Source organism: Lytechinus variegatus, chromosome 7 (assembly GCF_018143015.1).
Source record: "Lytechinus variegatus isolate NC3 chromosome 7, Lvar_3.0, whole genome shotgun sequence".
Classification (NCBI taxonomy): domain Eukaryota; kingdom Metazoa; phylum Echinodermata; class Echinoidea; order Temnopleuroida; family Toxopneustidae; genus Lytechinus; species Lytechinus variegatus.
The window spans coordinates 12,912,604-13,056,782 of NC_054746.1; the positions used below are offsets into that span (position 1 = coordinate 12,912,604).

Here is a 144,179-nt window from a genome sequence, read left to right on the forward strand (position 1 = left end):
TTATATTGATCATATTGATCATCATGCAGCCGGGCAATATGATCATGCGCATTTTGGGAGAAGCTTCGCTGGACTCCGATAAGTCACATTAGACGTCATTTTCCAATATAAAACCAGCCATTGTTTGACTCCGTTTCTGCCGGTAAAGAGGTAGAAAATCTAAAGTGTCAAGTTTTCAATTACCGTATATTGTAGAATTCTTGATGTTTCCTCAGGTGGCAGATTTTTTGTGACATATCTGTTGTTATATGAACTTTGTCTATAAAATGCATCATGTTTTTACTGTTGCCTCGAGCAGAAATAGACAGCAAACAATGTAAATCTTGAGTCTAGGGAGCATTCTTTCTAAAATATATACATTATTGACAATACATGAACAGTACATTCAGTGTACAACATAAAAATGAATCATAGGAGCAGACATGTAATGATCTGGATTAATATCATTCTGCGGATTTCCCAGAGGGATCAATGAAATGCATACCCGAAATAAGAATACAAAATACATTTATACAGGTCAAAACAATGACCTAGTGTTTTTTTTCACCATCTCAATGAACTACATATCCGAAATAAGAACATCAAAATACAACATCCAGACAGATCAAAACAATGAAAACAAGTTCTTCACCATCTGGAATAGAAAGAAGATCCATTTCAATGTGGAATAGTAGATCTACATACAAAAATAGGCCTATACTAAAGTATATGAGAAAACAAAATGAATGACAAAATAATGTATAACAAGCACCACCTGATATGCAGTGCGATCATAAAGGGATTAAGAACATGACAGGTTCTTTTCATATTTCTCACAATTTTATCTGCATAGATTGCGGTTTATAAGAGAACAAGTGGAACGCCTCTTTCAGCCTTGCCTGCATTACGCGATTCGATATGGCAGCAATGCTGACTTTGAAAATAGCTATTACATAATCATTCACAATAGAAAACACCTTAAATAACCTTTGATCATGATCATGTGACCTAAGACGAGTGCAAAACAATCATCTATACTTGAGTACCCTTTTTTTTCATTTCATTTATTTGACCATCTAAAAACAGAGTACATGAACATCATAAAATAAGTATAATACAAATCAATCATTGACAAACAAGATACAATCTAGAAATGGCCAGGACCCAAAAGAAGCAAAACTGCTTATAAGCTGGGCCCTACATAAAAATACATGTAAAATATTAAGAGTATAGTTTGTACACATACACACACACACACCATATACACTCACATACACAACCATCCCAATACATGTACATCCACGCATCAATCCATACACAGCAAACATACAGCTCGAGATCATAGAGAAAATAGGAAAGAGAGTGAAGGGTGATACAAGCAAGAAAGCTGAAAAAGGAAGCTGTAGAAGATGAAATAGATCAGTATCCTACTCAGCCATGGACAACATTTTACTAAATATAAGTTTCTTATACATACACTTAAATCGATTTATCGTAGTACTGGATCTTATATCGTAATTTAGCTTATTCCATTCGCGTACCCCAACAGAAGATAAGGAATTATAGAGTAATGTTGAATGACAGAGGAATATGTAAATTTTTGCTTTGACGAGTTGAATAATTATGAAATGCAGAATTTGGTTGGAACATATCAATAAAAACAGGCGGTTACAGGTTTTTGTGAAATTTGAACATGAACATGGATGTATTAAGCTTTATTAAGTAAGTTACAGGAATAATTTTCATTTTTAAAAACAGTGGCAAACTTGAGGATAAATGATGACTATTTGTAATTAACCGAGTTATGCGTTTCTGTAACTTATAAATTTTGTCTAGTTTTGTTTTGTATGTATTTCCCCAGATGACATTGCAATAATTTAAATGTGGAAGGATTGTTGAATTCCCTTTTTTTGAATTATAAATTTTCATTAATATGTTCCATGTTCCCTTATGCCAATGTTTCACTAACTACATGTTTATATCCATAAACTAACCAAGTTATGATGCCAATTCAACAAAAACCCGAATATGGCCAACGTTCATTGACCATATGAACTAGGTCCAACGACATTCCAAAAACCAAACATTGGTTTAGATTTCGATATTGATTCCCCCAAACATTGACCCTAAATGACCTTTAACCTTGGTCATGTGACCTGAAACTCGTGCAGGATGTTCAGTAATAATTGATTATCCCTACGTCCACGTTTCATGAAATAGGTTCATATACTTTCTAAGTTATGATGAAATTAACAAAATATTAATCCAAATTAATCACTGCAAAGTTTGTTTGTTCCAGTATTTCTATACTACTGTACAGCAACAGCAAAAAGAAAAACACATTTGTATTAAATAATTATGTGAATGCGTGTAGTCATACTGCAACATTCTTTTCCTTACTTAACCCAGATGATTTTCATTCATGCTTACATTTTGAGTATAGACTTGACTCTTGGTTGTGATTCTCAACTTAAGAAGGTATATATATTGTTTTCAGTTAAGTAGTTTGTTCCTTTTAAATGACGCTTCAGCAATTGCTTTATTTCATGTGCATAACCCCTTCCTTAGTCTGTAGGCACAGACCCTTATTGAAACCTTGATCAGCAAGTGTGTCTCCACGCAAAGACTATAGCACATTCAAAACTTGCTGTTTCGATTCAGCGAATTGGCCTTCAGTACACAAGGCATGAGTAGGCTGCATATTCAGACCATTAACTCGAGTGTAGGGTTTGCACAGCGGACTTCCCCTTGCTAGTGCTTGAACACTTTTCTTGACTTCAGAAAGCAATTGCTAGCGGGTTGAACAATGGCGACGTCACGCTGGTGCGAACACGTCTCACAGAAAAGGCGTCCTTTATATGCACCTGACGTCAGACCCATTTTCTCAACAGCTTCTGAATGATATTCAGCATCGACCTACTGTATAAATCTACCGAGTTTCGTCTGAGTTTACATTGTAACTAAGTAGAAGTATGACAATGTTCTTTTTCATTCAGCTCCAGGTCGATGTTATGCTTGCAAGTGATTCTTCTCAAATTTTATAAGCCCATTAAAGGTCAAGTTCACCTCTTAAAAGTGTTGATTTTAATCAATAGAGAAAAATCAGACAAGCATAATGCTGAAAATTTCATCAAAATCAGATGTAAATGAAAAAAGTTATGAAATTTTTAAGTTTTGCTTATTTTTCTCAAAATAGTTATATGCACAATTTAGTCACATTAATGAGGGAATCGATGACGTCCCTCACTCAAATAAAAAAAACAACTCACGATTTCTTTTGTTTTTAATCGTTTGAATTATACAATATTTCATTTTTTTACAATATGGACCAACTTGACTGAAACATATCATGATAAACAATGGTAATTCCACATGTTCAGGGAGAAATAAAACTTTGTATCACAGGACAGTGAGGAGAAAATCAGAATATATCATATTTCACATAACAAAATCCAAAAGAAAAAGTGAGTGAGTGATGTCATCACTTCCGTCATTTGCATACCGACCAGGATGTGCATAATTATAACTATTATGTGAAATTAAGCGAAACTTAGAAATGTCATAACTTTCTTTGATGAGATTTTCAGTGTTATGCTCAGTGGATTTTTCTCCTTTTATTCAAATCGACATTTTTGGGGATGGACTTGTCCTTTAAATATCCTTTAGCTTTCTCCCCTTCTAAATATTATATATTGCACATTTAAAAAAGAAACCATATAAAATGAGCAATATATCACTAGTGCATGCTCTACGGAAAGGTCGTTGGTTCGAATCCCAATCTCTACTCAAAATCTTTCATTAGAAGAAGGTCACCATTTTTCGACTTCAAATGTTGAAAAGATGAAAAATCAGACCCCCAAAATAAACCCCAAAAACACACACATATTAAAAGGACATGGAATAAAAACTAATGACATTTCAAAGATTTGCATTATTTTGATGAAATAGTTCTACAGTATACATGTCTTCATGAAAACTCAATGAATTGATGCAATTTTCCCACTTCTTTTGTATTTTCTTACATGAAATTGTGTTTATTCAAATTTTGTCCTCCAAGAATTAGAAATATTAGATTTACAACTGATTTAATGCGTTAGATATTCAAGCTGCAATTTATTTTTGTTGTAGGGGAGACATATCACACAAACATTTATGACAATAGGAAATAATGATGATGTAAAACAGGAAAAATAACAGTGGTGAGATGACATCATCAGCCCACCTGATGAATATTCACGACGACGTGATATAACTGTTTTCACAAAATATTGCATCATTTTAAAATTCAATAGATTCATTATTTGTTTTCAGATTTTGACTGAATTTCCAGCATTTTGCTCAGTGAAGGTTACTTTATTTGATTAAATGTGATATCAGCCCGGAGTAACCCTTTAACTCTTAGACATTGAGCGTTTTACTACTTTATATTCAAAGATACACACGTATGTTCCAAGCATACTTTAACTACTTTGCGGATTCTATGCAATCTGTTTTGACATGGTGGTGTCATACATTTAAATATTTCCCAACAGATACAAACATTCAGATAAAATAGACTAAATTAGGGGGATACCTGGCAATGATATGACACCGTTGGGGAAAGGTTTATGTGTCCGACGAAAATTAAGGTAAACTCGGATTTACTTTGAAACAGCCCCCGTTAGTCTCTGTCTGCCCCTTCTTCTTCCAACAAGGAAAAACTGTTCATCGTCGTCATCATTATTATCGACTTCTTTTTGGATCTGTAACCTGATTCGTGCCAGTTCTTCTTCCAGTTTTGGCTTGGTTTGCAATAGCTTCTTCTGTACAGGATTCAATGACCAAATACAAAAGAAATAAGAAGTTGGTGAAATTAGAATTCTGAAGTTGTTTGGGTTATTCTTAAAACATCGTTTGTAATTATGTTGGGGATTTTTTTATTTTTCAATGGATGATACCAAAAAGACATTTTTGTTAATGATTCAGCGGAAACAGAGTGGACATAACCGAACGCAGAACAATCAATAGTTCGAGATTACTAAATTCAGACTGCTGCTTCCATAGTGCCCATTGTTTTTCTGGAGCAAAGCATGTTTTATACTTTAGACACAAAGGTCAGTGTTCGCTCAAGCATGAATAACAATTTGCGTTTTTACCAAAAATGTAACTTTTGTAAGCACTGTAAAGTTCCATTTTATTCAGCTGCTGCTTCTGATTCTGTAATAGTGTATCATTCATAGTTAAATACCAACATAGTAAGGCCCAAACTTCAAAGCGACTTTATTTAAGGTCTACATGTGATTTGCGGCTAATAGTTTTTTGCATGCCAGACAGACAGATTTCTTTCCAAAAGATAATACGAAAAAAATCTTTAAAACAATATACCCCAAGTTTTGTTCTTTTAAGATCTTTAATCAGGGGAAGACACCAGTTTAAGAACATTTTCAACAAATAAAAAATTATATAGTTGGTATCAACAGAGACATACGGTATGCACATTAAATTCTCTTTATTTCGAAAACAAAAACTGTCCACACATTTGCAACGTAGAATCTACTTGTTAAACAACATTACTAAACATATTACTTACATCTTCAGGTGTAAGTTGCTGCCTGTTTCTCCTCTTCTTTGACATGTAGTCTATTTCTTCTAGTTTGTATACAAGGTCACTTTCTTTCTTTTGCAGTTGACTGAGCTGACCAATTAGATATCCTGGGAATGTTTCCCGATAGTCCTTTACCTGCACTGGGGTTGGGTTTCTATCCCTCTCTGAGTCTGAGACGTCATGCGCTACTGGTCCAGCGAAGTTGAATCCGAGGTAAAATGTCACCCTCTCATGACTAGGTTGATTCTGCCATCTAGAAGAAAGTTTGATATAGATCTGTTCTTTGGCCGGTGTTCGAAATACTAATCTTTCTCTATCGAGGATAGTACCTTGTAGACGTATCAATCGGTCAGTGACTTCCTTCCTCATCCAAAACCTGTGTTTTTCTCCTTCTAGTGTGGACTGCGATGCGTGGAACATGTTGACGTGAACAAATGCCTGCAAGCCTTCTCCATTCGTCAACAAGAAATGAGTGAGAGGTTTTCGCACAATTGTCTGGTGACGTGGAAGAGACCTGTCATAGGCATTCTGCATTCCACGCTTCTGTGGATCATTGTGTTGTAAATCGTTCCATTTCCCTCGTAATTGTACAACAGCCTTCTCTGTTGACACCTTAACGCTCCTGTATCCCGCTGGCAAGTTACCTCTTGGCCAGGCCAGCATCATCGTGAAGAAGGCCCCATATAGACCGTTGCTCACTTCGTTTAGTTTCTCTACTTGTCTGATAACAGTGTCATAGTCAATATTTTCATCAAGATATGACAAAGCAAATGATATACACACTAAAATCTTGAGATCGAATGCATTCTTAGATTTAATTGCAATCAGTATTTCTTGTACTTTCTTGAGGTATTTCATCTTACCATTTTGAGCTAATTTGAAAATGGCATTGAAGGAATCAGCTTTCATCGCTTTTACCTGTGCTCTTCTCCATGAACTCATAGAATCGGGATTTTCTTGAACGGATCGCGGAGGATGTTGTTCGTTGTCAACTGTGAAGAATCTGAGATAATCTTCACAAAACCTGACGAGCTCGTCATTCCTCATCTTTACTTCATCTTGTGAGTCTTGCTTTGTTCTAGTTATTCCCCTGCTATACGTCAAGAGATCACTAACATGATCAAGGGTAACCTCTGTTCTTTTCTGCACAGCCTTGAGGTGTTGTCGACGATCATTCCACAATTTACCTAATCCTGATATGTCCTCATCAGTAAGAAAGAAATCTTTCATTTTTTGCATTCCATTTGATCGACAGAAAGGTGCAATGCGTTGCTCCATTATATGCAGAAAAGTGAAAATAACTTTGAGCTCACCGCTGTAGGCAGCATAGTTTGAACCCAGGCTGGGTTCTAGATTTTGTAGATCCTGGCATGTTCTGAAGAAATTCATTCCATCATCGAGAAGAGACAGTAGATTCCGGATTTTGTCAGTGTCGTGAAGAGGCTCAGTATTCTTCTTCAATTTCTTCATCTCTGCAAGTACTATGCGGCCTTTTGTATCCCAAAAGAAGGGGCGATTCTGGCATTTCACTGCCATTTCTGCATATCGTTGCGCCTCAACGAGGTTGTTTTCGGATTTGTACAGGCGAGCTAATTGCTGTGCTATATGCCCGTCCTTGAATTTCTCCGAAGCTTCCTGGAGAATTAAGAATGCCATCTTCTTGTCCTCAGTAAGAAGATGTTCAACGAAAGGGGAGAACATGTCTCCTTGTTTGCGGCGTACCAATAACTCATGTATCTTGTATATCATATACTTACTCGTATACGCTCTTGAATCAAGAATGCGAGATTCATTCATTAGTTCCCTGAAAATATTTCCAATCGTCTGACCGCTATCCTCTAAGAGCTGTGAAACAACCTCAGTTGCTAGGATATGGTTCACGAGCTTAATCGCCTTAGTAGGACCATTCCTGGTGTAGACTTTCGTCTGGATAAGAAGTAAGCACAACGCCTTTGAAAGCAGATTTTCCCACGGTACATATTCCATCGTTGATCTTCCACGAGATGATCGTCTTTTTTTACTTGTACCCATGAATTCATCACAGCACGAGACAGGCATCCCGAAATCTTCTATGAATTTGTTGAGGACGGCGATGTATTTGAGTAGCATAGATTCATAGCCCGTCACTTCACATAAGATATTCGATACGATTCTAGTAATGTAGTCTGGATTGCACTCTTCTTTCATCACCATAAAACCGATTAACTTCTCTGGACTCTGACTGTATTCGTCTTCGTATGATTTGAATTTTTCTTCAAACCATGAATGCTCACACTTGTTTAACTTATGCCTCAAGACAACAGAGTTTACCCCATTATTCAGAGCCACCAATTCTGGATCAGAGGTTCTTTTGCAATGCAAGATAATGCAAGACAGACATCCGTAGTCGTTGGTTGCTGTTTCAAGCTGTACTATTAGGTCCATAACTTCTGCATCATCCATATCATCCAACAACACAAGGACAGGAGGGATTTCGTCCTTTGAACCATAGCCAAACTTCCGTACTTCAAGAATTTCTTCAACTGTAGCCATTATGACCCTTTTTACAGCGATGCATCGAAGTTTCCGATGAAAATCCCAAAGGACCTGCTTTGAAGTGGTACTGGCACCCGAACCTGGTTCATGAAAGATAGTTATAGTTACTACTGAGTTTGAACCATCACTAATATTTGATGGCTTCAACTTTTCTTTGACTACTTTGTTCAATGACTTGCTGGCTTCTCGTCTAAGAACCTGATTATAACCACCCTTCCGAGTACTGTCTTCACTCAGATGAAAGTTCCACCAAGAAACTTCATTTCCCTGGTAGAAAGCCAGTTCCTGATCAGAAACAAATTTCTGAAACCCAGGACTACTTTCATTCATAGCCGTGTTTTCACACTCATTTCGGGGGAGAACCTCAATGTTCAGCCACTTGGATCTGATCTTGTCTGGGAGAATGCACGATTTACCAGTGGAAAACGGTAACTCAAATGGAACAATGGCTACTTGTCCATATTGCTTCTTGATATAGTCATTGATTCTCTTCCAGTCTTTGCAAATAAAGCTACGTTTGTCAAGTTGATCCCTTGGAAGCCACTTTTTAACTTCATCTGCCCAACTCTCATATAGCTCCCGATTTTCTGCAATAAATGTGAATGTTCCGCTTCCTTGCAGTGAAGACTGAAATTTCTTGAATATGTCACTCATTATCTGTATGTTATCATGAGATAGGATGAGGAAAACAATGACAGCCCTCTCTTTTGGTATTGCAGTGGTTGCAAAGAAGTCTACAGCACGATCAACGTCAGCGCCATACTTCTCATTCCAGTCACATTCAAGACTAGGATTCTGAAGGTCTTCAAGATCCTCTCGTCCATTGGCAAATATCCATGAAGGAACATCATTGAATTCCATTTCTTCTGTCGAAGTTTCTGAGTGAAATATCTTAGGAAGGAGTAATTTTATTTCTCTCTTCTTTTTAATCATCGAACAGATGCCGTTCACGAATGATTTGGCATTGCAGTCAAATACTGCGTTCCAGTTCACCACAGACAGGAAGTCTAAATTCTCTTGAAGACTTTCCAGGTCACTTATTTTAGAACCACCTAGCATCGGTTTATTCAAAACAAGGATGGGATGGAAGGAACTATCGAGGGATCCATTCTCATTACCAGTAAGAAGAAAGCGCAACTTCGCCTCTTCTGCCGACTCTTCCTCTTTACTAAGTGGCAGGCATTGGGAGCTTTCTTGTCCCACACTTGTCATTGTTTCTGTAAGTTGAACCCCTTGATTCTGTTTACAATCCAGCTTTCTTTTAGTTGGGTGCTCTCCTGCTGATCCTTCTTTCTCTACACAAATCCCTTTGCTTTGTTCATTCTCATCTTCCCCAGTTGCGCCAGTGCTTCCTTCTGCAGGAATGCGGGTTATCACGCCATCGTCTCGCGCTTTTGCCATTAATTCTTTCGATTTTTCTTCGGGTGTGAATTGGAGATGGCCAATACCATCTTGAACTTTCTCCGGTCCTCTCAAAATCTGCTGCGTATCGACCAATGAGGCAATCCCGGTTTTGTTAGCGCTTTCTCCAGCTTTAGATCCATGGGTTGTTGTAGCATCTGTATCTTGTGTAAGTGTATCCTTTTCTTGAGACTTTTGTTTCTCACCATTGCTTCCATCTGATGTAGTTGAAGAGGCATCCTCGGTTTTCAAGCGGTCATTCCGAGCATAGATTATTCGTCGCATCATGCCCGTAGACAACTGAAAATCTTCTTTGAGATCACGACCGTCATATCTTTTTAACAACTTGCCATCTATACCCTCCTCTTCCAGTTTTTCAGCAATGCTTAGAGGTATGTCTTTATTCTGAACCAACCAGTTCTTTATGTCCGCGGGTGTCATCTCATGAAGTCTTTTGAAGGTTGTAACATCCGAACCTAAAATAAACACTTATTGAAAACAAGTGTGATTATTGAAAGCATATATATAACAATTCATATTTTATGCTTAGAAAATCAATGCCTTGATGATGCTTAGCATGTCATGTTCATGATAATATCATTACTTATCTATTCTTTATCTTTATTATACTCATCAATATCTCTCTCCCAAACTTGCCTTCCTATATATAAATGTTTCTTGCTTTCAGCTGATACTGGCATGATCAGAATTTGATATTTGTTACCCTGTTGAGAAACTATGCACACTTCAGTCTTAACACTCCATGAATGTTAAATTATCATTGTATAAATTGTGCGTTTCAAATAGTATTTCATTGTGCCATGATGTCGGAAAAACATTGTTCACACGCAATGATTAACTCAAAATTGAAAACAATAGGGTGGTATTATGATTATTCTGAACTAGAATTTTAAACCATACTTCTGTGTAATGCTGTGCTTGGTAATGTTTCTTCCATATTCGTTGCAATTATATTTCAATCATTTAAAGGTCATAACATTTGTTTTTATTTTCATATTCTTCCCATTGCACGACTCAATTTATTGTTTTGTTGCAGCAGGATAAGAATATTTTTTCATTGGTGAATGTGTTGACAACTGGCACCAATAAAAGTGTGGTCTAAGTAAACCCAGGTTTAACTAAACCATGGCTATCAGAATACTACCAAATATGTTTAATAGGTTTTTTTAATCTGCGCAAGCTTATTATAACTAGATAGAATAAGTTGGTGAGTTAAAAGCAACTTATAACTAATGATAACTGAGTGAAATGTCTATATAAATTATCACGAACCCTCAGCTGATGTGTCATCTGTACGCAAGAACGTTTTCAGCTCCAGCCTTAGTCTGAGTTTCATTCCAGCAGCTTCTTCTAGTTCTCGAGTAACTAGGAGATTTGTCAAGCCTTGGAAGAAGGTGCTGTCACGGTCGTTACAGGCTTGAGTGAAGGCATCCCTGTTGGGCCCAACCTTGACACGAACGAAGAAATGGACGGAGTCGAACCGAACCTTACTGAGAAGGGCGCCTTGTTGTTCAAAGAGGGACATTAATTTGGCGCAATAATCTCTGTTCTCTTTCCATTTTTCCACATTGTGCCAGTTCGCGTAAACACTCTGCAGGTGTTTGAGGATGCTAGGATCAGCTTCAGAAGTAGCATCAGCATCAACCTCTCCCGTTGTTGCAGAATCTGGTAAAGGCTCGATTCCTGCTTCCACTTTCACTTCTAAAAAAAAAAAAGAGAGAAACGATTTTTGATTTTGAATAATCAAGATGCTTATCTGAATTTAAAGAATATGTAAATTTGTCTTCTCTCACTGGAAGAATGACAAACTATATACATGATTTTATAAAGGCAAGTGCAGCAATATGCAAACATGGATACAGATGTAAATATTATGTAAACATAGTGCACAATCTTGTTCAGAAAAAAACTGTGAAAAAAATATTTTCATCCCTGTCCAGAATGAGAGAAAACAAATGAGAGAGAGAGAGAGAAAGATGGGAAAAGGTAGGAAAAGAAAAAGAGGAAGAGAGGAAGAGATCGAGATATCGATATGAGCTATACAGAACCTAGTACATCTGATAGATTCCATAACTAATGATAGAGCTAATCTCCATCAAACGACAAAAAACACACTCACCCTCGCATCTTGTAGATCCCCCATGTTCATCAGGAGTATTGACATGGTGATAAACATCTCCAATATGGAAAGTGTTTACATCGCCAACATTGATTGTGGCATTTTTCATAAAAATTAAAGTCTTCCCATCAACCACGACGATGGAAGATTCATCTGAAAGATAAAAAAGTTAATACAAAGGGAATGCCTCTGGCCGTCTCACCTGCATCACACGGTTCAATATAGCAGCAGTGCTGACTTTGAAAACTACTCTAACTTGCACAAGATGTTCAGTGATACATGGTTGCTCTTATGTCCAAGATTCATGAATCAGATCCATAAACTTTCAAAGTTATGATGGTAATTCAACAGTTACACCCAATTCGGCCAAAGTTCATTGACCTTTGACCTTGGTCATGTGACCTGAAATGCGCGCAGGATGTTCAGTGATACTTGATTACTCTAATGTCCAAGTTTAACGAACTAGACCAATAAATTTTCAAAGTTATGATGGTAATTCAACAGATACCCCAAATCGGCCAAAGTTCATTGACCCTAAATGACCTTTGACCTTGGTCATGTGACATAAAACTCACGCAGGATGTTCAGTGATAATTGATTAACCTTATGTCCAAGTTTCATGAACTAGGTCCATATATTTTCTAAGTTATGATGACATTTCAAAAACTTAACCTCAGGTTAAGATTTGATGTTGACGCCGCCGCCGCCGTCGGAAAAGCGGCGCCTATAGTCTCACTCTGCTACGCAGGTGAGACAAAAACCATGACAACTTGATGGGTTGATTAGACAAAATTAGTGATAAAAATAATCCAAGGTTACAGTCCAGGTTACAGATGCCTCATATTTTTAGTTCGACCCCAATAATGTAAATTTAACACAGCTTTCTCAGCAAGCTATACATCTAGTTACAGTAAATGGTGATAAAATGCATCGTAGATTTCGTCACTGTAACGGTAGAAGTGTCTGTTTTCAGATGTCGGGAGAAGATCCGACATCTGTCTAGAATATCTTGCTTGTTTTTCATTTTTTTCAGCGCTGCACCAGAATCGTTAAGCACTTTTTCCTTAAATACTTTGATGGCCATAAATTCTGTTCGAACACATCGTTCCCACTCTATTTAAGCAAGAAATTTTCAGGCATATTCGTACCCCGTGAAAGTCAGGCTCTGACCCTCTTTCGGAAATTCAAATACCTGATGGAGCTGCATCTGAAGGGGGAGCAGGAGCATGATGAGATGAATGGGGTACACTTGTCTCCTTGGATGAAGGCTGTGGATCAGACGCTCGTCCCGACTTCTTCCGATTTTTTTTCCTTCCCATCTGTGCATTAAAGAGAGAGAGAGAGAGATGTTGCTTGAAAATGGGGTGTATGAAAACCTAACCAAGTGGAGCGCCTCTGGCAGTCTCACCCGCATCGCGTGATTCAATATAGAAGCAGTGATGACCGTGAAAACTACTATAAAATAATTATTCACAAAAAACACCATTCATATCATGATCCAATACTATACGTTCACTGACAATAAATTACATTTGACCTTCGTCATGCTACCTAAGACTTGTCAGTGATACTCGCTTACCCCTATATCCACATTTTAAAAACTATATCTATAAATTTTGAAAGATATGACAGCAATCTAATAATAACCTCCAAATGGCCAAAGTTCAATGACCTTAAATGACCTTTGACTTTGGTAATGTGACCTGAAACTCGAATGAGATTTCCAGTGATACTTGATTACTCTATATCCAAGTTCCATGAACTTTCAAAGTTATGATGGTAATTCATTAACAGATATCCCCAACATGGCCAAAGTTCATTGACCTATGACCTTGGTCATGTGACCTGAAATTCGCAAAGGATGTTCAGTGATACTCGATTACTCTTATGTCCATGTTTCATGAATCAGATCCATAAACTGATAAATTATGATGGTAATTCAACAAATACCCCCAACTTGGTCAAAGTTCGTTGACCCTTTATGACCTTTGATCTTGATCATGTGACCTGAAACCAGAGAGATGTATATATCTCTATGCATGAAATTCACACAGGATGTTCAGTGATACTTGATTACTCTTATGTCCATATTTCATGAATCAGATCCATCCTATACATGATTTATCACTTTTCCCATTATTTTGTCCCCTGCTTCTCATACCTCGGTTCCTTGTATGTATATTTGCTTAATTTAGTATGTTTAATTTGCAGTTCCAACTACTCTTAGATTATTAAAATATTAACTGTGCGTTATGCAACTATTCATGGATCAGCGAAAATTTATTATGTGATTGGTCTTTTTCAAATGAATATTCATCCTGCTCCAGCCGTGGGTGTCGATCCGCAGGGACCTGGGAACGATGTTTTGGGCGAGGGTGCTGATAAGTTACATACAAACAGAAAAATAAATGGTTTTCACTCCAAATTGAAGGTCGTTTTAAATATTTATTATTTAACTTAAAAAACCCCAAAGATATAAGGTCCCGAATGTGTGTGACATGTTATCAAAACATGTAATATAAAATATGTTATTAAAGTGGAGCGCCTCCTGCAGTCTCGCCTGCATTACGCGATGCAATATAGCAGTATAGTACTGACTTATAAAACGACAATGATATAATTATTTACAAAAACACCAATCATATGAAAATAATATACTATGTTCATTGACCCTAAATGACATTTGACTTGTCAAATTAATAACATTGAATTGGCCTAGATCATATAGATTATATTAATAAATCATTCTTATTTTTATTATTTGATTAAAAAAAATGGTTCTGTCAATCAAATTAAGTTATATTTGTGTAAAATTTCCTCTAGTTTTTAGCTTCATATCATTAAGTTTGTACCTAATTTAAAGTGTAAGACAATTTGTATTTATGTCCTTTTTTTATTAAAACATAGCGCCATGAGCGTCATGCTTGACGGATGTGCGCTATGCGCACCATTATTATTATTATTTCATGAACTATACAGTGCGTATCAAAAAAAGTTTACACTTAGAAAAAATCCTGTCAAATTATACATTTGTAATATCCGGAAGATTTTTTCCACATTTTAACATTGGTACAGATCCATTTAATCAATGACGATATAACTGTCGAAAAATATTTCCGCTTGAGTAAGCACCATTTACTTTTGAAAAGGTAGTGAAAATTATTTGCGCAGAACTTTGAAATAGTTATAGGAATAAAAGTAGACCTTAATCATGAGGAACATGGGGAATTTAGCTAGTAAAATTGATTTGAAGATATCTTTTACATTTTTAAACTTGTTTCCTTGCCCAAAACACTGCGGAGAGTGCATTGCCCCCCACTCCCCCACACACTGAGGCCATCGTGACGATATTTGCTTTACACTGAGCTGTGATTTACATGAAATGGCTTAGGCTTGATTTTCATTTGTTACTCATCGTGAAGCTTGGGAAAAGTGTGGTGAAACAAATACTAAATAAAAAATGAAATTTAATCCCGCTTTAAATGATGAAAACGTAGTGAAAAAATGCTGGAGGTGTCTGATATGCGCAAACAGATTTCTATGAGCTTTACAAAAATGGACAGTACTCACTCAAGTGTAACATTCTGTCAAAACTTTTACTTTCATTGGATAGATGAGACCCAAACCCAAGATTATATGTGAAAAAATTACCCACATGTTGTATATCTTTTATTCCCATGGCTTTTTCAAAGTGTAAACTTTTTCTTTGATACGCACTGTATATAGTTATAATGGCGATTCAACAAATACCCCCTAAATGGTGAAAGTTTATTAACCTTAAATGACCTTTGATATTGGCCATGTGACTTAAACTTTCTTAGTTATGATGACATCTCAAAAACTTAACCTTCGGTTAAGATTTCACTGTTGACGCCGTCGAAAAACGGCTTCTATCATAACAGTGAGTCTCGCTCTGAAAAAGTAAAAAAAAAATGACCGGATACATTATCCCAAATTCATTTCACATATACGCGCATGTAATATTGTACCCAGCAGAGTTGTTAATAATTTTCAGTCGCTGATACCTTGACGGTGTCTGAATTATTTATTCACATGAACAGTTTTAGATACAGCAAACATTAAAGTTAAGGTGTTTTCTTTCCAAAAAAACGTATGTAGCATTAACCAACACTATTCAACAAATTATGGGTAAAAGGGCATGTACGTCTGCAAATATGTTTCTGTCATAAATCATTCGGGCATGAATAAACTAACACAAAGTCAGGGCAAGCGGGGAGCATTAGACATACTCTTGAATATAAAAGAGTGGTAAGGTATGCCACGTCAATAATTATTAGATTAAGCCTACTGTGTATTTTTTTTATATTTATCCTCAATTGAGGTACTTTATTATTCATAAAATATCAAAGGATACAGGTTTTTACATTAACAAAATTCACATCATATCACACAACAATATTTTACAAGAAATACAAAAAATACAATAAATATGTTACTTATACTAACAGTCACAATTCATCGGCCCGCTGTCACCCGTCGAGAACGAGAGAACAATAGATTCAGTGGACTGAATTCATTGTTCTCCGGCTCCAACCATGCCAACAGGCCAGCCAACAGCGGACCAAAAAAAACGTGACTGGTAGTGTATTCACTCAAAGTAAAAACGTATCTTCCGCAACTCAGTTTCATTAAATCTTTTCTGATTATACTTTAAACTTAGGTGAAATCTTATTTCTGCTTTCAATAGATAGTTTCCATGTAATACATGTTTCTTTTTATCATTACATTCTTTGACATAATTCTTATATACAGTATATTGGGCATAATTAAGGATGAAATTGACGAGTTTTGTTTTTTGGTTACCTATATCATATCCTATAATAATCAATTTTTCATTAATGTCAATATCAAGGCCCAAAATATTCCGAATAAGACACGAAACTATTTTCCAAAATAACCTCACTTTTTTGCATGGCAATAAAAATGACATATAGTTTCTTTGCAATTGCAAGTAGGATATAAATTATCATTCGAAATCCCCCATTTGCATAAATTGTCTTTACTGGGCAATATTCTGTAAAAAAGTTCAAAATTAAATTGTTTTATTTTATTGTCATTAATTTGCTGAAATTTGAATCTAAATACTTGACTCCAATCAAATTCGTTTGACAAGTCTAAACGATCTTGCCAAAGATGTAAACAAACGGGTTCTTCTTTATATTTATCCATGCACTAACAAACTATAATAGTGTTTAGCTGACATTTTCTCGACATTTATTGAGTCACCTGTTGCTAACTCAATCACATAGGGTTCTTCTTTTTGTAGCCGTTGTGGGGTTCTTGTATTACGTAATTTCTCTAACCAGAAGTGTGGAAATGCCTTTTTGAGTTTTGACATTTCGAAAGAAGTAAGCAATTGTCTGCGGTTAAAATAGTTGCTAATACATGAAAAATCTTTCCAATTCCCATCTTCTATAATCTGTCCCACTGTATAAATCCCCTCTTTGATCCAGTTTTGAAAAAATAACGTTTCTTTCTCATGTTTTATATTACTATTATACCAGATAATTTATTGGTTTACTTTATTTCAGACCACGATCTAAAAAGGTCAATGTAAAACACGTTTAATTGTTTTCTTTTGCATATTCTTATTATATCATTTTTTGGCAATTAAATCTCAAACACATAGGAATGTCAGAAATTTTACTGATCCAATAATTGAATAAAATTTTCCATGATGTTTTTTCACCTGAGATATATTTTTGAATCCATGATAAACGAAGAGAAGAACATTTGTAAATTAAATTGACCATTCTAAGGCCTCCTTCTATTTCAGAATTACAGCATACATTTCGCTTGACCTTTTCAGCTTTGGAATTCCATAAAAAAGAGTATATTAATCTATTTACCAATTTAATTATTTTCAATGGTACTGGGACTGCTGTTGCTGTATATACTTATTGTGAAGTGACTAAATGCTTTATGACAGTCACCTTCCCACACAAAGTTAGTTTTCGCATTTTCCATAAATCTAAAGTACTTTTTATTTTCTTCACTTTACCTTCCCAATTAAAGTTTTCAACTTCTCTATGACATTGTATGAAATTTTCCAACATAAACCCCGAGACATTTTATATCATTTTCTGTAAATTCTAAATCCTCAGTGTTTTGGACATTCATATTTAATCTCATGAACTTAGATTTTGACCAATTAATTTTGGCACCGGCATTTTTACCAAAATTTTCTTCTTCTCTCATTATTTCTTTAACTAAGTTGACAGAATCTGCAAAAAATTGTAGTATCATCTGCAAACTGAACTATGCGAATATCTATGAAATCTGAACAATCTGATTCAGGGTTAGGTACTTGAATACCTCTAATTCCTGAATTCTGTTTAACTTTTGCTGCTAAAACTTCTGCCAAAATAATAAACAAAAGGGCAGACAATGGAAATCCTTGTCTTACACCCCTGTTAATCGAAAACCTTTTAGATATCCAACCATAATTCATTATTTTACCACTGGCGTTATTATACAAAGTCTTAATCCATTTAATAAACGAATTTTTAAAACCAAGTTCTTCTAGTAAAGTGAATAAGAAATTATGATTAACGGTGTCAAAGGCTTTCTTAAAGTCTAATGACATAATGATACCAGGTGTTTCAGTACTTTGACAAAAATCAATTATGTCCTGTACAAGTCTAATGCATTCAGGTGCAGAACGATTTTTCATAAAACCAAACTGATCTTCAGATACAATGCAATGAATAATTTTCTTCAATCTAACAGTCAAAAGCCGAGCTGCTAATTTGTGATATGGGCCGCCAATTATCTAGAAGATTTTTGTTACCCTTTTTATACAAAAGAGTAAGAATGGCTTGACTTTGAGTTGAGGACAATTGTGTTTTGTCATATCCCTGATTCAGGCTGGCAACTACCATCTGTTTCAGGCCCCTTCAAAAAACATTTATAAAATTCAACACTTAAGCCGTCACTACCAGGTGACTTGTTCAGATTCATTGACTTTAGTGCAAGCCAACATTCATTTTCTGTAAGCTTTCCCTCACATATATTTGCTTCTTCATCATTCAAAACATATAACTTTAAGTTACCTATATATTCTTTAAAATCAGATCTTACATCATATTTTTGATACAGTTTAGTATAGAATTCATGTATATTTGACAAAATTTTCCCATCTTCCTTAATACTCTTTCCATTAATATCAATACAATCTATTTCTTTCTTTTTGCCTTTTGATTTTTTAAGCTGGAAGAAATATTTAGACGAGTTCTCTCCAAACTTTAGCCACCTTGCTCTTGAGCGAACATACGCACCTTTGCATTGATATTCATACCATTTATTGATCTCACGTTTTAAACGACTAATTTCGTCTACATCTTTGCTACGTTGATCTTTATCTAGTTTTTCACAAAGTTGATTATATCTTTTTTTCAATGTGTGTTATATGTTCCCTCTTCTTCCTTGACACATCAGAAGCATACTTAATGCTGAACTCCTTTATTTTAACTTTACACATCTCCAACTATATTCCATTTTGATCTTTTTAATAACATTTGTTATGGGCAATTCCACAGGTTGGTCCAAATCATGTAACGTGAGTAACCGACACATTCCAAAGATTTGCCAGGAGCATAATAGAATTTCCCAAGTTTTGTTTTTATACAAAGGATAGTCAGACTGTGTACTTTGTTGTGATAAGGAGATGTTTAGTTCTTATCAATAATAACGGAGTTACAGCTCCAAGTATGAGTCAAGGTGTCTCCAAATGTAACGTGAGTAACCGTGGAATAGCCCTTATGCCCTTTTTTTTTATACATTTCATCATCAAGTAAGGAATTGTTCAATTTCCAAAAACTCTTTCCCCTCTTTTTTGTTGTCACCTAAAGTTTCATCGAAACAGCATTATGATCACACTTTAATACTGTGTATACCAAAGTAAGCGTATCATAGCTATTAAAAATATGAATGCAAATCAATTGACATGTGATTTATAATAGATGATCTATTTTTCAGACTCCTTACAGATGACTTAGATCTGTTTATGAAGCAAATATATATACCAAATTCTACCTTCAAACATCCCTGGATACAGTAGAAGAAAAGAGAATGGATGTGTGAATAAAATGGGTATCCACCCAAGCCAATAGGTGATTTGAATAAAGAGAAAATCAAAGCATTTGCTAAAAATTTCATCTAAATAGATATCAATTTAAACAGTTATGACATTTTAACATTAGGTTAATTTTTCACAGAACGGTGACTTAAATTCTATACAACACAACCAAAATGATATGCTAATGGAAAGACGATGTTATCACTTACTCACTTTCCTTTCGTTTATTGTTATATGAAATTAAATTTTCCTCATTACAACGTTAAACAATGTTTGGTTTATCCTTGTGGAATTGTTATCATTGTTACATATTGAGGTAAAATGAAGATTAATTTATATTTCCCTTCTTTCCCCTTCCACAGGCTTCTTTATTTTCAAAAAGCAGTTACTTCGTATAAACATTTACAATTTTTTCCGACAAATATTAAATAAACATGGTATACACATAATTCATAAACATAGACATGTAGCCAAACTGACTTATTATGCAATCAAGTTGTCACAGCCAAAGCAAATTTGGCAAGAAAAAAGGAGTCTGATACATATAAGAAGATGAATATTTCTTATTGACAAATATGCAAATAATATAGACTTTATTTGTGACTGAATACAAAAGAAGTAATATGTGGCATCATCGACCCTCTCATTTTCGTATCATCTGTGTTGTACATTTGACTAATTTGTAAAATTATGAGGAAAACTTCTAAAACATCAGTATTTTAATATTTTCCATCCATTTATTAAAACTTTATCAGTGCTGTGCTTTTCAATTTTTTCTCTTTTTATTAAAATCCACTTTTTAATTGGCGTAGACTTTCCTTTTATGCAAGTATTATCGTGTGAGTAAAAGAATAACATCATTATCATGAATATCCTGAAAATAATTCGTTCGGTGGCGTTCCCGAAAAAAAACCCCCATAACAACAAGGGCAAAAACACGGTCGCTAGCGATTTTTTTTTTTGGGGGGGGACACTACCTGCTTCCTGCCCCTGTCAGATATACGCCAGTGTCTTATCTCTTGAAAGTGTCTAAATGTAAATGTTATTCAATTCAATCAATTCAATTCAATTTATTCAAGTCCATAAAGGAAATTTGTTTTGGGATTTACATACATACATACATTTCATGACAACGACTAAAAATACATAAGTGAAAGACATGCAAAAATATGAACGCCGGTATGAACGGCAATTATAAAGAATTAGTGCACCCTTACAGATATATACAGACATAATATCAACACAGAAAAGAAAACTCCTACGAGGCACCATCTCCTATGTAAAGGTACGAAAATGCGGATGATACAATCCCTAGATAACTTACATTATTTTGTGAGTGATATATTGCTCCCGGCCAGGTCTAACGTCTACTCCAGAGGATGTCTATCATATTGCCGGCAACAGCTCACCCAAAGTAAAGCTCGATCTGTCCACTCTCCCAATTCAAATTAAAGATGATTTCACACAAAAAGACACACCATCATCCGATTCATGGATCGAAGACAATATACTATTGTCTTATGCACGCAAAGAGACGATAATTCTGATGAAGAAAGAAATGATTTCTCCGGTAATTTCTGACTCGAAAATGGCGTCTGAAAATGGCGCGAATACGTTGTCTCTCGCACCCGGACTCTCGCACTGGTATGATACGAAGTGGTAGTGGTGAGTGGGAATTCCCCAGCAAGTGTTCGATACCGCTTTGATTAACCTTTGAACCGAAGGACGGTGACTCGTCTAGATCAGCGAGGCGTTTTCATTGTATAGTAGCAGCGAATGACGGCGACTTGCATGTTATGACGGCGACTTGCATGTTTTCAATTCATTTCAGTTCAATTCATGGTTTATTTTAAATAAAAATCAAACATTATCACAACCAAAAGGTTGGAGTTAGCATGATTAGGCCTATACAATCCTTGTGCTTTCATACTTGACTACATTTTTCTATCATGTAGCGCTTGTGTTAAATGAATGCTGCTGTAAAGATATTGACATGTCGCTTGTTCACAAATCAGAAGCAGCCAATTAAAAGTTGAAAACTCCATTTTTTATTGTTCGAAAATAGACATGAAATTAAACAGTCCAAACATTGCTTTGCTCAATTGATCGTGGACCCGGCAGCCGCTGTGTGTGCAGCGCCAGATCGACGAGGCTCTATTTAAATCGTTGAACGCCAAACGGGGTAGCAGCAACTCCCATCCTTTGGTCTGACGCGGCCGGGGTTTGAAACCCCGACCTCCCGGTTCTGAGACGGAAGCTCTACCAATTGAGGCAACGCACCAGTAAATGACACTAAGGGGGTGTTACAAAAAAAATATTTGCAATCAATCACAAATATTCTGTTGCAATTTTACAATTGATTTATCATTTTGTACTAAAGCAAATCTGATTACACACCTTGTCTCATGGAGCAGATTAGCCATCAATTGCAAATTTGCAATTAATTGGATGGCATATGCTTGATTTCGGGAACGAAAATAGACTTGTAATCAATCGAAAGTTTCTTGCAACCAAGGGCGCCGGAAGCTGGGGAGGGGGCACTTGTCCCCCCCTCAAATAATTTTTTTTTTTTTGGGGGGGGAGGGGGCAAAATGAGATTTTACCCCCCCGTGTGCCCCCTAAAAGTAGAAAAATGATAAATTATTTAAAGACAAAAGTAAACGATGAAGGCACTTTCTGCCCCAAAATTGTCAGTTCCATTATTTGACAAAAATAAAACTCACCCCTGACGAGGCAATTACATATCATAGTAAGCCTCGCGTCTTTTGACGACACGGTCGCCCAGAAGCGCTCAGACCGGACCCGATGTCACTAACGCTAGTTACTCGAGCAACATATGAAATCTATATCTTAGCTGTTAAGCCCAGAAACCATATACTACTCTCAGTCTCAGTTTCTCGTCTATCAATTTTCTTCTTCCGAAGAAGTAAAATTGATAGGCGAGAAATTAAAAGATTGAGAGTAGGTCCTGGAGTACTATTTCTTAAAAATGTGTGTACTTCTGAAAATGACTGTAAAACAGAAAAGGTATAAAGAGTTAACGAGGCTTGAGTAGTTGGATTATTGGATAAATGAGAGGATGCTAGCTTGAGTAGGCGAATGGAGTGCAGAGCAGGAATACTCATCTATCAACTACTCAAGCCTCTTCAACCTTTTCTGGTTTACTGTCCTTTTCAGGACTACGCTCATTTAAACAAAAAAATTACTCGACTATCATTGTCCAGTTCCTCCCCTATCAATTTCACTTCTTCCTCTATCCACTTTTTCGGAAACCCCACATGGTGTACCGTCAACCACATCCACTATGGAATGTTACTGTTTTCTTCTAAATAATGTTACATTATGTAAATTATGAACTGCGGTAGTTTGTTAATCAGTTCATGATTATTTACAAATGAATATTTCCTGGAATTCGATATTCATAATTCCCTAATTATGGTCACATTTCCCCCAGGAAATATGTCAAGAAAAAAGAAGATTTTGAAGGAGTCATCCAAAAGTGCTTCCCAGCCATGCACAACATGCATAGGAAACACATATTCGAGTAATTTAATGATTTTCAGAAAAGTTTTAAATTAGATTAAATTTAAGCTTGTCATATTTCTTTTTTCCTCCAGTTACAAAATATGAAACGTATTGCCCACGCATGGATAATCAGGGACTATCTCCAATGCTGATGTCAGAAATGATTTGCATAGAATGGGGATTTAAATGCTAATCGACGTCTGCCACGTCAGAACAGTATGACATTTTGAATCTGAAAAAAAAACATTCATTAGAATTTCTTTTGTTTAATACACTCAATGTTCTGACAGGAATAACTTGAAACTCATCATGATGATTGTGCTCTCTTGCGTCGTCCGTTTTATGTAAATTTACATAAATAAATGTTCTTGAAAGGATATTGCACGAAAAATTTCTGGTATTTTGAGTCAATATAAAGCGTAATACGTAATCTAATTGATCAGACATGAAAACCAGATTCCGAAGCGATCGTTTTGCCCATAGATTTCATAGGTTCTCATAAATTATGAGTATAGTCTTTAGTAGTGAATTCTATGTTTAATTCTCAAGAAATCTATTTTTGAATGCTCTTAGAAACGCAACTTTTATATTCCATTTTTACACAAAGTCCGAATCGTGGTGGTCCCTCAGTCACCCTCTCCCGCTCGATCGCTTCGGTATCTCATGCTGTCAAAAATATTGTGTCCCCTTCGGGATTTTGCCCCCCAAAACTGAAAGTGTTCCAGCGCGCCTGCTTGCAACGCCCCATAAGTCTTCATTTTATCTGTCATAATCAGGACAAGACAAGGCAAAAGAGGATATAGATTATAGAAGGGGGAGGGGGAATGAAGGATCGACTAAGAACATGAATAAGCAGGGGCGTCGATCCATTTTTCAGATTAGGGGGGGGGGCAAAATCATAAAGTGAATCAACGTTCCATAGGCGCTCGATTACACAAAACAAACAACCCCCCACACATATATAGGCCTATATATATATATATATATTTATATATATATATATATATATGAGATAGAGACACATATCTCAACAACAAATTAATGCGAGCGCGAAGCGCGAGCTGAAAATTTGGATATTTCGATCTGAAAAAATTGAGTTAAATGGACGTTTTTAATAAAGAACAAGATATATAGATTATTGCAAATCGAAGCGGGAGTTCTTTTGAGGTTTAGAACTGAAAACAGGACATTCTATTTACCAATTTAATCATGAAAAGTATGGGTTTCTGCCATCGAAATGATTTCAATCTGTAAAAGCTGACATTTTAAGCACGATTTTAAATAAAGAACAAGTTTTGTATCTCAATCTCGCTTGCTGATCTCTGCGTAACATTACAATCTTATCCTTTTTTGTACATGCGGAATTATGGGGGGGGGGGGCAAAACGATGTTTGCCCCCCAATATTTTCATTGGTGGGGCGATCGCCCCCCTGCCCCCCAGGATCGACGCCTCTGTGAATAAGTGTCAATTGCATTCAGTGTTAAAATGACCAAGATTTTAGATAACTTTGACTCGGAATGGTGTGGCATCAGCTGAAAAGTCACTCGATTCTGAATCAAAATAACTCGGAAAAGACTCAACGAGTCACTTTAACTCGAAACATATTTGACTCTCACCTGTCACCACTACCAAATCAAATATGAGCACAAAAGGGGACGTCGTGGTTAAGACTGTCTTCTTTCAATCTAAAGGAAGTGGGCTCGATTCCAAGCCATGGTGTGTTTTCCTTCAGCAAGAGCTTTACCCATATTCTGCACTCAACCCAGGGGAGGTAAATGGGTACCGGCAGGAAGTAATTCCTCAAAAAAACTGTGCGCACCGGAATCGGTAGACTAGTTTAGCCGGGGTAATCTAGGAGCGCTTTGAGCACCTAGCAAGGTGGATACGTGCGCTATAAAAATCCTATATTATCAAAAGACTTCTCAAACAAAGTGCGGACCCTGCACATATCTTTTTTTAAGAATGAGACTAATGAAATGGCATTTTATTTGGTATATACTTTAATGCATCTTATAATCTGCATAATAATCATGATACATAGTTTTCAAAATGAAATTTCGTTGATAGTTTCCTAATTTCAGTAAGTTCTACATATCTCACTCTCAAATGTTCCTTTATTCAAATACTTTATTGAATCAATTTGCTGGGTAGATATTAGTGTTCAGAGCTTCACCATTTGTCATTTTTTTGTGACCAATTCTTTTCAAAGTACAGTAGTAAGCATACCCAAGTTAACATAATTGATAATAACTATATAAAGCCTCCAATTTTCTAAATTATAATTATGATTTCAATACCCAACAATATTTTGATTAACATTAATGCCTCCTAGTTGCTTTAGTTAGCGGTTTCTTTCCATGGTCTGGTGCATATAAAGTGCTTTTCTTAAATAAGTAAATCAATGTATTTCAATTCCGAGAGTAAAACTTAATATAATTTCGATGTTGGTTTCACTTTCCGAAAATAGCTTGACATAAATGTGATTACAATCATTATGCTACTTTATTTTATGATTCGATGGTATATCCTGTTTTTTATGATTAGAGAATAGTTGAAGGTTGTTTATAGCCCAAAAGTATCCGGTTTATTTTTCAGTCGTTATCGTATAGTTGAAGCGATGTGCTTTTCCTACTCCGCCTTGGCAGGCTTGTTCTTGTGCCTGCGAGCGAGCTTTAGGAATCGTTTGAGCTTCTTCTTCTTTGTTTTCAGATCCATAACCTAAAGGAAAGATGAAAAGAAAGGTAAAAAAGATGAGACTGAGATCGTATTAAAAAGGAAGATGATAAACGATAAAAAAAGTGATAGATGTAAAATTTTTCCTGAATACTGACTTTGGTGCATGTATCAAGTGCCCTCTATTTTTCCTTGGTAATCATTTGACACCATTTTAATCAAAATCAAGGTTTTAATAACGCTTATTCTTATTCCTTAATGATTTTCGTAATCATTTTCATTTGCAATAAAAAAATGACGAAAGTTTTTTTATCGAGTCAGATATGCAGCTCCGAAACTGTAGAATCAACATCCCCTTAAAATTAGAATGGCCTAATTTATGTACTTGCTTTCAAAACATTATTGGAAACACATCTGTGTAGGGAAGCGTTTTAGTAGATCATAATTTTTTGTACGTAGTATAAGCAATTGGAGTAAATACAGCGCAGTAGAGTATAGCTATACAGTAAATGCGCTATACCAATTCATCATCATATTATTATTAATTACCGTTTGTTGGATATCAGAAGATGTGTCTGGAGTCATTCCCGGGTTGGTTGATTTTGGAAATCGTCTGTTAGAAGGCTCCTTCCGGGTCTTTTTGGAAGGCTAGATAGAAATTATAAGAAAAAAAGAACGATTAAGTTCAAGGATTCTTAAAAAAAATCTCGATGCATATTTATTTTCAAGTGAAATAGAACTACGCGGAATCATTCAACCCAAGTAGTTTTAGTTAATAGTATGAAAGGTTATATGAGGGGGAAAACAAGAAATAAAAGCGTAACATTTCAAAGAAAATCATAGATTACCTTGGAAAAATCTCCTCCATTTGCCGCGGGAACTACATCGGGGTCTTGAGATCTGGAAACAATATCTGATTCTTCTGGACAGGTTGGAGGTCCATGGCTCAGATCGAAGAGATTTTTCAGAGAAACTTCTCCTTGTCCGCTGCTGGGGAGATGGCCCTTTGACTGCTCTAGTGGCTCGGTGGTCCAGTTCTGGATCTTAGGAGGAGGAACCGGGTACGGCCACTTCAGTGGGTCGACAAGAGGTCCGAGGTTCTTGATCGGGAGCACGTCATTCGTTGCAACGGAAGGTGGTGTTGGCTTGGAGACCGTGATCTCAGTGGAAATAGATTTAATTTCCGGAACAGCCTCGTTCGTAGCATCAAGGATCTTCTGGACTCCTGTAGCAGATACATCATTGACCTTGGTTTGCAGGGGTTCGTGCACTGGTTTCACGGTGATGAGGCGTGGGCTGGTGACGGTGTTGTTGCATGCCGTAGTTGAACTCTCATTCCTGCAAGCCAGGTCAGAAGGTCTAGATTCGCTGGTAGAAGCGATCTTCAAGTAAGGGTCGTTGGCCGGTCTTACTTGAATGACCCTCAAATTTGGAGTGCCGCTGTTATTCTGGCTTTGGATCTTAGTAACTGCAGTATCAGATGTGGAATCTCCAGTGGTCGTAATCGGCAAGTTAGCATCTGGAGCTGGACGAACGTGAATGAGCTTCACTTTAGACGTGCCGCCGTTGACCTGGCTAAGGCTCGTAAAACATCCGGATTCATCAGCGTCCTTGTCCACGTTAGAGTCAGCTTCTGGACTGATGATGATCTGTTTCAGATTCTCAGCGACTCTGGTCTCGTGTACCTTTCCATCAGACACAGAATCCCAAGATGCCTTGGTCTTCAAAGGCTCTTGATAGGGTTTGCCTGTCGCTGATGGACTCTCCAGAGGACAGTTGGTCAGTTTGGTATCAGATCCGGATCCCTTGATGGTCTTAGGAGAAGATGACACAGTGGATTCGACGGATGGTGTGATCTGTGGCAAGAAGCTGTAGCCATTGTTACCACTGGGTTGATCCTGTTGCAAGAAATAAATTGAACATTGTAAATATGTATCTCTCGATCATAAAAAATCAACTTGATTTATATGCAAAATATATATCTTTTACTTTTAACAGTTTAACTAAAAAAACAGCAATAAAGTATGATGTTATTAGATGAGATAACCTTTTGATTTATTATTTATAAAACTTCAACTAAAACGGGAAACTGTACAAATTTAAGATATTCACATCCTTTTACTTCGATTCAAACACATTTAATGAAACTCAAAGAAAATTTGAATATGGTTATTTGGTATATAATGTGCATTTTGGGTTTGTTTCACGTACCTTATTCACAAAATCGCTCTTCTGCGTTTGATCTGTTACATCTATGACAGAGTTCTTAGGAGAAGTCAGGGTGTCCTGATTAAATGAAATGAAGAGAAGTACATTACATTAAAATAAGTAAAAGGAATCGTTGATCATGAGAGTGCATTTTTTTGATGCTCAATCTGTTTGAGTAAATTAAGGTCAAACAAGTTTCAGAATTATATTTAAAAATCGGAAGAGAAATTTCAAATTATTTTAATCAGTAATAACATTGTTCATTATCCAGATTCCAAATCCATCTCATATTAACTACGGTCTTACATTCTGATATACTTACCGGTTGCTTGTTCACGGAGAAGATTGAATATCCTACTTTTGGAGCGACAAGCTTTGAGATAAGAAAAATAAAGGTTTAAGTTAATTTCATGAAAATAGATCAGTAACTTTCACGTGAATTCAATCTTTGAAACTGCATTCTTTAAATAAAAGTATTCCTGATTGTAAAGATAAGTTTGTGGCAATTCCTGGTTAATGATTAATGTTTATACAATATTAAGAATATATGTATTAATCATGCATGCAATATCACTATACTTTAATGTATCTGTGACGCTGTGAAAGACCGCTATAGATGGAATCTCCCTCACATCTACCAAATAAATGTTTGGAAACGTATACTTTGAGATCAAAGAGAAAATATTATACTACTCTATACGTTTGCCAAAATCGACCAAGGTGATATACCCTTGAAATGCTAGCTCATTGTCTCGACATGTTTGAAAGATTTGAGCGACATTCATGTACGAACCCATTTATTATCATTATTATAACCATCATTATGCAGAATTCTTCAATAAGGCAGACATCACTATCGTGTTTATTGCATCGATAGTTAAAGGTAAATGATACTATAAGATCAGTACAAAAATGATACTATATGATGCTAATGATACTAAATGATACTATAAGATCAGTACAAACCTTTTCATCGGGTTGTGGTGTTCCCTTTCGTTCCGTTATGATGGAATCAGATACAGGAGAAGTTCCAGTGTCCTGTAAAAAGTACACGATGTTAACATCTTCATTAGATAGCTCTGTTATTTGTTTCAGGAAGATGCAAATTCTAAGGAACTGAAATATGCAAGTACGATTTGGGGTATTAACATAATTACTTTAAAAAAAAGTCATATCTGCTACACCAATTAGCCATTTGTATCCAGAATTTTAGCTTGAGAAAATCAAAGTTAAACCACACCCTTCAAAAATTTTTCTATCATCTTCATTGAATTATACATCTTAAAGGTATTTACCGGTTGTTTCTGGACGCAAAATATAGAGAACCCTCCCCTAGGAACAGAAACCTGTATCAAAGAAGATAAGTAATAGAAAGAGTGTGGAGGAAAACGAATCACTTCTCATTCAGGGTTCAGCCAGGCATGGGGAAAGTATTAATTGATTAAAACAAAGCTTTATGTTGTTCTACTACAGTGGACTATTAAGGTATTAAGTTGTTTAAAATAAATTATTACTTTTCATATTATCGGTCCATACAATGTAAACATTGATGTTAAATGAAAATAATTCTGAAATACACTAAACAAACCGTTCAATATCGGTCTAATCGTAGCAAGCTTTAATTTTTTATTTGTTTTTTGAAAAAAACATTTGAATATGTCAAGGCTTATGAAATATTGGAGACTCATGGGTGACTGAAAATAAACAAGTAATTTCTTTTAATAATACTTCAGATCAAGAACTCTTTTCAACCTACCGTAGAAATCCCAACTGCAGCCCGGTCTTTTTCAGGAATTTGTTTCATGCGTAGCTTACAGCTTGGTGACCCAGCAGGGGTGATCTTGAATGACTGCTTAGTCACTCCCGAAGGCATGGGAACAAATACCGAGGGCGTTGCGGGTGTCTGTGTCTGGACAGTACCAGATACCGTTGGTATAACCGGTGATGGTGTTCGGTATGATAGGTCGACAGTAGCAGACACGGTTGGTATCTCCGATGAGAATGGTCGAGGAAGAACAGCCAGGCACTCTTCCGAAGGTGCGTTGAAAGGCACCTTAATTTAGAAGAAAATGAAATTTCAAACAACACTCACAATAATTTCTCATGTTTGCCATTGATTGAACATTGGGTAATCCTCCCTAATTTGCCCCTCTCTATATCTTATTTCAATTTGGTTATCGTTAAATAAGCTATTATGTTCCAATATATATACATATATATATATATATATATATATATATATATGTATATATATATATATATATATATTGTAAAGAAATGGATGAAGAGAACAATGGTAGACGTAGCTTAAATCAAGGTTCCCCAGAGCTATCTACCCTTTGGAAAAATTGGTTATGCCGAAAAAATGTCTCTGCCGGGAATCGAACCCGGGCCCCCAGCTTTGAACGCCGGTGCCTTAACCACTAGACCACAGAGACGGGCTAGTGGCTAGGCCGACCGAGATCCGATTGACCGTCAGAAAGACAGATTTTCGACACTATACCAATTACCTTTGTCGGGTGAAGGTGAGTTTTGAACAATGACAAGCCGTCTACCATTGTTCTCTTCATCCATTTCTTTACAATATTTAAATAAAAGAGTTGCCAAAGCTGTTGTACATGTATAACTTCACACATTTATATATATATATATATATATACATTATATATATATATATACATTATATATATATATATGTATATACATTATATATATGTATATATATATCTATATATTTTTTTTTTTTTTTACTTAGAAAGACATCCATATTACCATGATGATGGTTAGATTTTATCAATTTTTTAATGTTTAGTCATATTATTAAACTTGTTAATAATGAAGAAGTATAAGGAATTATAGAGAAATGCCTACCACAGGGGTTTCGAAGTGCTGGGGTTCTTCAGGGATAGTCAGTGTCGTTCCAGTTCTGATATCCGGTTTCTTTCCAGTTTGGAAAACTGAATAGAAGTCATTCGATGGAGTATAGAGATCTTCTACGTTCTCATCGATATCACGGAAAGAAACCTAAAGAAAGATTAAACCACATATGATCCAAATTTAAAGGCTGACAATTATTTATTGATTATTACGATTTTTCCATACAGCAGAAATTAAATGATGATTTCAACACGATTTCTCTTAGAGTAAAGTCTAAGATAATTTTCTGCTTGTCTTTCATGACAATGTAACCACAACTCATATTTTTGAAAATTGATACACGATGTTCATGGGAATTGCAGAACATGAAATAACAAGAAAAGTGAAAACAAAAAATAAAAAATGAATGAATAAAATGAAATAAAAATAAGTAGATAAATGAAAAATAAATATATATACATGTATATTATAAGAAAATTGATGCTATGGCCTTTTATACCTTGCCTGCACGGAGATGGAAAGGGAACCGTTTATTAAGACGGTCCGGTCGCGTTAAATACAGGAAATAGGCATGTCCAGCAAAAGACAGAGACAGGTCGATCCCATTCCAGATATTTGGACTGAAAAAGAAAGAAGTATAATTCATGTAAAGTTGTGATAAACTAGAATATTTTTTGGTCAGGTATTATTTGCATACTCAAGACTCATTTTACCCATGTATGTAATTGTGGAAATAAACCTAATAGACCCTTCACTGACACATTTCGTTTAGAATAACCTTTTTTTAATAATAAAAATAATATATATACATGACATGTGAAAAAGTGGAAGGAAGATTTATAAGTTGTACTTACTAACACGATATAATTTATCGATTAAGAGGATCTATTCGAGTGCATCATTATTTTATACATATTGTTTTATATATTTAAAGGAAAATAAAATCTTTTCGATATTCTGAGTGGGCCAATTCTCGTGTTAGGTTCTAATGTAAACGGAAGATTATCGTGCTGTATGTGTTTGTATGCAGATTAATTTAATCCTGATAAGTTCTTGTTTATGTGATGGATATATGAAAAAAATACATACCTTTTCAGAACTGGGTAGACGTACAAGTATAAAAGTCGATAGGTAGGCTCAGCTACAAACCAAACACTAAAGAAGATAGCGAATGGTAAATAGAAGGGCACCTTTCTTGGGTGGTTCTTGATCGTTACCATACAGCCGTATACGAAAATGATGGCCCCTAATAAAAGAAAAAAGAGCGAGAGAGATTGTATTTTGTGTGTACCAACAGCTAAAATATGATTACCATGCCGTTGTTGATTATGACACAACATTTTGTGATTATCATACTGGTGATACGAGTGGATAATGATAACATATATACTTCAAGACGCTTTCTCTGGCATGAAACAAAGAAATCAAGGATTTGAATAAGCTAACCAATTAGTGCTATCAGTTTTCATGAAAAAGTACTGTGGTCTCACAATTATGCTGGTCTTTTCACCTACTTGATATAACTTGAACACTTTCTTACCAGTAAACTTTAGGCCAATCAAACCGCTCGCTGATAGTGACGTCGTACTGGTAATGATGTCTTGGGGGTCAAGGAGCACACGTTGGTCAAAGAAGACGATAGTGTAGAATGTTAAGTAGATAGCACCAAACACTATTGTCTTCACTGTTCCAGGTAGGCTTATCTGAGCTCTGTAAAAAGGAAACGTGATATTATTGCCTTTCTTTTCATTAGCATGATTGTGATCACGGTCATCACCAACATCATCAAGACCATCAACATTTCCATCTTCATCAACATCACCTTCATGTGGCATGTTTACCAACATTAAATTGTGTCCATATACTTTCCAGACAAACGTTGCTTTCGACAACTAATAACATGTCAGAGGCTTATCAGACATGGCAACAAGTAATTGATGTAAACCATACTACAACTATCAAAGCTTATTAATTTCTTTCAGGACGAGTAAATGTGTGTTCAAAGTTTCAAAGTTGAACTCAATAAAATAGCACAAGGGTTTGCTCAAATTGGCTATCAAACACAATACGCACCTTTATGATAAAGTTTGCAACACAGGTGGCAGCGATAAGCCATGTAAGATACGAATTCTCACCCTTATTAGATGTAAAAGTGGTTCATTTGAATGTCCGGATGCAAATAATAACAATAAAAGCGATATCTTGGCGATGTCATTGTTTTTTTTTTAGGTTACAAACTTAAACCTCCATTTCTTAATATTGGAACCAAACATCCATATTTGAAACACTTGATTTACGTGTCTATTATGTATGAGCTTATTTACATTAATTCATCGTGACATTGTGTGAGGTAGTACCTACCTGGTGATAGAGAACCCCTTTGACACAAGCAGCAGAACACACACAAAGAAAACCGTAGACAGCCACGAGAATACCTCAGCTGAAAACAATAGAGATATAAATCATTTCAATTAATAAACATACTTTTCAATGAGAAATTTTCATTGACGAAAAACTTCATCATTATTCTTTATATGTTTTATTTATATATTCATGTATTTATTTATTCACTTATTGATTAATTGATTTATTCACTTATGTATTTGAAGACAGCAGTACCTGTGAATACATGGATGAATTTAGAATATTTAATATATTACAAGTTTAGTAAATATTTCCATTTTCCCTTTAGGCTACAATTACCAGCGTCTTGCATCTTAGTCATTTCAAGTCCGGTCCGGGCAAACCTCGATAAATCGATGTTTAGGAGTAGAAGACACACTGTCTTGAAGAACAGACTGCTGTAGAATAACCGATAGGTTAGGTGCAGTAGTTTCCTCAGTGACAAGACGTCTAGAATAAAAATATAATCACATACTGATAAGTGAAAGAATAGGTTTAATTCATACCAGAGTCTGATTGTATATATCCCCCCTCAAAATATTTTCCATTTAGGAAAGATGAATATAGACATTAAAACCTAGACAAATGCCTTTCACAATTATTGTAAGATTCCAAAATATACTCTAAAAAAGGGACATGATGTAAATTGGAACTTATGAGTAATAATAAACTTACATCGGAATCGAGTAGCCACGATAGTCATCGCCACGTATCCAAGAAAGAAGGCCAAGTCAGTCTCCATCAAGACTAAAAGGAACAATGATATTTGTACTTCGTTAAATGAGGAACAATGAATTAATCGAGTGATCACTTACAATATAGTTCAGACGAAAATTAAATGAATTCAATAAAGTCACTACAAAGTGATTCTCCTTTTATCGTTAATAATTTTTTTCTCATCCAATTCAAAACCTCGATCGGGGCCCTCAAAAAATCAAACTTTCATGATGACCAAGTTCAATTGAATTATGAATGCTACATACCTTTATTCATTAATGATATTTTCTTCAATTTTGAGGCACAAGTGCACGTCTTAAATGAATAAAATAAAGATATTGACAAAACTCACATTTTTGATTTTCCGCAAATTCCTTCATCAGACCATTTTTTCCATTGGTCATATGTAAGGTGTACGAGACGTTCCTTAAACCCTTTCTATTACTCCTACAATTTGCCAACGAAACAAAGTAGTTCTGTGGTCGCTGTCGGGATTCGAAGGTGATGGTATCTTGACAAACAAGCCACTGAATAAAAAGATAGAAGACATTGCTGTCTGTAGACTAGCATCGGGAATGTATAAATTCAGAATTACTACTACTATACTACTACTACTACTCCTACTACTACTCCTACTACTACTACTACTAATACTAAGCCTACTAAAGATTCTATTACTACTATTATACTACTACAATTACTTATAACTACTAATTTATACTGATGTTATTACCATAATACTAATACGACAAATAGTATTACTTCTACTACATCTTCTACTTCTACTACTACTACCTCTACTACTACTACTACTACTACTACTACTACTACTACTACTACTACTACTACTACTACTACTACTACTACTACTACTACTACTACTACTCTACTTCTCCTACTACTCCTCATCCTACTACTACTATACTACTACTACTCCTACTTCTCCTACTACTCCTCATCCTACTACTACTACTACTACTACTACTACTACTACTTCTACTGCTACATCTACTTCTACTACTACTACTACTACTACTACTACTACTACTACTACTACTACTACTACTACATGTACCACTACTACTACTACTACTACTACTACTACTTCTACTACATCTACTACTTCTACATGCATGTACTACTACTACTACTACTACTACTACTACTACTACTAGTACTATACTACAACATCTACTTTACTACTTACTTCTACGACGGGTCACTCTTCTAGTACTACCACTACTACTACTACTCCTCCTACTACGACTACTACTATTACTACTACTAATACTTCTAATATATACTTCTACATCTACTACTATTACAACTTCTAGAATTACTACTTCTACTACAACAACAACAACTACTACGGCTACTACTACTAGTACTACTGCTACTACTACTACTACTACTACTACTACTACTACTACTACTACCACTAATACTACTACTACCTATATCTACCTTTATAACATCACTTACTTTGAAACCTTTGTCATCAGTGATCATGTGGCAAGTAGGATCAAGGCCAGTCAATTTTATTTTGTAGTCCAGATCCTTTACACGATCAAGTTTGGTCCGACAGGTCTTCAGGTAAAAAAAGGTGATAAATTGTTTAAAGCTGACGCTTGTTTTTCACCAGGAAAATGTATTTTCTTGGGGCAATTTCAAAGTTGATATAGCACAAAATACTAAAGATTAAAAAAACTAAGATCTAAAGATCTAAAACTATCATAGGTAGTACTAAGAATTTTATGATTAAAGGTCTTTTAGCAAGTAGTCAGAAGTATAACTTAGAAATACGGCATTAAGTCTGGCAACCTGCTGCAATCCACTGGAGGTTTAACTGTTTCCTTAAAACTTTGGCAGGTTCTCACTTTTTTTTACAGTAAGCATTAGGCGTAAATAAGTAAAATCAGCGTGATCATTTTCGCGGTTTCTACCATGAAATGGGATAAGAAGAAAAAAAACCCACAAACTGATAACTTGGGATTATTATTATTACTAAAGTATTTACTTTAATGATCGCACCCACATTTTAAATGTCATATCAATAAAAAAGATGAGGATTTTAGTATTTGATAAATAAATGCTAATGATAAAACAAAATGCTTGAATACCAGTCTATCTTCGTTCGGTCGTATGCTTCCCCACTGTCCAGAGCTTTCATCGAATATGACAAGTCGATAGCAGCATTGGTCCTGTAAAAATACATTTTATCATACATAAAAACATTGTTCGTAGTTCGTGAAACCCTGAAGAAGAAGAAGACGTGTTACGTCGACAATTTTGAATTCATTTGAATAAAATTTGTCGGAGCTAAATGCAAAAACGTCGTCCAGGTGTAGATTTTGTTCCTTTTGTATCAAACACGCTGCATTCTTAATTCTTGTGTGTGTATATATATATATATACACTGTTAGAAAATTTTCCCTTAAAATAAAAGAAATTCCTGCAGCAGAGTCTCTAGTACACCTGTAGTCTTACCAGACTGCATAATCTTACAGGTAATTGGTGTATGGAACCTTACAAATTTCCTTTAATAAAATACCCTTTTTCCTCTTTTGAAACAGACCTATTCGGTTAAAATTGCAGAAAAATTCACGTTTAATGGATTTACAGAATGATTCTTTTATTGCTTTCTGCAAAACCATCTCCTTTTTAAACAATGTATATACATAAATATATAGGCCCAATACATGTATAATAAAATAAATCAATAATAACACATCATGGACAATAACTGTTCATCGACTGATTTTATAATGCCGATTTTCCAATTTATTTTTCGAATGTGCAGATGATCATATTGTCCTAAAAATGAAGAAGTCAAAATATGACATAATGTTATATTAACTTTACAAATATCAATTAAGTTTTTCCTACATTTTAGATTAAACAAAAATGATATTTGCGGTTTGAACTCAGATTATTCAAGCTATCTCAACTTTCAGAATAATCTGAAGTACATTCTTAAGAAACATGAGATCAATCTAAAATTGTGGTTGATTTTAATCAAGTTTGTCGATTACTTACAGCAGGGTATCTAATGGTATAGTTAAGGACGTTGTCCTCTCTGTTTTGGAAATAAAAATTCCCGAGGAAGGCCATGTCCTATGGAAGATATTAAGAAAAAGAACATTAAAAATCAGGTTCTGCATCAGGTTCTATATATTTTCTTTGAAGAAAATGTTCATTCATTGAAATCGATAACTTACGAGGAATTAACCATGAACGGCTTTAGGACGTTTTGTGTTACAAGTATAGTTTTGAAAATATGTTTAAGCCAAGCTTTCAAGAAAAGGAGAAGAACTGAGCCTGGTTTAGTGCAGGCTTACAATCAGGGAATTTTTAGTGAGAAACAATTCCCTACCATAGACTTTTCTAATAACGAGTACATACAGTAATAATGGGCTCTCCAGTCTCTTAGATCTTTTCTCAGCTGTGCATCCATGGCCGTACGCAGGGGGGGGGGGCAGCTTGAAAAAAAATTAAAATCTACATTTTTTACTCAAAATTTTCATAAAATTCACCAAAATTGTGTATAAAATCCTTTAATTTAACTTCTGAAAATGCCAAAACGCCCCCAAGGGAAGCACTGTCGTTTGCTCCGACGCTTTGGAGTTTCTTTGGAAATTTCTACGCGTCTTGCCCGCCCCTTAACCCACGATAATTCTTGTGCATACAGCCATGTGTGCACCATATTACAGTATTATATTTTTGCAATTCACTTTAATTTATCTTAATCATCACTACGGATTTGCTTTCCTTGTTTTTCTTCAATTATTTTTGGATATTTTCCTTTGTACGGTAAGTAGGCAATCAGGTGGGTGTTTCATGTAGCTGGGGGACGCAGGAAACAAAATTGACAAGCAAAAAAAATTTAAAAAAAGGTTATCAATTCAAATTTTAGAGGGGGACCCCCACACCATAGGGTATTAGGGTATTTATATTGCGCACATATCCTTCTTTAGGTGCTCAAGGCGCTCCTATATTACCCGGCTAAGCTATATAGGCGTTCATAGCGCACACAGCTTTTCAAGGAATTACTTCTACCGGTACCCATTTACCTCACCTGGGTTGAGTGCAGCACATTGTGGATCAGTTTCTTGCTGAAGGAAATTACGCCATGGCTGCATGGGATTCGAACCCACGACCCTCTGTTTCAAAGTCCGAAGACAAATCCCCATCCCCCTCCGCCGCCTATGTTCGTAAGACAAGAGCAACTTTAAGAACGACTGGTGATCCTATCTTTTGGTAAATGGTATGCACCATTGACGATGGTTTAGCGCGTAAGAAAGGATCACCAGTCGTTCTTGAAGTCGCTCTTAACTTACGAACGGCTTTATAAAACACCCACCAGGGGCCCGTTGCATAAAACTTTTTACCTGAGAAAACTCAGGTTGTTTTTACCAGAGTTTTTGCCCTGTGTTAAAGTCAATGGCAGAAATCAGACTAACCTTAGTTTTCAGTTTTTACCAGTTTTCTCAGGTAAACAGTTTTATGCAACAGGCCCCAGGTAAGTATTACTAGTATCCGAAATTTAAAAAAGAGAAATTTTTATGACCCTTTTTCTCGCCAGTTCTTTCCAGTGCATTAAACTTGGTTTTATCCGTAAAATCATGTGTATAAACGAGTTCTCAAATAAGTTTGAACATTGTGCAATGCTTTTGGAGATACCATTACACGGTATAACTTAAAACAATATTTTCACAGACTCTTTATTGAAGAAAAAAAACCACATCATACTCATTTATTCTATAGTATGAATCATTACATTCCGAGATAACACTCAATTACTGTTGAAGTGTTGTGATTTTATTCAAAACCGATACTTGACCACGAAATTGCAAAGGCCATTTTTTAAGGTAGAGAAAACCCGGTAGCAAAGAAAACTCTAAGTATGTTAATTATTACTAGGATTTTGTGTCTTTTGCGACGAGAGGACGGCACGCTATTATTACAATAAAGATCCATTTGTTGCATAAGTAAGGAATTTCAAGAATTTTATGATATTTCTTTTACATTGTTTACCATCACAATCTGCCTTTTCACGTAGATATTTGCGAATTAAAACCAGAGCAGATTGCATTGTTTCTCAATTGTTTAGACATTCATTAGAAATGACCACGTTGTACATATTTCCCCCAGGCCCCTCCCCTTCTCTCCTCTCACACCCTCTTGCAACTCACCTTGTCGGTAGAGATTTCTCCGCGTTTGAATTTGGCATCTGCATTGCCCGAAATGAGCAAAAGGCAGGCCAAAACCAGCACGAAGAATTTTCCAAGTTCCATTGTCGAAATCCGGTAAATCAGCTGTATTCACTTGATTTTCTTGCGAATTTACATGCTGAACTCAACGTTTGTTCCGATCGATGAGAAGCTTGAAAAAAAGTGTGATCAGTTGGTAGCAACGCGTTGATTATAACAGTTAGCTGATAACGTATGAGCGCATTTTGGAGTGACGTAACAATGCACGCGCTTGCTTTAAAACGGTCATGGGCGCCGCCCGCGACCGAGTTGACCACAAGGGACTGAATTTTGATAGGTTTAATTAACCCTAGTCTAAAGTTCACTCTCGTTTAACTAAACCTCAACGTAACCTAACCTCTGGTCTAAGTGTAGTTTAATTATTTTATTATTACGATCAGGTTAAACTAAAATGGTTTACATTATGTTCAATTTATAGAAATTTTATAATATTCTCAAAATATGTGGATAATGCGATTCAGAGAGCCATTCACAATTGATGATGTATTTGGAAACCAAGCGCTCTTGATTTTTTCATCGCAGCAGCTTCATAATAATTGAAATGCTGTAATTCATTGATTTTATTTTTTGTAAAATATTTTCCTTCCACAGCTTCTTAAGAAGTAGAGAGAAGGCCGGGAAATAGGTCCTTATGAAATACAACATTATTAAGGACATATTACAAAGACTTAGTGATTTTCTTTTTTTAGCAACCATAAAATTCTAATACTAATTTACTTCACACTTTCACCTCCGATTCTTGCAACAACAACAAATGATTCCCTCACTTACACATCATTTTATGAACAAGGTTGAATTTAACTTTAGACGGTCAGGAAGCACTCTAACACAAACCATCAAGTACATAGGCGGATCCAGGGAGCCCGGGGAAAGAAAGAAAAAAAAAGAAAAAAAAAGGAAAAAGAAGGGAGAAGAGAGGAGAAAAAGAAAGAGGAAGAAGAGTAAATAAAATGTGAGGGAAAGACTTGGAAAATTGAAAAAAAATCTTTCATCTCACAAATTTTCGGTCGCGTTTTTGCTCGCATAGACTGGTTGGTATACATTATATATGGGGTTTTAAATAAGTTTTGAAGACAATATACAAAACGTATTTCAGCTCTAACATCGATATTTCATTATTCTTTTTATCAACAAATTGATTTTCAAAATGTGCTCTGTAAAATGTACATTTTATTGTTTGTCAAAACCAGCTATAGCGCTGCGCGCTCGCATTTTCTTTGGTGAGTAATGTATCATTTTTCAGAATAAGCCAGTTCGTAGTTCCTTTCTGCGCATGATCAAAAGATTCTACGCATGATCAGAGGAAGGTCATTTGTACTAAAGTGACATGGTGGTTTAAAATCTAATCAGATTATAGCACTAAGTTTGATGTCTTGATTATTCATATAGTGGTTTTCATTTACATCCACAAAAAACAACAATGCGTCCACGAACGACTGGGTATTTCACAGTTTGCCAAGTACATTGTGCAACATGCTATGATATCCTTTCAAAATAGGAATACACCAAATACCTTCATTAAGTGTTCATTGGTATGCTATTCTAGTCACCTGGTCTATTAAATTTATTCATCCTGCTATGTAAGGCAAGCTTACGTAATATCTTGCTTTGAAATCTGCCTATCATAATGAAAGAAATGAAAGGTCATTTGACAAAAATTGTCCATGAAGTAACTACGAACTGGTCTATTACAAAAATGCTTAAAATTTCCATTGTTAGGCCTTACTGTCCACAAATTTTGCGCTCTCGTTAGGGTTTTTAGATCAATAAATATGACATTTTTCATTAATTCATGATTAAATTGTAATTTTTCGGAAATATCGGAATATCAAATATAATTTTGTGCGTGCTTCGCGCTCGCATTATTGATTTTCATGATATAAAATGTATTTAAAACGCTCAAATCTCAAACACACAAACGCATGTTTATTGTGGGCAATTTGCCATCAGTCAAAGTTTGCTATATTGAATACGATTTTTTTGTACTAATATAAAACACACACTCTCACGTATATGCACCCTCACGTGCGCACACCCTCACCCTCACAAAATGAACACAAGATGCATTTTCAGTACGTAGGTGCATGACTTTATTATTGTCAATTTCCACAGACAACGGTTCTGAAATAATCACAAAGCGGCACTGTTAAACAGAGAAGAAAAAAACTGTCCAATCTTAAATGAAAAAAAGATACGTTTCAAATTCAATGAGAATTCTAAACAGCATATTGTACGAATATACCGGTCTTCTTGAAGATTAACGGCACATTGAAAAGCCGCTGCATGGAGGGGTAAGCGGGAGCGTGGGGTAACCACTTTCCCCCTCTCTTTCTCTCCCTCTCGATTTTTTTTGGTGAGTTGTCTCTTGACAAGGACACGTGGTGGATATTTCCCCCTCCCCAAGAACCCCAGTGTAAAGTGAGAACGGAGTAAGTTACCCGATCCCTCCAAAACCCAGTGAATGGCGGCACCATACGCAAAATTTACCTTTGACTACACCTTACTGGTAGTTCAGGTTGATTTGATGCTCGTCTAGTCACTAGTGTAATCATAAAGTTCGTGGAATTAATTTGTCCATTCCATGAGCTAAGGGGAGATATATAAATATATATTACAGTCTTATCTCTGATTGCCAGAATGTTACACTTTTTTCATACATTCTGATAAGAGTTGACTATTCCTTAATATATGACAGAGAAACTTGGCATAGATCATTAAAATGACTTAGGCCGTGGCAGTTGTCATGAAGAATGTAACACAGTCATGTCTCGTGCTCTTATACAACGAAAGGGGTTTTGGAAACACAAAAAAAGTTATATAAAACCAAAGCACCCCTTCACTTAGATTCAGTGGAAGATCAAACAATAACTGAATATTCTAAGCATACAATATAATATTTACAAAGAAAATATCACGTAAAAGTATAATACACTGTGAAAACTTTGGACGGATATACCCATACAATACTGTGTAATTTAGTACACACACAAAAATAGAACTGGGGAGCGTTTCACAAACTGGTGTCGTCTCAAAAGTTATCGATCTTGACTATTACTACGCTAACCCTTGGGGAAAAACAACTGAGAAATCCGTTGGTGAAACGCTCCCCGTGTTTTCATAAATTTAAGCCAAATTAAGCTTGTACAGATCCTTAATACCATATACCATGCAACTCAATGTACATTTGTTCATCATGTCATCTCTACATAAAAAATATATAGACCATGAAAATGGCGTCATGTGATATTCAAAATATAATTACAGATTTAACTTCATCGATCAATCAGCATTCCTCACGCATAGTGTCAGTGAAGTTACGTTCACACCAACGAATGCGACTCAAATACTGACGATACAATTCGAATTGACGTATAGCTTTGATCGGTCTGGACTCGGTTTCGTTGGTGTGACTGTAGCCGAACATACTCTGTGTGAACGCAAGCTGTACAAAATAAACATCATATTCTGTTGAGTTTACGCAGAAACTTTTTTTTCTTCATGGCATGAATCAAATTCAAGTTTAAAGATTTCAGGAAATTTTATATTGGTATTCCATCAATTTAGTTTGACCAATGAAGTTATAAACATCTGCTCAAATCTGGTAGATATTTACCAAAGGACTTTTACATTATTCATTTCATTTTGGTAAATTATGAGTTCAAAGGATATTTTTAGCAATAATCACACAGCATGTTCATAAAAAAATTGAGAGAAATATTAACTTTTTTAAAAAGAAAATAATCTAAATTGATTAAATCTATTAATTCAATTTCAATCATAATTATTTAATTGAATCAATAGGAATACAGATGGAACTCGTAAGATTTATCAAACAATTAAACATAACATGAATTCATTAGTTCTAGATTATCACATAATTTATATCATCTTGTCAGTAGCAAACCACATGTTTAAGCTTTATTTGAAAACATGAACGACATTCATTATCCATGAACATATCTTGCTTTCATTTTCTTAGCTTTGCAACTGTGTCAAATAAATTATTAGCGTAATTCCTCTCTTTATCAAATCAAGGCTTTGTCCACCTTCCTTTTTTGTTGTTAAGATTTTATATATTACAACACGGTACACGTCGATGATTTCTTCTTTGGTTTCTCTTCACTCGATGCAGCGCCACCGCTGGTGGCGGGCTTGGCTGCTGCAGCCTTCTCTTCTGCTGCTTTCTTCGCTGCTTGCTCCTGCTCCGCCTTAACCTTCTCAGTGTTTCTGAAATCCAAAAAAAATCAAAATTGAACAATAAGGCATTTTATCAGATAAATTGGAAATAAAATAGATTTAATGGACGTTAAATTCCCGCCCCCATTTTTGATTCAGTTCCCTCACTTGAAAAATCGTTTCACGGCCCATGTCAATTGGAAAAGAAGAATATCTTTTTAAGTTAGCGTAAGAGCGGGGTTGATTGCGAGTAACTTTTACAAAAGATCTCAATGATTGAGATTCCCTGATGTTAAACTGTTATTATGCTTATTTAGTTATTAAGCTTCTTTGACATCTCATCATTCTTTAGAAGGACTTGCAATCTGGACACCGTTGCATAAACGCTACCATTATGGTAACTTTGCCATCCAATGGTAACTACCATGGTAACACTGATCGACAGCCAATCAAAATCAAGGATTCCATGCAAATTACCGTTAGATGACAAAGTTACCATATTGGTATAACTTTCATGTAAGGGCTCCCAAAGTTGGGCTTCCCTTCAACCATGAACCTATTACAAATTTGTATAGGTCCATGCTTCAACCATTAAGAGCAAACTGTGGAGTTCCTCACCCTGGTAGAAGATCATCGATGGGCTCCCCTTTCTCCAACTTCTTCTCCATGTTGATAATGGTAGTGACACCATCGATCACACACTGAACCTGTTGGACTTCGGATGATCCCAGTCTGTCCAGGTTGGAGATGTCGTAGACGCCTCCAACACCCTCGGTGAACTCACCACCTGGTTGGGTTCAAAGGAAAATGGACACGCTATGTTAAACTCTATACCTTCTTGAATTGTTGGAGAAGAAAGTTTGGTTCGCTGCGAGAAGCTCTTGCAAAGATTTTGAAATATCTTGATGATTAACAACAGAGATAAATCCGGGAACGTTTCATATAAGTACTAGTCGGGTGTTTTTATCCGATAATTACAATAAAAAATTGTCAGATCAGACAACTTGCCAGATGCAAATGTTGATCAAACACTCCCAAGTTTTTATTTAAAGTATCGATAAGTTGACTATGAATGATCAGATGTGGCGGAAGAACACTTCATCACCAGAATCCTCAAATCTGACAAAAAGGGATTATGATATCTGATCGGAAACGTTCACTTTGCCCTTATACCCGTAAAAAATACAAAAGCATAAACGAAATGATCAATACAGATTATTATTCAAAGCTGCAGCCTGCACATACGCCACAACGAAGCACCACTGCCTCACATAGCGCCGCCGCTGTACATTATTATCCTTGATACATTTGGAAGCTACTTACTTGTGCCACGCATTTGTAGACGTAGAGCTCCCATGATGGCCTTGCACCTCTCATCCTTGGCAAGGTTTGGAATCCTTACGTGAACACTGCATCGGACGCCAGTACCGAGGTTTGTAGGACAGGTCAGAATGAATCCAAGATGTTCGTTCCACATGAACTCCTTCCCTTGTTCCTTGATCTTACCCTCGACCTAGAGTATGAAGGACAGTCGAGACGGTATAAAGAACATCAATAATGATTCGTTTACAATTGTTACGATCATCGTACGATGAATTAGTCTACGATTATAATGAGGCATCGTAGGTGGCTACGGGATACGATTCTTGTGTTAAAAAGGCCCAATTAAAGACAAAGTTATACAGAAGGTATACGGAGATCGTACGATGTCCCCACGCTGACCGTCAGTCGTACAATAACACTGTGCTGATCGTAGGTTGTCCGGTATATAGGCCTATTGTTATTTCTCGTCGAATTACTACTATCAAGAACATCACTTAAATCAGTAACATTATTTATTTATAGACCTACTTTTTCAGAACGGTGTTCAAGAAATTATCATATGAACGAATAACCTTTTGTCCTATCGCAAATGGATCCAAAAATATATACAGAAAGTTGACGGCTGTTATGACTTTCTTTAAAGATCACATATGCCCTCCAACATTATACCCAAGAAACGAGGACGAACTTGATACCTTCCTTATCAAAATATCAACATTGAAAACTTTGCCGACAACGTGTCATTACGTATTTCAAAGTTCGCCTATATCAATATGAATTTCTTTCGAAAATTCTTGATAATATAATTACAATAAACCGGTGTAATATACAGATAAATACATATAAAATGTCATAACGCAACATGACTTTTTAAAAATGAGAATGTTTCGAGACTCTGATGTTTGGATGAGGGTCCCGTAACACAATGGTTATCGACTAAAATAATGAAAGTCCCAATCAAGATCATCGTTGCATGCGCGTTTTGCTGAGTAGACTGACTGGGAACCAATCAGAATTCTTCTTTCATAATTTAGCGATAATCGCTGGACGACTCACCTGGCTCAGACCAGAGCAGAACCTCTCAAAGACCGCCTTCATATTACCACCCTTCTGCATAGAGATGATACGTGTCTGATCTTCCTCGTTGATCCAAACCAAAAACGTCTTGTTGGAATTGTGCCTGGCAAGAGTAACACAAAAAGCGATTAATTCTAGAATACGGACAATGAATCTTTGTTACGGGCATTTCCTAATGCAAATATGCTTGCAGTATTCATGAACAACTAATCGTAAATGAGGTAAAATAAATAGATTTTCCCTTTGAATTGATTGGTGTAATTTTTCAGTACACATAAATCCTTATACGATATACTCTTATTGAGTTTTCTAAGATCTATGAACTTAAATTTGTATAGAAACATCATCAGACGAATATGTAGATATTACAAGTTGGTGTAAAATGACAAATTTCTGACAGTTCAAACGAATATAACTTCTCACATTGACAGAAATTCTGATTAGGATTCGTTTTCAGATATGAATAGATTAGTTAAGAGCGATATAAAACCTGAAATTTAAAGTGACGTCATTTTGGGCTTTCATTCAGTAACCTCACAGAAAGGGTCGAGTTTATGCTCACCAGTCACACCGACAAAACCGACTCCGAACCAACCGATGATATCACATTAGAAATATTAATTAGAAATATCTTTGATCGGCTTGGAGTCTCTTTCGCCAGTGTGACTATAGAACAATTGAGAGGAAAGTTCAAGAACGCAATAAACGCATTGAAAATGCCCGTCAAATGTCATTGGACAGCTGGGAGGTCTTTGTCGAAAAAAATATCGGTGAACAGGAACAACGGTTGCGGAAAAGTTTCGAAGCGTACAAAAATTGCAAAATATGTCGTTTGTTAAAGAGTCCAGGACGAAAAGGCTGCTTTAATTCACCAATTTCCTAGAAAGACTCCTCGATTGTTCATTGTCATGGAGGGCATTTCTTTACAGCAAAAACTGTGGTGCTAACCGTGTATGTAGAGGATCACACCAGTTAATTTACACCGTTGTTAAATTCACGGTGTTATAGTGTTATTACAACACCTTTGGTTGTTACGTTCAATCTCTAGGGTCTAATTTTATAACCTCAGCGTGTGGTCCTCTATTAATCAACGGTGTCAGTTTTAACACCACGGTTTTTACAGGATATGTTCTCGAATCCATCGTGCGTCGTGGAACGAAAACACGATCTCAATCTGGATCGACTGCTCCGAGATCCTCAATGAGGATTGGACACCTACCAGATGCCACGCCCATCGGGGAAATCCCTGGCCATACCACCGCTCTGGAAGTGACGTGAGACGGGCTTCTCAAACAGGAAGTGATCATCAATCAACTGCTGTTGGTCCTCTGGGGTCATGGTTAGTAGTGAGTAATATTTGCCCTCGAACTCACCAGACAACGAACACAAGGCTGTCAAAAAAGAAAAGAAAATGAAAGAATAAAACAATGAATATTCAAATTCACATTAATAATGGTTGTTGCTAGACTAACCAAGGAGTGGAGAATAAGCATAGTGTGTGAGGACTTGCCTATCTGAAAAACACCTAGAGCTATCGCAATTTCACGAAAAAAAATCACTCCCAAATCACAAAATCGCTATAGTAATTAAAACAAAAGAATAGTCATCGGAGTATGAGAGAACTAATCGAAAGCTAAAAAAGAACTTTAAATTCATAGTATTTCTAAGGAAGACAATAACTTAATTTGTTCTAAAATAACACTAGACAAATCTAATGCGTCGACGTGAAAAGAAGTATTGTTGTTTGCTTTTTATGAAACGGATGAAATGATGTAAGTTTTGGCTCACCTTCTGAAACTAACTTTTCGACCTTGCGTCTCTCGCACCTAGCAATGTGAGGTGAGAGAGCGAAACCTCGGATATTACGACCAGTCCTGATTCGAGAGCTGACCACATAGTCATCATCAAGCTGTCCACCTTCAAGCTTAGACGGGTCCAAATCAGTTTTATGGTTGTCTGGAGGAATAAAAAGAAAAAGAGAACATTTCATAGAATTTCGTTTCAATTCATTTCATTAACAAAGATTCGGGCATCGTTTGATTTAACAATAAAAATGAATTATTCAAAATTTTTAATGGTGTTTTTGTGAAATCATGTATTGTTTTCAAAGCATATCCGTAAGAAATTGTTATGACATTTTACCTGTTGTTTTGAAGCCATTGTGATACTCATCGATGACCTTATCAAAAAGCTCAGCGAATACGGTATAGCATTCTTCATCACCGGCAAGAATACCTACATGGAAATCTACAAAGGAAAACAAATCGCACGAGGAGAAAATATTATATTCATAAATCACAATGAAATTCAAAATTATCGCAATTTGAATATTCAATATACCATTTAATATACCATCAACTAAATAATAATTATTTCTTTAAAATGTTAAGAATCCACTTTCACTATTACTGAAGTAATTATATTCCTGCATATGACCCATGACGATTTTAACCGTCTTGGGTCATACATGTATGCACTGCAGGAATAGAATATGACCCTAGACGTCTCGGGCCATATGCAGGAATAGAATTACTTCATTATTATAACCATTATTCTACATAATATTATATATAATAATGGTAAAAATAATGGTGATGATGATGACGATAATGAAAATAACGATGAAAATAACAATGACATTGATAATTCTAATACCGGTAGTATAGAAATAATGACAGTAATAACAATACAAATCAGTGTAACAATCACAATTTAAAACGCTCATTTCTGTCAGATATGATACTCATGGGAACCAATCATGGGAACAGACCATTACTGCCCCCAAAATACCTCAAATTATTTCGGTGGAAAAAAAGGTCATCTTCTAACCTGGATTGTCGACGCCATTTTGGATGGCCCTGTCGATCGTGTACCCAGAGGGCGTCTGAACATCACGGAGTTTCTTATAAATGTCCTGAGTGCAGTATTTGGCCAGAAGACTGTGATGTCCAGCAAAATCTGGAAAGTCTTCACTTGCATCGTAATTCACCTGTTTCAGATTTGCCATTCTGCTTCTGGAATCGAGGTATTATTTTTTTTAGCCGAAATCAGTTTATATCTCGAAGCTGAGAGGTAATGTGGGTTTGCTTGAAACTACTGTTGGTTGAACACGTCTGTTGCAAGGTCAGTTTGCTACATCCACTGCAATGATAAAAAGTACAAGTGAATAAGCACATGAAAATATTGAAAACTGTAGTATTATTCTAGTAATGAACACCGATTGTTGAAGATACTTAAGTCAATGTACTCAGAGAGAAAAAATATTTAACAGGACTGATCAGTCGGGGCGACCAAAAAGGGGCACCCCCCCAAAAGAAATCGTCAACCCAGTCACAACCCTTGACGCAGGGTGAGGGGGCAAACAAAATCCGACATAATTTTGTATCGACTTCTCCGGAAGGGCAGTCCCCCCCTCCCGTATCCACTGAAATTCCAACAAAATATGATGATCGACCGATACCGAGTATTTATCATTCCTTACGAAATTTTCATAAATGTTACAAAACCACGATACATATAATTAATGTTGTACCTAAAGCAAAAAGCGCTTGTTACTTCTAACTCGTAAATAAATGTACAACAGTTTGAATCTTATGAAGTTATATGAATGGAAATGAGTGAAAACAATTGTAAAAGAAGGAAGGGAAATGAACATCAACAGAAAAATATATAGATTGTGGATTTCCATTTCGGGGGCAATGGTAATTCAAAACGCAACACAGGAAAAAGGAAAAAGGCAGATATGTAACATTATACCAATCAGAATAAATACTCAGTAATTGGCTAGGTTTAAGGTGACCCGAGAAAACCCACATCAGACTCGCACTACATCTTTGACTCTTTCCAATTACCATTTCTATTCTTTCACAATCGGAAAACTATCGATATACAAAATCTTTATTTGAAAGATGAAAAAAGTGAAATACTTATTGATACATCATTAATCTCCCGGGAGCAAAAGTCACATGAAAGGCAGTTTCTCCGATTATAAAAAAAAAGATCCTCGTCAACAAATATTCGTTAGGGATTTGAAGTCGAAAGAATTAAACACTCTATAAAGAATATTCCAGTAATTTCTCCTTCTTGCCTATTCTGTCGGGTTAACCTTTCTTTTTAAGACCCCCCCCCCGAAACGCACATGTAGGTCTACATTTATGTGTGTTTAAAGGTGTCGTCATCCGATCTGCCTCATGAATAAATGCACTCAGAACATTTGTTTTCAACGAGGTGTGTTTTCAGCATACAGGATTCTAATGCCATGGATGGGCATTGAGATGGGGCACTATTTGAGGATTTCATGACAAATTTTGCTACGGCGACAATTGATCAGACGGAAAATCTACACGTTAAGTCAAACAAAACCTAACCTCTAAAAACTAAATAAACCTTAATCTCTATATTTACATTATTCTGAAAAAACTCTAACTCTAACTCTAACCATATGTCCTCTGAGATATTAAGACCGGGGGAGGGGTGGTCATTTTTTTAATGATTACATAAAATAAAGGTTCTGAGAAAAGAATGACTTTAGTGCATATCGATTCATATTTATTGAAAGAAGGTTTACCTTACATAGCAACGACACGAAGTATCTAGCAAATAAAGCTGTTTGGTGATTCGATTGGAATGTCATTAGAATGACGTTATCAAAATGTCAAGTCTGGTGAAGCGTAGTCAAATAAATATGCAAACAAGAACAGTACCCCGGTAACATTATAAATTTGTTGTTGGTTGTTGAATTATCACTTTATTGTTGGATTATAAAGGTTAAAGAAATTATATTCTAGTTTAATAGGCTATAACATGCACGTGTGTTAAGCCACTGGATTGTAGATGAGGGGTGGGAGGACTTGGGAGCTCTGGCCCCAACATTTCCACCCCTAAACCCCCAAAAAGGAGAAAAAAGGGAAAAAGAAAATGAAAGGAAGAGGTTGAAATGTCATAGTATTTGTTCAATACTATGTTAAAATATATAATCAAATTACACTTTCATCTTAAAAAGCCCCCAAATATCGCTTGCAAGCAACCCCCCAGAAACTTTTCCACAATATAGGCCTACGCTAGAATACGCCTTAAATTTATATGGGCTCATTGGGCTTAGCTTTGACTATTTCTACTGATTTCATTAGAATGAATATATCTAGCCTATGATACATGCTGGGGATTTAATATGACTAATACACTCTCTAGATCATTGATTATAATAATGATTAAACATGAAGTTGAAAGTTAATTAACACACAAGATCATTCTGAAGAGCACACCTTTGTACTCGTGAAATTGAAAATTGTACCCCTATTCTGGATCCATATAAATGACTTGCTTCCATAACATAATTCAACATAAATTTTCATATCGGCGATTTCTAGTTAGCCTGTCATTGGTTGTTGAAATCTGGATAAATACTAAGCCATCATTCATACCCGCCCCACTTTATTTTCCTTCCTTGCAGGCATCGCGTACACCCCCAATAATGCGCCTATAGAGCAAAAAGTTTGCCGTTACCACGTTTAGTGCAGCCGACAGTCATTACATAATATCATATTTCACCCCTTTTCTGTTTATTCCCATTCTTTTTCTGTTTTTTTCTTAGTCGTCATTTTTTGTTTGGTTCTATATCCCCCATATGTACGCCAGTAATATGGTGGTAGAGACAAGGATGGAAGTGGAGGTTGATAGTATAGTGATATTTTTTCTGGCCCAACTAAAATATAATGGCAATAGTACCGGTATGTGAGCTTTGGTAAGTTATTATCGCAACAAAGGGCAAAGACGTTAGCTAAACAGAGATAGTCTCCGGAAGAAGATACATACTCGAGATAACCTTTTATGAGTTATGATTATGAGTGCTGCATACAAGCAATGCGTAGATGATTAGGAATGTACAATGTTCTCGGTACGATCATAACCCCTCAGTGGATACAGAGTTCAAATAATACATGTGTGAAAAGGATTGTATGTCTGCTCAATGTATTAAGTACATAGATAAATTCAGTCACTTCCATCTTGCCTCTATGTATTGTAAATTGGTTTATGATGATATTATGACAAATTTTCAGACATTCAAAGCAATCGTCATTTAGCTTCTTTAATAATATGTTTATAATTGATTCATGTTTATTGATGTATCTTTCCTTCGAACCACGGGCTTACATATGAGGGAGGTGGGGGGGGGCTGCTTGGGGGAATCTTCCCTAAAAAAGTTCCAAGCCTAAGAAAAAAAAAGAGCACAAGAAAGAAACAGGCAATGGGAACAGGCGGAATATGAATGACAAACATTTGTTGAATTTAATGTCGAAATCATATCAGAAAATAAGAATTTCAGTATTTTAAAAACTTTTATTTGAGATTTCCCCCTTGTATGCCATGTTGGATTACCTTAAAATATGTGGCTCATTATGGCACAGCTGGGAACATAACATAAAAAAATAATTTTAAAATCATCTGACGAGATATATATTTTTCATTAGTTATGCATTGGAACGATATGAAATGCTGCTTTATTACAGGAAACCTGTTTAATATCGTACACTTTTTTAAATGAACTTACTTTAAATAAACCAACACAATGTTGTATTAACCACTGAATATAAGAAACGTTCCATAATATGTGCTATCTTAAAGACGTAATGTCTGTTATTCTTCCCCAATAATCTTTTTTTTTACATCTCCACTCTACAAAACGTGTACAGGCGGCTGCATGGTGGCTGAAGAAAACACACGGAAGTAATCACGATTTAAATATAAAAGAAATTTCAAATATTACGGGGATATTAAACGACCAGTGCCCCCCTTCGCGAATATTTCCGAGGAAATTTAGATTTTCGTAATGAAAGAGTCGTTATATATCACAACGATGAGAAAATGTCAAATTATATATTTAAAGAACAAAACAGGAATCCATCTAAGAGTCTCATTAAAATTATTACTCATCCTTTTTCTCCGAACTGTTTCTAACTTAACAATCTTATATTTAGAACTCATTAGCATTATTGTTTTCCACATTTTCTTATTCTTTCAGATACTAAGAACAGATCGTGGGTATAAGGCCATTTCGGTTGTATTGGATACATGTCTTGTTTATATACCTCCCACTGACAAACAGAGATGCGACTTGTTCAGTGAAAGGACTTTAGCACCAGAGCCTATACCGACCAGAGACCAGTGATCACTGCTCCGAGGGGGCTGTCACATTGAACGTTTTAGTCAGCTTACGTATATACCGACTAAGTAGGCAATGGCAGGCCGTTTTGATATATATAAAATAAACAATGGTTTTCGTCAACAACGCAAACTTTCTTCATAAAAAATTATTAGAATTCTTGATATTTTTGTTGTCAACAAAATGCGATAAATGATATAAAGAATGGAATGCGTGTTTTAAGGATTTGGATTTAAAGGAGGAAACGGTTGGTCACGCGTGCAGTACGTGGGCACACGCTTGCTATAGAACGTTAAGGTGTGACGGCCCCCTTAACCCTGGCAACTCCTATTGATCTCTTTGCACCAAGCAACCAGCCATTGTATCAATGTCTTACAAGGAGAGTGGCCCGTCGGGACAATGCGAACCGGGGATGGCAACAAACACAATAAACGTTGGTCAACAATATATCATCGCAATCCAAAGCGAAGTCAATTCACAAGTTGACAACCATTATGGTCTCAAAATTAGGGCTCCACAACAGTAGCGTAATGAGCCAAAAATTTTGAGGGGGGTGGTTAGATTATGGTCTATTGGGATAAATTTATAGAAAGTCGGGAGCGAGCGAAGCAAGCAAGCAAAAATTTGCTACATTTTTATTACAATAAATAATTTTTTGATAGATTTTGACATAATATTAAGAAAATAAGATAACAATTCACTCTTCTCTTTTTTACTTGGTCAAGAAAAAACGGGGGGGGGGCAAGTGCCCCATCACCATCTGTATGTCATTGCTTCACTAACACACAATTATGATAGAGGAAAATGGTGCCCATTTTCTCTTCAAATAACAACGTACTTGTATTATGTATAAATTTGTGGGGAAATATTTCATTATGATAATGAAAGGAAAATAAGCTTATGCGCTCAGCGAGCAGCATGTTTCCGAAAGTATATAGATTCACTGGAAAAATGAAAAAAAAAGAAAAGAAAAGGAGGGACAGACAACGAAACTGGTATACTATCGACACATCGGGTAGCAGGCAAACGACCCACTGGTTGGGGTCAGCAGAAAAGTTTACAGATGTCGCTATTGTATCGGGCCGCGTCCATGGCAACCGGTGCCTTGGCGTGCTCAAGACGAAACCCCAAATCTCCTCACACTAAGGGAACACGCACATACAATAAGAGTCCCATTCAAGCGTTACAGCAATCTCATCCGTTGTCAATAGAAGTACTAGTAATTGGCCAAACAATGAACTAGCCCATACATCTGCATTCAGAATCATGCATGACTCGAGAATTTAAGTTTGAGAATGTTGAATTTGTTCTTTGACCCCAATTAAGTGCATCATTCCAGATTAATTGACAATTTAAGTCACAATGAGAACCAATGAGCATGTAAAGTTTGCTTTGGAGCGGGGGAGTCTTTTGCCCGTGTGTTGCTAAGCAGAAAACGTCCTAATATTCAATTGTAGATTGGCTGAATCAAATGTTTTAATGACGACAGTAACTTGAAATCACAACTTTAAGCTTTTATGTCAGTTTAACCATTGTTAATTACATAGGACTTGTTAATTTCCGGCACATCAATGTTTTTTTAATCAACTTCTAGGCATAAATGAGTTTTGGCAGAATTTAAACGTCGTATATCGTTCTTAATATAAAGCAAGATGCTCTTAACTTAGTATTATCAGGTAACGGAAATAAATATCCCAAAAATAAATTATTAAAAAAAAATAATATTTTGAAGAATAATATCAGAATAGTTCTCGACTCGCCCCATTACTTTCGAAAGGAAGGAGCTATTTTGTCTGAACAAAAACAGCGAAATTAGATTACCATATGCCTCAGAATGCATCGAAAACGTTCTAAATGGAAGAGAGCTCTTACTTCTCTTTCTCCTATTCATGAATAAAGATATGAAAAACACTTTGAAAGGTCAAAGTAAAGTGATACAATTTCAAACGCTCAGAAGCGAGCTCCCATCAGATAAAAGACTGCCACCCTACCAAACACTTTCTAATGCAGTATGTTGGGCACGTTTGGGGGGAAACGATGTAAAAATGATTTTGTTTTCTATTCTTTTTCTTTTTTAGCCAAGCTTGTACGAAGACGTTTTACAAGTAAACGAAATGTCATTCCCCCTTTAACACATATCCCAGCTTCTTTTTCTTTCTCCTACCGCTACCGTCTCTCGTCGCTGCGTCTTCCCATATTCCGCTTAGTACTCACGAATATCTTATGCTCCTTAAACACAAACTAATATATACTTCTAAGATAATAACACCAAGGCATTCGGTGTTTAAAAAGAATTCGGATAAAAATACATACCTTATGAAAATATGATTATACTCCTGAGAAGTAATCCACATAAACAGTGAGTGTGAAGCAGGCGACGTTCAAATGAATGTGAAGGATCTGGCTGCACACATGTAGTGCGAATGCTCAGCAATGCATTTCATTGTTTTGCGTTTTTACGAGTCCGCCAGTCAGCGAAGAAGCGATCGATAGACGCAACGCAGTCACATTACATCACTAGGGAATACAGCTGATCTTTGGAAGTTGTCCGAAGGGCGGGAAGATCGAAAAGGCAAAGTTTTTTCTCGTCTTCTTCGCCTCTCCTGGAACTACCCGGGATGCAAACTTATTTTTCGTACAACTGTTTCGTCCCTTTATGTTCCTGGTGGGGGGGGGGGGCATTAACGCATAATATAAATTATAGTCAGTACGGGTATGTGTGGCCCTTAATAAAGTCCCACCCCTCTCACGCATTGCCAGAAGTTCCCAAAGATATAATTTTCACCCTTTTTCACTTACCAACCGGTTCTCCCCGTTCCTTAACCCGTAATTTCAGGTGTCATTCAGTTCTCGAATGCTTCCATTTCATGTTAAGTTCAATTTCCTAAGCCGAATACCACCTGCACTTGCACTAGGCGAGAGTATTATGATTGAATTTTCAGAGTCTTGCTTATATTTCAAACAAAAAAAGGGGGAACAAACTTTCAGAATTTGCCTGCCTTTTGATTCGAATACAAAAACTTACTATTGTAAGCGTTATGATTTTATTGCACCAATTCTCTCATTGTCAGAGGCGAATTTTCTTGCACCTATAGTTTCAGATATTATTTGCAAACGTTTGTTAATCAGACTTGTACTCGTGCAATGATGGGGTTTGCATGTTGCCCCCGCAATTTTTTCAGAGTATTTTTCATTATCAGTTTTATAGAATTTCCTTTAGTATCACTTTTCCGACGTCGAATTAATCATCAAATTACATGAATTAAATTTGAAAAAAAATCTTTTTTTTTGCTCACTTGCATTTTTTCCTTAAAAATAGCACACCTATAAAAAAAACTTCAGCCCCTTTAAATTATCTCATACGCCAAGAGTTTCCAAATTCGGACGAAATTTATCACGGCAATCTCAAAAGGTACCGAGTCGCTGGTAGACCAAGGAGGCAATTTGAATGGCTTCATGAATACAATAATTACGACATAGTTGTGTTTCCAACATCGACACGGGGAAGGGGAGCAAAAATGTGGTAAACGATGTTGCGCAAGGGAGGGAACGAAGAGACCAAGTGGTTCATGATGATTTTTTTTTTCAATTTCAAACTTGATATGGATTCTATAATACTTTCTTTTTTTATCATAATTACAATGAATAAGCTTGTTCTTGAAAATTTTTAGAGGTAATTATTATTTATAGACAGCAGCATATACTAAAATTACCAAATTGCAGTTCAACAACAAAAAAAAATCGAGATATGTAAGCATTTTGTTGGCACCTCCTTCCCCAAATAATTATAGAGAATAGTACAAATAATGTGATGCTATGCCAGACATACATTTCTGAAAATATTAGAAAAGCATGAGTTGCAAACTCAACTCGTGCACAGTCTTCATGACTTCACCATTGAAATATTTATTAAAACATCCCATTTATTACTCTTGAAAACCTGAATGCGACCGAAGGATTGCCAGCCGGCTCGTACATAACGCATATAAAAGCGACAAATCATTTGCCAACACTGAGGACCACACCAGTTATTTTACACCGGTGTTAAATTGGTGGTGTTAGTTTTACACCTATAGGTGTTTATACAACACCTATGGTTGTTTAATTTACATCCTTTGGTGTTATGTTCAACCTCTCTAGGGTGTTATTTTAACACCTCAGGGTGTGGTCCTCTATTAACACCAATTGGTGTCAGTTTTAACACCACAGTTTTTACAGTGCAGGTTACAGGAACACCCCCTTCGTCTATGTTCCCCGATAATAAAATATGTATGTATTAAAAAGGAATTATAGATACGATTTAAGATGTACCAAATTCAAAGTACTCAAGACTCAAAGTTTGAATACTTAACCGGGATACTTAATAAACAGGCCTATAAAGAGTCGGGGACAGGATCAAAGTTCGAATCAAGGTACAGGGACATTCCCGCACACGTATGTTGGGAATCAAACATTTAGACAACTCCCGGCATGAACGAATATTAGCCCTCATACTCCAATCATATATGCTTTTTAAGAGAAGTGATTGAGCGCAATATGTTTTGAGTTTGTTTATTTATTTTGCCATGGCAACGTGGCTTGGAGGGTATCTGACGCGATCATCATGACGCTGGAGGCATGTTGAGAGATGGCTCTCATGTTTTCTTTCGTCATGTGCCAATATCAATTTCAAATACATCCCATCCCCACTTTGAACGATGTTTTATATACGCGAGCTTGTGATGTGGGTATAAATGACATGATATATGGCATGTAAAAATAGACTAAGGAGTGAATGCACGGAGACGTGTGTTTTAAGTTCTCAGATGGACAGAAAGATAGACCGGAAAAGGGATGGGGAGGGTGGGGGCAAATCATAACTTTGAATTGGCTAGATGGCTTACATGGCACCATGTAAATACTCTGTGATCGTAGGCCTCTATATATCCTCGTGATTCGTCACAATTTTATATGTAGGCCTGTATATCAAAATGATTCTTTTCCAATATGGGGGCGAAGGGGGGGGGGGTGTATCCCTCTGTTCACGGCTGTATGGACATGCTAGGTAATGATAAACTTCCCAATAAAATGAATTTCTATTTTCAGTTTTCTTTACTTTCAATACTTGGTACAAGCATTCGATAGCAGCATACCATCTCTTTGAGGGTGGATTGGAACTTTGTATACAGATGTAGGTGCATAGTCATAAAACGACGAATTTGTTATTTCAAACGACACTCCTATTCGTCATAGATTCAGTTCTTGGCGAATGATTAGTTTTTCATCATCCGAGTAAGATCAGAGACTGACACGGGGTTTACTGGCTGAATTGGGCCTCTTTTAAGCCTTGGCAGGCAAGACGAACATTTTCACAACATAAACTTTTCCAAAAGTTTATACTTCGGAAACATAAGTAGAATAAATTTTCATCATCCCGTCTATTCAATGCCACCTACTCTTAATTGTCCCTGAATCTATCATTAATATATTTGTACTTTTCTCCTTCTTTCACTGCGCCTTGGGCACTCTGCCGAGTGGATTTGGTGCATTGCAAATCCCATATATTATCATCATCATCATCATCATCTACAATCGATTGTTATCAGCTGTCAATGTCATAGTGATTATTTTCTCATCATCACCATGCCTATTCTCATTATCCTAGAAAAAATTCATCTTCATCATCCACCTCAAACTCCATCAATATCACCACACGCATAATCATCTCATCATTATACCCATCTTCAAAATCATCAACATTATCATCGTCAACTACTTAACCATTTAAAGGGATGGTCCGGGCTGAAATATTTATATCTTAATACATAGAGTAGAATTTACTGAGCAAAATGCCCAAAATTTCATCAAAATCGGATAACAAATAATAAAGTTATTTAAGTTTAAAGTTTAGCAATATTTTGTGAAAACAGTCGTCATAAATATTCATTAGGTGGGCTGATGATGTCACATCCCCACTTTCTGTTTTCTTATGTTATTACACAAAATCATATTTTTTTTCATTATTTCATACTTGTGTGAATGATGTGTCTCCCTTGTAATGAAATAAGTTGCAGCAATAAATATCTAATGCACTAAATCAGTTGTCAATCCAATTTTTCTAGTTCTTGGAGGAAATTTATATGATCATAATCATCATGATCATGATCGACATCATCTTCATCCTCCTCATCATCCATAACACTACTGCTTTGTTTGCCACTATCATCAAAATCACCTAATCCATGTCTCCATTGCCATCTTCATAACACACAACATTGCCACCATTATCATCCCCATCATTTCCATAGAGATACATACTTTGTCAAATTCTCACCATACATGTGTTCCTTATTCATATGTTCAACTGAAATATAAAATGCTAATAAAGTTCTGTGTAATCAAACAACATGACTGAAGTATGTAAAACAAAGGTCACTTTAACCCTAAATATACTGGGCTATTTCGACGCCTAAGAAGACCGAGGGGGGGTTATGATCTCTGCTGTCGATCGTGTGATCGCGAAGAAAATTGGCGAGCGCATAATCTACAAAACAAGAAGATCAAATTCTTTGTAAAATCTCATTGCTAATCAATTATGCTAATTCATGCATAAAATCAAAAGCTTGCTCTAATTAACTAAACGTTGCCCTTAAAATGCTAATTTTTGGTTCACCTACCTTTTATAGGGAGCTGATTAGGTGTACTTTGAAAAAATTTAAACATCACATTAATTTTCTTATGTATTTTATTGTTTTCTAAATTTTTAAAGTATTTTTGTTTTTTTACTCGTTTTTAATTGTTTTTCAATGGAAATTAACAGGGAGTTCATTTTTATCATAAACAAGATGGAATTAATTGATTTTAATCACTAAAAGGAAAAATAATGATACATTTATGAATTTTGGCTAAAAACACTATATGCATTGGATTTGTACACAAATTCACGTTTTTGAGCAAAATTGGGTCTGTATGATGCACTTATGAAATGTCGTGTAATTTCGGAACTGCACAACTGCACAATTTTGGTCTCATAAGTTGCACAAGACTTGAAAGTAAAAAGTGAGTGAGCGATGGCAGATTAATCACAAAAAATGGGGGGGGGGGACTGAATCAGCCCTTCTTAGGGTTAAGGATTCAATTTATGGTTAATATTTTCAGACACCACTCCCTTATTTATATACTTCAAAAATGAAAAAAATAATCAGAGCAAATATTTAAAATTCTTGGCCTTGGAATGATGATGAATTTCTTGTTACCTGAAAATGGTACTAATATCAATTATGGCTTTAAAATGGCAGTTAAAATACCCCTTATTGTAAAATCTTGAGAAAGTATTTGTAAATAGCAAGAATTTGGGTCAATGGTTGAAAATGACACCTAACTACATGTATACCTAACAATTCGTTCTCCTGACAGCCAATCTGAATTTCTTTTCAAATGAAAATGAATATGCACATGTATGCAAGCTAATTTTTTTTTACATATATCCAAAGTTATTCATCAAACTCTTGTATTAAACGATTTGTTTTAAACCTTATGCATACACTGTAACCATTTCAATCTTGACTGCAAAAAAAATTGGTATTAGAGCATAAACCCTCCTACTGACTGACCCATCTACTGACCAACTTACTAGACAATTCAATCCATCAAGCATCTCATTCAAATACATCATTCTATGAAGGACATTGAGGAATATCAAATATAAGAAATATAAAGAATTGCACTTGTTGGGTCCAGAGGTCTAGTTTTATCTGGCATCACATTCAGTGTTAGTCAACAAAATGTAAAATAATGTTTCAACTGATGAAGCAAGATAACATGATATATGAATTTATCTACTGACAAGCTCAGACACATCTTCATGTTATATTCTCCAATGATTTTATTTTTAAATACAAAATATAATACACAAATAGTCAAACAATACACAATTCTATTTACAAATGTATATCCACGCACAAAGTGACAATAGTATATGTCATATAAATGTAAATTAGGTTTATTTCCAATTCATCAACTCGTCCACTATCCACATGGTCTTATTGCCAATTCGTCCACTCACCACATCGTCTAATAACCAGTTGGTCCAATAGCCATTTAGTCTATACACCACTTGGTCTAATTGGACTAATTGTTCATTGTGCACAATGAATGAAAATGAAATAGATATTAGACCAACTGGTTATGAGACGAAATGGTCATAGACGAAATGGTGATTAGACGAAGTGATAATTGGACCACCAAATGGTTACTGGACCAAATGTTGATGGACGGAATGGCATTAGACTAAATGAAAGTAGACTATGTGGTGAGTGGACGAGTTGGAAGTAGACGAATTGACAATTTACCCCATTAGAATACTCCATAACACAGATAACACTAGTTGAAGTATGAAGAGTACAAGAGTATCATTCCTACGAGGAAGAGTCGGGGAGAGACCACAAACTGTTATTCATATTAATCAAAACCACTACAAAGATGCTTCATAGAATTCTCCCTAGAATGATTTAGCAAAGTTAAACCTCAAGCGCTGAATATTAGCAAAGCCACAGAATATGGTTTATATTCACTTGGTATACATGTAAAAGCAATTGGTCTACCTCCCAGATAGTCTAATGCCACATTGGCTAAGCCAATTTGGTATAATTACCATTTGGTCTATGCTTCACTTGGTCTTATGCCACGGATTCTGATTCTCATCAGCTGGTTTAATCTCAACTTTGTCTACTTATCAATTTTTTACATTGCCAAAATTAAAATCTGATTCACTAACAGTTCTTCTACTCATATAGACAAGTGTTACTTGCTTAAGTGGAAATAAGAAGAAATGTGTATAATCTTATGGGGAATTAGACAAAAATTGTCTTTTTTTTGTAAATGGCAATTAGATCTAATGGTTAGGCAAACCAGTTGTAGACGAATTAGGATTAGACCATGTGAGATGAAGTGGATGTAGACCAATCAGCAATTTACCTAATTTGTCATCCAGAACATATACCCCCCCGTCTGTTTAGAGTTAAGGTAAGAGCAAGTATCTTATAAATAAGGAACTCATCACTATCATCTTCACAATGTCTCTTGGTTGACCCAACATAGATAACCTCTCTTTTTACCATCAAGCCATAGCCACATTCTTCTTACTGAACAATGCTTGGGTGTATAGTGCAGATTCTTACACAAGAATCCAATAAATAAGATACCCATTATCATCTTCATGTCTCTAGGCTGTCCTGACATTTTTATCAAGCCATCACCACTTCCCCCTCTTAGACCAGACCTTAGGTGTCCAATGCAGACACTGTGGCTCAACGCGGATCTTCCACTTGCTCATTGCTGTCAAATGAGCAGCTATCACATCCTTGGCCAGGTTGATGACATTGTCACTTCTACCACTTAAATTACTAGGGCATCTACTGCAAGTACTTAGGGTAAGCGCAAGAATCCCCAAAACATGTCATCTTCACAATGTCTCTTGGCTCTCCTGAGATTCCCTTCAAGCCATCACCAATTCCCCCTTTTGGACCAGTCTTTGGGTGTCCAATGCAGACACTTTGGCTCAATGCGGATCTTCCGCTTGCTCATTGCTGTCAGATGAGCAGCAATCACATCCTTGGGCAGGTTGATGACATTGTCACTTCCACCTCTTACATCATTCTAAGGGTTAGGTGAAAGAATCCCATAAATAAGCAACTCACAATCATCTTCACAGTGTCTTTTGGCTGTCCTGACATTCCCATCAAGCCATCACCACTTCCCTCTTTTGGACCAGTCCTTGGGTGTCCAATGCAGACACTTCGGCTCGATGCGGATCTTCCGCTTGCTCATTGCCTTCTGGTGAGCATCTACCACATCCTTTGCCAGGGTGATGACGTACTGACCCTTGTAGTAGTTGATCAGGTTCAGGTTGCACAGGGTGTATATCACATCCTCTTTGCGGATGCTTGTGGACTCACAGATGTCACTGCGATTAATGACAAGGCAAGGAAATATCATTATTCATCTTGTTTAACTTAGAGAGGACCATTGTCTGAACTAGAGATTGAAGGTTCGATTTATAGAAATTTAAATCAGGGGCCCCTTTTTTCAACCTTGTTATGATAAAAAATCAGCGACAGTTTCAAACTACTGAAATCATTCAGTTTGATTAGCTGTTACTAAAGGTGTTATGTTGAAGATAACATAAAACATGATTACAACTTTTGATGAAGATGAATGGCATGGAGTGACATAGCAGCAGCTGCTTGTAAACTAATTAAAAAATACATATTAACACACTTGACACTCAACCTTTCATCTATAATCTTGTCAATGGCTGACAGAAAGGCAGTCATGAAGTTGCGAGTATAATAAAAATTACCTGATTGTGATCTGTGGCCTCTCGCCATCAGGAGGCTTGGGTAGCTTGAGGATGCATTCTAAGATGGCCTGAGACCAGTAGCTCCTGTAAGACAGTAGTCCTAGATCAGACAGGGGTTTCTCTGGAGATCCTGTCTTGCCTTCGAACTGAGACAGCACGTAACCTGAAGCAGTGAAGAGAATGTTGTCAGATGTACATGTAATTGCTATCTCTAGATTACCAGTAGCTAAATTTTACTTTGTATTGGAACAATAGAGTTGATGACTTAAATATACTTAACTTTTACTTAGAACTTTTGAGTTTTAGAGTTATTATTTTTTAGAGTTTTAGGACATTTTCCTCATTGTGCTATTTATCTAATGACACAAAGACTGCTAAACCTTGAAGTCTTAGGAGACTCACTGAAAATGATTGATTTCAGTATTTCTCATTTTTCTGCATAAGTCACCAGATGTCCAATGAACATCAAACTTGCAAAAAAATTTTATCACAGTATTCCCAAATCTTACCTCGAACAACAAATGACAAGGAGGTCTTTAAACAACCTTGCCTTACAAAAACAAAATAAGTTTTGGAGATTTTGACTTGAACTCTGCAGATCAAATGAGGAAATGCTCTCTTTTAATCTGAGTGTAAAACCCTTTTTCAATCCACAAGCTTTAGACTACTATTTAAATATACCTATTTAAATACCAAAAGCAAAGTTTCTTCTCATGACAGTGCCAGTAATGGCCAGGTGGAGAGTTGCTACCAGATAGCAGTAGAAGACATGTTTAAATCTCGCTTTTGTTTTGCAGATTGAACATGTGATTTACTGGGTGAAATATAGAAATGCACCTATATTATACTAATTCAGCTCTATGTAATTTCTTAATTAATCAAATCAGGCAACTTGTCAAATTCTGTGGCACTTAGCAAATAGCTCACAAAACAACAGATTGCATGAACGAATTCAGAGAACTGTTAGAATTATCTTAATAGGTCCTTGTGTCACATCACATGACTCTGCACTTGAATCACTTCACTCAAAGTCTCTGACTGATCAAAGCAAAGAGCTATGTCTTTATTTTGCACAGAAACTTGAAAAGAATGAATGACTGTCACATCCGATCCCTAACCCGAAGGATGTCGGCAGAACACTAAGAAATAGTAGGGTCAGGCAACAATTGAGATGTAGGACTAACAGACTTTGACAAAGTGCCATCCCTTACCTTTTTGACTTATTGAATTCTTTGTAACTGAATATTTTCATAATTTTTGTAAAGTTGTTGATTACTGGTGATTAAATCTAGGTGATTTACGGAACTCAGTGCTCTATGAGTGTCAGAAAGTACTTGATATTTATTTTTGCAGCTCAATCATAATTTGCATTAAGAATATTACATTTCTCTATTTCTCGTTTTAATGCTTTTTCATGTTCATAACAGCTGCACTAACATACTTTTGATAATTGCTCTTATATCAATTAATGTGTGAGTCACCTAATGTTGTTTGGTAAATTTCCAAAGCCGTCCGGATTTAATGAATTTAAATATATGTAATATAATGAATACCTTTTTATGTTTTTGTCAGTTGCTATGACTTTACCACCACTGTAATCACTGCATTTGCTGGTAAATTTGAACATTGATTTGAAACTTGCACAATTATGATAGAACATCTCCTTTTAGTTTTTGAGGAGCGTAAATGCTATCCGATGAGCAATACTTAAATAAACACTTAAATTTCTGGATAATAATAATGTGAATGATAAAAATGATAGTAATATAATATTAATATTGATGATGATAATGAAAATCTTATAGTTTTACATAAAAAATCTTTCAATACAATCCTTACAGTGGTGATTTGATTTCACAATACCATAGATATTATTTTACCGCAGGCATGTAATTATCATTTTTTATATATATATATTTTTTATATATTCTTATGCATTTTGAAATTATGTTACCGTTTCTCATCATGTTGTAGTAATTCAGATTTGTAAAATTGTTTGTAGTTTTGAATATCTGTAATTTGGCCTTTGTGCCGCTTATCACTTTTGTTTAATAAACCATTATTATTTCATAGCGAATAGGAGGTTCCCGCTAGAACTGCCTACATTTCCCATTATTTTGTCTAGGATAAAATGCAAGGATTGGTGATGAAAAAATACATGCAGGTTCCTGTGCAAAAGAGGCAGCTCAGATTTTGGACAAGGGGTCGTACTATCCTTAATTTTTCTACAATAAATATTTGGTTACTTTGATGATTCAATAATAATTAATTTTTGTTGCCACTGTATACTATAAACTAGTGATATACATTTTCATGTATATCACATAACAAATATTTTTGATTTTGAAAGATAAAGCACTTACTGAATTCGATAAGTAGTTTACCAAACCCCTTCCTTTGGTATGGAGGTAGAGTGAGAATACATGCGACATTGTAGTCTTCTGTTGATTCCTTCTCCTACAGAATGAAATGACAAATACTTTAGAACAGCTGCCAACTTTTAGAATTTTTGATAGTTATCCAGTATTTCACTTCTCACCATATCAAGTCAGGACCCAAAACAGGACCTAGATTCATGTTTTACAATGCAAATACTTTTCATTTTGTTTCACTGAATGTCATACTCGGCGCTATCCATAACAAAAACCATACAAGTATCATGAAAAATATTCATAAATTTGTACATTTCACATTGTATATATAATTCCCCCTCCCCCCCAAAAAAATGTCATCTTAAATTAAAAATAAATTAAATTAAACTTAAAGAAAAGAAAATAAAAACACTGAACAATTTCTTTGACACTTAATAATTATTTCATCACTGCTGGGCTTTTTGAAAATTGTGGGCTGCTCACAAAAAGCTATATTTGAGAGGTATGACAAAAGTGGCAAACTGCTTTTACCAATAAAGAACTCTCTACAGGAGACCGTTTTCAGACAATATTAGGTTTTGACCATTGCCATATTTTCTAAAACACAGCTTTTTGAGAAAATTTTTGAGGTTTAAGAGCCCAGCAACGATAATTGATTTCTTTTGTGGTTATTGCTTAAATGTTACCTTCGAGAAGTAGCCAACAATATGATAGCCTCTGCTGTCAAACTCAGTCATGACGTAGAAGAGGAATGGATCTGTGTCGTAGTACAGTGTCTTGTGATCTAGGAACAACTTGGCTAGCAGACACAGGTTCTGTGAGTATACCTACAATGAAACAAAATGTACATTTAAGAGTCTATAAATAGCATAGATATATGTGAGAATCAAATGAACATTAATTTAATATGTAAAGTACATATCGAATGATAAAATGTATCAAATCATAACATTGGGAAGAAACCAATTTTTTAAAATCACATAAAGCTAATTGAATTCTAACTACAAGCTGTGTTGTCTTATACTTAATATTGGTCTGGATAAAGGACAAGCAACAAACAAGTTTAGTCAAAATTACCAAGATCAAGCTTATGTAGCAAAACGAGGGAATAAACCCCCTCCCTCCGCTAAGAAGGACCAACAGAGATTAGGCCTCACTGTATTTATCAAACCTTCATGGAACCATAAATTGATATATTCATGTTATGTCCATGGTGTTTTTATTCTATTTGCAAAATAAAAATTAAACATTTACAATCAACAAAAAGAAAAGCTAAATAAATTTGAAAAAAATGAATACATAGACAAATAACATACGGATGTAATAGTACTCACCTTGTTTTTCCGACCATCGATTTCAAAGAAGGAGATGGGGTTCTTCCTATAGATCTCATTTCCAGGGGGATGTCTCAGTTTGCACTTTGCCTAAAATTATAAAAGTACATCATGTAGAGAGAAAAATTGTGTGGTAAGGGAAGGGACAACAGAAAGAGTGAAGAATTTATTTTAAACAAGAGTGTTGCTAAGGCAAGCACATAATACATCCGCCTGTAACGCAGAAAATTGAGTTATTGGTCAAGCAAGAAAAGTCAATAAAATTGATAGGCTTCCTGGGATCCATGCTAGTATCATACTCACCAAATTATATGAGCCTAGGTTAAGTTAAACTGAAGTTATCGCGTTTACAAGGAAAAGTTAACTGACGGACGGACACCGAGCGTGATACCATAATACGACCCATAGGACGGGCGTATAAAAAAGATTCAAGGATGTACCCGATAGTGAGAGCGTATACATGTCATGCTTAATTCTACGCAACATTCCCAGTGCAGCATTGTGAATCTTTTGGGAGCATCATTCCCTCCATAGCATATACGAACTGAGAAGTCCTCTAAAATATGCATCCTTAACAAGACTATGGCAAGGATTTTGATGCACTTACTTCAGCGAGCATTGTAGATAAACCTTGGATGTCATAATAGAAAGAACAAGTGACCTTTTCAGGTACGCAATCTTAGAAAAACTGGAAAATGAAAAAAAAATGCTCCACAACGGAGTAATTCTGCAGACCCATTTTATAACACAAATAATGCACATTTTAAAGTTTATGGTAGTGATGATGCCGGCATCTTGGGTATCCACAGCATTTACCAATACAACTTGGAGCAATATTGTTAATAATCCAGAGAACAGAAGTTCAATTCATTAATGTCTTCTCCAAACACAGAAGAACTTTCATGATCGGAACAAAACTACATGTACATGAATGATGACCAACAACATGTACATGAATTGATGATTCAATGATATTTGTTAATGAGCAAAATATCCTCATTTCCAAAGTTGTTTTCCATGGTAAAGACTTCTATGATGTCAAAATTAAGAATGAAGTTTAATACTTCAGGTACATGTAACCCTTGTCTTCAGTTACACCTTAAAGATAAATTCCAGTTTTGGTAACGATCTCAAAATGACTTTTTACAGAATCTAATATAATGACCACCCAAGTGTCTGTTTGTATGAATAAAAAAATATGCGCCAAAGGATTCTGGAAGAAATTGTGTAATTAAATGAGAAATAAGCAAAATAAGCGCAGATTCGGTCACTTCCGTCGGGTCTTTATTCCAGCAATAATTATACACTGTCCCATGTGTGCCTATCTGTGTTGGTGATCTTCAGTGTGAACGTTTTTCAGCGTAGATTTCAAGATTTCACAAAGTTCAGTTTATGTAACTGTACCAGATCTAGATCCTCGATGATATTCTGACAATAAGCCTGGTTTTACAGACTTTCTCATGAAATCAGTGTTTACTGCAACTACTGGTATTTCTCTTTAAATATATGCAAGTTCATTTGTGGTAACACTAAAAATGAGTTTGAATTGGAATCCAATAAAGTTAGCACATAAGTATTAGTACAGTATGTAATAGGTAGGGGAAGGCGGGGTAAGTTGAGCATAGGGGCAAGTTGAGCCACCACCCCCAGGCCAATAATGAATGAGTCAGACATTATGGTGGTGTCATGTATTGATGACCCATTACATAACCCTTGACCCCACCACATTGTTTTCAATTTTGAAACAAAAAGTACTTTTTTAGAGGGAAAAATACCAATTTCAGCCAAAAAAGTAAAAAAGGGTGTAAAATAGATAAGTGCTTTTTACCCACACACGTCTTTAAATATATTATAGAAATAATAGCAATATTGTTAGTCCAGGTATAGATTCTCATTCTTGTCATGGTCTTTTACGAGACGGATGCGTAAAAAATGTGTGGATGTCAAAATATTGCATTAAGGTCAGAATGGGGTAAGTTGTGCAAAACAACACGGGGCAAGTTGAGCCATGGTAATTCTTATGGTAATGTATAATAAAAAAATAAAAAAACTTAAAAAGCCATTGATATGCAGGCAGAAAGGAGCAAATTCACATGACAGTTCTTTTACTTATAGAGGTTGTTAGTATTTACGGCGAATTGGCAAGTGAAAAGACTTAAAATAAAAAATTACATGCTGGTTCATCCCGCATAGATTTTGTACATAGTTTTTGTGGCTCAGCTTACCCAGAGGGGGGGGGGGGGCACAACTTACCCCATAAATGGGGCAAGTTGAGCCATTTGACATCGTTTTTTTCAAAGGTCATATTGACTTTGAATGTGGGGTTAGAAAGTTATATATAGGTGAAAAATATTTCCCAAGACTCAAATTTAAAGGCAAGGTACTTATTTCTACAATAATATTGGTCATATCAATTCTAAAATGCAAAAAGTGTCACAACTTACCCCGCCTTCCCCTACCAAATGATTTTTGTAGAAAATGTGTAATTGCTGAGAAATTGACAAAATAAGCATGGCATTCCAGCCAGATGTCACTCCTTTTCCCAAAGCAATAAAAAACACTTCCCCACGTGTGCTTATCTGTGTTGGCGATACTTATCGTGATAGCTTAAGATTTAATGACTTAACAAAATACATGTACCAGATCTAAATTAGATCTATGAATAAACATGTATAGTGACACAATTAACTTAAATTTTAAAGACTTTCTCATGGAATCCTTGTTTGTTGCAACTTCATTCCTTTAGCTTTAACATATTGCGCTCTTTACCTGATCGGGATAGGGTGTAGGTGCATTATACTCATGTACAGTAACTCCACTGTATAAAATGGATCTCTAAAAAGTATGATCATTACTATTGTTCATAATCATATGAAGATACTATTGTGCTCAATGAAATACTCCAAATTTTCCTGTTCTAACTTGAGAATCTAAAAATCCAAATAAAATTTTGTATATTTTTTCTGATTATTTATTTTTTTTAACAAGAATTTTGATCAAAACTGATCATATAAAATTAATTTTGAAACTCATAGTATATCCATGCAAAGTTTATCAGTTGTGTGCTAAGTTTATAAACTGAACGTTTTATATTCACTTGGTCTACAAAGAGTTGGTCTATTTCTCAGATAGTTTGATACCACATAGGCTACATTCACTAGGTCTACTCTCATTTGGTCTACACTGAACTAGCAGGCACTGATCCAGCCGGATTAGACACAATACCATTTTACGTGTAGGGGCCACATTGCTTTTCTGCACAATGATCGGCCTCTCAAAACAATTGTGTCCTATCTGACGGGATTTGCACCTTCAAGGATAATCTCATGTAGTCTAATGCTAAGTTTGTTAAATTTCTATGTCTTTATTATCATTTCTGAAATTTGTCAAATGGAACAACATAAACAGTACATCTAACTATATGCACTAAGTGGTGATAGGAGTGGATATTAAACCAAATGGGTATAACCATTTGGTTATACCCATTTTGTAACAAAAACAAAATGGTAAATGGGCTACTACAACAAATGGGTAGTAGATGAACCGATTGTAGACGAAATAGGATTAGACCATGTGACAGTATACCATTTGAAAGCACCACCAAGAGTAACTTACCTTATGCCTCTCCAAGCACTTAACACTCCTGACATACTTGAGACAGAACTCACAGAGGTAGATCTTTGGTTTACTCGTCAGCTCAATGGGGTACGGGGAGAAGTACCAGGGGCGTATACAGTGGCGCCCAAGGACAATCATCTCAATGTTCTTGATACGGGTGATGATGTCATCGTGGTGCTTGTCCGTCACCATGCTCCCGGTTTGTCGGGGTGCGTTCACATTTAGGATGTCCATGGAATCCTGGAAACGTAAAATGTCCATAGATTCCTAAGAATCCCAACATTATTTCACGTTTGGAGAGAGCACAGTGAAGAAACATTGGCCTATCAAACTTTCAAAATGTATTCAAACTGAACAGATAAAATTCATGATTCGTCAAGTGTGGAGATGAGACAGCCTTATCTGCCAACAGAAAAATGATGATTATTTATGCACAAATCGTACTCTTTATTATAAAGCACTAATAAACATTCTAATGACTGGTGTAAATTCTTAACAAGAAATCTTCAAAATATGCATACTTCTCATGTACTTTACATTGTTTCTTGACGTTTGTCTTTCATTGTGTTTTTTCATGATTATTGGAGTGGAGCGTTGTGGCCCAGTGGATTAGTCTCCGGACTTTGAAACAGAGGGTCGTGGGTTCAAATCCCAGCCATGGCGTAGTTTCCTTCAGCAAGAAATTTATCCACATTGTGCTGCACTCAACCCAGGTGAGGTGAATGGGTACCTGGCAGGAATTTATTCCTTGAAATGCCACAGCGCTGTAAAAGGCTGCGGGGCTAAAGCCAGGGTAATAATATCCAAGTCCTTTGGAAGCGCATAGAGACGTTATTTATAATGTGTTATGCGCTATACAAGAACTGTCTATTATTATTATTATTATTATTTGAATTATAAGGTGACTACAACTAATTAATTTTGATTTATGAAAAGTAAAAATAATAATAGATTTATTAATTTTTGCTGGAAATACATTTTGTATTGGATTTGTATACAGATAACTCGACAATCGGTTCAGCAGACTTATCGAGCTAGGTGATCACATATAGTGCATTTCACATTTCATTACCTCTGTTTCCAGAAAGGGGAGTTTTCTTTTCCTGCCGACAGGATTGCCTTTGTTCTTGGGTACATTGCCATTTACCTGTGGAAAAAAAGAGCTTTTAATGAACAAGTCAAGGTTAACTTAGGTGATTTCATATTTCCCTACTCGCCTGTAAAAAGAGTGATCATTATTATACTACTTAATTAGACTAACTTTATTTAAGGGTGTACAGAGGAATATTACAGTACTCAAGCTTCATAATCTATATATAACATGAGGTCCATTTTAAAAAAAGATAGCAAAATGAAATAAAGCAGACCACTAAAGTGTAATAACAACAATTATGCAATCAATGACACTGGAAGAAAACTGATCAGTAATTGGCAAAATATACATGACATTCTGCTGGCACACCTTGTTTACACTACCCATATGAGAAATAATATGTATATAAAGTCTCCGCCCAGGCCCGGCGGCGTCCGGGGTTTGACTCCCATCACATCCTTTGGGCTTGGCAAGGCTTTTATAGACATTTTCTAGGTGTTGTAAATCAGTAAATTTGATATCATTTTCACTATTTCTTTCTTTTCTTCCCTTGTTTATTTATTTTTTTTCAAGAAAGTCTTTTTTTAATATTGTTAACCTGAAACTACGAAACATAGTTACACAGGTGCACACTTACATGTACCACAACCGGTGCAGATGGAGGCACCGTTGGGGGCGGTGTTGGTGCAGCAAGGGCTGGTGTGGCGAGGGCAGGTAGCTCCCTCTCAGGGGTAGATGCCCTGGAGCTACAGTTCGGTGTAAGGACCTCCTTCTGTGGAGTTTTGGCTTCTTTATGTGGCATCTGGAGTTTCTCCAGGTTGAGCCTATCCAGAGTGACCCAGTCATCAAGACGCTTGTTGTCTGTCAGGCGAACAAGTAAGTCGAGTTAATGATTGTTGTGAAATCTGTCAAGTAACTGTATTTCATAAACTTTTATACAATGTCTGAAGCTGCTTGCTGCAGAACAGAATGTACACATAAACTGCACATATAACAAAATACATGTACTTACACGTACATGTACTAACCCATACATTTTCAAGGAGCATTTATTGTATGTCTAATTTTTTAAAGAATTACTTCTTTCAGTTAACAGAGCTTAAATTCATCAAAGGCCAAGGCCTTGGATGTGGTATTTAATGGCTTCAATGCCACTTTTGCGGGACTTTGATATTTTGTTTTCCTTTTTATTTTCCCCATTTGTGCTGAATTATAATAATGGGCTCTTTTGAAAGGTGACATTGCTCTACTGATATCAAAATCTGAATTAGCATTGATAGACATTACATAATAAACAAGGGAGAAAAAGATTTCTTTCATGATTGCAAATCTCTACATCCAAAAATCAAATCACTTACAGTCGATGTAATGGACGTAAAACAAGACTCCATCATCTGTGTCCTTGCGACTTATAATCTCTCCAAGTGCTGCATAGAAAAGATAGTAATGATTAAGAAAAATGAAATGAAATAATTGAAAATAATCATAACAGTAGTCTCCTTCTGTTATACATGTACAAAAAAAAACTTTATTGTAAAAACAAAATTGCAAAAAATTAAGAAGCTCGCTTTATAGACATACATGTAACTGCTTGTAAAAAAAAATTATTGCTCTTCCTGAATGATTTATTCCAGTGCTTTTGCAATAAATCAGATTTTGATAATCATTTTGTCAAAACATGCCAAGTGATTAGTATCATTTTTTTACAGGTTCAAAATTCAAATCCTGTCTAATGCTTTGGAAAAGGTCATTTTCAAACGTGAGTGACACGACAATCGGAGAGGTTTAAGGGCTCATATCTTCAAACTTAAAGGTTATGAATCAATCATGACTACTATATTATATACAATGTAGGACTGGCATGGGCCACTACGAGTTTGATTTGAATTCAACAATTCGTTTAGTAGATATGATTAAAAAACGGTGCGTGAGTGACACGACAAATTTTGGACATGGGTTTCTGACCACTAACACATATGGTTGGATTCGTGCCCAAGTAGTTGTCATGGAGTACTGTGAGTACCAGTAAATGGACATAAATAGTGTACCTATCTAACACATATAGTCAAAATCAATCAAACCTTCTCTATGGAAAATGGTACCCTCCTATATACCGTGAGTGACACGACATCCAAAACGTGAGTGACAAAAATACAACATTTCTCTCAACATTGAAAGTATTTTTTGCATGATGTAGAAGAGTAAAATACCATTAACCAAAAAACAAGCTTAATTACATAATAACTGCTTTCTTTTAAGTTCATAATATGTCATCCTGATGTTTTATTCTTGGTTTATGGTCATATTTGCCCATCAACTCACATTCCCTATACCATACCACATTGTCACACTAGGGCTTCTACCACTCTCCTCTTTAGAGGAGGAGGGGGCACTTGAAGGAGGTGTTATGAGGTCTTGGCATTGACATCAACTCAAACATTCTTTTTGTGGCCTGATATCATTCAAAACTTTAACTCTTTCTCCCTATTTGTATATGAAAGTTTACAGGTTTATACAATTCAGCATCCACAATGGATGGAATAATTTTTCCTTGTAAGAAAGGTATTCTCAATAGTCACTCACATCATCTGGCATGGTTTGGAAGCCAATGATGTCATGTATGACTCCCTTTTCTTGAAATATTGGATTAGGATATTATCCTCCTTTAATATTTTAGACATTGTCCAAATAGGACTTGACAGCTTCAATGTCTTTTTTTGTACACTGTATCAAACCATGGTTACTTGGCTGCACACTTCAGATGGACTATTAGCAAATTTTTGAGAAACTTAAATAGGGATCAAGTTCAACTCATCAAGCATTGGTTTTCTCCTGAACACTGCTTGTATGTGGACCTTCCCAAGGCAGTACATGTAGGCACTGTACCAAAATTCAGCGCTATGCTTTTTGCTGGAATTTGTAAGCGCCTTTTCATTGCTAATTATTTGATCATATACCATACCACGGGAATCCAGGGAAAGCCACAAGGTGAAAGAAGCAGTCAGTACCTGATTCTTGCAGTCTGCTACTATTACATAACAACTACAAGTCATTAGCCTTTCCTTTTCTAGTAAGCCCTTGGATGTCACACTAAAATCCAATTCAACATCCCAACCAGGCTCCCTTTACACCTCAATAGCTTTTTCCCCTCGAGGTCCAGCTGTGTTCTTATCAGGGTACCCCCCCAAAAAAAATTGATCTACCCATCCAAAGTTGCGCAAATCAAAATGCGGTCTCGGTTGGGACTTGTTGGGACCTACACGAACATGCATCATTTTGTTGTAATGAATATGTGTAAATGCAAATCTGCTCTGAACACACATCGGCTCACTTACGGTAGTTTGCTGTTCAGACCCTACATGTAGTTAATCACTAGTGGTATGAATGGTGGCCGAACAAATAATGATTTTGAACTTGGCATGTAGCTGCTTCAAGCAATATCCAAAATGTTCTGTCAAATCTCAGTACATTCTCACCTGAAATGTTTGTTTTCTTGCAAATTTGTTTATTTCATGTCCTGGAATACAAGCTTTATGGCAAATGAAAAGGTTGATTTAATCAATCAGAAGAAAAAGAAAAATATTTTCTTTTCCGAATTTGAAAAAAATGTTTGGTGTTCATGGTGATCTCTTATATCTCATTCTCATGTACACTACTTTACCACTAAAATTTCTGCAAATTTCAAAAAGGATCCGTGACTTTTCTAGCCGAGTATAACAAAGAAATAACATTACTCAAAAGAAAGGTGAACTTTCTGCTTATTTCTGTAAATGGAGACAGAGAATGTTCGAGTAATACCTAGGTATGACTTGAACCATCACCATCACCAACCCTTTATGCATTGTAAATATGTCCATTGCTTAAGTATAGTGGTTTTTCTCTTGATACATTCATAATTTTGTGTTGATTATGTTGTTATATTCTTAATCACAGTACATTCACCAAAATATGAATTAGGATCCGAGTCTTCACACCAATGGAAAATTGTCAGGATTTTTTAAACCAAGGCAACCACGGAGAGGAGAGAAAATAGATGAACTCAATGTCAAATTCAATATTTCCATAAAAAGGAGTAAAATTAGGAAGATGGAGGAAATTATTAGCCTAAAATAGGCCTAAATGATGTCAGGAACAACATTTTGACTGTATCCCTGGTAAAACGCTTCAAAAATTACTGGATGTCCTTTTTTATACACAATATAATACCGTGAGTGACACGACATTTCGTGAGTGACACGACATTGTGAGTGACACGACACAACTTTGACAGTTAATTTTAGCTTTACCTTAACACATTGGACCAAGTTACTTTATATACAATAAGGTACAGATAAACTGTATTTGCTCCAGTACTGGGATAAATTAATTTTCAGAATACACAGCTCTAGAAAACTTTTTGCATTTAAAACGTGAGTGACACGACAACCAGTTTTGAAAACTTCGAAACCCAATTTTTTTCTAATACAAATTTTATATTGTGATAGGCAATATGTGAATTTTAATGCAAAAATCAACATTTTGTAACATTTAATTTCCCTTGCATAAAATTCACTGTATCTCAAGACATAGTTAATAATTTTATGTAAATGAAATGGAAAAATATACTTCAAGATGTCTAGTTTCAAAAAACATTGAAGCCTAATGATTTCTAGCAAGTTTTAATTTTCACCCCCATGTCCACTTTTGTTTGAAAATGACCAAAAGGGTCAGTAATGTGAGAGTCAATTATCATATAATCTTCCAACATTGGGCGATTCCATACGTGTCGAACAGGACATTTTGACAACTATTTCTAGTTTCCTAGCCAAATGCTTGAGCAATGAAATGTTCTTTTTGTCAATGATAAAGCTATAATGGGTAGTCATGTGAAAAAAATTGATAATGGGTAAATTATAAGTGAAAATGTGTGTCATACGGGACGCAGAAATGTCCCGTACGACACCAAACATTTTAAGCTCTGATTCACCTATAGACAACATATTTTGTTGGTTGTCAGTTTTTTGCATGTCTACCCAGTAGTATTTTGATCTTACCACAAAGCAAATTGAAGTTCTTCATTAATTTGGACAGCAGGTTGAAAAATATTGTGAAAATGGCTGATTTTTCTAGGATGGAATTGCCCATTTAATACAAAAGCAGATCTTGTCATTTAATCTGTTTTCAGCCCTAAGAATTTAAACTCAGAATGTTTTCTGCCATTTAAGTTTGAATTTAGCTTCTAACTTTAGCATCCACTTTCCACAGTGGCAAATTGTATAGAACGGATAGTGATGCGCTCAACGCTAGCGGGCGTGTACATTTTGCTTTTTACATGAAGTCATCCAGCCACTGCCGAGAGCCAATTTATGAATGAAAAAAAAAGTTAGCATGCGCAATGCAAGCCTTTCATTACCCACTGTAGTATTCCACCAAAAAAAGGTGTGCAATTCTAGTATCACCTTGTACCAAAACGACCTAGAATTTCACTTTCCTATATTATGAAAGGTATTCTCGGAGGATCTATTTTCTCACCCATACTGCATTGGTAAGCAAATTTTGATTACTTCATGCTTTTCTACCAAAATCGTACGAATTGGCGTTGATATGGCATCAAGTTCAATGGACTTTGTAAAGTCTATCGCAACGTGGACAAAGTCAATTGATTTCGGGGTTTCTTATCTTTCTCGTTATATTTTTTTTCTTTATTTTTTACAATAAGGCCATGAGAAGTAAAGTATTAGATTTGCGTCCGAAAAATTTTCACATGACATAAGGCTTTTTTTCATTATTCATTATTTACATGACGTCATCCAGCCACTGCCGAGAGCCAATTTATGAATGAAAATATAGTAAGCATGCACATTGCAAGCCTTCCATAGCCCCACTGCATACAGTATTCCACCAAAACAAGTGTGCAATTCTCTATCACCTCGTACCAAAATTGACCTAGAATTTCACTTTCCTATATTTTATATGAATTATGAAAGGTATTCTCGGAGGATCTATTTTCTGACTGATACCGCACAGGTAAGTGAATTTCGATTACTTCTTGCTTTTCGGTCAAATCTTACGAATTAGCGTCGATATGGCATCGTGTTCGTTAGAGTTTGTAGAGTCTATCGCAACGTGTACAAAGTCAATTGATTTCCGGGTTTCGGAGCGTCGCGTGAATATGCATGAAATTGCCGAGTCTCGATAATTTCGATCGATACTGGAGCGATCCGATCATGAACCAAGTCCATTTCCCGCGTAGAAAATGTGACCGGATATTGTTATCGCTATCGATATTTTCGCACGCAGTCCGAAGGAATTTATTTTGGCGACACGTAGTCATGACATGATCTGCGCGATTGGCCAATCAGCAATCTCTGATTCGCTGAGCCGAGACATTCTCTCCTATACACAGTCTATGGACAATTTACCACAGCTGTGCAAAGATCAAAGGTGCACTGCATGCAGCGGTGTACCGTATGCACATATTAAGTTGTGCGTGAATAATCCTTTACTGCCCTGCAATGATTTGGAACTTGTAATTTCGTAAAGTAATGAATTTTTTTTGAAATAGTGAAATTTTTTTGAAATAATGAAATTTTCATGCTGGTGGTTTTGGAGCATGCGGGCGGTGGACGCAAATCTAAAACTTTCATTCTCTTGGCCTAAGGCTAAACATGATTTCCATCCCACCTTTGTGACTCGGAATGTCCGGGTAGGTGGAGCGTAGTGTAGTGGTAGTGAAGTGGAGCCTGCACGAACTTCGCCCGATGTACTGACTGACGTGCTAGCTTTCGCCTTCGGCTTCGGCAAATTGGCAGTGACCATGGTAGGCACGCTCACGGAAATTTTCAACTCCAATGAAATTTCATAAAACTTACCTCAAAAGAAAGATTAGATATTCAATAAAACATTTCCTTACTTGGTTTGTTGAAAAACTCGGAAAAACATGGAAATCAGATTTTTTACTAAAAATGCTGCGTCTATTGCCTTTCGTCGGCTCAAAGAGAGTCGCATCCAGCCAGCGCGCACGTGACCCAACTTACCAACGCTGGGCGGGTCCGAGCGGGTAGCGTATGCGTGGAGCCATGGCATGGTTACGGCGCGATGGAGCGCTAGGCCGGCAATCCTCATTGGGACAGCGTAGACGCGTCGCGCACATTTTACATGCATATTCATGAATAAATATTGTTTTTTCCCATGCATAATGAGGTAAACACAGCTGTTTCTCTTCAAATGTGTGTTTGCTTGAAAAATTGACAAGTTCTATTTTTAGTTGTTCAGAGGCGGATTAGGGAGGTAAAAGGGGGGGGGGGGAGGATATATAGGATGTGCCCTTAAACAATCTTTAATGAGTATTTTTCTTTTTTTGATGGGGGGGGGGCAATCATAATTGGTTAAACATAGCTGGGGTTTTTTGTAATTTTTTTTCTTGCCATTTTTCTTTTTTTTTGGGGGGGGGGGAGAGGGGGTCAAGCTTAGTGCCTCCCAATTTCTCATGAAAGTCGTGGGTCCACTAATGGTTTAGGTTTGTGTTCCCTTCTTAGGGAGTTTTTTTTTTCTTTATTGTTTCTTTATTCTAGCTCTAACTTTCATTTTAAATTTATTCAAATCTAACCCCAATTTTCTTTTCTTTTTTGTTGCCTTGAATCAGTTTTATGTTGGAGGATTTTTTTTAGTTCCAGGCAAGACGTATTGTTCGCTGATCCAGATGGGCCTCAGAAAACAAGTGAGTGATAATTATTTATGGTAATATTACTTTAGAAATATCTTTCCTACAATAATAATTATATTAGGCCTGCATTTATGATTTTGCCATACTTAATAGAACAAATAGAAAATTGTCTTACCTTGACTTGGATGTGTAGGAATAATGCTCAGGGGAAAAAGGTTTTGATACTGGACCACTTGTTTTGGGTTTGATCACTCCTGTTATAACCATGATGTAGGCAGTTGTAGAAGCATATAGTGGTTCGGATTCTCACCTTGCTATCAGAGGGTCAATTATTGTTCCAATATGGCCTTGTGTCCTTTGGTTAGGCGTCAATCCACAGTGTCATTATCATGATTATAGGATTTTAAGGTCATTAGAAATTATGTCACAAATAATTTCGGATTGGGTCATATAGAAGAACTCCTCTAATTCGTTGAACTCTATTTCATATTCCTTGCCATTATAGTTTTGAACGACACCATTCCACCACACTTCCACCCCTTTGTTGTCTTCCCATTTTTGGGTGAAATTCTTTTTCACGAGGGAGGTGGGGTGTTTGATCAACATCAGGATATTTTTCATTTTTTCATCACCTTGATTCCTGGCACACTCATTTTCTAGGATCTCATGTAGTTCTTCAACATTACATTTCGATAGGTATTGCTTGTTTGGGGATGGATTAATCAATTGCTGAAATTTAATTTGATTTGTAAGAAAATTTTTCTTGCTTGTCTTTGATGTCTTCTTGGAGAGAACTTCGTCAATTGATGAGGTGCCTTCCATTACACCTTCCTCCAATACATGTTCTATCACTTCTTCAATTTTCTCTCTGTGTTTCTTCTCCTTTTCTGTCAGTGAAAGTCTGTTTGCTTCATTTTTCTCTTTTATTGCTTTTGATACATGTGATGAGAGGATTATATCATGTTTACGTACCTCCTTCCCTTTCTTCATTGCTGAACTAATTGTTTTCTTTTTCTCTTCCGCAGATTTACCTTCCAACCAATCCCTTGTGTCATTGGAGGAAAACATTACCTTGGCTTCCATCTTTCCTACTGAAATGTTTGGCGCTCTATGTAAGAGAGAGTCTGCCTTGGCAAACTGACGTTCACCAGATATGTTTGTAGATGAACACGAAGCAGCAGCTTCACAGAGATCCTGTCCTGGTTCCCAAAACACTCCCCCTTGCAATTGGTCTTCTAGTTGTCTCTTGCACACAATGACACATTCGTGCATCATTTTCTCCAAGATAGGACATAGAGGAGCTTTTCGAGCATCATTCATGTCATCAATGAATGGTATAGCTACACATTCTCCAAAGGCACATCTATTGGTAGAGAGCATTAGTTGAGGATCCATCTCCCAACTCGACATGCAATCGACTGCTTCCTGGTATGCAGTGTTAATTCCAAGAATGTTTTCTGCTGTACCTAGCATCTTCATCCATGGCTCCGTAATCTTGAGTGAAATAAGAGCTAAACAACAAATACAAGCCTGTAGGTGGGGATCTTGAAGATACTGGTACAAAGCTGATTGTAAATCATTTGTGGGCTTCTGAATTTTCTGAAAGTAATTCAAAATAAATGGCATCATTGCAACTAAGCACTTGGCAGATTTAAATAAAATGTTAAATCGATTTCCTACCCATCTTGGGAATGTTGTCACTGGACAACCAGTAGTCTTCAGAAATGATGTAAGAGCAATACCACATCCGGTTGCCTCATTATGGAATAAATCAGATACCTTTCTGATGAGGCATGCGGTATTACTCTCCCCTCTCTTACTCTCCCCTCTCTTCTTGAAAAGTCTATGATATCTATCTTGGCTTTCACTCTCCTTTAATGCATTATCACATGCCTTACCAAGGGTGTCCAGAGGGTGCATCCCACATCTGAAGCTGTTGATATGAGATTCCCCTTTCAAGTCAGAGAGTTTCTTGTCAATTGCAGTATTCACACTCGCTCGATCGGTCATAGTATTTGCTATGCCGTCAAGCAATAATGGATTCACATCTGATAGAGATTCTTTGATAGCTTTTATATATTCGTCGCTTGTTCCTCCAGCTTGCTGGCGTAATCCTACCAAGTATGTTTTCTCCTTAGAAGCTAGTTCACATTCTACAAGGTGACCAACTCGTGATTTAGTTGTCCCATCATACTTTAATGTTGTATTTCTTGCCGACACAAAATGTTCCCCAATCTGGTCCCGACAAATTGCCTTCATTTCAGAAGCAAAGCGTCCTTGAGTTTGTCGAGACGGTAGGTCATTTGTGAAGGTCACATCACATAGGTTTCCGCGACAACTCTAATCGCTTCGCTTACTTTTCCTTCTGCGACTCCTAGGTTCTGTAATTTTATTTATAAAAGTGGGGAGGGATACAGTAATAATTTTGCATGCAACCTTTATCAGAATGATGTGACATTTGCTCTTGTGGCAAATGATCCAAGGACAGTTAGTTACAGTTAGGGTTTCACAGAAGTTTGTTTAAAACTATGTTAGGAAAATCAATGTGTAGTGTTAGATTTGGGGTTAGCATATTTGGGATTTGCCTTTTTTGCCAGAACAATTGTAATGAGACTTTTAGTTATTAAAACAGTATTAAACTTTGTGAAAATTACTTAAACTTAAGAAATTGAGTACATGCTTATAGATTACTGAGTCAAAATTAAAATCATCTCAAATGGTTTAAATATAGGAAGAAATAGAACATGCTCTAAAATAACTTCATTGTGAACAATAATTAGGAATGAAATCCTTGAAACCAGTTGAACTGTAGAAGACAGGAAGTTTTGGATAAATAATAAACTATGCTGTTATCAGCATACACATGCTCATCATAACTTTTTTTGCCCAATTGTTATCAAGGTTTCAAAGATCTTATTCTTGAATTATTCTGTTTGCATTTGAGTGAACTTCAATCCCTTTTAACATCCTTGCTATTAATGAAAAATATGAAAGCAATAATCGCTACATTTTTATAACAACTGAAGTAGGTAATTTTTTTATCATAGACCAGGGCAACTTTGCATACAAATACAAGCTAATATTATGGTAATTTGGCCATCCCATAGTAATGCTAATCACCAACCAATCAAAATCAAAGACTCCAGACAAGTTACCCGGATTGGCAAAGTTACCATAATACAATATTCTATGAAATAGGGTCTTTGTGATCAGTTTCCAGTAAAGTATCTCAGGAAATAATCATGTATCTGATCAATTACCCGTTTTACATATTAAAAATGTCAAAAGGGGAACCTCCAAATTACTATTATGAACATTATATGACTTAATTCCTATCACTTTATTTTTTATAAATCAATTTTATTCAAACCCAACCTGTAAATAGTAGGATGCTTCTCTGATCTGAGGGGTGTAGGACTTTCCAATCTTGGTTTGGATTTGTTGAGGATGATGGGACTTGTCTTTTTCATATTGAAGATTTTCAACAGTTTCTTTGAGTTGTTCAATCTCCTGTTGCTTCTGGGCTACCTTGATTTTTTCTTGCTCTGTGTATTTCTTTTGAATTCTTTGACGTCTTCTCTTTTCTTCTTGCAATTGTGCTCGAAGTCTCGTGATTTCAATTGTCTTCCGTTTTTCTTCACTCTTTGTCATTTGGTAGTTTACCCTCCATTCCCTTTTAGATTGTTTAAGTCGCTTTATTGTTTCGGTAATCCGTTTTCTTCCACCTCTTACACTGCCAAATATAGATGTGAAAGACTGAACCTTTTCTTTATTCTTTTTCAGTTCCTTCTCAAGGTGCTTCACTTTCTTTTTGTAAGTCATTACTTCCCTCTCTGTTTTTTGCACCATGTCCTTGAATCTCTCAAGTTCTTTTCCCAAATTTTCTACTTGATCATTGGAATAGACTTTTCTCTTTTTAGGACTACCAGCATCTTCATCTTGGTCTACTTTAGCATGCTTTGGAGGTCGAACAACTTTTCCTGGGGGCTTGAAAGGTTCTTGCAGATAGTTGACCTTCACATCATTTTCGTCCTTAGTTTGTTTTGTTTTGTTTAGTTTCAAGTACCTTCCATAGATTCTTGTTATCTTGGTCTGAAGGGCCTTTAAAGTACATTCAGCATCATATTTGTTTTGAACTATTTCATAAAATTTTGACCATGTAATTCCCTCTCCTCTCGTGAGTTTTGGCAGTAGGTCAATGATAACTTCATTAGTAATCCTATCAGCTGGTAGCTGGAGCAGATCCACCTCTTCTGACATTTTGGCCATGATCTTAAATATTAAAGCCAAACAATATAATATCTGGAAGGCAAAATAATGATGCAACCTTGCTGAAAAACCCTTTAACATGTTTAAGCAATTGAATAATAGTTATTACAATTCCATAATTCAGATTTAAGACCACAGTTAAGTTCATACATGAAGAAAAATTCCTGAGAACATAAGTGCCATTAAGATAAAAGTCATGAGACCTCATGATAAAGTACTGGAAGAAAAATTACCCTTCCCTTTCCCAGTGCAGAAAAAAAATATGTGCAATAAATGGTGCTGAAATTGTTAGGAGTCCATGAAACAGAAATCATTTTTTTACAAGAACAAAACACAAAAAATAGAACGAAAAATTCAAACAAAAACAAAACAGAAATCTAAATAATAAAAAAATAATAGATAAGAATCTTATGTTTCTTTCTTGAATATTTAAATTTCTCAAGCTAGTCATATGCTAGCTGTAATCCTGCGTAGAGATCTTGTCATCTGGCATTAGCCAGATTTGGTCGTTCATGGCTTTATCCTTGGCCTGGACTGATGTTCACAATCGGCCTGGAAATTTTCTCGCCAGTCGCCAGACATGCGGATGATGAGTTGATAATGGACTCGATTTAGCATTTTCAGGAATAGATAATGAAACCTGAAGGAAACAAAAATAATAAAAAAAATAAATCAAATCATAATCAAAAAGATTTTCAATAAATAAAAAGGGCTTTGAAAATAAAAATACATATGATTTTCATAGAGATTTCAAGGAAAAAAAATTATAAAATAGAACGTAGCATCCCCCCCCACCGCTTCACCAATTTATTTCTGAAAAAATGTAGCATTTTACAATTTAGTAATTTACAAATAGAGATACTGAGTGTGTAAAATAATCGATTTCCCCAAGACTATAGAAGATCAAATATTCATAAAAGGAAAACAAAATAAAAAATCATACCATATTCTGATATACTAAATGAAAATAAAATGAAGTGAAAACAAGTAAGTAAAGTCTGAGAATAAGATGTAAATCCATCATGATTCATAATGAACAGGAAATGATGTTTTGTGCTTTGTTTTGCATCAGGTTCATTGTAATATAATTTTTGAATTTAATAAAATATTAAATTGTCCATGATATTAACAGAAGAGAAAAAAATATTACCTACGAATAAGTGAGTGTAAATGTGCACACTGAAAGCGATACGCGGGACTGTGCAGAGCAGATGAAGCAGACGCCAAATCCCCCCCGCGAAATTCAAGAGCGCGAAGGCGCTAAATCTCGACAATTTTGCCTGCAACAGACCTGTGCATCAAGCTGAATCGCTTTCATCTGCTAAGTTCTTCCCACGTAATTTCGGTGTTAAATTAAAGCTTAGAATTTCATCTTCACCATGAATCATGATGCATCAGTGTGCAAGTAATATAATTATTCATAAAACTCAAAATTTCGACAAAATCAGGCAAATTTGGTACTTACAAGTGATTTTCCAGGCCTCTCGATCGTCGTTCGTTGGTCCGCTGGAAGTGCCGATGAGTCAGATGGTAAGTCTATACGTCACACAGCCATATGGTGTCTCAATCATTTTGGTGGTATTCGATGTTATACATGTATGAGTGAATTGAATAACGCCATGCCATGGCTCTGGAGCTCAATTTCGCTTCGTCACGCTGCCGCCGCCGGTCGCAATTTTTGTACAGCGAACCGAGCTCGCGAAAAAGCGCCCTCTTGTGATGCGTGAGCGTGCCTAACCATGATGATGACCAATGTTTTCATTTTTATTTAAAAAAAAATGCTCTTTTACGGGTTTTAGCACTTACATGTACATTTAGTTGGATATTACAAAGATTTTGAAAAAGATTATGTCCTTAAATCCTTGGTCCATTTCATGGTTAAGAAGGGACTAAAATCTAAATAAATAGAACTAAATAAATGCACAGAAACTTCACCATACAGCAAACGCAAAAGTCAACACATGGGACCAAGATGAAATAACTCCACAGAGAACTTACGCCACTCATCCGTTTGCTTCATTCTTACAGGCATGCGGCATCCTTCAACCACCAGATCTTCCTGAAAAGAAAAATAGAGTTGCAATTATAAGTTCAACTGAGTAGGGCACAATAAAAATTTAAAAGAATTAATAAAAACGAGTAAAACTCACAGTTTTTATCGATGAATCATTGTTTTCCGCCATTTTGTTTGTGTGTTTTCTCTCAAAATTACTCCACTGCGCTGCGCTGCTATGCTGTTGACGGCTTGTCAAGATTTAACAAAACCAAGGAAGAAGCACAACCCAAGTAAAATGAGTGCAGGAGAAAAGAAGGAATCACCAGATGCTATGAATCTAGAGGAGAGGTATGAGCCGTATTATATATGCATTTTAGATGGATTTTTCTTCTAATTTTGCATTATATTTTTTATTTTAAGCCAAAGTCTTGATTCACCTCAAGTGATCACTTCAGTTCAGTCCCACCTTATGTCTGTTTTGTTTGCTCTGGTTTTGGAAGCTTGTACGGGCTATTTTTTTTTTACTATTTTTACATTCATAAACATATTAAATTTTTGGAAAAGTAGTCAAAATTATGTTCTTTTGATATGAAGGAAACGGACACCAAAACTTAAAGACCAAAAATGTGTTGTCACTTTCTTTTTTTGTTGCTATTTATGAATTTTGCCCTTTTTTGTGTGAAAAAAATGTTGGACTTGGTCACTCTAGGCGACACCGCAATACTTACCCGTGTTAAGAAACTGGGACTCCACTCACGCGCATTTGGGCCGCCCTAGCTTAGAACTAAGCTTTCTTTCCGTAAAAAAAAATTATTCTTATGATTAAATAAATATTAATTAATACATGAATACTGTTAAATCGGTACTCACCGGTTCTCTTCTTGAATTTTCTGCCAATTTCCCACGCTGCTGGCTGCAATTCCGCGGTAAATTTCGTCGCCATAGAGAGCTGTTCATGCAACGTTATTTATAAATGGAGCGCCCTTTACGAGAGTTGTTAATGCCGCGGAGAATGTGTGTGTGTGTATTTTAGTTTTGTCAGACGTGTATCAATCAGGTATGATTATTTACGTCTGGGACCGACCTTTATTAACGTCACCATCCGAAAGACGTGACCAGGGCTCGAACCTCGAACCTCTGCATCAATTTTGTAACTTCCCCACAGCTTGGATTACAGGCGCACGCCACAACGCCCAGTTAGGCATTTTGGCCTGTGTTCAAGGCGTAGCTGTTCTATTTTTTTTTATAAAATTATGTGTGAGATCGAAATCTCAGCGAGTAAACACTCTTCCAATATGGAAGAGTGTATACTCGCTGTGATATGATCCCGATAGGGAGGCGCAACACCCCCACCCACATGGGCGCAAACCCCAGGGCCGGGGGACATGTCCCCTCACCCAAAATAGTAGGGGGCACATTATGAAATGTCCCCCTACTATTTTTGGTCATGTCGTTCAAATTCGAAATGTATTTTGGAAGAGACGATCTTACTTTTGGCATGCCCCCTTTTTTTTGCTTGTTTGCTTGTCAAATTTCTTTTGGTCAAGATGACCTTCTTTAGAGGGTGATAAACCTTCTTTTTTTGTTTGTTTTTTGCTTGTCAAATTTTCCAGCCCCTGGTCCCCCTACCTTTGGGGAGAGATTTCCGCCCTTGCAAGTAGACATATACTCTTGATATTGTTTGCGAATCTGCACGGGCGTCGATCGAGGGCTGGGGATGAGGAAAAGCGGTGAGACGAGAAAAAAAAATAGAACTTAGAAGGGGAAAGGCGACAGAAAAAAAGTGAACGAAAGAAAAATTAATGGAAAATAAAAGGGAAGAGTAAATAGGGAGAAATGTGATGGGTAAAATAAATTATGGGAAAAGAGGACAGAAAAAAAGTGAACGAAAGAAAAATTAATGGAAAATAAAAGGGAGGAGAAAATAGGAGAAATGTGATGGGTAAACAAAATTATGGGGAAAGATTCTGGACGCACTATTCATGTTTTATCATGAAAAGGATAAGTTATTTATCCGCGAGCAGACACTTTTTGATATTGTGATCTGAAACTGGATAATGATTTAAATAGAGAACAATCTGCGTATCTGAATTAACGTGTGTTTTAGATTTCGACCTAGAATTTGGGTATTCTAAGTAACTTTCTTATCATGAAAATCAATAAAGAGAGCGCAAAGCGCGAGCTAAAAATATATGATATAACAAAGGGTGAATTTAAGCTCTGTAATGCAAACACTTTGTGGGAAAATTGTGAATTGTGATGGATCACAGTTAAAAAAGAGCTGATGTATTTTATTTTTATTACTTTGAGTTTTTACATAGGACCGGAACATGCTATGAGGGCATTATGTCATCATATGAAATTGATGACCATCTTCCTATTTCTCTCGCATGGGAGCGCGAAATGTGTTAATTTTATGGCCTGAAAACTGGACATTTAAAGCACTTTGTAATTATGCATAAGAGGCATTATATATCTATCAATGCGAGCAGAAATCGCGAGTCGAAGTTTTTGATAAACTGTCATCAAATTAGTTTGATTTAGAATTAATATTGGGATATACATAACCGACTAATCCAAATGCTATAGCGTGCGGCGCTAGCTGATACGTTTTAACAATCTGACCTGAATAGGGAACTTTTTGAGAACTTTATGGAATACAGGAAAATAATACGTACCTGAAAACTCAAATTTTGCGAGCGCGCAGCGCAAGCAGAAAATGATAATGTTCAGATGATATCACAGACATTTTTACAGAGCACTTTTTAAAAATCAATTTGTAAATGAAACAAAATAATGAAAGTTCAATTTCCCAGCTGAAATATGTTTTGTATAATGACTTCAAAGTTTGATTTTTCAAGCTCCATATTGAGCAAGATATGCAAATACCCTAAAAGACAATAAGGCGCGAAGCGCGAGCGAAAATTTTTTATCCTAACAAATAGATTTAAAAAAAAATTATTTTCAGAGTCTTCCCCTAATGTTATTTCATTTAATCATGTTCCTCCTCTTATGTTTGCCTTTCTTTTTTTTTCTCTTTTCCCTTCCTTTTCTTTTTTCCTTTCTTTTTTTTTCTTTTTTTGCTCCGCCAATAGGGGGGCCCGGGCCCCTCGGCCCCCCTGGATCCGCCTATGTTAGCGGTTGTAGGTATAAATCGCGCTCTAACGCTCTAAAACTGTGTTCTTTATCAAAAAGCTGTCTTTCATATTCATTTTGTTCGCAAAAGAATATAAAGTTAATTTCAATCATTGTATATAGTTATCCTGTTTATGATAAAAATACTTAGAAATTGGGTTAGGTTAGGGTTATCAAATTATCAGGGCAGAAAATATATATTTTTTTCTCATTTTGCGCGTCGAGCTGGCACTATTTGATCTGTGTTATTATGTTTTTGATGACATTCATTGTATTCACAACAATAATTATTAAACATTGCGCACGCGCCGTGCGCCGCATGAATTATGTAGATCAGGTGAATAACTTACCGCTACACACGAGCAGTTGCTCTATATATTCTATGTAATATAATATATAGAGCAACTGCCCATTTTTAATGGTCCATAATATACCCACTTTCTTCTTTTTTTGGAACGAGTATGAATTTATCTACTGATATACTGAATGTACAATAAAAGTCATTATCATGTATTTCTTGGCATTTCATTTACTTTTTTTACCATAATTATATCACACAGCTGTTCGCATAGGCCTACGCCGTCACAAATAACAAAACAAAATCTCACTTTTTTTCTTTTTTGGTGGGGGATAGATTTTCCATACGCATACGTACAATTTTTCAAATTATTTTTTTCTGCTATTTTCATAATAAACTTTAAATGATTTCGCCTTTGCACTATTATTTTTTTAAAGACAAAATTACATCATCATCATATCATCGTCACCAACTTCATTCTCATCTTTATCACCACTACCACCATCATTATTATCATCATCATCATCATCATCACCGCCACCATCACCACCACTATCATCTTCACCAAGATAAATCCTGCTTTTTTTCCTTCCTATTTTCCTCTTTTTAGAGGGCACACCACCACGCCCCCTTACTGGATATCCGCCTCTAACGTTTGTTGTTGTATATAAGTTGGCGGATGCCTCATGAAATGAAATAATATAAAATAAGGAAAGGGAAACTAATTAGAAAAAGGACTGAGGAGAAGAAAAAAGAAAGCCAAACAAACAAGAAAAAAAAATATCAAAATTTTGTTGTAAAGTCTTCTACGTCAGTTTAATAATTATGTTTTCAATGAAATGAGAACATAAAAAAATGAAACAAGTAAGATGGGCTATACATCGTAGCAAAGAAATAGAGGGAAGCTCCGAGACAATAAAAAGGGTGAGAAAAAGAAAAGACTTTGAAATACTCACAACACGAGCATAATAAAAAAAATTGGAATAAGCAAGGACAAGTAGCTGAGGGACACCCCCCCCCCTCTCTCTCTAGTTATTTATGTATCAAACTCGCATACACAAGAATTTCTTACTAATCAAAATATTGCGAGCAAAAAGCACGAGCTGACATTTTTTTAAATATTCAAAACTGATAGAGAGACACATTTTAAACAATTCATGAATCATAATAATTATACAACTAGCTTACCAATTGAATCATTCGATTGCGACAAATGATCTGAGAATTAATGCTTTTAGGAATTCATTAAATTAAAGCAAAGTATCTCAACATTAAAATAATTAAGGCGGGCGCAAGGTATCAGCTACTACACCGATAATTTTTTTTTTGACATTTGAAGTATTTTCGGTAATCATGAAAAAGATCGGATATTTCATGAAAGCTCAAATCCCGAAGAGCGGAATATTTTTATTAATTGACTTTTTAAAAAAATGTTCTAAGCCCCATTTAATATTTGATTATAAGTCGATGCATTAAAAGCTGAAAAAATAAAGTATTTTGTGTTCCTCTATCATAATTGTCTTTCTCTTTAACCCTGGTTCTTTTTTTCTGGGGGGAAGCATTTTGGTTAAAGAGAAAAAAGATAATTGCTGGCTTGTGGACGCCCGGTGTGGACGGTGGTAGGGACACCCCCCCCCCCCCCGTAGTTACGCCAATATGGGACCAAATGATCCTAAATGTCCGAGGCGAAACTTGTGCAATCAAACGTTATTTCTGAATAAATTAAAGCTTGCGCTGTTCAACTTCAATCTCTTTCAGCTAAATTTGCGATGAACGCTGCGTTATGAAATATATAATTATCAACATCTGGCGAAAAGAATAACCGACCGATCACCTGACGAGGACGCGTATACGTGATCTGCATATCAGGTCCGATCGAGAGTCAGAAGTGAAGGACAACTGCCAAGAAAATCAGGAAAAAGTCGTCAAAATGTAAGTTCCCCTTCATTTCTTTCAATTTTTTGTTACTTATTGAAGCATTAATGTATCATTAAAGCAAAATTTCAACAAAAGCCTCAAATTTAGCTAGTACTTTTGTTGAAATTACAATAAATTTAGATCCACATAAATCTCTAACCCAATTTTAGCACTGATGTCGCCTATGAGGTCCATACATGTAATGTTTGGACCTCATTGGTACTAGGAGTGGACTTGGTTGGAGTCCTGGTCTGGATTGTCAAAGTTGCATTGCAGTTGCAATGACATTAACTGAATTATAATACCACTTCTAAGTTCTAGTACCAATGAGGTCAAAAGTGACTCAAAACATAACATATTGACCTCATAATTTACAATGGGGCTTTTGTAGAAAGTCGGCTCCCGAGGCAGTACACAAATGCATGATGATCTGATGATGACGACTAGTTTTTTTTTTGTTTACATATAAACCTTCTTGAGTGAAATTAATTATTGTTTATTGCAATTTAGATATTAAAAATAATATCTAAGGTAAAACTTTATATAAAATATCTGTGTATTTTGTACAATGGTGCTTGAAAGTCTTACTATGCTGGCAGCTTTTTTTAACCTTTTTTTAGGTCCCATAGACTCCCACTGCCTCCTACTAGTCCTAGAAGACTAGAATTGAATACAGTTAAATCTTTCTTTTTTAGTCCAGGCAGATAATTTGGCATTATTTGATTTTGAAGGCTTATTCATTTTGCTGTCAATACCTGACATTTATTTTTTTAAACTGAATTTTAAACAGTTGATTTTCCATTATTTGAATGTACATTGTAAGTCAGGACATTAGGGCCTATCTCATCAAAAGTAACCAATTAATATGAAATTGTGTAATCTGTTTTCTTGTCCAAATTACAGAATCTTGGAACTATGTAAAGGAGAACCAGATGGTATTCGAGATTCAGCTATTCAGAAGCAACTTCCAAACATTGATGCTCAACAGAGAGTATCGGCCGTCAACAGACTTCTTTCATCAGTGAGTTTCCTTTTTTCTTCTTCACCCCCCCCCCCCCCCCCCCCGCAAAGGTGGTTTTGAGAGGCATTCATTATGTTTGGAGTCAATGTTTTTGCTAATCTGAGAACACTTTAAAAAAACATGAAAAACAAAATTTTGATTCAGTAATTCTTATTTGTTAACATTTCAGAGCATACATGTATCTGATGAAGAAATCTAATTTGCCCCCTTTTCTTTTATAGGGTAAAATTGACTTGGTGAAGACAAGCACTGAATTGCTGTACCGTTTGAAGGATCCTGGTGTTGTAAGGTAATTTCCATTCTTTATTCCTTTAAGTGAACGAATTTAAGTGTCACTATTTGATTTAGACCAATACTGTCATTTCCTGGCAATTTATATCAGAGTTTCATGTGATAAATGAAATCTTTGGTCGATGCAGAAAAGAGTTATTTGTTGTAACTGTTGTTAAGGGGGGGGGGGATTTGAATATTTAGATACCTCTAATTTTATCCAGCCAGGATTCAAATCTGCATTGGGAATGTATCTAATCATTTGATAAATGAAGATGTATGCAATGTGATAGCTGTCATCATTTTATATGAGAACTATTGTTTTTTGTTATGTGTTAAAATTTTGTTAAATGGTAACTGTTTGCTCATATTATTTTTATAGTAAAATCAAAGGAGCTGATAACCAGGAACGTCTTGTATATCAGATCATCGAGCAATCAGGCAACAAGGGAATATGGACCAGAGATATTCGATTGAAGAGCAATCTACAACTAACTCAACTCAACAAGATCTTGAAGAATTTAGAGAGTAGGAAACTCATCAAGGCTGTCAAGTCTGTTGGGGTAGGTGTTTATTAACCCTTTGGTTTGCTAATGTTGATATTTTGCTCTTTAAACTATTGCCATGATTAGTTTTCTCCCTTATCTTTAAGCGAGATAAGGTGATAAATGCCTATATCTCCTGGATAGCATATGTGCGTTAATATTCTGTATCAGTGGTGCAGTATGGAAATCTAGGTTCAAACAAAATATCGCAAATATAATCAGTCATAGTGGCTGACCAGTTTTAGACGACAGAAATTACTGTAGGGTCTGTTTGGTTAAAGTAGAGACCATGGCCAAGTAGGTACTAGAACTTAAAACCATGCAAGTCCAATGCTCTAACCACTAGACCTTGATACGACCCATATAATGGGTTGGATTATGAATAAAAATTGTACATTCCACAAATTTTCCCTTCATTTAAAATCCAGGCAGCAAGGAAAAAGGCGTACATGCTCTTTAATCTGACCCCTGACCCCTCAGTGACCGGCGGAACTTGGTATAGTGATCAGGAGTTTGAGTCAGAATTTGTAGAAGTCCTGAACCAACAGTGCTTTAAGTTTCTTCAACAAAAGGTTTGTTTGCTCTCCTGCAGCAATCTCTTTATTTGAGTAATTGAACTTCACTTCCAACAATGTCATACTTTTTTGTGAGATGGAAAAAAGCAAACCTCATGAAGTATAGACTTTTGAAAAGGCTCCAGGGACATAATTGTTTTATTCAGGATTACATAGGAACAAATGAAAATGGCTGAGTGGCATTTATTTTGTACAACATTCATGTGAATCCTGGTAATACCATGCAAAATTATTTTCTGGGGCTACTTTTTACATCTCGTTGCCTAAATCTGCAAAAATTGGATAAGCTTTAACATTGCATTGAATGGGAATTTTTCATGGCTCTTGTAAGCATTTTGAGGGCAAATTCACCCCCAAGGCCAATACCCTGTATTCATCATGATGTCATCCTTTAGAAACAAACATAATGAACACCCAGCAAACACAAAACACTTTCAGAACGTTAAAAGAATGTTTCAGAAAATTCAAAAGACAATTTTAAAATGTCTCAAGGCTGACTCTTTTTGGACATTTGATAAAACAGTCACAAATCAGGAGATAAAATATATATGTGCAATATTGTGCTAATACAGAGATAAGTTGAATGTAAAAATGTATGTACAGTTGATCACAATACAAACGAACAACCAACCACAATATGTTCATAATACATTCAATATTTTTGCTGTGTCATACTAGCTTTTGTTACGACTGCATGTACATGCTTCAGATAAGGATTGATCCCTTGCTTAATTTGATTTTATCTCATAGGTTGAAAGTGTCTCCGCCCTACACCTTGATCCATTACTGAAGAGGAATAGATCATACGTTACACCAGAAGAGGTTTGGAAATTCATCACCGAGCTTCGGATCAGCAAGGTATGGGAGCTGGATTTTTCCTCCTTGTAATTGAATTGAGTTCAATAGTAAATTTACTGCAGTGATAAAAGTATTGATGAAATGAATGATTTAATAAATAAGTAGATTACTTTATAGATTACTTTACGAACAAAATCTTATAATTCGTGCTGAAAATAGTGAAAATGGATTGAAGAAATGAAATTTCCCTCAACTTTCACTCCTTTGAGAGCATTCTAGAACAAATAAGGATCTGTGTAGAATTCAGAAATATATTACATGAACTAAATACAATCCGAAACTGAGCATTAGGCTGTTGACTTGTTACTGTATAGTCGACTCTGCATATTCAGCAGTCCTTAAATGAAATAATCCCACAAGTCTAGGCAAATTTTTGAACCAGATTATGCAATGCATGTGTTCTGTTGTCCATCTCTCAGTCGGATTTTGACCAAGGCAGACTGACCTGTATGCATAGATTTAAGTGCACTGAATCTGAAACAAATGTTCAATGCTAAGTAGTTAAATATCAACACCTTCCTTGATAACATTAGTATATTTAATGCTGAATCGTTTGCAATATCAGGCAAATGAAACTTTCATAGCCCACCATTTAATGCCCGTAATGAACTCTGTATTCCCTTTGTTATCAGGTTGATTTATCGGTGGATGACATCACAACCATTCTAGACACACTAATCTATGATGGCAAGGTTGAGATGACAGTCAATGCTGGACCAGGAACATCATCATCATCGGGTTCATCGTCAAAGCTCTACCGTGCTATACAACCTTTGACCCCACCCACAGGGTTCATGAGGTCACCATGTGGTGTCTGTCCAGTAAGTTCTTGACTCTTGTCAGTGCATTTGGGATTTATTCATTCATTTATACCTGACCTTGTAGGATAGTACATCTGAAAAGTCCTTTCATGAATTGCTCTATTTGGGACGGTTTGATAATGGTTGTCAGCTCTGACAAGTTGTTATCTGACAATTTTGATAGAAACAGTCAGACTCTTATGCTTCTCAGTCAGTGAGAATTGAGAAATATCACAAGATCTGGCAACTAGTTAGACAAGAAATGGTGATAAAGGCCTCCAAGGTCAGATTGAGCAGATTGTGTAGAATATTTCCTGATGCTTTCAGTGTATTTCCTTTATGGGTAATTTTTCTCCTCTGACATCTCCATCTCTCACTTGCACATATTCCCTTCATATTATTTATCTCCCCTCGCACTCTCTTACTCTTTGTGCACAGGTGTTCAATCAGTGCTACGAAGGAGGAGCCATTTCACCCGCAACCTGTATATACATGAAAGAATGGATGGAGTACTGACAAATACTTTCACCATTCTTTTGAAGAAAGACGGTTTTCATCATCTTGAAATGGATAACAACGTATGCGGGTTGCATTCCATCCATTGACTTAGCATGGCAATGTGTGACTGGTTAAACATTTATTTAGATGGTCCAAGTGACTTCACCCATAGACTTTGGGAACCAGTTGGCTTCTGTATGAAGACGATGAATAAAAGTAATCAGTAGTCAATGGATTAAGGTTGCCTCGCATCCTCTGTGTCTGTATGGGTTGATGGAGGTGCTCTGCGAAGAGGTGAAAAGGTGACACTGTTACCCATCTTTGTAAGATGTCACCACAAACATCTAGATGACCCTCTCTGCTTGAATGGACATGCAGAAGTGCTTACCTCGCAACAGATTTTGTAAGGGATGGGAAAGTTTGTGCTTGCCCCAGTTGCTGCATTTTGTGTATGAGTTGCATTTATTATTACTTTTTTCAGATGAAAAAGGATTGTCTATTCCATTATATTTTTTGTGAATTAGATTGATACTTTTCAATGTACTGTTACCTTCAATCAATCAAAAACAACATTTTTGTTAGTTCCATATTATTACAATTTTTTTTTCAACACGACCAAGAGAATAATGATTTCAGTTTGCTGTAAACAATCTATTGCTTTAGGATGGTACTGCTACACTTGAAATTTCAGTCTAAATTGTCTCCTATATGAAATATTTTGAAATTTGAGCTTAATTGCTGAAAGAAAATGTGATTTTATTAGTCATCAATTTGATGTTTCTAAGCTCTATTGTAAGTTCTTGAGACGTCTCATTTTTTTATTCTCTTGCTTTTGATTATTTGAATGTCTTAAACTCCGTTAAATGATATCATGTCATCTCATAATGCAAATTGAAAAAAACAAGAATTTAGTGTTTGAAACAATCTGTGAAATAGATTGCCCGGAGAGTGAAGATGATTAGACTATGAAAAAGCTAATTGTTTGGTTCATGAATACATGTTTACTTATGATTCATGGCAATTGATCCATATGGTGTATATTTTCCAGAGTTTTTAGATATGTCATTGATTACACCAGTCACCAATGAAGAGCGTATGACCAAACATGGGGGTGGGGGGCATTAGGGAGGAAAAAAAGACTCGTGAGGGCTTTTAGCAATTTTTTCCCTGAAAAGCTCAAAAGAGCCTCGGAAAGTAAAAAAGGATTTTTAAAAGCCTTGAAAAATCCCCATCCACTAAAATGTTAAAACTTATCAAAGTTTGCATATTTAGGCAGTAGGTTGGAAATTAGTATTGCCCCTGAGAATGAAAAGTTATTGTTTTGCCTGGCCAGGTGGGGGGGGGATATGAATATAGTTTTTTTTTTCAATTGAATATCAGTAAAATAAATAATTTCATTGGAATATCTTTTTGATACTTCTTTTTCTTCCTTATTCTTTTCATTCTGTTTTTTCATCTTCTTTGTTTTACTAAATTGAAAGAAATCATAGTGGGGCAGTTGTCCTTTTACACTTACCACATTACCACTGCCCCTGTGGAAAAGCAGATCAAGTTTGGGGATGAAAATGGAATAAGTTTGCCTCCCAAATTTGATTAGCATTTTTGTTCTTGAGAGGACTCAACTAAGTTCTGAACAGTCCTAATATAAAAATCTGCTATACAATGTGTATCAAAAAAGTTTACACTTTGAAAAGCCCTGGGAATTAAAAAATATACATGTGGGTAATTTTTCACATAATATCTTGGGTTTTTGTCTTATCTGTCCGATGAATGTTAACGTTGTGACAAAATGTTACACTTAAGTGAGCACTGTCCATTTTTGTAAAGGTCGCAGAAATCTGTTTGTGCAGAAATGCTAGTTTTTACACTGTCAAGGGGAAAAAGCGCCGATCAAACTTACCCTGCGAAACATTTGTCGTACATTTCCCTTGCAATTTTAGTCAATTGAAATAAAACGGATACATTCAAGCATTTTGAACCAATTTTGCCACCCCAAATTGAAATTTCAACATTAGTAAGCACAACCTTCACCCTTTTTGTGCCAGCTGGATCTGAGGACATAGCTGAATCCAAACAAAAGTTTATATCAGACATCTCCAGCAATTTTTACTAAGTTTTTACTATTTAAAGGGGAATGAAACCTTTGGAACAAATAGGCTTGTGTAGAAACAGAAAAATCAAAGAATAAGAATAAAGAAAGTTTGAGAAAAATCGGATAAATAGTGAGAAAGTTATGAGCATTTGAATATTGCGATCACTAATGCTATGGACATCCTCACATTGGCATTGCGACAAGGATGTGTGATGTCACTGATGAACAACTTTCCCTTTGGTGGACTATAAAATACCCTCAAAATGTCTCTTTTTGCTTTTTCTTATGATGATACAAACTCTTTATCCATGATGTATTCTTAAAAAATATGTATTACATGCCCTCATGTAGACAGAACACATGATTTATGGATAGATGTGATAAAAGAGGCAATTCTAGTGAAATATAGACTAATGTAATGGGAGAGTTGTTCACAAGTGACATCACACATCTTTGTCGCATTGCCAATTTGCTATCTGCATAGCATTAGTGATACTTGTTTGTCCACTTTTCCCAAGCTTGAAAATGATTAACAAAATGAAAATCAAGCCTAAACCATTTCATGTAAATCACAGCTCGGTGTAAAGCAAATATCGCCATGATGGCCACGGTAAGTGGAGGAGTGTGGGGTGGGGCACAATGCACTCTTTGAATTGTTTTGGGCAAGGAAACAAGTTCAAAGGGTAAAAGATATCTTCAAATCAATTTCACTGGCTAAATTCCACATGTTCTTCATGATTAAAGTCTACTTTTATTCGCATATCTATTTCAAAGTTCTGCGCAATCATTTTTCACTAACTTTTCAAAAGTAAGTGGTGCTCACTCAAGCGGAAATATTTTTCGACAGTTATATCCTCATTTGCTTAAATGGATCTGTACCAATGTTGAAATGTGGAAAAATCTTTAGAATATTACTGTATAATTTTTCAGGATTTTTTCGAAGTGTAAACTTTTTTTGATACACACTGTAGAAAAGAATTTTTTGGGCAGTCATGTAAACATGTTGAGCAAATAGCGATGCTATATTAGGAAGGTTATTCTGTTGAAACATACATTATACAAGATTTGTGTGCTAGCTAAAACTTTATGGGACATATTCTCCTTGAATCGATTATTGTGTTTGATTTTCTTGTATAGTGCCCTCCAGTGCTCACACTTTACCAATAAGCAATGTCACACAGGTATGAAAATCCTTGATTGTTGGGAAAACCCTTTTGAATACAGCATGTTTAGTATCCACTTCCCACCCCCCCAAAAAAAGAGGAAAACACGTGTCCTCAACCTCTTCCTGAATTACATGTATTGATAACTTCCATTGTATGGTTTGTAATATCAATAAATCCTTCTTGGATGGTGATTATTGAAGGTATTTACTCTGAATGCATTATAATCTGAAGAGGAAAAATTAAAAGATTATGTTATTCAAAATATGTAAGAACAATGGTTATGATATCTATAAAGGAGGGGGGGGGGGGAGTTGATATTGCCCTTGCTGTAAAACATAGCTGGTGTAGCATGATCTTAAATGTGGTATCACACCAAAGAATGCAGAGTCTGTTTAAAATGAGAACCTATTTTTCTAAAAAAAAATCAGTAAATGTCATGTTTAAAAAAAAATCCCTCTTTTAGCAACAATGCTGAATGTAAGATTGGAAAGCATCTCCTTTTCTTACAAAAAGCTGTTAGACTGGATAGGTTTCCCCTATCCTGCCAATGTGGTCAATGGATTTTGACAGATTTCAAATCTTTGTTGCTTTTTATATACTTGTATACATTTGAATCACTTCTGTTGGGGGCAAGTGATGGCAATCCCTATCACTGATTAATGGATGTAATGAAATTGGGAATGTCGCTTATTGGCGCTATATTACCCCTTTAATTCGATTTAGAAAAAAATGACATCACCTTCAATTTGTTTTGCCCCTCCCTTTCCCCTCCCCCTGTATTACAAAAATGTATTCCATACCCTTAGATTCAATATCTTATACATTTATTATTTGTTGAGAATTTGATAACCCATAAAATTAAGTAGAATCATAATTTTATTTCAATGTTTTGGGCTTTTCAGCAAAGCCATGCCAAATGCTTGTGCCCAACACCATTGCATGCAATGGTGTTGTTACAATGCAGAAGAAAAAGGAAATAAAGTATTTATTTTATGATATGACTAAGAATTATGTGTCTTATATCTTTTCATTCACAACTATTGGTATGAGATTTGTTTTAATCCTTCTTAATTATGGCATATGTTTGGGTTTTTTTTGTTTATTTTTTTTCCACAGTGTAGGACACATGTTCTCCTTCAAAGTGCAATTGAGATTTTGGTTAAGGAGATTTTAATGATTCTCATCTAAAGACATCAATTTTTCAAACGTCTACAAATCTCATCCCCCCAAACAAACCATTTCTTAGACAGTTTCCAAACTTTTTAAGCCTTGGAAAAAGAAAAAAAAGTGGTGAACTAGGACAGTCCCTGCGTTTTTCTAATCAGCAAAATTACAGTAATCTCACTCCCGCACAAGATCTGTGGCATATTCTGTTACATTCCTTGCTCTGGAAGTCTTGATTTGAGAGGCTCTAAACTTCAATTAGGAATTCAAGAGGTTTTAATCAGGGGATGAATTGCGGAGGCTTTACCCTTGATGGAAAGTCCTTGTCAAACTCTTGATTCAATTAAAGGGGACTGCATCTAGGGCTTGTCGTCATAATTAACTAATATCATGAAATAAGTCAAGATGAGTTTTTTTTCCTTAAAATTTTTCCTTTTCCGGGAATATACGTATTGAGCCTGATTCAAATTAACATTAAAGACGTAAATCATCAAATAAATTATTATGCAAATTAGAAATGGCTGGTTAAAAAAGGCACTGCCCTCCCACGTTTATATAACACGATGCTTGCGCAACCATCAGAAACGTCAATCATTGTGGAAATATATCACATTTTCTTCCCAATACATCAAGAAATCATATTTAATAAATATTTGTTAACTCATAAAAGCAAAAATTATATCATACTCGATATGAAGGGGATATTCTACTCGAGGAAAGGATAGGCTTTTACCCAATGGGAACTGGCATTTCCATTAGCAGGGAATGAGTTCAGAAAGAAATGTTTTGAAAATGTATAAAGTAATTTCACAACTCTAATGTCTTCTATAACCCATCATGCATATTGAAAAAAAATACATACTCTCTGATAACACTATTATACCCTGGATGGAAGTTCGAAGGTCAAAATGGTGAACACTATGTTCATGTTATATTAACCTCGTATATTCTCCGTCAGTTATGCTTTGATGCTAATTAGTGGATTAGTCGTCGCTTTTTTGACCTTGTTTACGATAACACGTCACACGGGACATCATATCCCCGTTTCTATTTTCTATTTACTGCATAATTCTATGAAGTGTTGAGAGAGAAAGGAGAATCCTTGAGGTAAACCTCTCATTGAGAGAGAAAGAGAGGGAGGGAGGGGGGGGGGGGGAGGGAGGTAGGGATGAGGAATGGACGAGGGGGGAGGGAGGGAGAGAGAGAGAAACAAGTGGAATGCCTCTGGCCGTCTCACCTGCATCACGCGGTTCAATATAACAGCAGTGCTGACTTTGAATACTACTCTAACTCGCACAATCTTATGTCCACTTTTTATGAACTAGACCAATAAACTTACAGAGATATGATGGTTATTCAACAAAAAACCCCAACATGGCCACAGTTCATTGACCTTACATGACCTTTGACCTTGATCATGTGACCTGAAACTCGCACAGGATGTTCAGTGATACTTGATTACTCTTATGTACAAGTTTAATGAACTAGACCAATAAACTTTCAAAGTTATGATGGTAATTCAACAGATACCCCCGATTCGGCCAAAGTTCATTGACCCTAAATGACCTTTGACCTTAATCATGAGACCTGAAACTTGCACAAAATGTTCAGTGATGCTTGATTACTATTATGTCCAAGTTTCATGAATCAGATCCATAAACTTTCAAAGTTATGATGGGAATTCAACAGATATCCCCATTCGGCCAAAGTTCATTGACCCTAAATGACCTTTGACCTTGGTCATGTGACGTGAAACTCGTGCAGGATGTTCAGTGATACTTGATTAACCTTATGTCCAAGTTTCATGAACTAGGTCCATATATTTTCTAAGTTATGATGACATTTCAAAAACTTAACCTCAGGTTAAGATTTCGATGTTGATCCCTCCAACATGGTCTAAGTTCATTGACCCTAAATGACCTTTGACCTTGGTCATGTGACATGAAACTCTATTAGGATGTTCAGTAATACTTGATTAACCTTATGGCCAAGTTTTATTAACTAGGTCCATATACTTTCTAAGTTATGACGTCATTTCAAAAACTTAACCTCAGGTTAAGATTTGATGTTGACGCCGCCGCCGCCGTCGCCGTCGGAAAAGCGGCGCCTATAGTCTCACTCTGCTTCGCAGGTGAGACAAAAATCATATAATGATCTTTCTACAAAACAAGTGGAACGCCTCTGACAGTCTTGCCTGCGTTTCGCAATTCATGACTTTTATAACAACATATATGAATAATTATTCACAAAGACAACACTTACATGATAATAAAATACTAAGTTCATTGACAAAAAAATACCTTTGACCTTGATCATGTGACCCGAAACTCGTGCATTATGATCAGTTAGACTTGATAACCCCTATGTCCAAGTTTCATGAAATGGAATCTATTTTAAAGGTTAAACAATTGAAAAACTTAACCTTGGGTAAGTTTTCAACGTTAGTTCCACAACATTTTCAAAGTTCACTGACCCGAAATGATCTTGTGACCTGAAATTCGTGGAAAATGATAAATGATTCTTTAGTTCTTATGTCCAACTTTAGACAAAAATGTTATTGAATTTCAGACAAATAAATAAAATTGTAACAGAAATTTACCAAATTATGAGCGTGAAGCCAAAAGACATGACAGAAAGGGAAAATTAATCTTAAAGTGTTGACCCGCTTACTTTATGCTTCGGTTGATGCTAGTACTAATGGTTTGTTTGTGCAGATGAACTGTTTGGTTTGGGAGTTTCGAACATCTAATAATAATATACCTATAGCTGATTTACCACCTAAAGTCATGAGCAAAGCTCTATATGCAACACCCACCATGCAAAAAATAGCGAAATAACAAGTGTTCATCGAAAAAAAAACCTCAAGTCGCCAACTCTCTCATAACTCAGACTTGCTACAGCCCACTGGCAAAATAGACCATTTATTAGTTTGTAGCCGAAATTGAGAGATAATTGCGATATGGCCAGGCCATCGTCCTAAATCAAATCAGGGGTTTACTTTATTGATTTCTAACAGTTAGATATCACTCAGCGGACACCGGTTTTGTCATTTTCAATATCACTCCCTTAATGGAGATTTGTAATTTATTAACCTCATAGATATCGTATTAACCTTCACGCTAGAAACATCCATTCTCTCAAATGTGAGTGTAGAGTCAGCCAGTAATATAGCCTCACATACCGTTCGTTATTTCATAATATACCACGCATTATGCGTGCTATTGCAATATCATGAAATATGCATCACAGGGATATGGATGCATTAGGCCCATTGTTTCAAATAAAAATGGTACATTTAATAACCAATTATTCTGCTGGTATCTGTTGCAAAGAGGGCACAATAGACGGAATGATATTGGTTTAAACAGGAAATTATTGGAAACTTGTCAATCCCTGGTTTTAATACGATGAAAATAAAATATTTTTGGGATTATATTGTGTTTAAGGCCCGGACGGTTTATGGAACCTCCCGTGGTCGATGCAAGTCCACATGTTTATCTTCTTCTGAATCATCAGTGCTCTCTATGAACTCATGAGTGTGATATAAAAATAAAAAGTTAAGGAGAAAAGAAAGATATAGTCGGCGCCGAATTCTTTATGACGTAGTTAGTTTGGTTTATCACACGTAGGGAACGGCGAGCTGAGGTGAAGATGTTGTGTGCACGTACATGTCATCTATGCTCATTGCTCCACGAGTGTATGGATTTGGCGCCAGCAAAAATAATATCGTCTGCTACACCACTTACTATCGAACAAGCGTTATCGATGTTCGGTTTGTTAGGATCGTTTCAGTGTTTAATTTCAGACGATTTGGTAATTTATACTAATCATCTTCTATCAATCAATATCATATTGATCGGATGAAAGAGGTATGCACGTGGGTGGCCTTTGATGATATTATTGGGGTGAAAAGTTAAGCAGTAGAACATATTCTTTTCGCGAGGTGACCCAATATCGACATCAAATGCCAGGCACGAAGCCCTTGATGATTACCAACATCTAATGGATAATTCTAGGGACATGCTCAGACCACCGGCGATGTGGTTCTCCTCGTGAAGGCATGATGAGCTTCCAGCATCTCGATACACATTCAATCCCGAGCAGGATTTTATTTTGTTTTTACCAAGTGAACTCAACTCGTTGAAAGTTTAAGTGGATTATTCGTTTGTTCCCAGCTATAGCGTGATCTGATCAATCACCCCATTCAACATGTCACGTAAGTTTGCAGAATTTCCCTTATTTGTCGAACGAGCTGTGTGTAATCATTGTTTTAATGCATTATTTGTTAATCAAGAGTAATATCACACTCGCAAAGCAACCTTTTTTTAATCATGGTGTTTGTAATGAATAGGATTTATTTTCGTTTCCATTTGTTCATGTCACGCACAGTGTAAGATATCAAAACACATTTTCGATTTGCAGGGGCTTGATTTATGTGAAAAGGTTGATAAAGTATACTTAGTATTTACTCTATTAAATTCGTAAGAACTCAGATTTTTGGCACCGTTGGTAGTACTTTTTGGGAGAAATCTCATTCTAATAGTGTTTAGAAAAACTTAACTAAAAATCACCCCTTGGACCATTTAATTTTAAAGTATTTAACCTGTTAGAAAAGATAAATTTTTGGGAAAAATACAACCCTCCTTCTCAAAAAATGTTAATATATAAAAAAACAGTGCCACAGGAGGGGGAGGGGCGACGAATGCCCCAATGGTTTTCCAAGAAGCGAGAAAAAAAAAACACGATAAAAAAAAGGTTGGGGAGGAAGAATAAAGCGAAACATAAAAAAGTAGGTTTAACTCCAAATTAACCCTAATATAAAGTGAAACTTACGCCATCGATAGGTTGTCTTGCCCCCACCCCCCTCCACCCCCATCAAAACACCCTGCCACGGTCTCAAGGTCTAACCATGTATCCTACTGGTCCAACGATAGGTCCATGGTTATATCAACGTACATGTAGATATGCCTGAGGCCACTCGTTGATTTCGCGAGATATAACTCTATTTCGTTCATATTGTAATAGAACACAGCAAAATGAAGGGAAACAACAAGCATGGCACCCATATAAGACTTGAATATCATCACATGATTTCTTTAAGGCATGTGAAGATTTTAAACTTACAACACATGTCAGTTCCATTATCTCTTATTATCTCTACCGCTTTATCTCATTCATAGCACTATACATGGTGTTTGTCTTGTAGCTAACCGAATTTTATCGTTATCTTTACTACATCACGTAATATCATTTTGATATTACGTAGCAAAGTTACAATTTAAAGGAATAGGTCTTTTTTGCGATGAAGTGAATAATATCGAACATGTAACTAAGAATGGTTTCCAGTTTTGTTTCGGTCAATAGGAGGTGCTCACCAGCTTTGAATAATCGTCTACTATAATCTATTTTTGATGTGAAACTTTTAGACCATACAGTGAGCGTACAAAATGTAGGTACTGTATGACAGGAAAGCCAATCTCAACCAGCACTTGTGCTAACTTTTGGTTCTCTTTTTAACATTTCTTTCTCCTTTTTAATGCAATGGTGAAGTCATGCAAATCATCTATTTAACACATAGTGTTTTTCATTGCTTTTCATGCAATGTTAATAAAATACTGTACATTGAAATATTTTTTATATTCAATTTATGGCTTTAAGTGCTTTAGATATGTTTGTATTCATGTGATGTAAATTTCATGTGACCATAATCAGATGGAAATATATGAATTCGTTAATAAACTAAACTGAACTAAAATTGTTTTATAATTCCTTTTTAGATTGATTTTTGTATCATACTCATTTCACTATGTTCACGAGTATTAATCGTTAATAGAAAAGGGCGCACTAAAAAGGCACGTAGTAAGCCCCATATAGATATCATTTTCTTGTTTTATTAGTAACAATAATAATAATAATTGTAACATCAATAACGATGATGATAATGATAATTACAATAATAATCATTATTATTATTATTATTATCATTATCATTAATACCATCGTTATATAATTTGAAATATTTATAGGCTTCGCGTATAACCCGAGGATTAACCCTGCATATTGGAACTCCATGCCTGAAACCAATTGAAATAAATTGTATCGACACGTTTTGTTTTACCTGATAGACTTACTCATAAGATTAATTGATCTAGAAAAAAGTTCTATGATTGATTCGTATAATTAGTATGATTAGCTTGGGATCATTTCTCATAGATATCTTTCTCATTCAATTTATCATAAATTGATGATAATGAAATTGTGATAAACATCTTTCATTAAGAGGAATTACAGATATTGACCTTAAAAGCGGTTATATATTCGATTCTATTTTTATAATTTTATCATCATTTTCATGGTGGCAGTAAAGGGGCTTTCACAATTGCTTGTACGATCGCTTGCGATCATTTGGTCACAATATATGTTGCACACAATCGCAACGGTTGTAAGAAGTCGCACAACCAATTGTGAAAGGGGCTTAAGGGAGTGCATATAGCATTGCACATTAACTTACATTAACTTACATGTAGAATGCTCAATACGTATTGTTATATTAATTATTATATTGGCAACTGATGTAAAAGAGATAAGAATACGAGCTCCTTACTTTCATACTGGAAAGCATGCAGTGTTCCACAGTGTGTACCACAGTGAGGAATAGCAGTGTGGATCGCAATTTGGAATTACCTTCACACTGTTAATGAGCAATTCACCGCAACAGTGTGAATCACACGTTCACATACACACTGTGTATATTCACACTGATGGGTTGTCTACAGTTTGAACATGTTTTCACATTGTTAAAGTTAAGCAATCTAACGGTGTCAGTCACACCTACAAATAGTCTTCTATGCGAACACACTGTATCACATTGTATTCTTTCCAAGGGGTGTGTGTGTGTACCATTTTCACCCCGCCCCCCCGTGGATTCCAATACATCCCGATGTTCTATTCTTCTCAATCAATTTAAACCAAGCATTTCACTGGTACTATTAGGGTATAAATCAACATAGAATGGTATACATATTGGTAATTGATACACTAAGTATAAACATGGAGCTCTATGGTATAAACGTAATTGCAAATACACACAGGAACACACCTTCACATACGCACATGCACAGACACACACCCTCGCATAAGCACTCACACCCTGTGTTGTTAAGGCTAAATAAGATTAATAATTTCGTGCTTTCAGTCTTCCATACAAATGACCGTTTTACTCTTTTTATTGATTCTTGGCGAAGATTTTACCTTGACCGTGACACTAGCTTGATCAAGCTTTTTTTTTTTATAGTATTTTCCTCTTACTAAAGACCCGGCTTATAAACAATTTAATTATTGAGTATGATTATCTTAGAGCGAAGATTTTTTTTTACCTTTTATGTGCTTGAGAAATATGGCGTTGTGGCGCGCCTGCAATCCAAGCTATGTGGGGGGGGGGGGGAGAGTTACTAATTGATGCAGAGGTTCGAGCCCTGGTCACGTCTTTCGGATGGTGACGTGATAGGTCTGTATCTAATTGATGCACGTCTGTTAAAACTCAACCACACACACATAACAATTATTCCCTTTTTCTTCTCGAAGATCTGAATTCCATAAAATTCTAACATTGATGGAGGGGCATTTGACTTATGCCCTGTTGACACTTGCACGCATTGTGGTTCCCGCATAGTTTGCGCAAGGGCACGCACTCATGCTGGCCAATGCGCGAGCTATGCGTGCCAGCTTGCGGATAGGTGCGTGGCAGTGCGTGAACTGCGTGCCAAAATTTTCAACATGTTGAAAATTGTGGCACGCATTACAAATTCGTGAACTGTTCGTGAACTATGCGCAACCTATGCGCAACCTAGTCGTGCCACTGCGTACCACTGCGTGGCATCGAAATAGAAATTTCGTGGCGCAAAGAATAGTTGGCACACCCCCGGGGTAGTGGCACGCACTTCACGACTAGTTCACGACAGGGTCGCGCATACTTTGCGCATATGTCAAGCATACTTCACGCATAGTTCACGAATGATATGCGCAAAATTGTGAGTGCAGACCACGTGATCAGTATGAGTCGTCCTAATCAACAAACGTAGAGGGTGTCAACACAAGAACGTTGAATATTTAAATTTGCGCTAGATACGTCACAGAATAGGGTGTCGAGAATATTTGCTGAAAGCACGTCGGGACAGTGCGTGAACACTGCGTGAATTATGCGCGAACACTGCGTGAACTATGCGCAAACTATGTGCAAACAATGCGCAAACATGTCGTGAACGTGTCGGGACACTGATATACATGTAGCCAAGTCGTGCCATAAAGTGTCCCGCACTGGCACGCATCAATGCGGGGCAATGCGGGCACCACAATGCGTGCAAGTGTCAACCGGGCATAAGGGTGTATACTCTATCCACTAATACCTTGTCTCTATTACACTATGTGGAAACTATCAAGCCTATGACATAGATTCTTGCTCAAAGCGGTCAACCGTGAAAATACATTGTCATATAATACTTTAAAAGATTTTGCAATGTTTTTTTCTCTCGTATGAACACTGATCATAATGCAATATTACTCAAAACTTCGGTAGGCGAGCTAAACCCCATAATACTGTTATTTATCATGTCTATTGGATGTTTTGTGAATAGATTGCATGTGGTACACAAACAATCAAAGTAAATCGCTATCAATTTTGAAAATAATGTGCCCATGATCACATCCAGTACACCCTTAATTCCACATGAAACTTTCTGCCTCAATATATACCCATGTCGAAGGATATTGAAATTGTGTATGACGTAGAAAGGCGCTTAAGCGCATTGTGGCGATAATAACCTGATGGAAAATTGACAAAATGAAAATTTGATTGTGATATATAATATTGTAGATGATAATAGTTCGTATATATGATAAAAATAAAGGAGGGTTGAATTTCATTTTGTTTTAGCCCTATCTAATTTGAAAATTATATATATTTTCTTTTAAATTGTTACTGTTATTTTTCATGTCTGCCTTCGTTGATAAACAGGAGCGGCGTCAGAATTTATTGAGGGGGGGGGGGGGGGGGTGAGCAAGACGGCCTTATTCCCCTCATTTGACTAACAATGATGGAATAATATGACCCAGACCACTCATTTTCTCGGTCTTCTTTCTTCTCTCTCCCCCTTTCTTCCGTTCTTATTTTTTTTCAATACTAGAATAATCCGATCGGGGCGGTCGCCCCCCCCCCTGTAGCGCCTCCCTGTCTATATGTCTTTGATAATAGTCGTATCTGACCCATGCTCCATTGTGATGACTGAAGGATATATATGGTGGTATATAACGAGAATCTAGCGAAAGAAATGAGCGATGTTTAAATGGAGTAAACAGGACTGGGAGTTCATATCATAAATGTATGATGACCTTGCGGTAAAAACAGAATCACTGCTAACCAGCTGAGGGAGGGTTTTTTGGCCTTGTTTTGATACTTTCTCTATAGTACCTTCCATTGTGAATTACTGCTCGTCTTCTTACTATTTTTCTCTTAAATATTCTTATCGGTGACATTTACGGTGCCTGCTCTACGATCTGCAAAGCATGAATAAAATAAAGGGAGTATGCCAAATTGGTCCCGTGAGACAGAGGCCTTAGTGCTGAATCTAAAAGCTTCTTTAATGGGATCTCCTAAGTATTTGTCTTCTATCCCTCTGTTTACGTCCGAATGGGCTGCGCACAACGCACAAAAAACACACAAAGCGCACATGTTTAATAAAGTTATCGGACGGAGAAAAAAAAATCGGAACGCGCCCCCTGTGAAATGGCTTGCTCGCTGAACTCATTACAAAGTCATGAGTAGATTTGGACCTTCGAACTTACTGTAACACGGGACGCACATATGGCTTTTAACTTGTCGATGGGTCTTTCCTCTATGGAATAAATTTTAATCGAAAAGTCATCTCCTATAACGGAAGTACTTATTGTGTATATTGTTCTCTATTTCCATTAATCTCACAACATTTTAAAAGAGAAGTATTGCTAAAGCTGTTGGCCCATGTTTTTGCATGCTATTTGGCACACTCTATTTAATTTACAGTATACACAGTGGTTGATACAGGTAGGGGCACAGGGCATATCCGACCCGTGCACCCCCCTCCCTTCCGAGAGGCACAACAACTATATTGAGGGAATATGTCATGTACACGCAATGACCTCGATTTTGATAGTGTCAAATTGTTCGCGTATATGCATGCCCCCTCTTGGAAAATCCTGGAACCGCCCCTGAGTAATAAACACTGTATTTTGCCAAAATAAAGGCGTGTAGTGGGTAACACGACAATTGCTAATGCGACATTTGCCCCGGTCTTTATATCTCAGAGGGCATAGGGTTAGAGTTAGGATTGTAGTAGAGTTTTTTGCTCAGAATTATGTAAAGATAATGATTAAGGTTTATTGAGTTATGGAAGTTAGATTTTAACGTGCATATTTTCCATCGGAGCAATTGTCGCCGGAGCAAATGTCATGGAGCCGCGTAGTGAATCTATTGAATGTGTATGTACTACACAAGGATGCAAATTAGTTTAAGATTTTTGAAAATTGTCAATGCTGAGTATATTCACATCTAATAAAGATGATACTGCGTATATCATTATAAATTCAATATCATCATCAATGTTACTAATATCGATATAATTATTATAGTTTGATTATGCACTCTAAAAAATGAAGTGCTAATTCAGCTCTTAAAGAGCGTGTATAGTGACTGCACTTCGGAGTGCTGATTTTTCTCGTTCAAATTTGAACTAGACAAATCAGCACTCCGAAGTGCAGTCACTATTTTAAGAGCTGAATGAGCACTTCATTTTTTAGAGTGTGCGTGTAGCTAACATTGTCATTGATTATTACTATCATATTGTTATTATTATTATTTTTAATTATTATTATAGTACAGTGCGTCCCAGAAAAAAACGAAACCATGATTTATCTGGGTTTCCAAAAGAAAACCAAATTTAAAAAAAGTTCAATATCTGCTCTTTAATTTGATACCTCAATTACAGAAAATGGTCAAGAATAATAACAAAGTTCTTGTTCTTTGAAATAAGGCTTGAATTTCACCAATTTCATAAAATGAAGAGGTTTACAGGCTAGCGTTCAAACCCACTCGACACTCCGTTTTGTTGACGATTAGCAATGCATTAAGTCTTTTGTTAACCGTGCGATAGCTTCTGAGGGAAACAGGTGAAGACACGTTTATTTCATGAAATTATGGAAATACGAGCATTTTTTCGAGAGAACATAACTTTTTTACGTCTTGACCATTTTCTGTGATTAAGGTATGAAATAAAAGAGCAGATATTGAACTTTTTAGGCATGTGATTTTCTTTTTGAAATTCAGATACCCCCGCCAAATGGGTTGTTGGTATCCTTTCTTCAAATTGTTTTTGCTCACTCATGCGTGAATGAGGAATAATCTAAGTAATATCAGATGAAAGAAGAGATTTTAAGCTTTACACTGGTGGGTAATTTCTCTATTGCATTTACGATTGAGTTATGATAAATCATCGCTAAATCTCGGTTTCGTTTTTTCTGGGACGCACTGTATAGTAGTGGTAATACTGAAGTCTAACTTGAAAAAAAAGAAAAAAAAACACACGGTTCGTTTGTAGAAAGGTATTATTATCATGTTTATATTCACTCATTCCTTACCCTCTCACAGTCAAATGAAACGAAAATAAATTAATTGAACCTGTTAGAACAATTTATGAGAATTTAAGTACTAATTTACTACCTCATCCAATATCAGTAGATGACAATAGTTGTCAAAGCACGAAACACTACGTTATATGTCATGCATAATTTCTTTGTTTATGGAAATACACATCTATAGAATATATTTTATGACATTCATCGACGGGCTCCAGCATAAGCATTACGCTTTGCAATTGCTCTTTGTGTAAACAACTTCATGTTCTTTTCTCATTTTATATTTAACTTGAATACAGATAAAAGATAACAATATAAACAATATGCAGTGCTTCATAGTCATTCTTTAACTTATACACACTAAGAAATAATGGTGCAAATTTGAACCCTAGGGGTTGGTACAATAGCTGCACCCAAAGGGATGCTAATGGGTGCAACTGTGCTCATTTTGTGCACGTTTATGGGTATAGAATAGCTATATTAAGGACCCTATATGATGTAAACGGGCATTTATGGGTGCTTATAACAATAGAACAGGTGCATTTTTGTACCTTTTCCACTTAGGTGCAAGATAACACCTCCAAAAGTTTGGAAGAAGTGTTTTATTTAAAGTTCAAAAATTCCTTACTGTGTATATTTCTCTGTATGAACGACCGGAATCATTTGAATATAACAAACGAAATGGTTTTTACTTTTTTTCATTAAATTTTATGAGTGTATTCCAACATAGGGCAACGTGCAAATTTTCAATGCAATCAGGTGATAGCTATTCCTACAACAAAGTATTCGTAGGACTTTTTTGATCCTGAGAGAACACTGTACATGTGCAATAGTTGTTGGGGTACAGTAACTTCAGTTTATTTTTCCACGTCTCACTCACCAATCTCATGATAATTAGCATTCAAAACATATTCTGTCGTCATCAAAATTAAAATAAACATTCCTGTGACATATTTCAATAGTTAGGCCGGCGTTATTCTTAAGAGAGAATGACTTGCTGCAAATCTAAACAGCAGGCATTATACTTTTTCCTGTATATAGTCTGATAGAGATAACGTACGCTGACGTACTATGTAGACCATTATCTCTGTGCAATAGGGTCGATTCTCTGCTTTCCTTTTGCCCTTGTTTGTGAATAATTCTCGCCGGGAAAACAAGGTGATAAGTAGCGGATTATCTGTCGGACTTCATTCATGCGAAACCCAATCTGAGTATCGGGCAGGTGCGGTGTGCTAGGGTTAAAAATAGCGTCCAAGCGTTGCCTGAAATGCCACAAACTTCCTTAATTTCCAGGGCACTGTCGGTGAACCGAATTCGTCAGTTTTGAAAGGTGTACCCCAGACTAAAATAATTTCATTTGGACGGATAAAGTAAACAAAAAATCAGGTAAACAAAACACTGAAAATTAGATCGAAATCGACTAAGGAATAACAAAGTTATGACATTTTAAAGATTTGCATTTTTAAGTGAAACAGTTCTATGCATTCTTTATGAACATTCAATGAGCAAATTGATGTCACATCTTTTTCCATATAAGAAAAATTGAAAGAGAAATTACATTCATCCATTCAGTCAAATTTTTCTCTAAGGATAATATGAGAAGAGAATACTCCAGAATGTTAAGTTAAGCTCTGCTATTACGCATATTAGATGAGGCAGAACAATGTCTGGTATTTTGTAATGTACAATGATCTTGTAGACAATATTTACCGTGTTTACATGTGATCGGCTTTAAGTTCAGAACCGCGAGCCGATGCAAAGAGTCTTCTAGCACATGTTGCATTGGACTTTTAAAGAAAGGAATATAATGTTCTTATTAAAGACAATACTATAAGCTTTTAGTATAGTGGAAATTTATATATGAAAGCTGATAATTTCTTCAAGAGATCAAAACTCAGAGTTTCAGAAGCTAAACTTCATGTCAGAGCAGAGTTTATGTCCACCTGGAATATAACATTGACTTATGTGGAAATATTTGCACACCATCAATGAAATGTTTACAGTTATTTCGAGAAAGGAATTTTCAGTTCTCATTAAGATCCTCAACCTGTTCTTAAGAACATTTTACAACCCATGGATTGCCGGGATCGACTGTTTATCATCATCAACTTCGTCTTCACGGACATTTCAACTCGTTACAGTGACTCTAATAATACATCGCATAAAAAAACATCAATTTCATCATCGCCAGCATTGTGGACTTTAATCTAAGAAATCTTTGCCAGCCAACTCTGATATATATATATTATTTGGATTAATCAGAACTGACTCTTCAAATTATTTTGTTTACCTGTAAATAAAAAGAGCAAAAACAATCTATATAAATGTGTCTTGTTATTTGTTGCATATTAATTTTTTAATATAGTTACACCCCTCGTTCTTTTGTAGTTGATTATATAGAATTATGTTTATTCAAATTTTGTCCTCCATGAATCAAATAAATTGGATTAACAACTGATTCAATGCATTGGATATTCATTGGTGCGATTTGTTTTATTAGAAAAGTGATATTCATACACTTATGCCTGAAAATATTAAACAATTATGATTTTATGTAATAACATGAGAAAAGGGTAAGTGTGGATATGACATCGTCAGCCCACCTTATGAATATTCATGACCATGATGACGACATGCACATAACTTTATTTTCAAAATATATTACTAAACTTTAAAGTTTGATATTTTGTCACCACATTTCGACGAGATTTTACGCATTTTGCTTAATAAAATTTACTCTATCAATTCAGTTACAACTATTTCCAGCCCCCAGTGTCCCTTTAAGAAGTGCTGAAAAAAAGAGATACATATTTATAGGAAGTAATCGGGCAAGGACGAAGATGCGTGACTAGAACAGACAGAAAGAATCAACACATAATTATAGAGATTGTGGAGTAATGAATAAAGATCAAAGAAAATAAAAAGAAATTATAAGAATATTTTCTTTTTAGGATGGGAGGCATTTTGATACAAACAGTAATTGGATCAATTCCTCTTTGAATTTATCAAGGGTCAATGCGAAGTACGATATTATCATACTTATGGGAATGAGAAATGGGAAATTTAATAATACAGTGAGTATGGATCATAATCGTGTACGTTTTGGGAATAATTAGCAGGGCTTTTTTGGTCAAATTCTCGTGGAGGCAAATTTCGACATAATTTTGGGGTTGATTACCCATTTTTGTTTAAAAATTTCGAGGAGGAAGTGTCGGCATTTCTGAATTTAAAACCCATTGTTTTGAAATTTTCGAGGAGGCAATGTCGACATTTTTAGAAGTTGATTTCTCATTTTTATGTGATATTATGGATATCACTTTTTTACTTCGAATTTTAGTTTTTAGTTTTAATCTTCGTGCTTTTACGTATGCAATCGCCGGCATTCAATGTTATTCGTTTCATTATGTATGTATGTATGCGCTCTGAATTTTGACTTTTCCGCGTCTATGATCACTTTAACTTTCGGGATCTGCTGATAAGGATGAATTGACTGCACGCTACCTCGAATGGAGTCTAGAATTTGTTCTGTTTGTTTATAATTGTATTTCGAGCACTTGACTGTTTGATATGTGGCAGGCAAAGAAATTGCAGGACAGATTCCAATGCTATTCGCCATATACCGCATACATGCCTGGCTAGTATATATTCGACGACCTATTTACAGTGTTCCTGACTTATATCATTTGGAATAAATTAACGACAGTATCATACCTATAGATAGATACAAATATTTAATTTTTATCATTTTGAGTCTTTGAAGTTTATACACAGTATCCTACGTTAAATGGGGCTCTGCAAACTACCCTTTAAGTCGATCAAAAATACATCCTGTTTGAATGAATAATAAACCTTAACTGTATTCTTATAGCATTTTGCCCCTAAATTCTCCAATTATCAGGAAAATCACGCAAAATACTAAATTACTTTTTAGATAATTTAATTTAGCTTAAAGACCACTAACACAAGCGAAGATTTAAATTAAAACTTTTCTACCTATAATCATAATGCAATTACAGCCCTCAGTATGATGTCACATACATTTCAGAAGCTTGATAAAGCTTATTCTTGAAACCCTCTCATTTATTATTTTTTCTCAAACAAATATTTTCAGATCTCTGGAAAGAGGCGAATATGCAAAGCTTATAGACTTTTGATTTGTCAATTTAACTTTAAGCTTTGGTCGAGATCTTTACAATAACTACAGGACGGGGGAAATTATAACGATTGGCTTCTTAAGTAAATGACAAGTGTCTACAACCATTTTGTAACTTTATATCCCTTTTCAATATCTGTCTTTTACGGCATACCACGATGTGTGGGTGTTTAACACTCATCATGATTTATACTGAGGTTTCAGAGTTTGAAAAATAGCCGTAAGCAGTCTCAAGAATTTTATATACATGTATGTATACATCACTTATCAAAATTAAGAAGGCACACTGCATTAAATGTCGTATATATTATGGCTTCCCAAACTTCAACGCTCTCCGTGACACTGATAATCTTTATCATACAAGTCATTTTCCATATTAAGTTCAGACGCCTATATGTAGAAAAGTAGATGAGGACAAGTAAATATTTATGTAGTTAAGTTGATATAAATAGTGTAGAATTAATGAACGAAATTAGATTTTTCATTTTACTCCCTTTCACAAAAGGTTCCAGGCCTAGGCAATTATTATATTCACGCTTCTCAGCTGTTTTTTTTTCTTTCCTCAAGCGAGAGGAGACGATGTCTCTTCTGGCGTTCTTATAAGAGCTTATCAATCTGCTCATGATTTAAAGAATCTTTGAATCAAATTAATTTCGCTTATTTCATTCACTTCCTCAAACTTATGTCATGGGATCCGTAACTGTCTTTTGTTAATTATCAACTATTGTAGGTCCTCCTAGACTTCACGTAATGTCATTATCTTGACATGATACATGTTGTATAATTTATCTGTTATCTGTAGCATATCAAAATTCACAACAATGATTTTATGTTTAAATTCATTGAAAACTTGTTCGTACCTAAACGATTTGCCCGACCCCAATTTTATATATAACACAGATAACAATCTCGTAATCCCCGCGCAGTCCACCTCTGTGCCGTATCACACTAACGCATCTTTCTATACCGTACTCATTGTAATTTGATTTGGTAAAGTTGAACTCATTTCATAATTTCACTGTATTGAATGGATTTTGCTCATTGAAGCAGAATTCACGGATACCTTGATAGCTCGATGAAAAAGGCTTATTAATTGCTTCATATGTATACCGTAGCACAATGCATAACTAATGTACTTTTATTGCTACGTCATAGTTGCGTGCATGACGTGTATACAGCTTATAAGATTGTGTAGTTTGATTTAGTTTATAAATTCTATACAACTGCAGGCGGAAAAAACTTAGGGTGAATATTAGCGCTTTATGGAGTAGTGGTTCTTACTCTCGCCTTTCGAACAGATGATTGTTGGTTCTAATCTTAGCGTGTTTTCCTTGAGCAAGAAATGTATCCACACTGTGCTGCACTCGACCCAGGTGAGATATATTGGTACCTGACAGTAATAATTCCTGAAACGCACTGAGCGCCGTTGAAAAACAAGTAGTTCGAGCCAAAGCAGCGCTTTGCTTTGTATCCTCAAGCAAAAATCGCTTTATAAATCAGCTATTATTATAAATAAAAACAAAAGATCGGGAAATTTTTAATTGCAATACGCCCTTCATTTTGTGCTTAAATCTAATTGTAAAGTGATAAATCAACAAATACAAATGATTATTTCAAAGATCTCTTCATATAACTTTACATTGTTTACACAAAGGACATGCTAAAACATGATGAAATATTTGAATGCATCATTCGGGTAATATTGTGATAAGGGATCAGGTACATAGAATGTACGTCATTCTTTAAACAAATACGCGCAATATTTATAGTTCGGAGTTATGCAACAAATATCACTTTATAATAGTCCCCCACCCCTCTCCTCCACATCATCAAATGAAATGGGAATAATAAGTTTCTATGCCCCCAGTCAGTCGTTTTGATTTATGGCTGATGTATGTAAAGAGTGAAATAACAAGCTTGATGATAATGATCAGGAGTATGCCTAATGATATCTATTTTGCGTGGGTAGATGCCCTTTCGCTCTTTACGGTTAAGGGATCGAGACTTATATAGCTCCACTTCCCCCTTCCAAATCTCAAATTGTCCATTCCATTCTATTTTATCCTTTGCAACATTCCTTATGGTCAGGTGATGGCCGTTATAGCGAGTATCTCGGTGTATTTTCGAACCCGGAAAGTCCACTGTGTTTTAATCTTGGGTCTTTAACACACTGGACAGTATAGTCACACGTGAGACCTCGGGTAGAGTCCCTGTTAATTGTATAGGGTAAATGGTAACCTCTATAAAAATAAAGTAGTTGAAACTTGACTTTGTACTGCGAATGGTGTTTGTATATTTTAAACGTATTTGATTTGGGGGACACTCGGGTGACCGGGGTGACCATCATTGTCCAAAACGCTCGCAACCCCTAAGAATGGGCAAAACGCAAGCACATACACACCTACACAAAGCGCAACACACCCCATCACAAACACACCCTCACACACACACCCTCCCTCACACACACGTAGAGTATCCCACACGTACAGCTATAATTTACTCTACGCACATGAGCTCACTAATGAATGACGAAGTAAGGGGAATAAACACTAAATTAAAATATTTGTGCATGCAGCTTTCAAAATAAATAAGATTCCCTTCATCAAGTCGGAGGGTTGCCATCTGACCTACTAGGTCTAACGCCTTTTTTTTTACAATACTATTGTGAATCCTTTTTAATGAAATTGGTACAGTATTCTCGAATTCAAATTAATCAATTTCTGGCAGAAAAAATATATAATGCAAAGTCATGACATATGAATAAATTCGATAATAAAACTGAGATTTATCATAAAAAAAGTATGAACAGTCATAGACGATTTATTATACATATTTTAAATATAGACCTGTTAATATCTGAAGAAATCGCAGTACTCGATAGAATTACACATAAAGTCGTCGTTCGGGGGGGGGGGGGCAGGGATCGACCCCCATGACGAGTCATTAAGTTAATGTGCGTGACTTTTAAACATAATATCGAAGCATTCCAAGGCACCGGAATGCGAGGAAAATTCACAGCAACATGCTTCCCCACATGAGTTAGTTAACTCGCGCATTAAATGGAAGTGAAGTTGTATTCTGGGAGATCGAGATAGCTTTGTAGACGTGCAAATGGATAAATGGGGTACGTATGGCGCCCGATTCCTTTAATGTCATCTAAAAGAATAATAATGGGAAGTGGAGGATTAATTGGAAGAGCGCTCTTCGGAGAGAACCCGCTAACAGGGTCGAGAGGTTTTCGTCCGATTTGATATAGGTCACCAAACATTTAGTTTTGTTTAAAGAAGGGGACCAGTGTACTAGTTTTATACGTTTTATATCTGCTAATGCATTCCAAGTTTTCCAAATGCATGCTTGAAGGATGAATACAAAAATATTAAGTGTCATTTGGTGGCGATGCTCTTTCTTATATTATCTTTCCTTTATTTTTTAAAACAAAATAGAAAAGGGATCATTCACCTACCACTGCCGAACTTCTGTACGCTTGCGCACATTATATATATTTGAAAAAGGAATCGTATTTACGGTCAACTTGATTTTTCCCTTAAGCAACGGCTAATTAGTAATAGCGATTCTCTTTTTTCCACTTCACAAAGGCATAGTTCTGCCATTCAAATGCCTGATGCTCGAGAAGGTTGAGAGAATACACAACGCCTACAGAAAAAACATAATTAGATTACTTTAACGATGAAGATCTCTCGAAGTCTTCTGTATAATGTATGGGCGTTTGTGCCGCGCTCTCATAAATTAAATCAAAACAATCTGATCCCATCCCTTTATAAAAGTTCCCTCATATATCTCGCTGATTAATGAGACGCATATCATGATGAAAAAAAGAAAATAGAAATACTATATTAAATGGATTCTCTCTCTTATTCCAACTGAGGTAAAGAATATGAAGAGCAATTTTGTAAAAATTTACGCATTTGTCACTTTACTGAGAGCTTGACATGGTTGTCCATGGAGAGGTCATATCGGTACATTTTGCTACAATCAAGTTTCGAGTTTGAATTTATTTTATTTTTGTTTCAGGTACAGAAAACAAATAGAAAAGACATAGAATGTACATAATGAAAATAATCAATATATCATTACATGATGATAATATGTAAGGATACCAACGTAATTTCGTTACGTTATGATAAAACACAAGCGCGCGCACACACACATACGCTCACACCCACACACACATATATATATGTATCTATATATGGGTGTGTGTGTGAGTGCGTGTGTTGTAATGATGTATTATATTAATAAAAATAAAAAAGCCCTGGCTTTGATTACATTGATAATTTCATTTTACAATCGTTATAAATTTTATTGTTTCCCCGTTGGTGTATACATGTATGCTCAATTTTTCCATAGAAAATGGTATAGTTCCAAATCAAATGGAGATGGCCAAGGTAATTCCTTTATTTAAAAAAAGTGATAAGTTGGATGTCGGTAATTACCGACCTATTTCTCTTTTGTCCAAATTTTCTAAGATCATTGAAAGAATAGTATGCGTTAGAATCAATTTTTTTTGTTAACGCATAATATTTTATCTGATGTTCAGTTTGGGTTTCGCGAAAAGCACAACACCACTGATGCCCTGATGAATTTTGTCAACAAAGTAGTCAATGCTCTCGACAATCTGGTCACCTTGTGGATGTGTTCCTGAACTACTCAAAGGCCTTCGATACATCAATCATGAAATCCTACTTAACTATGGTTTGCGAGGGAAGGTTTTGGAGTGGTTCAGGAGCTACTTATTCAACAGACAACAATACGTGTTTGTTAAAGATCACAACTCCAATTTGAAATACGTTAACTGTGGAGTCCCTCAGGGTAGCTTATTGGGCCCGCTTTTTTTCACAATTCATATAAATTATTTCTGTGGATCATCCAAAATTTTGTCCTTTATTTTGTTTGCAGATGATTCGACCTTATTTTTTCTCATCAGAATCCACAAACTTTAGTTGATGTTGTCAATTCCGGAAATATATCCAAACTAATTTTACGAAAGGCAGGTATTAATAATAGGCTAAAATTTTGCATTCCCTCCACATCATTTATCATGCTTTACTCATCCTTAATCTTGCCTTATTTAAACTACGAGATTCTTATTTGGGGTAATGCCCATCAATATTATTAGATAAATTGTTACTTTTGCAAAAGAAAGCACTTCGTATTATTATAGTACAGCTTTCCGTTCTTATACGGACCCACTTTATCTAGAAAGTAAACTGTTGAAAGTCAAAGACCTGTATTTACTACAGTTAGGGCAATTCATGTATTGTTATGATAATAATGCGCTTCCCCATATTTTTGATGCCATGTTCCCTAAAAATCAATAACTACCTCACAAGACAACTAACACTTCATTATCTTGATTATCATCCTTACATTTTTCATTTTTATTGTTTTATCTTTTTTCATCTTATATCATCCAGTTATATCATCTTTTGTTATTTCACAAGATCAAGCTGGTTTGTGGTCAACCCTTCCCCTTTCTGACTACTTATTATGTTATTATCTTGTTTTGTACTGTCCTGTCTCTAGTTTTGTCTTGTTTTCTATGTCTTGTCATTCCCTCTCTCTTCCTGCTTTTTCTTCTGTCTATTGCGCAACATATCAATATGACCTTTTTGTTCCTTCTTTTTTTTTCTTTCCTGTATACATACGCATGAATAAGTCGACTTTATTTTCTTCATTTACAAGGGGATTTATTTATTTATTAGAACATATTTAATCAGGTACAAAAGATCAGTATAAAACTGTTTTTCATCAATGACCTGATGAAAACATAAAGAATAACATAAATCATCACATCATACATGAAAATATAGTCAAAATCTAAATCAAAGATAACAATACTTAGTAACATAAATAAACAAATGTTACTTAAATGTTAATATTAATCAAACTAAAATATTTTAATTATTAAAAAGGAACCGTAACTAATTTTAATACTACTAATTGTATAATTTATTCGCTGATAAAAATAATGAACAATGAAATAATTCTGGCACAATAGAAAATCGAGTGAAAAAAATGGCAATCAGTTATAAATGTATGTCTAACTATAACATATCAAAGTGTTAGGATAATTACAAATAAAAGCAACTTTACAAGCTTTGATTTTTAGTGAACCCCTCATTTCCATTTATGCTCAATATTATACTGTTTTTTGTTTTACGAAGTACGAATGCTTGCCTGTAAAATTGTACATGATTTGTATTACTTGATATTACTTTGCATTATGTTTTGAATGGAAATGGAATAAAGAATTGAACTGAATAAAAAAAAATGTTACATCGATGCTAAGTAGCGAAGTATATCTGTATCTGTAGTCTTATCTCCATTTTATCTCGTTAATGTTTACCATTCCCAAAACCTCTGTTTCATTTTTCATCTATTTGATATTCTGGTACTTAATGCGAGGGATCACGTCGGCTATAGAATTGATTTACTGATTAAATTAACATCGCCCAAAGAAGACGGACGTTTTTGTATTAATATCCATACGCTCTCCATTTATCCAATTTGAAATAGAGGGCAATGGTTAGGAGTAATTCGCAGTGGTCATTAACATGCTAATCACATTTCGTACATCACGTTGTTCTAATGGACTAAACAGGTTTAGACAGGTGATTAGAAAACGCTAAGAATATTGACCACAAAGTGCAATGGTGAGAATGGATTTGAATTTCTCTTCCATTTTGATGAAACGCGGTAAAAACCACCAATGTTTCATGTGGTTAATCCTCAAATACCACCATCATGGAAGCGAAAATTTAATTGCAATTATATTCCTCTGTAAGAAACCCTATATAAAATAAGTAATTTAATTAACAGTTTTACTAAAAATAACAATAGAGAGTCAAAAGGGGCCTAAGCTTTCGATCCTAGCAGAATCTTCTTCGGAGGCAAAATGACAAACATATAAAGTGGAACAACCATAATATAGACCACAGACATTCAACAGCTATAGAAACAAGGAGACAAAAGGGGCATTCGTGAGAAGAGATGACCAATCAGGTTAATGAAGGGGATGAAAGAAAAGGAGTATGCAGACACAAAGGGAAGTTAGTGTAAGTAAGGCCAAAGAAAGACCTCAAGCCGAGAGGGATTAAGATATGAGGCAGGCAACATCAAACAGGATCTGGAACAAAACAGTGATAGAGGGTGTGAGGAAGAGATGAATGACAAGAGAATTAGTGAGAGGTGGGTCAAACAGGTAACAAAGAAAGGCATAATAAACTGGTAAACTGGTGAATAAGAGTGGGGAAAAGGGAAATAATGGAGAACAAATGATAATGTGCAAAAGACATAAGTATGTATGTTAGTGCATTAAACAAACTAAGAGAAGAAAGTAAGTGTAAAATTAAATCTGTAAGTATAAAATTATATAAATATATCCGAAAAGGAAAAATATATAAATACAAAATTTTCTCTCCCTTCATCTCTTAGATTTACCACTTTTTTTTATTTTGCTCTTTTTCATGTTTACTATGGTTTTTTTTCTTAATACACCCCTTTCTCAGCATCAGTTTCTTTATTTGCTTTTACCCTTTTAGGCTATTTGCTTCCCTTCCATATATACAGTTTTTTTCTGTATAGTCTTCTGCTTTTTCCCCTCACACCCAGCGGATTACAATATCAGTTATACCATTTGTATTTATATATTTTTCCTGTTTGGATATATTTATATTATTTTATACTTACAGATTTAATTTTACACTTACTTTCTTCTCTTAGTTTGTTTAATGCTCAATGTTCAACCTGCTGTCCAAACAAACAATGAACTTCAATTTGTTTTGTGGAAATATTAAAGTACTACTCGGTAGTCATGTAAAAAATAATGATAACCAACAAAGAAAATGTCGCTCATGCGTGAACTACAGGTGAAAATGTTGTGTATCGCACAGTACGGGACATTTTTGAGTCCCGTACGACAAACAACATTTTTACGTATTTTCACCCATAATCAGACATTTTTTGCTAGTTATCAGTTTTTCACATGAATATAACTCTATCATTGACCAAAAAAGAAAAATTGAATTGCTCAAGCATTCTGCTAAGAGACTAAAAATTGTTATCGAAATGTCCCTGACGACACGTATGGAAGCATCCATTACTGGATGTTTTAGGTAAACATTAATCATCCTTTCCTTTGTAATGCTTATCTTGTTAAACAGTTATGCTGCTTCTGATATTGTGAATTAAAATAATATCATGATTATACAAATTTATTCCAATAATGCTTCTTCCGAATAATGGTTTTGATAACGAAATCAATTATGCATTCAGCAATAATAATTGGACCACAAAAATTGAACATAATAAAAGTTTTCGTAATGAATATGGTAGAGGTTAAAATGACAGGGGCAACATTGACAAGATAAAAAATTGTATAGATAAAAAAAAACAGAGGGGAAAAAAGGTGAAGGGGGACAGGGGTAAATTGGCAGAGGTTAAAATGGCTTGTTTTAATTCTGTCATTTTAGTCTCTGCCACGAGTTGTTTTTTTACTTCTCTCAGTTTGACTTCTTCCATGTTTTTCGGCCTGCCCTACACAAAACAGCAATTCATGACTTGAATGTCACATTTTCCACCCACTTAATTGTTTTCTAACAAAGACTCAATAAACCTTGGCATACCCTTACAATTAGGTGCATTCCATGGTAATACGTGACTCTAAGAGCAACTGGAATATAAAGTGCCAATATTTCAAGTTATTCACTATTTTCCAACTATATGCAACTGTAATTCACATAATCGCAACTAAATGTTGGAGAACTATGAAACTGCATTGCCTACTCTAGCTCTCCGACGCGATTCAAATAATCGATAAGAAAGTATTTTAATACCATATTTTAATACGATGTGAGATAAATCTTAAAAATCGTACTTAAGGTATTTTAACCCAAACACACTTTGCAATGACACGCGCCCTGTTTTATTTCTAAAATCTATATTTGCACGTGTGTAAATGTAAAGAAAATTATTTTGCGAAGCAGTTCATGCGTTGATCTGGGGCAAGGTTGGCTCTATTAAGAAGTACTTATTTACGTTCATGAATAGTTGATACGATGGATGAATCCATCCAATAAATCATTCATATAGCCAGTGAAGCTCGAATTCAAAAGAAAGTAGTGTTAATCTCACCCACCAATCGTCTTGCATTACTTTTTTTCAGAGGAAGTAATGGAAATGAAAGAATAAAAGTTGATAAGTTATCCAAAGACTTTTTGAGTTCGTAAAAGAAAATAAACGTTTCCACATTGTGATAATGGTTTTCAGTCAACTGTTATTGGTTGAAGTTCGTACACTCTAAAAAATGAAGTGCTAATTCAGCTCTTAAAGAGCGTGTACAGTGACTGCACTTCGGAGCGCTGATTTTCTCGTTCAAATTTGAACTAGACAAATCAGCACTCCGAAGTGCAGTCACTATATACACGCTCTTTAAGAGCTGAATTAGCACTTCATTTTTTAGAGTGTATGCAAAATCATGTGTATTGTAAATTTCTGATGTGTGTGTGGGGGGGGGGGGGGGGGTGGAGGGGCTTGTGAGGGTGTGTACGAGAGTCAAATGAGTGTGTCGAACAAGGTTTCGGTCGTCTTAATGTCGGCGGGTCACGTGTCACGGGACAAACATTTAATCTGTATTTCCAACAAACCCCTTAATTTGTCAATATTATTATTTTTACGTGTAACCCTTTTTTTACAGTGTCCATTGGTGCAATTATCGGCATCAGTTTGGCATGCATCCTCTTCGTTGTCATGGTAACCTTCATCCTGCATCACCTTGGCGTGTTTAAGTCCAACACCTGTTTAAGAGAAGCCCGGAGCGATGAGATGCCAATTCTAGGTAGGTTTATATTCCCTCTCATAAGCAATTAGTACCTTTATTTGTCCGGAATGTGTTAGGCATGCTTTTCTTGATGAGTGAAAGAAAGATGGGGGTCAAGGAAAATCGCCAACGGGTAAATCGATGTGAAGGGTGGGGTGACGAATTAGTGGGAAGGTTTAGGCCGTAAGAAAAATAGGGAGTTTTCGCTGTGCGATGCACGACGATTTCAAGAACACAGCCAAAGTATTGATAATCCCGTCAAGTGACAACTGACAGATGGAGGCCTTTGTCGAAAGTTTCGGAGATGATAAGAAATCCAAATATGTCGCTTGTCCATAGTCCGGTTCAAACAACTGGATTCACCAATTTTTTTTGGCAAAGACGTCTTGGTTGTTCATTGTGATGAAAGGCATTTGACAATAGATTTTCCATGTTCTTGAATCCGTCGTGCTTCGTTAAGAGAAAACTTGTTTGGGGAAAAGAAAAGGAGGAAGAGAATATCTTTTTTCAATAGATACAAATTTATTTTCTAAATATTTACATGACGTGAAGACACAGCGTACGTCATTTCATTTTTTTTTAAGGATTGATTCAGAAAATTGCAGTTAAGGACTATCTACAATCATGATGATAAAAGTGCCGCTTACAATATTATTTTCATCATAATTTGGTCGTCTTTTGTGCATTTAAACATGGCATTGACGATTTACTTAGATTCGAAATTTTCCTGAATGTATTATGCTACCACATTCAGAAAATTTTAGCGAGAAGTATTAGCCATTTCAGTCATTTTTTACTTTATTTCAAAGAGCTAGTAATTGAGGGTAAAAGTTGATAACAGGAAGCTCTTCACCCTTTTCTTTCGAGTGTAGTGATGTAGATTTTTCGATGAGTTGATGAATGGCGAGTCGACGGATTTCATCTTGTATATTTATCGCAACACGAAAACCTCTCCTCTCCATCATTGTTGGGACTAATAAAACCAGAAGCAAATGTCATTTACCTTTAACGTCATCATTACGTCATTGTGTCTGGAGATGAGAGTCAACAATCGTTTCGATTGGGCTGCTGTGATCCATAATCATTGTCGAAGATTCTTATATTTTCCGAACATCAAGGACATAATATTGAGCAACAAACCTAGGAAAAGTCGAAAGGAAATAACAAGTCTGCCTTCAATCATAACAAGGACTTTTTTAATAGCTGACTGACCATTTTATATATGCTGTCATTTCTGTGAAATTCTATTGTGTTTCCTTATGCTACTATTTCTTGTCATGAGACAATTTATCAAAATCATGTCCAATATTTAAACAAATATAGGATTGAAGTTAACATGAATTGAACTTTAACAAACACGATAACAAAATATCACTGAGGCGGGATCAAAGAAACGATCAATACTCTCCCAAGTTTCGATGATGAACAATGCTATTCGGTTAATGTTGAAGCACTCATCCAAATTATGCTACATATTAAACTACAGCTATCCAGTTTACTTTAAATTTAGATGAAATATATTATAGAAACAAAAACATGATAGAATAATGGACTACTGAGCTAGGATCAAAGATTCGATGGAAAACCGATGTTTCGATGATGAACAATTATATTCTGCCCTTTGCACTTGTTATTATGGTTTTGGAAGAAAATCTGTTTCAGGTACAGCGGTTGTGGGGGAGAGGAGTGAAGAGAAGAGAGGGAAGGGAAGTTAAGCTATAGCGGGTCCTCCATATTTGTATTATGTGCTCGTCAATTTGTTTAATAAAGGAGAAAATACTCTCCGTAAATTGTGAACCCTATTATTGCTTGCGTTATTTCTCATGTTTTTAGAAAGTGCGTGGTCCCCAGGAAAATCTCAGATCCACACTTGCTTTGATTAATTTTCACCTCGTCACTATTCGATAATTTAGTTGGTCTGTATCATCTTTCTCGGGCGCAGCGCCAGATGGCGAGAGGGGGGGGAGGGGCAAGTAGTAAAAACAAGATAAAATATAGAGGGAGAATCGGGGAGAAAGAATGAAGAATGGTGTAAAATGGAATGGTCTGGAACTGTTTGGTCCATAATACCCCTGTAATTCATTTGAAAGTCGTCTCCCCCCGCCGCTATCAGAATAAACTGGTGCCGCCTGCACCTTGCATATATGGTGTGGGGTGGGTATGGCGCTCACGTAATCACTCTGTATTTTTAGGGTTTTGCACCTTTCAGTCCGTCACCGTAAAATGCATCTCGACAGGTCCTTTTTATCTCATATCCGAGAGATGTATCTAAAGTATCCGTCGGATACTCGGTCATGCTTTCTGAGATCTATTGTTTCTCTCGGATCGAGTATTTATAAAAGTAAACCAGTTCCGACAGAACACCACTTTAGTACCCCACTCAAATTCATGTTTCTCATTCCAACATATGGTATCATGGATAAAACTATATTATAAAGATTATAATTATTGGGCGTGTTTCATAAAGCTCTTTGTCAGAAATCATCACAGCAAGAAGTATGAATTTACAGATTTTGGAATCCTTGCATTTGATTTGCTGAGAGTAACTTTTACAGCGATAAAATCGCCGACAATTATATTTCGTGAAACGCTTTCCCTGCGCCTGTTGCATAACAATTGCTATCAATAGAATTACCAGGGTAACCCGACAGCCATTCTAAATTCAGGTTTGTCATGAAATCAAAATTTAGTAATAAAATTTACAATCATCATTTAAATTCTAAGGCAAACGGTCAATGCTCAAACGAGTACAAAACACAGAAATACACAAATAAAATTTAAAAAATACTAAACAAACCTTTAGGAATATGAAGAAATAGTAATATTAGGAGCTAAAATTCGGTCAAGGGAAACTATGCAGCACGAGATGGGTGGAGTTTACCTTTTTTCCGAAAATGTACCTATTGTGGCCTCTCTATTTATCCATTGCACGAACATACTGTCATGATGATCGGGGACATAATATTCCCTAAATGACACTTATGTATCACTTAACGTCCACTGCTTCCACTTGATATTCACTAATTTATGCCAATGGACCATCACCATAATGTGATATGAATAAAACATATCATAATACCATATTTCGGGAAAAAGGAGACACAATGGAATAATAAAAAATGTATAGCTCAATATTGTAACGGTAGTAAAATTAATGGATTCATTAAAGATAGAAATTATAGAAAGCATTAGTAATAATATTTGTATTATAACTAATTTCTTTTGACTGCGACTCTCAAATGTGGAACGGCGAGAATGTTGAGAGACTGCATTTTTTTTTTCAAAATAGAAACTATTGAAAGAGTGAAGCAAGGGAGCCAATATCTTGTATCTTTAGATGGGGGAAATATAGATTTCGTTGGTTATTAAAAACAGTTATGTCCTCTAAAAAGTTGTAACAGCGAAAATAACGACAGAATAAAAAAATAAATTGGATCTGTCAGATATTTCATTGAAGTAACAAAAAAAGATGACTGTTGTAAATTATATTAAAATGATACACACGCATATAGCCGCACACACAATCAATTTTGGTGGGGAAGGTGGGTGTGCTTTCCATGAAAATATTCACGCCCAAAGTTACACCTCTTTTCTGTGGAACTGCAGACGCGTATCAGCGTACATATCGATGTGTGTGTTTTTAACCTCGACATCTCAAGGCGTATAATTTTGAACTTGAAACACTGAATTCACTTTCTGTCGACTCATTTTACAGTATGAGAAAAAGAACACGAAGCAAAGATAATAGAGCCATAAAAAAACACACACACTCTCCCACACAATCACACACACACACACGCACACACACCCTCACATACAAACACCAGCATACATTGTTGGTAAAGGGTTAAGAGTGAATAACATGAAAAGGTGAATAACAGTATACTTCAATATCATTGACAATCACACGGAATCAAAATACTATTTATAATTCACTTCAGGAATAATTCTCTAAAAATTGCATTCCAATTCCAATATATTACAATATGGTATACTACCGATGGTTATACACTGATTATAGTCATGTGAAAGGTCGAAATATACCTGGGACCATGGGAAACAAAGTCACGCGTGTAACGAATCCACCAGGGGCTCGGAAACGATTTTAGATACGGGGTACTGGGGCCCGTTTCATAGAGAGTTAAAACTGTTTTAACTTTGCCATTACGGCAAATACCACGGCAACAGGGCTCCGCAGCCAATCAAAATCAAGTTCACCATGATAGTTGCCATAATGGCAAAATTACAACAGTTCCAACTCTGAATGAAACGGGCCCCAGGTTTGGTAAAAAAATAAATATGACTATTTGCAATAACGAAGAATATGAATCCCAAACCACATTTGAAAATAATGAAAGACTGAAATTGGTGAAAGAAAATAGTGATGATGAATTGTAGAAAAAGGAAACTCTAAAACTGCGAACTAGTTACTTAGTTGATCTTTCACGGTGTAATTGATTTAATTTTAATCTCTTTCAATATATGAAATACAGTATTAACTAAATTTACTCTTAAAAATTGACAAGTTGCACTAATTCAGATCGGCCATATTTAGGGACCAATCGAATTCTAGATTTAATATGAAATCTAAAAATTCATATTCAAATCTCACAAGACGTATATTTGAATATGAATCGTTATTAAGGATATCCATGCAATTTAAAGTGTAATATTTTGTGCACCAATGCATCTGTGAAGATGAAACGTATATAGTCGTTAGAACGCTTTGTAATTCCTCTCTTGGTCAACACATGATTGTCTCGTATTCTAGCAATTAATAAACCATCACTTTTTATCAATAATTTGATTCAATTGTACACGCCCCATTAGCGTATCATTATACCCCTCGTGAACGTATCAATAATAAAGCAAACATTAGCCTTTACATAATGATCTCATTGGGAGATAGTTGTTGAGCATGCTGCATGTGAAGAGGTAAAACGCATTGTGAGTGCATAATATCATGTATTCCCATGTATTACAGTATCCTTTCAATGATCTATAGTGCATGCCCGTAGATACGGTTTTGTACTGTATTACAAAAATGAAACAAAACATGAAAGCGTTGGTGTCACTAATGTCAATTTCCATGCGATAAAGGAACACAGTACAAATTATTGACAAATAAGAAACTCACACATTTATAACTACAATATTAAAGAGTACTCCTGGGGGCTTCCATAAAGCAGTTCGAAAGTTTAGTGACTGGGTACCCCTTTTTGTACTTTATGGTATATCCTTTTGTCGCTGACTTAGCACATGATATGTTCCAGTCATTCGCAAGTCGTGCGAAAATTTACGAACAGCTTTCTGAAACACAACCTTGGTCATAGGCAAATACCATTCTGTAGAAATGATTTCAAATATAACATAATGTTATAACCATTATTTGATTTTTTTTAAAGATTGATTTTATTTAATTTTTTTTTTTAAATTGTAACTTTATATCTACATTCGAAACGGACAGTTACGGTCGGTCGTATTTTCTAGACCAGGGGCGGATCCGGCATTTTTCAAGGGGGAGGGGGAGGCACATTTTTCCAAGGAAAATGTGACAAGAAAAAACATAAAAAGGTTCCTCGCTTTCAAACGGGGGGGGGGTACACGACATATTTACATTACAAATTTTGATTGTTCCTCTTAGGGGGGGGGCGGCACGGGCCGGCTGTAACCCAACCCCCCCCCTGGATCCGCCAGTGCTTTAGATACCGACTTGACAAGCATATTTAGTTCCTTTAGCTTCAAGACAAGTCCTTCTAATTCACCAAAGTCATCTATTATAGCTTCTACGACCAAACTACTCCGGAGATGGGAATTACGAACGACGATGTAATTGCCCTTCATTCCCTTTGTATTCCAAATACAACATTCATTAAGTGAATAAACATTACCCTCTCTCAAGTACATGACAACATCGAAATCGATTTTAAAATACCACAGGTACCATCCCGATGCTCTCTGCGTGCTGTTGGTCTATTGACACGAGCTTTGGAGAATATTAGAATGCGTAATCTTTAAATCAACCTTGAGAATTCAAAATAAAGGAGATGGGAGTAAGAGAACGGTCCGGCGACAAGTGATAGATTATTATTCAGCTGATTCAACTGCGAGAAGCCTCCTTCTCCAAGCGTCCGTTATGTACTTGAAGAAACTTGGCCAGCCACCCTGATCAAATCCTAAAATAACCCCACAATTAGATTTTCTGCGTCCACCCAATTGACGAGAGCTTCGTCGAAGGGATCTTTAATCACCATATGCTCCACCGTAAAACCTCGACGGTTTTAAGTGCGTTGCTTGAGAACTGGAACGCCTTGAAAAGTAGACTCCAGGGGAGTATTTCATGAAACAAATAGTAGGTGATTTTCACTGACAATTGTGATCAGCTACTGACATTCACGCATCTGATTAACTCAGAAGAAACTATTCAGTGAAAATCACTCGCAAGATGTTTCATGTAAAACCCCAAGGAGAATAGTTAACGCCATATTGTGAGTTTTTTCAAGACGAATTCTCAATTGCTTGATGGCGCACATTATTCTTGTCATATTAGAAGTTGGTACATTTTTATTCATGGTGTTTAAAAAAAAAGGTAACCGAAGTTCAAAGGTCAGCTTTATCAAGAATTCATGATTTATTCTTGTGATTTCTATTCTACATAAAATGGGTAACTCATCAACTTTAATTTGACACATTGCTTGCGTCACAATTGGCACGGGTCACAGAGTTATGGTCCATCGAAGGTGAAAGGTACAAAACCCACTTTTTCCAAGTTTTTGGTTTTAATATACGAGCACGAAGCAAGCTTTGTTGTAAGGTTTTGGGGGTTTCAGAGATCTTCCTGTAAATTTCAGTGAAATTTTATTCTTCTTATACATTTTTGTGGAGTAAATGTTACATGTCTGGTGTATACATGTACATTATGGCTCTGCTCATCCTCGGCGATTTGCAGACACATGTTTAGCGTAGAATAATTGTTCTTCGTCAAAATCCCGCAAAGCAAGCAACGCAGCGTCAACTGTGACGTTCCGTGAAAACGGTGAAGGTGTTGGTGAAAAAGTTAGGGGTGAATGACGTGTTCAACAGAGATTGAAGCTAGGCAGTTGATGTGTCCATGCCAGTAAGTCACAAAGAGTTAAAAGAAGGATTATGATTTCACTAAAATTTTGCAGGGAAAACTCTGATTAACAGTCAGTCTGCTAGCCCCTGTGTTAATGAGCAAATGAGCAAGATTTATCCAAGTCCTCTCGTGGCTGAATTCATGTCCCTGCAAAATATCGTGAATTGTGAGACTTTGTCTCTCAAAGAATTTCACCACTTTCTCCTTGAGTTAAATTGATTATTTTTGTACCATATGAAAGAGTAAACGTTACTCTTTTATACTAATTATTTCTTTTGAATAAAATATTTTGAAAAAATATGTGAATTTTAGGCATGAAAAGATGTCTCAAACAGTATTTTCTTCCTCTTTTTTCTCTTGCAAATTGTGCAATTTTTTTGTTTTAGGCACAAACATTTATATCATCAGAAAGCTCAAACTCTATACTTTCTTACAATGTCACTCTTGATATGTGGCACCTTTTAGATGGATCCGCAGCCAGCTCTTTCCACCAAAATACAAGACGAGATTTCTGAAATTTCTGAGTAGCATAAAATTCAGAGTTCTGATTGGTTGAATAGTGTTTTCAAATCAGGCGCGGGTAATTTGAAGAGATTAACACATGGTGTGTGTGACCTTGCAGAGGCCCAGTGTGGGAACATTGGAATTGTGTGGGTGTGTGGTCTCTATGACCAATCAGAGCGCAGTATTGTTGTTTTTAAACTTCTAAATGTACTTGGCCTATGAAATGGTGGCTGCTGACCAATCTAAGATACCGCTTCTTATAAAAATTTATTATATTAAAGCTTAGATCTTCAGCTTATCATAATTTAAAATTTTGTTGGGCCCAACCAGAAATAAAGTGTAAAAACAACAAGTTTTGTTGCATGAAAATAATTATTTTGTTTCATGTTTTAGATCAAAAGTTTCACCTATGTTACAAAATCTTTTTAAAAATCCAGACAAATGCCCCGCAAGAATCATATTTTTTCTTTATAAAGATACCAAAACATGAAATTTAGTCAATATTTTGGGCAGCAATGGCCGAATAAAAAGAGGTGGTTTTGTCCGCACCAAGCTCATTAACAATGCAAAAACCCTCCAGTCATGAATATCACTTGGATAAAAGAAGCTACTTTTTTGAGGGCTTGCCGACTGACTATAACCTTACATCAAACTAGGTTTCGTGCTTGTATACATAAAAACCCAAAACTTGGAAAAAAGTGTGTTTTGTACCATTCACATTCTATGGACTAAAACTCTGTGACCCGTGACAATTGTGAAAAAAGCAAGGTGTCAAATTAAATTTGATGAGTTAACCACGTAAGTAAAACGGAAATCACACAAAAAAAATTTATGTATATTTTTTATATAACTGACCTTTAAACTTTTTAAGAAACACCCTGTATAAATAACGAGATTCAGTTTTGTACTTTATAAAGAACAGTGTCCCTTCTTAACCAAAGATTATGCATACACACATAAGTCGAAAATAAGTTGGCTAAGTTAGATTAAACTCATCATCCAAGTAAGTATGCTAATTACCTCTGAATTTACATGTAAAGTCTGAAACTCTCCTTTCCTTTCCAAACCCAACAGAAAAATAGGCACGATGCACCTTAAGCCAAACATAATACCTAACTTCCAAAACTAGATAAACCTTTCTAATCCAAAAACTTTATTACAATCCTAACTCTAACCCAATGTCCTCTGATGTATCAAGACCGGACCAACTTTTGCAAAAGCAGATATTGTGTCACCCATGTTACATACTAATCAAAACGCATCGAGTGTTTTTAAAAACTGACAAGAACCTAATAAAACCTGAAGGGGTTGAAAATAGAAACAGCCCCCAAATCACCAAATTGATTGTTAAATTGGCCATTTTCCTCGAGAGAAACATGCCTACATATAAACTTCTGTAGTTTTAATTTTGCATGCTTTGTTTACCAAAAATTGTGTATATCAGTGTCATAAAGAGTTATATCAATCGCATTGAGAAAAAAATATTTTTTATTTCATGCTTCAATTTCCTCTTTACAGGTTTCTCCAGATAAGTCAAAACTTGTGAAAGAAATGCAAAGTATAAAATAATGAATCAGGATCAGTGGTGGGACTCTTGCATGAACCACTCGGGGAAAGGAGATGTATTCGGATACGTATAACTTGTATCTGTAATATATAGCAATGCAAAGTATCTTCCCGTTGATTGAAAACTCAACTTAAAAAAATCCAAGGATGAAGAAAAAAACATGATGTCACTCTTAATGATTGTATGCATTAATAAAAATTGAAAGAAGACAAGGGAATGCCATATATTGCATGGTTTCTACGTAAAGCGTGAGTGTTTGGGCGTTCAATCATACCCAATCGTTTATTTCCATCTCTCCTTTTAGTTAAATGAACATCTTATTGGATTTCGGCTCTGTCAATACATTTTCAATTCTACTCGACCGTTTGGTGAACTTTTAAACTTGATCTATCCTATTTTCCTATTTGGTTAGTTCAGAAGTTAGATGAAGATAACGTGGTCAATCCGGGAGAGGGGGAAGGGGGGGACACATCCCCTTAAGTCTAAAGTGGTGGAGCACAAATCACACATGGCAATACAATGATTGAAGATGTTACCCTAGTTGCGACACTGGCATAACCTTTTGAGATGCAATCTTTCCACCTAAGTGAGACGGATCAAAGCTACACTTCGTTCCTGTTTCCATCCGGAAATTCCCGTTTTCACCTTAAAATATGACCTTTTATGGTGTGTTTATTTTTTATTTTAAAAGGTGCAAATTTACAACTTCCATGAAGGGTACAACTATGTACCCTACCATGCAGCTATAATTGCGCCATAAAAAGAGCAAAAAAGCTTTCTGGGGTGGCAGTGGCAACCCCAAAGGAGCTCCAAATCTTCAATTTGAAGGGTGCAAACTGTATCTCTTTTTTCTCGGTGTGTAGGGCATGTCCACCACACTTTTGGAAGTCTTTTATATCGTAGAGTGGACTGTACGTGTATTTTTGGAGTCCACGAAATCCGTAAAAAATAAATTATTCACGCTAATATTTCCTCTGTAATGCTACAGCTAGAGCGATGAAGCCGATTCCAGGGGCCCGTTGCAGAAAAAGAGTTGCAATCAATCGCAACTCTGAAAATCATGCGCAACTTGATTTTCAACCAATCAACAGCGCGCATTTGGGACTTGCGGTTGATTTTTTGATTTGCGTTTAAACGCAACTCTTTCTGCAACGGAACCCAGACCGAGCAAAGCTATTACATTAATCCCAATGACGTACCATCTGTCGGTTTGGAGTCAGTTTCGTTGGTGTGACTGTAACATAAGCTGGCTCTGACGTCTCAATACTGTAGGACATTACCCTATCAAATAAGACATTACCCTCCCGTCTGACATATCCAGGGCATTGACTCCAGTGGGTGCCACCACTGAATGATTTTGGGTATAATCTCTGAATGAGAAATAAAAACGTGTCATCGACGGTTATCACACTTGTCATCAAATTCGTCTGAATGGGATGTGGACCAAATTTATTTTTCACATTTGATCATATCCAGCGCTCGCCTTTGATTAACATGGTTTAAGTAGCTTGATTGTATTGTATTGTAAATGTAGGCAATTTTAATTCATAGATTCCAATTTTCATTGAAACTAAATTTGTTTACTCCGCTGTTGTTGGTTGCATGGTTCCAAAACGCTCTCATAAAAAGAAGAGAAACATGTTGCACAAAGAATACGCCATACGTTCCTAGCTCGATTACTTATCAAAACGATATAAATAAAGAAGATGTATCAGATGCGATGACCTAAATTTGAGTAAAATAGGGTATATGAAAAGGGACAAAACTGAATAAGTTACACTCAGAAAAAAAGAAAAAAAATCAAAGGGGGTAAATAAGAGAGGGGAGACAGGGAAATGGAAAGGAGGATGGTGATATCGAGCAAGAGATCTGAGACACTGGGTTTGGGTGCACAGCCCCCCCCCAAAAAAAAAAAGAATAATACTCATAATCAAGAAAAAAAGAGAAAATATGCAAATATTTAAAGAGTATACATAAGTAGCAAGAGTTTGGAAATGCACGGCCGGAATATTATTCACAGGACAGCTGTGGGACGTTTGAGAACATGGGACTGTAGATAAAGAAAGCGAGAACTCTTCAAACTGGCGGGGCATGGAATCGGCGCGAAGGGCGTCGGTCATCTGGAAGGAAATAACCATCAGATCCAAAGGAAAGGAGGAGGGGGAGAGAGAGATCCCGGAGGTTAGAGTCCAGGGGTCCGTCACAAAGGGGAAGGACGCCTTTATGATTTTTCAAGTAGTGAAAAAATAGAGGAGAATATCAAGAAAAAAAAAAGAAAAACAGGAAGAAAATTAGAGAAAGATTATAATAAAGAGTGGTCTGGACCGTGTAACGCAATAGTATCTCAATAATTCAATGAAGAAAAAATATGACGTCACATTTAGTTCGTCTTGCACCCCCTCCCTCCCTCCTCGGTCAATTTATCCTGCTGGCGCCCCTGATAGAGGGAAAGACAATTTTTTTATAGGAAAGGGAAGAGAGAGAAGAAAATAAGGTGACGGAGGATAGAGAGAACATGTGTGTGTGTATGTATATGTGAGAGATAGGGAGGGTGAGTGTGTGTGTGATAGAGTGATAGAGAGGGATGGTGTTGATAATGAAGTCTGCTTTCAAGCGGAAACAATATGATGTGGGCGATCGGAGACATCATGATCTCAGGTGTTGAATAGCAATCAAACATTATGATTTAATCGACCTAATTTCAAGTTCCCGCGCTCTTGCTTGTCGGAGCAGTCCCATCGCCAACCACCACTCCACATCCTGGCTGATGCTTGTTTTGTCGGAGACATGAAAAGGAATGCAAGTGGGCTTTCACTCCCGCGGTCTAATTACGAATTCTTGAGAGGATTGTCCGTTCGGTTTGGTTAACTTCCGCTCAGTCTTCTTCTGATTCATATTTTGATAATCATCATGCTCTTATTATTCAATCTACAATATCTTACAAGTGGCTTATCTAACGAACATCGTTGGAGAAGGGGGAAGAGGTGGGATGAGTGGTGATTGAACATCGTCAATATTTAAATTTCATGATAAAACGAATACTCATCACCACTTTTGTTGGAATTTTCCCCGTTAACAATAATATTTTTTGAGCAGCAAAAAAGGAGTTCATCAGTGACACGATTTCGGGAGCAGCTTCCCGCCTAACATCTTGTAGCAAGTAAATCCATATTAGATATGAATCTCCAATAAAGTCATCGTGGGGCTATGGTGCCAGGATGACTAATTTACGACTATATTATGTGACTCGGGAGAAACGATATAAAGACGAAAATATGTCAGAATGGAAAAATCCCTTTCTCAGGCGTAATCTCTGCTTAAACCTAATCATTACAGAACGCAGTCTCGTTGGCTTCATGAATACGAGATAATGAAAGCATAGCGTACTACTTTGTTTTAAGTAATCAAAAGGAACCAGTATCATGTGAATAGGGTAGTCACAATATTCATTCAAGATCAAGTGTTTTAGAATATAATTCTGGACTCTCTTTAGTCAATACCCTGGTAACTGATGCAAATTTCTTCTCCCCAGCAATGTCTTCCTACCTGTCTTTGAAAAATAAATATTTATTTAAATCTTCAGTTCAAGCGCACTCATCCAAGTCTGAACGAGCCTCATACCAGTATGGAGGGTTATTGTAAAAATAGGAGAATGAATACATTGAATAATTCAAACCAGGTTGAAAGGACCTATTCATCATGGGAATCGATGAAATCGAAATATCTATGATTTCTTAGAACCTCAAGTTTTCAGGAGGGGAACACAACAACAGGCAGATCCAATGGATTGGCATTGCCCCATTTTCACAGCCGAAGATAGAATCATCGTCCCTTGAGACCTAACTAACTGATATTTGACGTCGTAGCGTCTTCAACGACTGTGCCTTTTACATAAAGGAGTTTAACGCCTCATCTCGACGAAGAAGACACGCCGTAGTCGCATTTGACTAAGGCCTTTCTCCGAGGATGACTTTGCGTAAGCAGATTTATTCATGGAGCTTGTTTGCAGATATTCCCCATGTGACCTTTATGTATCCTGTTTCGTCACCTGAGACGGGTCCCCATTAAATTCGTCAAATCCTCCATCTTTGTGTCCATGTTATACAAAGCTCATAACATATTCATACTTCTTTGCAAGTATTTCTGTACATAATTTGGGTACAAGATTGCTTCCTGGAAATAGCTGTTATGAACCGCTGCCCATAGAGGTTTAGATGGAGTTAAAGAATTGATTTATTGTCAAGATTCAATTTTTAACTCTCACCGTTCTTCTTAGTTTCTCTCTGTTTTTTAAAAATACTTTTTGTTGTTCGTTTCCTCTTTTCACCCTTCTTCTTGTTCTTCTACTTCTTCTTGTTCTTCTATTCCTTTTTTTTTAAATTTAGTTTCCCCATTTTTGTTTTCTTGTTCATATTGTTCTTATTGTTCTTGTTTATGTTCTCCTTGTTCTTTTACTTTTCCTTCTTCCTCTTTTTTATTTTTACTTTTCTTTTTTTTTCTTTTTCTTCATATTATTCTTTTCATTCATCTTCTTCTGTATTTTTGAAATTATTCTTCTTTTCTTTTTATTTTCCGAAACACTCATTTATGAAATCCTACCAATACAACAACCCTCTAAAATAATTATCGTGGAAATAATTACACAATTTCAAATAATAACAAAAGAAATAATAATCAAATCAATCAAAAGCATTCTCATCATAAATCAGATATAAACCCTAGGGGTGGTGACGTTAGACCGATCCCAGACGTAAATAATGCACACACAAATCATTTATCAACAACAAAGAAAACGTTGTTTAAAATCAAACAGTCGATCAAACAGGAAGGTCTGTTTGCAATCAATTTTCACAACATAACAAATAAGCCGAGACAATATTCAAGGCGATGTGGTTTCGGGACTGGTCGAGTTGTGCTTTAGAGGAATTATGTGGTGGTGTTTTCGATTAAATTCCCGAATAATTACGACAGGATGTTTGTACGAAACCGAGCAAGGACCTTTTACGCTCTTAGCTCGATAACAGATACCAATGCCAAGAAATTGAAGATACAAGATCAAGGTATAAAATTGAGAAGGTTGGACAAACTTTTCGTTTAACAATCTTTTGTATCATTTTTTTTCATTCAGGAAAAGGTGAACAAATAAAGCCAAACGAAATATAGAACTCGGAACTTGAAACTGTCTTTTTTTTTGGGGGGGGGGCAAGATACATGATAAAAAAATATTCGTAAATGCTTGAAGTCTGTAACGGTTTTGTTTAATGGGTGCCGAAGAGGACACCTTCAGTTGTTGTTATTGAAACTGAGAAGCATTTTCTATCAAGCTCATGTCCGTTGAACGCCACACACCTGTAAAGTCGACCCTTCCAGTCAGAAACGCTATAGTAACCCAACAGTTGCCTTTCCATATCTGGTGTCAAGACGCATTTTTGTAATGGCTGTCATCAATCCTTTGATGTTTCCCATCCCTGGTTCGTTCTCATTACATGCATCTACTGCTCTAACAACGAGATTAAAAAACAACATTCGTATTGAATAATATTCGATTCCAAGGCCAAAAGCACGCTTGAAATGCTGTCTGCTCTATTTTCGTCTATTTGCACGTGTGGTTTCAGAGGTCTTACGTCATGGGCGTGGAACCCCAGAGGTTAACACTCAGTCGAGAATCAACAAACATCCAAAACATTAATGATAATGATCAGGAAAAAGTAGAATGGCTTGAGTTGAAAAAAAAAATGCATTTTAGGCAAACACACTTTCTTAAGACTGCGGTGACTTAAATACATATTTTTAAATCCTCAACTTCGATGTGCACTATAGTTCATATCGAAAGCAAACACAAAAACAAAATACAAAAAACACACCCAGGAAAAAAAGTCAAATTCGTACGAGCACTTTCAAAATATCTGTGAATGAATTTCATTACTTAATTTATTTGCCAGGGATAATAATTGTACATAATTATGTATAATCAGGAACTGAATGGAAGGGGGGGAGGGGTGGGCAAATTGAATTGGTGGAAATTGGAAAAAGGGGACAGTGATTATGTACTGCAAGTAATACCAAAACAATTTAACAACAAATAAACAAAAGAGTGAAAAGAAACAGCTTGAGATACATCTTTATACCTTAAAAAAATCAGTTATCAACTAATTATTATGTAACATGTATGATATATTAATATGTAACATGTATAATTTTAATAAAGATTTAACTGATATCAATTTCATTCAAGGTTTTTATCTAAAAATTCTCGCCAAATTACCGAGAATATGTATGTTGGTAACGTTTTCATAATGACTATGAATTTAATTACTCCCTTTTCTTGTCCCCCAGAACCCACCCCCCCCCCGATACAAATGATTAAGGTCATTTATATACATCTCTTTCCGAGGTTACATTCAACTGCGCAAATAACTTTAACTGACTCTATAGGCTTAATGTTTAATCCTATTCATTTTGCTATAGCTATAGTGCATTTTCCATTATCTATTCATACAACAAACAAGAAAGATGGATACAAACAAAATATTCGAGTCACATGATGCTTTTGAAGATGATGATGATGACATTTTCACCGGAAATTCATCTATCCTTTGGGCTCATGCGTGTGGTTTTCGTCCGGGGAATGTCACATGATAAAAATAGAAATCTTTTCTTTGCGGTTGGTAGTCATTGGGAACGCTGGATCATATATATATTTTTTTTATCCAGGCATGCTCCAAATGTCACCAGCGAAATGATTAAAATAGCAACAAATTTTTTCTCGATGTTTAAGAGGAGCTGAAATGGTATTGTACCATGAGTAGTGGGAATTATAAACTGATTCGCTGTAAACTCTTGATTAAAATGACGAATGCTGAAAAGAATTTAACTCGGACCAGTCGTTACGAATGAATACAAACATAATGCACAGCAAAAACTGGTAGTTCTAAATACACCAGTCATCTTACTCCAGTGTTAACATTTAGTGTTAGTTCAGTAGACCTTTCTACATGACCTGTGAGTGTTATCACAACACCTTTGGTTGTTAATTTTAGACTCTATGGTGTTATGTTCATTCTCTAGGGTGCAATTCTAAATCCTCAGGATGTGGTTCACTGGAAACACCAAGTGGTGTCAAATTTAACATCACAATTTGGGTAGTTTTAATGCTTGTGTTACTGAAACCTTAATTGGTTTACTTTCGATGGAAATACTTAATGTGAAACTAACAGGTCAATATGGACATTATTCAATGTTGAAGTTTCGATGAAAAGTGGTCTAACACACCTGCCATTCTCTGTAAAACGCAGTTAAGCTGCGGCGAGCCGTCCTAAATAATTGAATATAATAATTTCTTCTCATTAAAAATGCCAAAGGCGAACTTTATCTTATTGATATACTCTACAATTTCGCTATTACCTATTCTGCTTGTAATCGGGCATATTTATTGAAAATTGATTTAGTGCAACTACATTATATTATTCTGAATGGTGTGTAACCATGCTATCCCAATTTTTCAATATTCCGACCTTTGTAATCTTACGATTCTCTCACCATCCGTTTTTTTTTCATCCGACCTACACTTGATATATTATGTTTCAATAAACACGTATGCCTCATGTCTTCCTAAGATCTCAGATATCTCTTCTTTTCTCAGCTGATGTGATGGATAAAATAAAAGGATGTATTCTGCGATGTCTCTGCGGCTATTTGCCACTCGTTATCTATTCTAATTATCATCTCCCATACGTTAGGTAACGTCTGACCGACCTCCATTTGCCATGAGAGGACTCAATATTTGCTTTCAGCCCTAGAAAATCGTTATCGAGAAGTACATCTTGAATTTAAAGACACACAAAATACTCCTGATGATTTATGCGTCTCATTTCAAAAAGGGAAATGTCAACATTACAAAAATAGAAAGGTCTTCCTGAAAATTCTAGGCGTTTATTCTGTCAACAAATACTTAAAATAAGGCCGTAGAGTGTTTGTGTAAGCATTTACTGAAGAGGGGGCGGCGATCCATGCTTTGGTTCGGGGAGGGGCAAAAATGAAACAAAATTTTGACGATTATGCGCTCTTCGCGCGCAAACTTTAAAAACTAATTTTGAACGCAGAGCGTGCAAACAAAAATGGTAATTGTGTATGTTTCATGGTATTTTTATGCCAGTTTTGATAGTTTTATAGTGCTTTCTAATAGTTTAAAAACATATTATCATTGTATATAATGATCTTTCTATATTATCATATCAAAATTATGGGGGAGGGGGTATCCATTAGATTGCCCCAAATATTTCCATGGGTGGGGGGGATCACCCTAGCATCAGGGTCGACACATCTTTACTCAAATATAGATGCTTTTTCTCATTTCACTTTCGCTGTTTGCTATTAATCTCATATTAGAAGGATAATCAGGATTCTACTTTCTACTTTCACTATTTCGTAAATTTCCTTTTTGCTGTCAATTGAGACCAAGATATTCCGAAATTTCTACAGTAAATAATTTGTTCAATACTTTTCAATCAATTGCACAGCAGAAGGTTCATTCAATATTTGATACTTACAAACATAATGCTTTTCTAAAATGCAGTGAATTTATCAAATGTGGAAGACAATTTTGATGGTTATGAAATGCTTTTTCCGATTAATATCATGTGCTATTGTGTGTAATAAAAGGTACATTTTATGAACCAGTTAATTTTTCATTGCCAATGACATGATACTTATTTCTTCACATCTTCATTAGATATGAATACACTTTAAATGGCAGGGATTTTTAATAAATCTTGATTGACTGTATATAGTTAGGGGCCAACCGAATTATTGATTTAATTTGAATCCTTCAGATTCATCTTTAAATCTCAAAGGAATTAAATTCAAATCCCTCGAGATTTAAAACATTTTTTTTCATTCACAACCAAATCCAGAATTTGATTGGTCCCTAACTACAGTCTACATGGATCTATTGTGATTGAATTTCTGCAATTTAGAGTGTAGGCATAAGACTTTCGGCACTGCTATACGTATACATCTAAATTTGGCAGCGCACGCAAGCTGTTTTACACTCAATACGCACTGTAAAAAAAGCGCCTCTTCGCTTTGAGCCTCATCATTGAACCACTGAATCGCTTCGACAACCAAGGCAACTCAGAAGCCACTAAAAGTTTGGAGGCCCCCCAATTAGGTGCACATACAGG

The 144,179-nt window shown here is 35.9% G+C and overlaps 7 protein-coding genes across 8 annotated transcripts; 1 reads left to right on the forward strand and 6 right to left on the reverse strand.

The window, feature by feature from the left end:
- Window positions 1-4,374: 4,374 nt before the first annotated feature.
- LOC121418468 (sterile alpha motif domain-containing protein 9-like) lies at window positions 4,375-21,901 on the reverse strand. Its single transcript, XM_041612368.1, has 6 exons — window positions 21,062-21,901; window positions 12,832-12,958; window positions 11,640-11,792; window positions 10,793-11,221; window positions 5,549-9,975; window positions 4,375-4,781 (listed from the first exon to the last, which is right to left on the reverse strand). The coding sequence occupies exons 2-6, from the start codon at window positions 12,956-12,958 to the stop codon at window positions 4,620-4,622; spliced, it is 5,298 nt and encodes a 1,765-aa protein (XP_041468302.1). The 5' UTR covers window positions 21,062-21,901; the 3' UTR covers window positions 4,375-4,619.
- A 3,990-nt stretch (window positions 21,902-25,891) lies between these two features.
- LOC121418055 lies at window positions 25,892-28,966 on the reverse strand. The gene is made up of 6 exons (XM_041611760.1): window positions 28,961-28,966; window positions 28,467-28,517; window positions 28,148-28,222; window positions 26,785-27,834; window positions 26,486-26,584; window positions 25,892-25,981 (listed from the first exon to the last, which is right to left on the reverse strand). Exons 1-6 carry the CDS (start codon window positions 28,964-28,966, stop codon window positions 25,892-25,894), a joined length of 1,371 nt encoding a protein of 456 aa, XP_041467694.1.
- Window positions 28,967-29,891: 925 nt separating this feature from the next.
- LOC121418056 (transmembrane protein 145-like) lies at window positions 29,892-34,166 on the reverse strand. Its single transcript, XM_041611761.1, has 8 exons — window positions 34,100-34,166; window positions 33,725-33,874; window positions 33,383-33,461; window positions 32,562-32,731; window positions 32,111-32,267; window positions 31,521-31,641; window positions 31,016-31,168; window positions 29,892-30,197 (listed from the first exon to the last, which is right to left on the reverse strand). Exons 1-8 carry the CDS (start codon window positions 34,164-34,166, stop codon window positions 29,892-29,894), a joined length of 1,203 nt encoding a protein of 400 aa, XP_041467695.1.
- A 7,323-nt stretch (window positions 34,167-41,489) lies between these two features.
- Window positions 41,490-55,704, reverse strand: LOC121418469 (arginine kinase-like). Its single transcript, XM_041612369.1, has 9 exons — window positions 55,463-55,704; window positions 48,817-49,128; window positions 48,130-48,234; window positions 47,776-47,943; window positions 47,207-47,378; window positions 45,967-46,090; window positions 44,911-45,100; window positions 44,206-44,374; window positions 41,490-43,638 (listed from the first exon to the last, which is right to left on the reverse strand). Exons 2-9 carry the CDS (start codon window positions 48,992-48,994, stop codon window positions 43,488-43,490), a joined length of 1,257 nt encoding a protein of 418 aa, XP_041468303.1. The 5' UTR covers window positions 48,995-49,128; window positions 55,463-55,704; the 3' UTR covers window positions 41,490-43,487.
- Window positions 55,705-61,880: 6,176 nt separating this feature from the next.
- Window positions 61,881-86,052, reverse strand: LOC121418470 (histone acetyltransferase KAT5-like). 2 transcript variants are annotated; one of them, XM_041612372.1, is made up of 11 exons: window positions 85,970-86,052; window positions 85,818-85,878; window positions 73,264-73,332; window positions 72,543-72,766; window positions 71,885-71,959; window positions 70,810-71,052; window positions 67,195-67,284; window positions 66,547-66,687; window positions 65,852-65,945; window positions 63,489-63,651; window positions 61,881-63,092 (listed from the first exon to the last, which is right to left on the reverse strand). In XM_041612372.1, exons 1-11 carry the CDS (start codon window positions 86,000-86,002, stop codon window positions 62,876-62,878), a joined length of 1,410 nt encoding a protein of 469 aa, XP_041468306.1. In that variant the 5' UTR covers window positions 86,003-86,052; the 3' UTR covers window positions 61,881-62,875. The 2 variants fall into 2 exon arrangements, with proteins under 2 accessions (XP_041468306.1, XP_041468305.1); XM_041612371.1 differs by having other exon boundaries at window positions 70,810-71,079.
- Window positions 82,711-85,563, reverse strand: LOC121418472 (golgin subfamily A member 6-like protein 2). Its single transcript, XM_041612375.1, has 2 exons — window positions 85,285-85,563; window positions 82,711-84,459 (listed from the first exon to the last, which is right to left on the reverse strand). Exon 2 carries the CDS (start codon window positions 83,898-83,900, stop codon window positions 82,911-82,913), a length of 990 nt encoding a protein of 329 aa, XP_041468309.1. The 5' UTR covers window positions 83,901-84,459; window positions 85,285-85,563; the 3' UTR covers window positions 82,711-82,910.
- Window positions 85,997-96,183, forward strand: LOC121418471 (DNA-directed RNA polymerase III subunit RPC6-like). The gene is made up of 8 exons (XM_041612373.1): window positions 85,997-86,163; window positions 92,069-92,186; window positions 92,408-92,475; window positions 92,839-93,019; window positions 93,430-93,573; window positions 94,327-94,434; window positions 95,067-95,255; window positions 95,673-96,183. Exons 1-8 carry the CDS (start codon window positions 86,051-86,053, stop codon window positions 95,748-95,750), a joined length of 999 nt encoding a protein of 332 aa, XP_041468307.1. The 5' UTR covers window positions 85,997-86,050; the 3' UTR covers window positions 95,751-96,183.
- Window positions 96,184-144,179: the final 47,996 nt, after the last annotated feature.

Bases quoted from the DNA above. Each gene is read 5' to 3' on its own strand.
- LOC121418055 (XM_041611760.1), bottom strand. The intron at 27,835-28,147 runs GTACGTGAAACA...TTCTTGCAACAG, and splicing joins AGAGCGATTTTGTGAATAAG to GATCAACCCAGTGGTAACAA. The intron at 26,585-26,784 runs GTAATCTATGAT...ATTTCTATCTAG, and splicing joins ATGGAGGAGATTTTTCCAAG to CCTTCCAAAAAGACCCGGAA.
- LOC121418056 (XM_041611761.1), bottom strand. From the start codon at position 34,166: ATGGAGACTGACTTGGCCTTCTTTCTTGGATACGTGGCGATGACTATC. The intron at 33,875-34,099 runs GTAAGTTTATTA...TTTTTATTCTAG, and splicing joins CGTGGCTACTCGATTCCGAT to ACGTCTTGTCACTGAGGAAA. The intron at 32,732-33,382 runs GTAGGTACTACC...TCCTTTTTACAG, and splicing joins AAGGGGTTCTCTATCACCAG to AGCTCAGATAAGCCTACCTG.
- LOC121418472 (XM_041612375.1), bottom strand. From the start codon at position 83,900: ATGTTAAAGGGTTTTTCAGCAAGGTTGCATCATTATTTTGCCTTCCAG.
- LOC121418470 (XM_041612371.1), bottom strand. From the start codon at position 86,002: ATGGCGGAAAACAATGATTCATCGATAAAAACT. The intron at 85,879-85,969 runs GTGAGTTTTACT...TTTTCTTTTCAG, and splicing joins ATGATTCATCGATAAAAACT to GAAGATCTGGTGGTTGAAGG. The intron at 63,652-65,851 runs GTAAGTGCTTTA...TCACTGCTTCAG, and splicing joins TAAACTACTTATCGAATTCA to GTTACGTGCTGTCTCAGTTC.
- LOC121418469 (XM_041612369.1), bottom strand. From the start codon at position 48,994: ATGGCAAATCTGAAACAGGTGAATTACGATGCAAGTGAAGACTTTCCA. The intron at 45,101-45,966 runs GTGAGTCGTCCA...TTCATACTCTAG, and splicing joins TCTGCTCTGGTCTGAGCCAG to GTCGAGGGTAAGATCAAGGA. The intron at 44,375-44,910 runs GTAAGTAGCTTC...GAACCCAACCAG, and splicing joins TCTACAAATGCGTGGCACAA to GTGGTGAGTTCACCGAGGGT.
- LOC121418471 (XM_041612373.1), top strand. From the start codon at position 86,051: ATGCTGTTGACGGCTTGTCAAGATTTAACAAAACCAAGGAAGAAGCAC. The intron at 92,187-92,407 runs GTGAGTTTCCTT...TTTCTTTTATAG, and splicing joins TCAACAGACTTCTTTCATCA to GGTAAAATTGACTTGGTGAA. The intron at 94,435-95,066 runs GTATGGGAGCTG...CTTTGTTATCAG, and splicing joins CCGAGCTTCGGATCAGCAAG to GTTGATTTATCGGTGGATGA.
- LOC121418468 (XM_041612368.1), bottom strand. From the start codon at position 12,958: ATGGGAAGGAAAAAAAATCGGAAGAAGTCGGGACGAGCGTCTGATCCA. The intron at 11,222-11,639 runs GTGAGTGTGTTT...TTTTTTTTTTAG, and splicing joins GGGATCTACAAGATGCGAGG to AAGTGAAAGTGGAAGCAGGA. The intron at 9,976-10,792 runs GTTCGTGATAAT...TGTTTATTTTAG, and splicing joins AGATGACACATCAGCTGAGG to GTTCGGATGTTACAACCTTC.